Genomic DNA, 144,179 nt, shown 5'->3' with positions numbered 1-144,179 from the left:
ACGGAGTTGAATCACGTTAGGTTTCAAGTTCTAGCATCAAGTGTTCATTCAGGCTAAGAACACCACTCTTGAGCTCCTGCCATAAAAAGTGCAAATAGCATTCGCGTCTGCTCGCAGCAAGTACAGTGTATTGCACTGAAGAGAAGCTCCTATTTTACTTAGTTTACAATACTGAGTTGAACTAGATATGTCCCGTTTGTTTAGGAAGCACAGTTCTTTTGTTCTGAGCTAGCTCACTGTACTGGCCATATAGGAAACACAGTAGAGGGAAAGAATGCTGTTTCTTAAAAGCGGAGTGCTTTTCTTGCATGGTACACTAGGGTTAAATTAAAATTCCTAAACAGAGTTGAATCACGTTCAGTTTCAAGTTCTAGCAGCAAGTGTTCATTCAGGCTTAGAACAGCACTCTTGTGCTATTCTGGCCATACACAGTGCAAATAGCATTCGTCTTTGTTCCCAGCAAGTACAGTGTATTGGACTGAAGAGAAGCTCCTGTTTTACTTAGTTTCCAATACTGAGTTGGACTAGATATGCCCCGTTTGTGTAGGAAGCACAGCTCTTTTTTTCTGAGCTAGCTCACTGTACTGTCCCTATAGGAAAGACAGTAGAGTGCAAGAATGCCCATTTCTCAAAAGCAGAGTGTTTTTCTTGCATGGCACACTAGTGTTCAATTAAAATTCCCAAACGGAGTTGAATCACGTTCAGTTTCAATTTCTAGCAGCAAGTGTTCATTCAGGCTATGAACAGCACTTTTGTGCTATTCTGGCCATACACCACAGTGCAAATAGCATTCGCGTCTGTCCCAACAATTACAGTGTATTGGACTGAAGAGAAGCTCCTGTTTTACTTAGTTTCCAATACTGAGTTGAACTAGATATGCCCCGTTTGTGTAGCAAGCACAGTTCTTTTGTTCTGAGCTAGCTCAATGTACTGGCCCTATAGGAAACACAGTAGACTGTAAGAATGCCCATTTCTCAAAAGCAGAGTGTTTTTCTTGCATGGCACACTAGTGATCAATTAAACTTCCTAAACGGAGTTGAATCACGTTCAGTTTCAAGTTCTAACATCAAGAGTTCATTCAGGCTAAGAACACCACTCTTGTGCTATTCTGGCCAAACACAGTGCAAATAGCATTCGCGTCTCTTCCCAGTAAGAACAGTGTATTGGACTGAAGAGAAGCTCCTGTTTTACTTAGTTTCCAGTACTGAGTTAAACTAGATATACCCCGTTTGTGTAGGAAGCACAGTTCTTTTGTTCTGAGCTAGCTCACTGTACTGGCCCTATAGGAAACACAGTAGAGTGCAAGAATGCCCGTATCTCAAAAGCAGAGTGTTTTTCTTGCATCGCACACTAGGGTTCAATTAAACTTCCTAAACAAAGTTGAATCACGTTCAGTTTCAAGTTCTAGCAGCAGCTGTTCATTCAGGCTCAGAACAGCACTCTTGTGCTATTCTGGCCATACACAGTGCAAATAGCATTCTGGTCTGTTCCCAGCAAGTACAGTGTATTGCACTGAAGAGAAGCTCCTGTTTTATTTAGTTTCCAATACTGAGTTGAACTAGATAGGCCCCGTTTGTGTAGGAAGAACAGTTCATTTTTTCTGAGCTAGCTTACTGTACTGGCCCTATAGGAAACACAGTAGAGTGCAAGAATGCCGGTTTCTCAAAAGCAGATGGTTTTTCTTGCATGGCACTCTAGGGTTCAATTAAACTTCCTAAACGGAGTTGAATCACGTTCAGTTTCAAGTTCTAGCATCACGTGTTCATTCAGGCTAAGAACAGCACTCTTGTGCTATTCTGGCCATACACAGTACAAATAGCATTCTAATCTGTTCCCAGCAAGTACAGTGTATTGGACTGAAGAGAAGTTCCTGTTTTACTTAGTTTCCAATACTGAGTTGAACTAGATATGCCGCGTTTGTGTAGGAAGCACAGTTCTTTTCTTCTGAGCTAGATCACTGTACTGGCCCTATAGGAAACACAGCAGAGTGCAAGAATGCCCGTTTCTCAAAAGCAGAGTGTTTTTCTTGCATGCCACACTAGGGTTCAATTAAACTTCCTAAACAAAGTTGAATCACGTTCAGTTTCAAGTTCTAGCAGCAGCTGTTCATTCAGGCTCAGAACAGCACTCTTGTGCTATTCTGGCCATACACAGTGCAAATAGCATTCAGGTCTGTTCCCAGCAACTACAGTGTATTGCACTGAAGAGAAGCTCCTGTTTTACTTAGTTTCCAATACTGAGTTGAACTAGATATGCCCCGTTTGTGTAGGAAGCACAGTTCTTTTGTTCTGAGCTAGCTCACTGTACTGGCCCTATAGGAAACACAGTAAAGTGCAAGAATGCCCGTTTCTCAAAAGCCAAGTGCTTTTCTTGCATGGTACACTAGGGTTAAATTAAAATTCCTAAACAGAGATGAATCACGTTCAGTTTCAAGTTCTAGCAGCAAGTGTTCATTCAGGCTTAGAACAGCACTCTTGTGCTATTAAGGCCATACACAGTGCAAGTAGCATTTGTCTTTGTTCCCAGCAAGTACAGTGTATTGGACTGAATAGAAGCTCCTGTTTTACTTAGTTTCCAATACTGAGTTGGACTAGATATGCCCCGTTTGTGTAGGAAGCACAGCTCTTTTTTTCTGAGCTAGCTCACTGTACTGTCCCTATAGGAAAGACAGTAGAGTTCAAGAATGCCCATTTCTCAGAAGCAGAGTGTTTTTCTTGCATGGCACACTAGTGTTCAATTAAAATTCCCAAACGGAGTTGAATCACGTTCAGTTTCAATTTCTAGCAGCAAGTGTTCATTCAGGCTAAGAACAGCACTCTTGTGCTATTCTGGCCATACACCACAGTGCAAATAGCATTCGCGTCTGTCCCAACAAGTACAGTGTATTGGACTGAAGAGAAGCTCCTGTTTTACTTAGTTTCCAATACTTAGTTGAACTAGATATGCCTCGTTTGTGTAGGAAGCACACTACTTTTGTTCTGAGCTAGCTCAATGTACTGGCCCTATAGGAAACACAGTAGACTGTAAGAATGCCCTTTTCTCAAAAGCAGAGTGTTTTTCTTGCATGGCACACTAGTGATCAATTACACTTCCTAAAAGGAGTTGAATCACATTCAATTTTAAGTTCTAGCAACAAGTGTTCATTCAGGCTGAGAACACCACTCTTGTGCTATTTTGGCCATACATCAGAGTACAAATAGCATTCGCATTTGTTCCCAACAAGTACAGTGAATTGGACTGAAGAGAAGCTCCTGTTTTACTTAGAGTCCTATAATGAGTTTAACTAGGTATGCCTCGTTTGTGTAGGAAGCACAGTTCTTTTGCTCTGAGCTACTCACTATACTGGCCCTATAGGAAACACAGTCGAGTGCAAGAATGCCCGTTTATCGAGGGCAAAGTGTTTTTCTTGCATGGCACACTAGGGTTCAATTAAACTTCCTAAATGGAGTTGATTCATGTTCAGTTTCAAGTTCTAAAAGCAAGTGTTCATTCAGGTAAGAACACCACTCTTGTGCTATTCTGACCTTACACCAGAGTGCAAATAGCATTTACGTCTGTTCCCAGCAAGTACAGTGTATTGGACTGAAGAGAAGCTCCTGTTTTACGTAGTTTCCATTACTGAGTTGAACTAGATATGCCCTGTTTGTGTAGGAAACACAGTTCTTTTGTTCTGATCTTGCTCCCTGTACTGGCCCTATAGGAAACACAGTAGAGTGCAAGAATACCCGTTTCTCAAAAGCAGAGTGTTTTTCTTGCATTGCACACTAGGGTTCAATTAAAATTCCTAAACGGAGTTGAATCACTTTCAGTTTCAAGTTCTAGAACAAGTGTTCATTCAGGCTCAGGACAGTGCTCTTGTGCTATTCTGGCCATGCACAGTGCAAATAGCATTTGCCTCTGTTCTCAGCAAGTACAGTGTATTGGACTGAATAGAAGCTCCTGTTATACTTAGTTTCTAATACTGAGTTGAACAAGATATGCCGCGTTTGTGTAGGAAGCACAGTTCTTTTGTTCTGAGCCAGCTCACTCTACTGGCACTATTGGAAAGACAGTAGAGTGCAAAATGCCCGTTTCTCAAAAGCAGAATGTTTTTCTTGCATGGCACACTACGGTTCAGTTAAACTTCCTAAACGGAGTTGAATCACGTTCAGTTTCAAGTTCTAACATCAAGAGTTCATTCAGGCTAAGAACACCACTCTTGTGCTATTCTGGCCATACACAGTGCAAATAGCATTCGCGTCTCTTCCCAGTAAGAACAGTGTATTGGACTGAAGAGAAGCTCCTGTTTTACTTAGTTTCCAGTACTGAGTTGAACTAGATATACCCCGTTTGTGTAGGAAGCACAGTTCTTTTTTTCTGAGCTAGCTCACTGTACTGTCCTTATAGGAAACACAGTAGAGTGCAAGAATGCCCGTATCTCAAAAGCAGAGTGTTTTTCTTGCATCGCACACTAGAGTTCAATTAAACTTCCTAAACAAAGTTGAATCACGTTCAGTTTCAAGTTCTAGCAGCAGCTGTTCATTCAGGCTCAGAACAGCACTCTTGTGCTATTCTGGCCATACACAGTGCAAATAGCATTCTGGTCTGTTCCCAGCAAGTACAGTGTATTGCACTGAAGAGAAGCTCCTGTTTTACTTAGTTTCCAATACTGAGTTGAACTAGATATGCCCCTTTTGTGTAGGAAGCACAGTTCATTTTTTCTGAGCTAGCTTAGTGTACTGGCCCTATAGGAAACACAGTAGAGTGCAAGAATGCCGGTTTCTCAAAAGCAGATGGTTTTTCTTGCATGGCACTCTAGGGTTCAATTAAACTTCCTAAACAGAGTTGAATCACGTTCAGTTTCAAGTTCTAGTATCACGTGTTCATTCAGGCTAAGAATAGCACTCTTGTGCTATTCTGGCCATACACAGTTCAACTAGCATTCGCGTCTGTTCCCAGCAAGTACAGTGTATTGGACTGAAGAGAAGCTGCTGTTTTACTTAGTTTCCAATACTGAGTTGAACTAGATATGCCGCGTTTGGGTAGGAAGCACAGTTCTTTTCTTCTGAGCTAGATCACTGTACTGGCCCTATAGGAAACACAGTAGAGTTCAAGAATGCCCGTTTCTCAAAAGCAGAGTGTTTTTCTTGCATGCCACACTAGGGTTCAATTAAACTTCCTAAACGGAGCTGAATCACGTTCGGTTTCAAATTCTAGCAGTAAGTGTTCATTCAGGCTAAGAACAACACTCTTGTGCTATTCTGGCCATTCACCAGAGTGCAAATAGCATTCGCGTCTGTTCCCAGCAAGTACAGTGTATTGGACTGAAATGAAGCTCCTGTTTTCCTTAGTTTCCAATACTGAATTGAACTAGATATGCCCCGTTTGTGTAGGAAGCACAGTTCTTTTGTTCTGAGCTAGCTCTCTCTACTGGCCCTATAGGAAACACCGTTGAGTGCAAATATGCCCGTTTCTCAAAAGCAGAGTGCTTTTCTTGCATGGCACAGTAGGGTTCAATTAAACTTCTAAACGGAGTTGAATCACGTTCAGTTTCAAGTTCTAGCAGGAAGTGGTCTTTCAAGCTAAGAATAGCACTCTTGTGCTATTCTGGCCATACACAGTACAAATAGCATTCAGGTCTGTTCCCAGCAAGTACAGTGTATTGGACTGAAGAGAAGCTCCTGTTTTAATTAGTTTCCAATACTGAGTTGAAATAGATATGCCCCGTTTGTGTAGGAAGCACAGTTCTTTTGTTCTGAGCTAGCTCACTGTACTGGCCCTATAGGAAACAGAGTAGAGTGCAAGAATGCCGGTTTCTCAAAAGCAGATGGTTTTTCTTGCATGGCACTCTAGGGTTCAATTAAACTTCCTAAACAGAGTTGAATCACGTTCAGTTTCAAGTTCTAGTATCACGTGTTCATTCAGGCTAAGAATAGCACTCTTGTGCTATTCTGGCCATACACAGTTCAACTAGCATTCGCGTCTGTTCCCAGCAAGTACAGTGTATTGGACTGAAGAGAAGCTGCTGTTTTACTTAGTTTCCAATACTGAGTTAAACTAGATATGCCGCGTTTGGGTAGGAAGCACAGTTCTTTTCTTCTGAGCTAGATCACTGTACTGGCCCTATAGGAAACACAGTAGAGTTCAAGAATGCCCGTTTCTCAAAAGCAGAGTGTTTTTCTTGCATGCCACACTAGGGTTCAATTAAACTTCCTAAACGGAGTTGAATCACGTTCGGTTTCAAATTCTAGCAGTAAGTGTTCATTCAGGCTAAGAACAACACTCTTGTGCTATTCTGGCCATTCACCAGAGTGCAAATAGCATTCGCGTCTGTTCCCAGCAAGTACAGTGTATTGGACTGAAATGAAGCTCCTGTTTTCCTTAGTTTCCAATACTGAATTGAACTAGATATGCCCCGTTTGTGTAGGAAGCACAGTTCTTTTGTTCTGAGCTAGCTCTCTCTACTGGCCCTATAGGAAACACCGTTGAGTGCAAATATGCCCGTTTCTCAAAAGCAGAGTGCTTTTCTTGCATGGCACAGTAGGGTTCAATTAAACTTCTAAACGGAGTTGAATCACGTTCAGTTTCAAGTTCTAGCAGGAAGTGGTCTTTCAAGCTAAGAATAGCACTCTTGTGCTATTCTGGCCATACACAGTACAAATAGCATTCAGGTCTGTTCCCAGCAAGTACAGTGTATTGGACTGAAGAGAAGCTCCTGTTTTAATTAGTTTCCAATACTGAGTTGAAATAGATATGCCCCGTTTGTGTAGGAAGCACAGTTCTTTTGTTCTGAGCTAGCTCACTGTACTGGCCCTATAGGAAACAGAGTAGAGTGCAAGAATGCCCGTTTCTCCAAAGCAGAGTGTTTTTCTTGCATGGCACACTAGGGTTCAATTAAACTAACTAAACGGAGTAGAATCACGTTCAGTTTCAAGTACGAGCAGCAAGTTTTCTTTCAGGCTAAGAACACCACTCTTGTGCTATTCTGGCCATACACCAGAGTGCAAATAGCAATCGCGTCTGTTGAGAGCAAGTACAGTGTTTTTGACTGAAGAGAAGCTGCTGTTTTACTTAGTTTCCAATACTGAGTTGAACTAGATATGCCCCGTTTGTGAAGGTGCACAGTTCTTTTTTTCTGAGCTAGCTAACTGTACTGGTTCTGTAGGAAACACAGTAGTGTGCAGGAATGCCCGTCTCTCAAAAGCAGAGTGTTTTTTTAGCATGGCACACTAGGGTTCAATTAAACTTCCTAAACGGAGTTGAATCACGTTCAGTTTCAATTTCTAGCAGCCAGTGTTCATTCAGGCTAAGAACAGCACTCTTGTGCTATTCTGGCCATACACCACAGTGCAAATAGCATTCACATCTGTTCCCAGCAAGTACAATGTATTGGACTGAAGAGAAGCTCCTGTTTTACTTAGTTTCCAAGACTGAGTTTAACTATTTACGCCCCGTTTGTGTAGGAAGCACAGTTCTTTTGTTCTGAGCTAGCTCATTCTACTGGCCCATAGGAAACACAGTAGAGTGCAAGACTGCCCGTTTCTCAAAAGCAGAGTGTTATTCTTGCATGGCACACTAGGGTTCAATTAAACTTCCTAAACTGAGTTGAATCACATTCAGTTTCAAGTTCTAGCAGCAAGTGTTCAATCAGGCTAAGAACACCACTCTTGTGCTATTCATGCCATACACAGTGCAAATAGCATTTGTGTCTGTTCCCAGCACATACAGGGTTTGGACTGAAGATAAGCTCCAGTTTTACTTAGATTCCAATACTGAGTTGCACTAGATATGCCCCGTTTTTGTAGGAAGCACACTTCTTTTCTTCTGAGCTATCTCACTGTACTGGCCCTATTGGAAACATAGTTGAGTGCAAGAATGCCCGTTTCTCAAAAGCAGAGTGTTTTTCTAGCATGGCACACTAGGGTTCAATTAAACTTTCTAAACCGAGTTGAATCACGTTCAGTTTCAAGTTCTAGCAGCATGTGTTCATTCAGGCTAAGAACACCATCTTGTGTTATTCTGGCCTTTCACCAGAGAGCAAATAGCATTCGCGTCTGTTCCCAGCAAGTACAGTGTATTGGACTCAGGAGAAGTTGGTGTTTTCCTTAGTTTCAAATTCTGTGTTGAACTATTTATGCCCCGTTTGTGTAGGAAGCACAGTTCTTTTGTTCTGAGCTAGCTCACTGTACAGGCCCTATAGGAAACACAGTAGAGTACAAGAATGCCCGTTTCTCAAAAGCAGAGTGTTTTTCTTGCATGGCACACTAGGGTTCAATTAAACTTCCTAAACGGAGTTGAATCACGTTCAGTTTCAAGTTCTACCAGCAAGTGTTCATTCAGGCTAAGAACACCACTCTTGTGCTATTCTGGCCATACACAGTGCAAACAGCATTCGCGTGTGTTCCCAGCTAGTACAGTGTATTGGACTGAAGAGAAGCTCCTGTTTTACTTAGTTTCCAATACTGAGTTGAACTATTTATGCCCCGTTTGTGTAGGAAGCACAGTTCTTTTGTTCTGAGCTAGCTCACTGTACTGGCCCTATAGGAAACACAGTAGAGTGCAAGAATGCCCGTTTCTCAAAAGCAGAGTGTTATTCTTGCATGGCACACTAGGGTTCAATTAAACTTCCTAAATGGAGTTGAATCAAGTTCAGTTTCAAGTTCTATCAGCAAGTGTTCATTCAGGCTAAGAGCACCACTCTTGTGCTATTTGGGCCATTACAGTGCAAATAGCATTCGCATCTATTCCCAGCAAGTACAGTGTATTGGACTGAAGAGAAGCTCCTGTTTTACTTAGTTTCCAATACTGAGTTGAACTAGATATGCCCCGTTTGTGAAGGTGCACAGTTCTTTTTTTCTGAGCTAGCTAACTGTACTGGTTCTGTAGGAAACACAGTAGTGTGCAGGAATGCCCGTCTCTCAAAAGCAGAGTGTTTTTCTAGCATGGCACACTAGGGTTCAATTAAACTTCCTAAACGGAGTTGAATCACGTTCAGTTTCAATTTCTAGCAGCCATTGTTCATTCAGGCTAAGAACAGAACTCTTGTGCTATTCTGGCCATACACCACAGTGCAAATAGCATTCACATCTGTTCCCAGCAAGTACAATGTATTGGACTGAAGAGAAGCTCCTGTTTTACTTAGTTTCCAAGACTGAGTTTAACTATTTACGCCCCGTTTGTGTAGGAAGCACAGTTCTTTTGTTCTGATCTAGCTCACTCTACTGGCCCATAAGAAACACAGTAGAGTGCAAGAATGCCCGTTTCTCAAAAGCAGAGTGTTATTCTTGCATGGCACACTAGGGTTCAATTAAACTTCCTAAACTGAGTTGAATCACGTTCAGTTTCAAGTTCTAGCAGCAAGTGTTCAATCAGGCTAAGAACACCACTCTTGTGCTATTCTTGCCATGCACAGTGCAAATAGCATTTGTGTCTGTTCCCAGCAAATACAGGGTTTGGACTGAAGATAAGCTCCAGTTTTACTTAGATTCCAATACTGAGTTGCACTAGATATGCCCCGTTTGTGTAGGAAGCACAGTTCTTTTCTTCTGAGCTATCTCACTGTACTGGCCCTATTGGAAACATAGTTGAGTGCAAGAATGCCCGTTTCTCAAAAGCAGAGTGTTTTTCTAGCATGGCACACTAGGGTTCAATTAAACTTTCTAAACCGAGTTGAATCACGTTAAGTTTCAAGTTCTAGCAGCATGTGTTCATTCAGGCTAAGAACACCATCTTGTGCTATTCTGGCCTTTCACCAGAGTGCAAATAGCATTCACGTCTGTTCCCAGCAAGTACAGTGTATTGGACTCAGGAGAAGTTGGTGTTTTCCTTAGTTTCCAATTCTGTGTTGAACTATTTATGCCCCGTTTGTGTAGGAAGCACAGTTCTTTTGTTCTGAGCTAGCTCACTGTACAGGCCCTATAGGAAACACAGTAGAGTACAAGAATGCCCGTTTCTCAAAAGCAGAGTGTTTTTCTTGCATGGCACACTAGGGTTCAATTAAACTTCCTAAACGGAGTTGAATCACGTTCAGTTTCAAGTTCTACCAGCAAGTGTTCATTCAGGCTAAAAAGACCACTCTTGTGCTATTCTGGCCATACACAGTGCAAACAGCATTCGCGTCTGTTCCCAGCTAGTACAGTGTATTGGACTGAAGAGAAGCTCCTGTTTTACTTAGTTTCCAATACTGAGTTGAACTATTTATGCCCCGTTTGTGTAGGAAGCACAGTTCTTTTGTTCTGAGCTAGCTCACTGTACTGGCCCTATAGGAAACACAGTAGAGTGCAAGAATGCCCGTTTCTCAAAAGCAGAGTGTTATTCTTGCATGGCACACTAGGGTTCAATTAAACTTCCTAAATGGAGTTGAATCAAGTTCAGTTTCAAGTTCTATCAGCAAGTGTTCATTCAGGCTAAGAGCACCACTCTTGTGCTATTTGGGCCATTACAGTGCAAATAGCATTCGCATCTATTCCCAGCAAGTACAGTGTATTGGACTGAAGAGAAGCTCATGTATTACTTAGTTTCCAATATTGAGTTGAACTAGATATGCCCCGTTTGTGTAGGAAGCACAGTTCTTTTGTTTTGAGCTAGCTCACTGTACCGGCCCTATTGGAAACACAATAGAGTGCAAGAATGCCCGTTTCTAAAAGCCGAGTGCTTTTCTTGCATGGCACACTAGGGTTCAATTAAACTTCCTAAAAGGAGTTGAATCACGTTCAGTTTCAAGTTCTAGAAGCAAGTGTTCTTTCAGGCTAAGAACACCACCTTGTGCTATTCTGGCCATACACCAGAGTGTAAATAGCATTCGCGTCTGTTCCCAGCAAGTACAGTGTATTGGACTGAAGAAAAGCTCCTGTTTTACTTAGTTTCCAATACTGAGTTGAACTAGATATGCCTTGTTTGTGTAGGAATCACAGTTCTTTTGTACTGAGCTAGCTCACTGTACTGGCCCTATAGGAAACACAGTAGAGTGCAAGAATGCTAGTTTCTCCAAAGTAGAGTGTTTTTCTTGCATGGCACACTAGGGTTCAATTAAATTTCCTAAACGGAGTTGAATCACGTTCAGTTTCAAGTTCTAGCAGCAAGTGTTCATTCAGGCTAAGAACACCACTCTTGTGCTATTCTGGCCGTACACCACAGTGCTAATAGCACTCGTGTCTGTTCCGAGCCAGTACAGTGTATTGGACTGAAGAGAAGCTCCTGTTTTACTTAGTTTCCAATACTGAGTTGAACTACATATGCCACGTTTGTGTAGGAAGCACAGTTCTTTTGTTCTGAGCTAGCTCACTGTACTGGCCCTATAGGAAACACAGTAGAGTGCAAGAATGCCCGTTTCTTAAATGCAGAGTGCTTTTCTTGCATGGCACACTAGGGTTCAATTAAACTTCCTAAACGGAGTTGAATAACGTTCAGTTTCAAGTTCTAGCAGCAAGTGTTCATTCAGGCTAAGAACACCACATTGTGCTATTCTGGCCATTCACCAGAGTGCAAATACCATTCCCGTCTGTTCCCAGCAAGTACACTGTATTAGACTGAAGAGAAGCTCCTGTTTTACTTAGTTTCCAATACTTAGCTGAACTAGATATGCCACGTTTTTTTAGGAAGCAGAGTTCTTTTGTTCTGAGCTAGCTCACTGTACTGGCCCTATTGGAAACACAGTAGAGTGCAAGAAGGCCCGTTTCCAAAAAAGCAGAGAGTTTTTCTTGCATGGCACACTAGGGTTCAATTAAACTTAGTAAATGGAATTGAATCACGTTCAGTTTCAAGTTCTAGCAGCAAGTGTTCATTCAGGCTAAGAACAGCACTCTTGTGCTATTCTGGCCATACAACAGAGTGCAAATAGCATTCGCGTCTGTTCCCTGCCAGTACAGTGTATTGGACTGAAGAGAAGCTCCTGTTTTACTTAGTTTCCAATACTGAGTTGAACTAGATATGCCCAGTTTGTGTAGGAAGCACAATTATTTTGTTCTGAGCTAGCTCACTATACTGGCCCTATAGGAAACACAGTAGAGTGCAAGAATGCCCGTTTCTCAAATGCAGAGTGCTTTTCTTGCATGGCACTAGGGTTCAATTAAACTTCCTAAACGGAGTTGAATCACGTTTAGTTTCAAGTTCTAGCAGCAAGTGTTCTTTCAGGCTAAGAACACCACCTTGTGCTATTCTGGCCAAACTCCAGAGTGCAAATAGCATTCGTTTCTGTTCCCAGCAAGTACAGTGTATTGGACTGAAGAGAAGCTCCTGTTTTATTTAGATTCCAATACTGAGTTGAACTAGATATGCCCCGTTTGTGTAGGAAGCACAGTTCTTTTATTCTGAGCTTGCTCACTCTACTGGCCATATAGGAAACACAGTAGAGTGCAAGAATGCCCGTTTCTCAAAAGCAGAATGTTTTTCTTGCATGGCACACTAGGGTTCAATTAGACTTCCTATACGGAGTTGAATCACGTTCAGTTTCAATTCTAGCAGCAAGTATTCATTCAGGCTAAGAACAGCACTCTTGTGCTATTCTGGCCATACACAGTTCAAATAGCATTTGTGTCTGTTCCCAATCGTGCAGTGTATTTGACTGAAGATAAGCTCCTGTTTTACTTAGTTTCCAATACTGAGTTGAACTAGATATGCCATGTTTGTGTAGGAAGCACAGTTCTTTTGTTCTGAGCTAGCTCACTGTACTGGCCCTATAGGAAACCCAGTGGAGTACAAGAATGCCCGTTTCTCAAAAGCAGAGTGTTTTTCTTGCATGGCACACTAGGGTTCAATTAAACTTCCTAAACGGAGTTGAATCACGTTCAGTTTCAAGTTCTAGCAGCAAGTGTTCATTCAGGCTAAGAACACCACTCTTGTGCTATTCTGGTCATACACAGTGCAAACAGCATTCGTGTCTGTTCCCAGCAGTACAGTGTATTGGACTGAAGAGAAGCTCATGTTTTACTTAGTTTCCAATACTGAGTAGAACTAGATATGCCCCGTTTGTGTAGGAAGCACTGTTATTTGTTCTGAGGTAGCTCACTGTACTACCTCTACAGGAAACACAGTAGAGTGCAAAAATGCACGTTTCTCAAAAGAAGAGTGTTTTTCTCGCATGGCACAGTAGGGTTCAATTAAACTTCCTAATCGGAGATGAATCACATTCAGTTTCAAATTCTAGCAGCAAGTGTTCTTTCAGGCTAAGAACACCACATTGTGCTATTCTGGCCATTCACCAGAGTGCAAATACCATTCCCGTCTGTTCCCAGCAAGTACAGTGTATTGGACTGAAGAGGAGCTCCTGTTTTACTTAGTTTCCAATACTTAGCTGAACTAGATATGCCACGTTTGTTTAGGAAGCACAGTTCTTTTGTTCTGATCTAGCTCAGTGTACTGGCCTTATAGGAAACACAGTAGAGTGCAAGAAGGCCCGTTTCCAAAAAAGCAGAGAGTTTTTCTTGCATGGCACACTAGGGTTCAATTAAACTTAGTAAAAGGAATTGATTCACGTTCAGTTTCAAGTTCTAGCAGCAAGTTTTCATTCAGGCTAAAAACAGCACTCTTGTGCTATTCTGGCCATACAACAGAGTGCAAATATCATTCGCGTCTGTTCCCTGCCAGTACAGTGTATTGGACTGAAGAGAAGCTCCTGTTTTACTTAGTTTCCAATACTGAGTTGAACTAGATATGCCACGTTTGTGTAGGTAGCACAGTTCTTTTGTTCTGAGCTAGCTCACTGTACTGGCCCTATAGGAAACACAGTAGAGTACAAGAATGCCCATTTCTCAAAAGCAGAGTGTTTTTCTTGCATGGCACACTAGGGTTCAATTAAAATTCCTAAACGAAGTTGAATCACGTTCAGTTTCAAGTTCTAGCAGCAAGTGTTCATTCAGGCTAAGAACACCACTCTTGTGCTATTCTGGCCATTAAAGTGCAAATAGCATTCGCGTCTTTTCCCAGCAAGTACAGTGTATTGGACTGAAGAGAAGCTCCTGTCTTACTTATTTTCCAATACTGAGTTGAACTATTTATGCCCCGTTTGTATAGGAAGCACAGTTCTTTTGTTTTGAGCTAGCTCACTGTACTGGCCCTATAGGAAACACAGTAGAGTACAAGAATGCCCGTTTCTCAAAAGCAGAGTGTTTTTCTTGAATGGCACACTAGGGTTCAGTTAAACTTCCTAAACGGAGTTGAATCACGTTAAGTTTCAAGTTCTAGCAGCAAGTGTTCATTCAGGCTAAGACACCACTTTGTGCTATTCTGGCCATACACAGTGCAAACAGCATTCGCTCCGTTCCCAGCAAGTACAGTGTATTGGACTGAAGAGAAGCTCCTGTTTTACTTAGTTTCCAATACTGAGTTGAACTATTTATGCCCCGTTTGAGTAGAATGTGGTGATATTTTATTTGTACTGAAATGTTATTTTAATTTTATGTTAATAAATAAAGTTCCCCTGGGGTCAGAGCTATTAGAGCCATAGTAAGAGCATGGTGGTTAGAAGAGCTAGGTAGATTTCTGTGTGTTCAGGGATACAGCCAGTATTGGAGACATACGCCTTTAAGACCTGGAGGGCGGTACTTACAGGCAGTGATGAGGCAGTCATGTGGTTGGGTTTACAACCAATGAGAAGGCAGAACAGAAAGATTATTTAAACAGGGACACAGGAAGTACCTCCCTCTCTCGGGGTAGCTAGGAGCACTGCAGGAGGTAAGATTTTATCTCTGAGCTCTGACCTCTCGGCTTTCTTTTTTACATTTCTCTGTGTTTCTTATTTTAAAAAGACGATTGGTTACATCTACATCTGGCGCCCAACGTGACAAGAATCCATTAAAAACTGCTTGGGGCCGGCTCCCTAGCCGGAGCAGCCGGCTCCCTAGCCCTGGCCCAGGTCTGCTTGGGCTCAGGCTGGACTGTGAGCTGCTTGCTTAAAGCCAGTGCTACAAACAGCTCAGGCCTGCCTTGCTAAACAGGGCCCCTGCCTGTAAAGCCAAGCCTTGACTCGGCTCAAGAGGGAACAAGTGGCTGGCTTTAAGCTTTAGCATTTTGGTTCATGACTTTGTTGGCTTTAGTGTTTCCTTTGACTGATGAAACTATTTCTTCTACTGTATCTTCAATGCCAGAGATCCTCTCTTCCATCTCTTGCATTCTGTTTGTTATACTTGCATCTGAAGTTCCCGATCTTTTACTCATGTTTTCTATTTCCAGCATTCCCTCTGTTTTTGTTTTCTTTATTTTTTCATTTTCCCTTTTCAGGTCTCGGACTGTTTCCTTTGTCTGTTTCATTGCTTTTTCATGATTTTCTTTCAGTACTTTATTGTTTTCTTCCAGTACTTTATTGTTTTCTTCTAGGATTTTATTGCTTTCTTGCAGGACTTTATTGTTTTATTCTAATTTGTTTGCCCTTTCCTCTAGTTGTTTACAGCATTCTTCCAATTTTCTTGTCTTTTCCTCTACAAAAGCCTCTACCTTCTTCATGATGTTACTCATAAGGCTACTTTCTTCTGCTTCTTCCAATTTTTGATGTTCAGGTCTAGATGTTGGAGGCGGGCTAGGTTCTGGTGATGCTGTATTGCTCTTCATTTTGTTGTATGTACTTCTGCCTTGACGTCTGCCCATCTCCTTGTGGTTTCTTCTTGGTCGTATCAGTGTACTTGGTTCAGAAAGAGCTGACAGATTCAGGAAGTCTCTCTCTCTTGTCCAGATGGGAGTTCTCTTGTCCAAATGGGAACTCCGGGGCAGGATGGAAGCTCTTATCTGGACCGGAAGTCTCTGGTCCAGAAGGGAAGTTGGGAGCAGGATGGAAGCTGGGGGCCGGTCTCTAAGTCTCAGGAGGTGGCTGGGGTCTTGGGCAGATGGGCGTGGGGCCAGGACGTGGAGATTACAGGGGCTGCTGGGGGGCTTGGAGAAGGGGATCCCTCCCGGTGGGGCTAGAAGGGGACCTGCCCAGTGGCCAGAACCTGGGGCCAAGTTGGGCAGGTCTTCCCAGAGTGGCTGGTGCCCAGGGATGGGGTCCGGGTTGGGCCTGGATACTCACCTCTGGTCCAGAAGGAAGTCGGGGGCAGGATGGGAGCTGGGGGTCAGTCTCTAAGTCTCAGGAAGTGGCTGGGGTCTCGGGCAGATGGGCGTGGGGGCAGGACGTGGAGATTGCAGGGGCTGCCGGGGGGGGGGGCTTGGAAAAGGGGATCCCTCCTGGTGGGGCTAGAAGGGCACCTGCCCGGTGGCCAGAATCTGGGGCCAAGTTGGGCATGTCTTCCCGGAGTGGCTGGTGCCCAGGGATGGGGTCCGGGTTGGGCCTGGATACTCACCTCTGGTCCAGAAGGGAAGTTGGGGGCAGACATTTTCAAATCTTGAACTGTTTCCTTCACCTGTTTTTTTCTTAGCGTTCATGAAGCGGTTTATTGATTTCTTCCAACTGTTTTGTTTGTCTTTTCCCCCATTTCTTAAGGAAATTTTTCATTTCCTCTTTAAGGGCCTTTATCATCTTTATAAAGTTATTTTTTAGGTTGTTTTTTTCTGCTTCTTCTACATTGGGGTGTTCAGGTCTTGCTGTTGTAGAACCACCAGTTTCCGGTGGTGCCATATTGTTCTTTATGTTGTTGAATGTATTCTTACACTGTTGTCTACCCATCTCTTCCTCCAATTGGTGCAGGTGGGACCTGTGGCTTACATAGTTGCTCTTCTTCTGGTGCCATTGGGGCCTGTGGCTCTGATGATCTCTGATGCCTCAGGTGATGTTTGTGGGTATTTGGAGGCAGCTGCCAGGTCACTGGGGCTTTGATGTCTGAGGGTGAGGGAGAGGCAAGAGAAGTACCCCTAGGGGCTAGAGTCTAGGCAACAGGGCTATCCACCAGGGTGCCCAGACACTCACATCCTCCTCCAGGTGCAGGTGGGGCCCTAGTGGTCACTGATGAGGCTGGGATGGCTGGAGGTGGGTAGATGCCGCTGTAGTATCTCTGGGGCTTAGGTGTCAGTATATAGGGTAGAGACAGGAGATGTGCCCCTGGAGGCTAGGTCCTAGGGAGCAGGGCTATCCAGCTAATGTTATTTTTAAGATGTTATTTTTTAACAGCTGAGTAATAACCCATTATGTAAATGTAGCACATTTACTTTCTATTCTATTTCTATTCTTCTGTTGAGGGACATCTAGGTTGTTTCCAATTTCTGGCTACCATGAAGAGCAGCAATGAACATAATTGAACATGTTTCCTTGTGGTAGGATGAAGTGTCATTTGAGTTATTTGCCCAAGAGTGGTAAAGCCTTTTGTGTTTTCTCTATGGAGAATTCTGTTTAGATCTGTAACCCATTTTTAATTGGGTTGTTTGGTTAGTCTTGAGATTTTTATATAATTTGGGTATTAATCTTCTACTAGATATGGAGTTGTTATAAACTTTTCCCATTCTGTAGGCTGTCACTACTATTTGTAGGAATGATGGTGTCCTTTGTCTTACAGAAGCTTCTCAGTTTCATGAGGCCCCATTTATCAATTGTTTAATTTTATGTCCACACTAACAGTGTTCTGTTCAGAAAGTCATCTCCTGTGTCTACAAGTCAAGACTATTTCCTACTTCCTCTTCAGTAAGGTGCAGTGTATCTGGTCTTATTTTGAGGTCTTTGATCTATTGGGAGTTGTTCTGTGAAGGGTTGTAAGTATAGATCTATTTTCATTCTTCTACATGCGGTCATCCTATTTTACCAGAACCATTTGTTAAAGTTGTTCTTTTTTTCCAAAGTGTATTTCTGGCTTCTTTATAAAAATCAGGTGCCAAAAGAGTGTGGATTTATGTCTGGTTCTTCAATTCTATTCCATGCATCAACATGTCTTTGTTTTTTATGCCAATAAAAACAAATATGGTTTTTGTTAATATAACTTTGTAGTACAACTTAAAATCAGGAATAATGAGATCTCCAGCAGTTCTTTTATTGTTCAAATTGTTTTAGCTATCCTAGATTTTTGTTTTTCGATATGAAGTTGAAAATTGTCCTTTGAAGTTCTGTGAAGAACTGTGTTGGGAATTTTGATGGGCATTACACTGAATCAGTAGATTGCTTTTGGTAGGATGGCCATTTTTAGTATGTTAATCTTACTGATCCATGAGCATGGGAGATCTTTCCATCTTCTAATATTTTCTTCAGTTTCTTTTTTCAAAGACTTTAAGTTTTCATCATATAAATCTTTTACTTTCTTGAGTAGAGTTACCCCAAGATATTTTATATTATTAGTGGCTATGGGGATAGGTGTTGTTTCTCTGAGTGTTTTCTCAGTCCATTTGTCATTTGTATATGGGAGGGCTACTGAATTTTTGTGAGTTTATTTTGTATCCAATTACTTTGCTGAAAGGTTTATCAGATTTATGAGATCCCTGGTAGAATTTTTAGGTTCACTTATGTATAATATCATATCATCTGCAAATAAAGATTCATTGACTTCTCTCTTTACAGTTTGTATCCTTTTGATTTCCTTCAGTTGTCTTATTGCTGTAGTTAAGAGTTCAAGTAGTATGTTGAATAGATATGGAGAGAGTAGACAGCCATGTCTTGCTTGTGATTTTAGTGGAGTTGTCTTGAGTTTTTCTCCATTTGTTAATGTTGGCTACAGGTGTACTGTAAGCTGCCTTTATTATTTTGAGTATGTCCCCTGTATCCTTAAACTCTCCAGGATTTTAATAATGAAAAGGTGTTGGATTTTTTTCAAAGGTCTTTTCTCCATCTACTGAGATGACCATGTGTAGTTTTTTCTTTCAGTTTGTTTATATGGTAGATTTCATCTATTGATTTTCACATGTTATCCCATCTCTGCATCTCTCAGATGAAGCCTCCTTGATCATGGTGGATGATCTTTTCGATATATTCTTGGATTTTGTTTTCAAGTATTTTATTGAGTATTTTTGTACCTAAGTTCATAAGGGAAAGTGGTCTGTAATTCTCTTTCTCTGTTGGGTATTCATATGGTTTGGGTATCAGGAAAACTGTGTCCTCATAAAATTAATTGGGCTATGTTCCTTTTGTTTCTATTTTGTGGAATAATTTACAGAGTATTAGCATTAACTCTTCTTTGAATGTCTGGTGAATTCTGCACTCAAAATACCTGGCCCTAGGCTATTTTTAGTTGGGAGACTTTTAATAACTGTTTCTATTTCAGTAGGAGTTATGGGTCAGTTTAAATTGCTTGCATGATCTTAATTTAACTTTTGTAAGTGGTACCTATTCAGAAAATTATCCATTTCTTTTAGATTTTTCAATTTAGTGGAATACAAGTTTTTAAACTACACCCTCACAATTCTATGGGTTTCCTCTGTCTGTTGTTATGTCCTCCTTTTCATTTCTGATTTTGTAACTTTGGACATTCTCTTTCTGACTTTTAGTTAATTTCGATGAGGGTTTATCTATCATACTGGATTTCTCAAAGAACCAATCTTTAATTGATTCTTTGTATTGTTCTCTTTGTTTCTCTTTTAATTGATTTCAATCTTGGCTTTGATTATTCATTGCCATCTACTCCTTTGTGTGTGATTTCTTCTTTTTGTTCTAGCGTTTCAGGTGTTCTGTTATATCTTGCTATCATGAGAACTCTTCTGTGGAGTCCTGCCCCACCAGGAACCTAGGTCCCCTGAGAAGAGAGACCTGGAACTGAGGAAAGGTAAGTGCACTGCTTGCCAGCCTCCCTTTTACCCGGGATCAGACGCAGCAAGGAGCCAAGTCAGGTAGGGACTCATTTATCTAAAAACAACAAGCTCCTTTTAAAGCATAAAGAATGAGACTGGGGCAGGGGAGGGGCAAATGCCCCATTGTGCAGATCAGCTTAAAGGTTACCCAATAACACACCTGCAGAGTCTACAGAATTTACAGTGTTGTCTATGAGGGAATTATGTACTGACATCACCTTTCTTGACCTGAAGCACCAATCATATTTTTTTTTTGTAAGCAACTTGGATTCCACCCTGTACACTCTCCCTTAGGGCCAGCTTTACTGGCACCTGGCTCCATAGCCCCACCCCCCACCCCCGGGCTTCAGTTTTTTTTTTTAAATTAATTTTTTTATGTAGGTACTTGGTGCTATGTACTTGCCTCTTAAATCCTCTAGGTCTGCTCTTTTCTGAAGGGAAACAGAGGAGCAGTGGATCTAGGGGAAAGAGGAGGTGAGGGGATTATGAGGAGGGGATGGAGTGGAAGATAAAGACAGGATTATTATATGAGAGAATAACTTTCATTGTATCCCATAATTTTGGGTATGTTGTATATTTATTTTCATTTAATTCTAGAAATTCTTTGTGGTGGTTTGAATGAAAATGGCCTACGTAGGCTCGTAGTGAGTGACATTATATATTGATCTGGCCTGGTGGGAGTAGGTTTGGCTCTTTTGGAAGAAGTGTTCCAAAGAAGGCTTTGAGGTTTCAGAAGTACAAGCCAAGCCCAGTGTCTGTCTTTCTTCCTGCTGCCTGCCAAACCACATGTAGGACTCTCAGTCACCTCTCTAATACCATGTCTGCCTGTGTGCCACCATGCTTACTGCCATGATGATAATCAACTAAACCTCTGAACTGTAAACCACCCCCAATTAAATGTTTTTATTTAAAAAGAGTTGCCATGGTCATGGTGTCTCTTTACAGCAATAGAAACTCTAATGTAGTCTTTAATTTCTTTATTTCTGTCTTGACCCATTTTTCATTTGGTAGAGAGTTGTTCAGTTTCCATGAGTTTGTAAGCTTTCTGTTGATATCAACCTTTATTCTGTGGTGTCTTAATAGGATGCAGTGAGTTATTTCAATTTTCGTGTATCTGTTGAGACTTGCGTTGTGTCCAAGCATGTGGTCAGTTTTGGAGAAAGTTCAATGAGGTGCAGAGAAAGTATATTCTTTTTAGTTTGGGTGAAGTATTCTATAAACATGTTTGGTCTATTTAGTTTATAGCATTTGTTAGCTCAAATAATTCCCTGTTTTGTTTTTGTTTGAATGACCTGCATATTGGTGAGAGTGGGGTATTGAAGTTATACACTGTCACCAAATGAGGGTCAATATGTGATATAAGCTGTAGTAATGTTGCTTTTTACAAACTCTGGTGCCCTTGTGTTTGGGGCATAGTTGTTAAGAACTGAAATGTTATCTTGGTGGATTTTTCCTTTGATGAGTATGTAGTGTCCCTTCCCATCTCTTCTGATTAGTTCTGGCTTGAAGTCTGTTTTGTTAGGTAGTAAAATGGCTGCACAACCTTGCTTCTTAGGTTCATTTGCTGGGAATACCTTTTTTCAAATCTTTACTCAGAGGGAATGCCTATTCTTGGTTTTGAGGTATGTTTCTTGAATGCAACAGAAGGATAGATCCTGTTTTCATATCCATTCTATTGATGTCTATGTCTTTCTGTTGGGTAGTTGAGATCATAGCTATTGAGATATCAATGACCAATGATTGTTGATTCCTGTTGTGTTGCTGTTGTTATTGTGTTTTTGTTGTTGTTGTTGTTGTTGTTGGTGGTGGTGTGTGTGTGTGTGTGTGTGTGTTTGTGTGTGTGTTTTTTACCTTCTTTTTGTCTTGCTGGTGTGAGATTATTCCCTGTGTCTTCATGGTTGTAGCTGACCTCCTTAGGTTGCTGTTTTCCTTCTAGCACCTTCTGTAGAGCTAAATTTGTAGATAAATACTGATTAAATTTGGCTTTTGTCTTATTTAGGGTTTCTATTGCTATGAGAAGATACCATGATTCAGAAACTCTTATAAAGGAAAACATTTGAGATGACTTGCTTACATTTTCAGAGGTCTAATTCATTATCATCATGGCAGAATGCAGGCAGGCATGGTACTGGAGAAGTAGCTGAGAATTTACGTCTTGCAAGCAACAGAAAGTGATCTGAAACACTGGGGTGATATCTTGAGCATATATGAGACCTCAAACCCTGCCTCTACAGTGACATGCTTCCTCCAACATGACCACACCTACTCTACCAAGGTCACATCTCCTTATAGTGCCAATCCCTTTGGGGCCATTCTCTTTCAAACCACCACAGCTTTATCATGGAATATCTTATTTTCTCCATCTATGGTGACTGAAAGTTTTGCTGGGTATAGTAGTCTGGGCTGGCATCTGTGGTCTCTCAGAGCCTATAGAATATCTGTCCAGGCTCTTCTGGCTTTTAGAGTGTCCATGGAAAAGTCAGGTATAATTCTAATTGGTCTGCCTTTATGTTACTTCGTCTTTTTCCCTTGTAGCTTTTAATTTTTTTTTATTGTTCTATATATTTAGTATTCTATTATGTGCTGAGAGGGACTTTCTTTTCTTGGTCCCACCTATTTAGTGCTCTGTATGCTTCTTGTACCTTTTATTCACATCTCCTTTTTTAGGTTAGGAAAATTTTATTCTATGGTTTGGTTGAAAATATTTTCTGGGCATTTGAGCTAGATTTCTTCTCCTTCCTCTATTCCTATTATTCTTAGATTTAGTTTTTCATAGTGTCCCATCTTTCCTGGATATTTTGTGTCAGTGGTTTTTTAGAATTACCATTTTCTTTGACTGATGTATCAATTTCTTCTATCATACCTTCAACACCTGATATTCTCTCATCCTCTCTTGTATTCTGTCAGTGAAGCCTGCCTCTGTGGTTCCTTTTAAAATTTCTAAGTTTTTCATTTACAGAATTCCCTGTTTGGTTTGTTGTTGTTGTTGATTCTATTTTCATTTTCAGGTCTTGAATTGCCTTATTCATCTTCTTCCTCCATTTGTCTTTTCCTGTATTTAAGGAACTTATTCATTTCCTCCCACTGTTTGCTTTCCTGGACTTCTTTAAGGGATTTATTAATTTCCTCTTTAAGGACCTCTATCATCTTCATACAGACTGTTTTAAGATCTTTTTTTCTAGTGCTTTTAGCTAAACTGGAATATCCAGGGCCTGTTTTGGTATGCCATGGAATAATCTTTCTACACTGTGAATATGTATTGCTCTCACTGTAAATAAAAAGCTGTTTGATCCATAGCGAGGCAGGATTTTCAGTGCAGAGAAAAATGTTGGGAAGGAGAGCAGGGTCTGAGAGGTCTCCAGGAAATACAGAGGGAAGGAGACATACTGGAGGACAGGTAAAGCCATGAGCCATGTGGAAATACATAGATTAATAAAAATGGGTATATTAAAGTTGTAAGAATTAGTTGGTAATAAGCCTGAGCTATCAACCAAGCATGTATAATTTATATTAAGTCTTCATGTCAGGTATTTGGGAACTGGTGGACAGGAAAGAAAAGTCTACCTACAGTGGTATGGTTGCAGGGCTGTTTCCTTGGACTGTTCACCTGGTGTTTTTCAAATGAATGCCTGCTGGTGGTATTGGAGCTTGAAATAATGGGATGAGTTGGGGGAAGGAAGGTTGTAGGAAAAGATCTTTGTGGTCCACTGGGGGTGGGGTCAGAGAAGGGGAGACTGCAGCAGGTGTTCTGCAACAGAGCTGGGGGTGAGACTGGGTGGATGAATCTGGTGGAGCAGAAGTGGTGAAGATGTGCTAATTCATACTTTTCAAACCACTTGACCAATATCCTCCCATCCACAGACCTTTCAGACAATGGATTGGGGAAGAGGGATTGAGTCTGCTCCTTATCGGGCTCTGAAGATGACAAATATGTCCATGCCAAACACTCTTGGCTCTCTTCTGTGTAATCCAGATTGCTGACCTAGTAAAAAGCTTTACCTCCAAGACCACCTTCCCAGAGGTTGATGATCAGTGGCAAAGGCACCATGGTGTAGAAGATGCATGAGGAAAGTCTTACCTATGTCTCAAGTCTCTCACTTAGTGACATAGATGATGAGCTCAAAGTCATTCTGCACCTTGCCAGTCATGAGATCTATGCACAAATCATCCCAGCCTCCCTAGTGTCTGTTCATGGGCCTTTGGGCCTGCTCTCTTCTTCTGGCTCTGTGGACAAAGTACATCCTGATTTACCTTCTTACCTGAACAGGTGTGGACAATGGTGTGAACTTCCAGATCAGTCAGTATGTTGAGAGTTTTTGTGATCTCTTGGGGCCAGGCTGTAATCTTAAGTTGAGCTTCTATAAGAAAAGACTTTCGTGAAGAAGACAACTTGCCCTAGCAGCAGCATTTGACTATGCTGGAACTTGTAGTTTTCTAGGTATTATAAAACTGGGCTAAACCTCTTCCTGGGTGCATTCTGGATGTCCAAGTTCCAGGCCATGAACCTAAGCAGCCAGCTGTGTACTCAGAATCTGCTTCCTTTAGCACACTGTGTGATGATGTTTTGTGTATGCTCTAACAAAGCTTGCCTAAAGATCAGAGGGCAAAGCCAACCACTAGCTAGCCATAGAGGCCATTCAGTGGTGACATACACCTTTGAGGTCAGCTTTTGTGTTCTCACGCCTTTAATCCCAGCACTAGGGAGGTGAAGACAGGAAGTGATATGGTTGGGTGGAGAGAAGAATGTAAGGTAGGAGGAGACAGGAACCCAGTCCCCTTTCAGTCGGATGATTTTGAGGAGGTAAGAACTCTAGTGACTGGCTGCTCTGCTTCTCTTATCTTTCAGCTTTCACCCTGACATCTGACTCTGGATTATTATTATTATTATTATTATTATTATTATTAAGATCAATTAGAATTAATCTACAACACTGGGTTTCTTTGCTAATCCCTGGGCTACTTTCAGAGGCATCATACAGGTAGCCCATGTGATCTTTGGCCCTAGACATGAATTTCTCGCAGGCAACTAGATTAGCTCTCGCCACACTTGCTTTGCTCACCCAGTGAGGATGACCTCTCAGTGGGCACCCAATCCCACAGTGTCTAGGACCTGTTGAGGGTACACGGGACCCTTCAAGGAAGGGCTTTGGTCTGGTGGGCCATATTCAAAGCCTGAAGCCACCGAAGCAGGTCCCCTCAGTCATGTGGCAGGGGGAGGGCCCTTGTCACTTTTATCTAAGGACTGGAGATCTGGAGGGCACCCCAGGGAACAAGCCTAGCCTCTGAAGGAGCACCACTGAAATTTGCTATCTTAGGCTCCCCAGCTACCCAGTGAGGTTCTGAGGTGTCTCTGGAGGAACTTTGCCTATGTTGGCCTCCAGGACCCGGGTATACTACAAGGGGATGTTCAGGGATGATATACTCCTCTTGGAGACATCCACACCTCCTGTCTTAGGTGTTAGAAGTATTCTGGGGGAGTGCTTTTAAGCCCATCTGTATCTGTGGATAGATACTATCAAAATATCAAATGTGCCTTCAAGATAAGAGATCTGGGTACTAGAAAGATGGCTCAGCAGCCAAGTGTGCTTGCTACTCTTACGGAGAACTAAGTAGCTCCACAGGATGGGTTACAACTGTCTATCACAACACCCTGGAGGGGTGACTCCAGTGGGCATGCCCAGAGACATAGAAATAAAAACAAAAAACATTTATATATGATTATAGGCATTATATTTTTATTGGTAGTAGCTTTTCATCCCCCCCTCCTCCTCCTCCTCCTCTTCTTTCTCCTCCTCTGCCTCTTCCCCTGCTGCCTCCAACTCTACCACCTCCTCCTCCTCTTCTTCCTCTGCCTCCCCTGCTTCCGCCTTAGGCGCCACCTCCTCCTCTGTTTCCGCCTCCTCATCTGTTGCCGCCTCCTCCTCCGTTGTGAACTCCTCCACCGGCTCCTCCACCACCACCTCTTCCTCCTCCTCCTCCTCATTCGTATCTTTATTTGAAGATTTAGGTGGGGCTTGGTATAGTACATTTATCTCTAGGGATAGAGTAGGAATAAGTTCAAAATAGGGAAGGAGTCATGGCACAAAGTGTAGCATGAATCTTAACTGGTCTTATTAATAAAATCAAACCTGTGAGCCAGGTATTGGGGTGAAGCTGGAAGATCAGAGATACATAACAGGCCACAGCTAACCTCACCTGGCCAACTTCTCAGCTGATCTTGTTTCCTCAGACTGGAAGCCTCTGTGTCCTCATATCCCAATGACTCTCAGCTGAACTGTGCTGTTCAAAACCTAAAAGCTTAACCTGCCAAATGCTTAACCAGCCAAACACTGCTAGTTTCTGGTCCTCACGCCTTATATACCTTTCTGCTTTCTACCATCACTCCCTGGGATTAGAGGCTTGCTTTCTGGGATTAAAGGCGTGAGTCACCATGCCTGGCTGTATTCTTGAACACATGGATTTCTGCCTCTGGAATGCTAGGATTAAAGGCGTGTGCTACCACTGCCTATCCTAAGTATCTAGTGGCTTTTCTGTTCTCTGACCCCAGATAAGTTTATTAGGGTACACAATATTTTGGGGAACACAATACCCCACAACAAAGCTCTGGGACACTGCTGGGTATTTCTTGCAGGGACCAGGTTGGCCATCCTAGGTGAGTGACTGCTCCCACATGTGCCACCATCCATGCTACCAACATTGTTGGGGACAATTTTCTATTGGCTGCTGTTCTGTTGTTTGTAACTTTTGGATGTTCCCCTTGGGTCTCCTTTCACATCAGAAACAAAGCTTTGCTTGCTAACTGTGTTGTGCTTAGCATCCCTGTTCCCACTCTGTTCAGCTCCCTGCTTTCCCCAGCTAGGCAAGAACAGCACTTCACCTCTTTTCCACAAGTAATGGTGTGACCAGATGACCTGGTAAGACTCAATTGTGTCTAGCTGGGCATGTCCCTAAGCAATGTCCCATTGTATACACTTCCTATTGGGATTTTGGCTCTCCCATAAACTCTGTAAAGGACTCAGGTGAGGCCACATTTCAAGGGAAGGGGAAGACAACTGGGTACACTTATGCATAAAACAGGAATGAATCCAGGGATCCATGATGGATTAGGTTAGGTCCGATCAGGTGGGCCAGTCAACTCGGTATGCAGAATCAAGAACAAGGCAGCAGGGACACACTTTCATGGATTACTGGGCATAACGTGCAGAGCCGCCATTCCACTCAGGAAATAGGGAGGAGGGTGGAGAAGGCTCTGGGTAAGGGACAGAAGAGTGGTCAAATGATGTGACCGGTGAAGTGGGCTCCTTCATCGCTGTGGACACATTGATTAGAAAGAGGAGTCCCTGAGTTTACACAAGCAGAATCAATCCATCAGAAGTAGAAGGGTACAGGGCAGGCAGACATACTTTGCAATGAAGAAAGACCCTCACCTTACTGCAGGGGTTTCATAAAAGACCTTTGGGGAATATAATCTCCTTTGATTCATACTCTAGACCCGTGGAGACAGGTGAGAACTATACTAAGCATGAAGCCGTATCAGTTTCAGACAGCTTAGAGGACAGAACACACTGGAAGATATGGCAAGGTGATCTGATGAGATGGCAGGAAACTGAGGTTCAGACACACAGAGGATAAGACAGAGAGGACTCAAGAGATAAAATACAAGTGGTCATGCACTTTAATTCCTGGGATTTTGTACATCCATGATGAACTAGTAATATCTGGAAAGGAGGCCTTATCTGGACCACAGAGTCCCAGATCCATGCTCAAGTACTAGGTCAGAAGCTCCAAGATAGGTGTCAATGTGTCTGTCCTTTGACTCAATTGCCCTACAGGTCAGTCTAGTGTGAGGAGCACAGGCTGGAAATGAGCTCACACACAGGCTTCCTTCTGTCCCTGTCCCCACTGACACCTTGTCCACATGACAGAGTAGACCCAGAATGCAATGTTGTTACCTACCTGGAGCTACAGGACTTGACTCCTTTCCCAACTCCCTGATTTGCAGTTCAGCAGTAGCACCTGGAAGAAATCAACAGAGTGGCTCATTCTGCCTACAGAAGATACAGCCACATCAGCTCACACCAGATCAGCCTCAGCTTCCCACTGGTTCCTTGACATCTTAGGTTATGGAAGGTGCTTCAGGGAGGCCAGTCTACTCACTCTGCCACCCACCCATAAGATTGTCTTTTATATAAAGACTGAATGGGGGCTGGAGAGGTGGCTCAGAGGTTAAGAGCACTGGCTGCTCTTCTAGAGGTCCTGAGTTCAATTCCAAATAACCACATGGTGGCTCGCAATCATCTATAATGAGATCTGGTGCCCTCTTCTAGCACACAGGCATACATGCAGGTAAAACACTGTATATATAATAAACAAACAAACAAACAAACAAACAAATGAATAAATAGAAGTAGGCACTTCAAGATTTTAAGGAAAAAGAAGACTGAATGGAAACATGGAGGTACTGTTATAAGTCCTGCAGGACCAGCCAGAAGAGGATTCACTTCTGCATTATTGGGCCCACACTACAAGACCTTTGTACTAAGGTTCATGTCATTGACTACCGACAGTTGTGAGCCACTGACAGTTTCTTCTATCACAACTCACCAATCAAAAGTGAGCACCAGATATACACATATTTCCAGACTACATCAGAATACACACAATTTCCGAGGAAAGCTACTGATTACAACTGATGGCTAGGAGCGTTGTCGGGGACAGAGGCAGGAAGGATGGGTGTTCCGGTGAAGACCATACTTTTATTTTTAAGTTTGTTTCATCTGCATTGCCTGCATATGAATGCTTGTATATCACATGCATACAATGCCAGGCAAGATCAGAAGAGGGCATGAGATACCCTGGAACTGAGTTACAGATGGTTGTGAGCAGCTCTATGGGTGCTGGAGCTCAAATCTGGTCCTCTGGTAGAACAGATAATGCTCTTAATCAAAGAGCCATCTCTCCAACTCCCATTGACAGTGGGGTTTGGTATGTTTGCTTCTACCTCTCTTTACCATTATGCCTGGATGGAGTAGTATTTAAATCTCCAGGCAAATTTACATCTCACTGATACCTTTCATACTGCCTTAGCCTGCCAAGCAGAAGGTACAACCTTACTGTTTCCTGGATCCTCTCCTATCAACTCCAACAGGGCATGCTGTTACTTACTAGGAAAGCTTTCTTTACTACTGATATTCTGATGCTCTTCAACATCTGTGTCCCCCACTTGGGCTATATCTGCAAGAACATCAGGACATAGTGTACCAGGTAAAGCCACACCAGCTCACACAAAGTTGACCCAGGTTCTTCTTGGGATTTTCCACAGAGCCTCTATGGCAGAACCATTTAATCATTTAACTTTCAACTCCCCTTTCCAACAGGAATCCTGATTCAGGCTTCTTAGGAATGAAACACTAAGGTATTTCCTGAACAAGAGAGAGATTTCAGATACTTACGATTTCCAAACACAACAGATGTGATCTGCAACTATGAAAAAGAAAGCATTGTTAAGATTGGGCTATACTGTATCCTTCACAATGGTCTGGTTTTCTCTGGATGACTTAGAGACCGGTGGAAATAGAGCTCTACTCGTGCTGCATATGACACCAGTAGAGACGGAAAGAGCCTTCCTTCCTGGCACTGTACCTCCCAAGTCCACTAACACTGCAAGCAAATCCTTACTAGAACAGGGAAAGGAGTTTCTGAGGGAACTGCTTCTATGTTTCAATTTTAATGAATATGGTGATGTCAACGATACCAGAGAGCTGGAGACCCTGAACTCCACAAAGCAAACTGTCTTTCAAAAAGTAACACACATGGAACCCAAATAGAGCTGTATTTCTACAGAAGACACACAAAGGTATGCTTACCATTTGTCTGGATTCTGGTGCACTAATAGCACCAGATAAATCTAGGAGAAAACAGAGTAACTGTGAGGATGTTGGCAACTAATGATTATAAAACACTCAGGGAATATTTTCAATGTGCACACGTGTGTATGGAGATAGCTTGGGCTGCTGCTGGGCCATCCTCCAGTGTAGAAGGATGTTCCAGAAAAGAAAAAATAAAACAGATCAATATGAGACCTAGGTTCCTTGTTCCTCAATTAAAGCCACTTTAAACAATATAAAATAAATCTAGCTGGTTCACACTTTGTGGCATATACTTATTGCTTTTTTTTTTTTTTTTTTTTGGAGCTGAGGACCGAACCTGGGGCCTTGTACTTGCTAGGCAAGTGCTCTACCACTGAGCTAAATCCCCAACCCTTATAATCCCAGCATTCAGGAGGTAGTGGAAGGAGGACCAGGCCTCAGCTTCAACCATAGAGTAAGATAGAGGCAGCCTGTGATAAATGTGTCCCTGTCTCAAAATAAAAATAATACACTAAAGCTGCATAATTTCTAACTGTATTCTAAATATTTATCCTATACTTGCAGGTCAGTGTAGCTTTTACCATCCAACAGAACAATTTCTCTTTGCAACAGAATGAAATCATAACAGAAAACTACAACAAATAAAAATGCAGAGAACAGGTAACTGTGGGGGGCCTGGCCTGAATCTTCCATCTAGAACATTAGTGCTGCAACCAAAACTGTGGAGAGTGGGAGAAAAAAATCCTCTTCCCCTGGGAACAGCCCAGTTGGTTTTCCAACAACAACTGGTCAGCTCTGAAATCTCATAATACAGATAACATTGTATGGAAAGAGTGGATTATATCTATATATTTAGGAATATATCACACACACACACACACACTCACACACACTCACAAATGCACACTCTCTCTCTCTCTCTCTCTCTCTCTCTCACACACACACACACACACACATATGTAACTACAATCTACAGTTGGAGGGAAGGAGGCCAGAGGTCATAAATTTGAGGAAGAAAGGGGGTGACGCATGGGGATGGTCAGAGGGAGGAAAGAGGAAAATGATATAATTTAATTTCAAAAAACAAAAAGTTTCAAAGCACAGTATGTGTGATTGTTAACACTTGCTATGTGTCACCAACAGGTGTTTCTCAGAACTGCACAGGCTGCTCAACTGATCTGCTTTGGTTACTGACAAGCTGGGTTGGAAAATCTTATTGCTCATAGTGCTATTAGAAAGTGTACTATAATATTTCAGTTTTTTTTTTTGTGTGTGTGTGTTTGTTTTGTTTTGGGACAGCTTCTAAGACATGAGTCCAAAATCTACAGAAGTAAGTCGCCTTGTCCTACATGATTGCTTTAAACTCCAAAGGTCTGTGTGAAATGACCGGACACAGCAGGGAGTCTTTGGATTTTTCACACAAGTGACTTCAAGCATCTGTGGATGTGGTCTAGTTTAATATGCAGTTAACATGACATGGAGGCAATTTGTCATGGACAGGCAGCATCTCTGAACCACATGGTAAACCCTCAGCCCTGCTGACAATGCTCTCAAAATTTTCTTAAATGAATTTAAGGCTCAACCATGGAAGCAAGAGCAATGGATTGCCCAGATGGATTCATGTTTTAACTTTCTGCTTTTGACTTTGATCAGAGATTCTTCATTTTTGTTCTGAAGCAGGGGTTATAACAATCCCCAAGCACAAATGTCATGAAGACTAGATGAACTAATAAAGTATAAAGTTCATTTAAAGTATGAATGGGAGCATAAACTATGTCCTCCATAGACCATTACCCATGCAGGGAAACAAGACATTGAAGCACCTGAAACCCTAATATTCTTTATGCACACAGCCTCATGGAAATCTATGCAGAAACCTGGCTGTCAAGGGCATCTAGAACACCCTTAAAAAGTCGTGTTGACTGTTTTGCTCTCTCCAGAAACAGCAAGTTGGGTGGCCTTTCAAAGAGAAGACAGTAAGGGACACCCTACCTATCTTAACATTTACATTCTTCCTCACCAAGGAGTTAAACAATACTTACCACTTTGGTCTTCTTCCCAGGCTCCCTGAAATTATAGAAACAAAGACATTTTGAGGGTAACATCATGGGGCATACAGGCACATGTCTTTTTCTTTTTTTTAATTAAGATTTTTTTCATTCATTTTACACACCAATCAAAGATCCTCTTCTTCCCTCCTTCCATGCCCCCAGCCTCCCCTCCCAATCCACCCCTCACTTCCTCCCACAAGAAGGCAAGTCCTCCCATGTGGAGGCACATTCAGTAGAGGCAAGTCCAAGTCCTTCCCCCTGCCTCAAGGCTGCACGAGGTATCCCATCATAGGTAGTGGGCTCCACAAAGCCTGCTCATGCACCAGAGATGGTAACTTGTTATGTACACACTCATAAGTGGATACTAGATATAAAGCAAAGAGTAATCAGGCAACAACCCACAACCCCAGAGAAGCTAACTAACAGGGAAGACCCAAAGAGGGACACATGAACTGCCCTGGGAAGGGGAAACAAATGAGATCTCCATGAGTAATCTGGGTATGAGGAGTGGGCAATGGAGGTTAGGGGACAGGGGATGAGAACATAAGGGAATGGGATGGTTGAACTGGAACAGGGAGGGGGAAAGCAATGAAAGAGATACCATGATAGAGAGAGACATCATGGGGATAGAGAAAAACCAGGTGCTAGGGAAGTTCCCAGGCATCCCCAAGGATGACACCAGCCTGGACTACTAGCAATAGTAGAGAGGGTGCCTGAACTGAACTGGCTTGCCCCAGAGATCAGACCGGTGAATACCCTGTCATCACAGAACTTTTCTCCAACTAATGGAAGCAGATGCAGAGATCCACAGCCAATCACTAGACCGAGCTCCAGGAGTCCAGTCAAAGAGAGAGAAGAGGATTCTATGAGCAAGTGCATCAGGATCATGATGTGGAAACATGCAGGGACAACCAAACAAACAAGAGGGAATTCATGAAAGTTGGATCAATGGCTGTGGTGCCTACATGGGACTGGACTAGGTCCTCTGCATGGTGAGACAGTTGTGTAGCCTTTATTTCACTGCCAACATTAATGGCTGGCAAAACAAAGATATATCTGTGACAAACCTATGATATTTTTCAGAATGATGTATCTCTAACCCTCCTTCAGTCACCAACCACAAAATAATCTAAAGAAGAAGCATTGTTTTCCAGAGGGACAGGTGATAGCATATATTCTGTACCCTGACTGTGCCATTCACAAATGCTCTTTCTCATAAGGTGTCCATCGGCAAGGAACTGTTCTACTATTCCAGAAAACACAGCATAGTATATATACATACTGTCATATTTTAATAGGCAAACTCAAATAAAATAGGAAAGTCAGACAGCAACATTTCCATTTCAGTCATAGAAAGTCCACCTTACCTCAGTAGAATGGTCGATTTCTTCCTCTTTAGAAAATAACTGTTTAATATCAGGGGCATCTTCAGTATCTAGGAAGAGAGAGTGACTGTTCATCACTGGTGCTGTGGGCCATGGCTTCCTTAGAGAACAGTGCTTAGCTTACACAACAGGCTTATATGTATGGCTATGCTCTCGAGGCTAGACCGAGGGGCTGCTGGAGCATCCTCATTGAAAGCACTGAGTCAACGAGAAGCAGGGAAAAAATGGAAAATGGAACACTTGCAGTGTGCTGATGGGAACAGAAGACAATAAAAGTCTTCCAAGGGTACAAGCTTCCCATTACTCCTATCAATCACTTGAAGACCAGACGGATGGTCTTCTAAAACTAAGAAACAATGTGAGTTTTAATTTATGCTAAGTTGCCATCTAGTACACACTTTCCAGGGTACCAAAAGGAATATGGTTTATGGAGTGGTATTGGTGAACACGAGAAAATAAAGACCATGATAACGTGTCCCCTCTGCAGCACATCTGGGTACCTCAGAATGCTGGAAACAAAACAAGGCTCACAGCAATCCAGAAGCTAATTCAATGAACCACTGAATTAGCATTTTAGCCTCTAGTGGCACCATGCTCCACTCCCTAGTTCAGTGCATGAACCATAAAGGGGCAGTCACATCCCAGGGAAAGGAAAACCTTAAATGCTGTTGTGTTGGAGCAGCACAGCTTTTCTCTGGAATAGATACTATTTTTAGAGTAGGCTAATAGAGCAATGTAATTTTTCTCTTTGGAGTAGAAAGCACTTTCCCAAGTCATCTGCTAAAAGCATTGGCAGACCATATTTTTTCAGTGGTTTCCTGTGGTAATAGGTATATTCTGGGGCAAACATTCCATAAAATGAAATCACAATAAAACGAGTATCATGGAGATAATTTACACACTTCCTACATTCTTTTGGTTAATCTAAGATTCACACAAATGGAGGACAATGTACACACACACACACACACACACACACACACACACACGGTTCTGAACAATCAAGACATGAGGCTTTATTTCTTTTCCCATTGACACTGAAGTTCTGTTCACATAGGAAGGTTAAACTAAGAATTCTGTACCCTCCAGTGTATTGAAGCTCTCCCCCACAGACCAGTAGAATCCCATGACAAAGACAGGATACTTGCTGGTTGTATGCAGTTAAAACTCACTCCAATCACTAATTCACTATTACAGAAAACCCCCAGAAACACACGAGGAAGAGAATAATCATTGTAAACAATTCATTCACAAAGTCACTAAAGAAACTGAAGATTTAAAACACACAGGAGCAATAATCAACTTCAAGGTAGTAAAACCATTTTATAGCAATGTCTGATTAACAACAAAAACCATAAGGTATTTTTGAAAACATGAAATATGTAGAAATGTGCTACTAAAACTCAAAGTTTCTAGTTGGTAGCTTTAAAAGGACATTATCATAATATTCATCTGATTGTAGTGTGAAATTTAAGATTTAGATACTAACTTGGAGAACCTATAGAGTTCAGGAGACTAGAAAGGGAACATTAATTGGCAAGGAGGAAGGAAGATAGTAAGGGGGTCATGGGGGAGCACAGGTGACATGAAGGGAAAAGGGGGAGTAAAGGGAGGGAGGTCTGAGTGGGGAAAGGGATGGCAGAACAGAACAAAGGAGGGACAGCACGGAGGATGTTTGAAAAGGCTAAATGGAAGATCATAAGATTAAATAGACACTCAAATAGTCAAACAAAAATGTATAATTGGAATTGCTCCAAACAGGGAATTATGCCAGATGCCATGGCTTGCCATGTAAACATTTGACAGCCTGGAAAGATGGCTGAGGTAAAGGTCATCTGTCTTTTTCAGAGGACATGGTTGTGATTCTTTGATAGGTTGTATATATTTTATGGAATTATAAAATGGATCATTTGCTTCCGAAAGAGGAAAAGCACAGGAACCTCCCATTTTCCTCGTACTTACAGATCTCTTTCCTGCTCTCTTGCACTCCCAAGCACAGGGTGTGACATGGCCACTACTGGGACCCTTTCCCATTGAACCTGGCCAAGAAGGCTGTTACATATTTCAAATTTCACTTGTACTTTGGGGACTCTTCAGATCTAATCCATCTGTGTCACCCACATGTGGATTAATGTGGGGCGTTTACTCACCACCCCCACAGCTTGCTAGAGTTTTCTTGAGTGCGAGCAGCAGGACATATTAGACAGAAGGATTTATAGCGGAGAATCTTGCGGAGATAAACAGATAGAAAATAAAGGATAGCCTCGAGAGGGCCTGGAACCTATTTCAACGGGCCCCGACTGTCTCTTGCCCAGGGTTTTTATAGAGACGCCAAGGGGTGGAGCAAAAGACCTCCTCCCCCAGCACAGCCAAGTGCAGACCATCTCAGACACCTGCACTCAGGCCCGTGGTCCTGATCATCCTCTATTCGGACCTGCTGGGTAAAGCCACGAGGAACCCCAGAACGGGCTCCCACAGATTAAGTAGCAGATAGGGTTACTCACCTGTTTCTGCCCATATCAGGTGAAGCTACATCAACTTATACATGTGCCCCAGCTTTCCTCTAGTTCATAGTATTCAGCGAGAGCCAAAGTGACTTTTATTTTTATTTAATTTTTTAAATACCTCTTAAAATTCTATGGTTGTATTTCTAGGGATGAGATAGATACACTGATATATTTCAGATAGTGCAAGTTCTGGTAAATCTGTTCAGTTTTACCTATGGCACAGAGGATAACTGACTACTACATATAATGGAAGCAAAGCCTCAATATGTACAGTACCTTCCCCTTGGGTTTGTATTATTTTATCAGATGTGCTACCACTGGCTGGAACAGCAACTGGAGTAGCTGGAGGTTCCTCCATAACTTGAGGGATGATAGTTTTTTTCTTACAAAATCTTCTAAAGAATGAAGTAACTGAAAATGTAGTCACAACAGGGAGAGTTATGTTAGTTTACGGCAGAAAACCAGAAAACTAATCATGGCTGTGTGTTTGTAAATATGGTCTAATTTCCTGTTCCAGCTAGTCATCAGTGTCAAGAGTGTTGCTTGTGGAAGATCACATTTTGTGATTAAGCAGTATACAGACAATATAGGTACTGTCTGCATTTACGTGGCTGGTGCAATACAGAAGGAGCAGGACTGAATGTGTTGTATGGGTTTGGTGCCAGATGGGAGCTCTTCCTTCTGACAATCGCATGAATACACTGTTGTTCATACGATTCCTCTTTCTTCCATGCTTTTCTCCAAACACTGGAAGTTTCAGAAGGACTTCTCATGATACTTTCTAGTCTAAAAGAGAACTACAAATGGTAAATCATAAGGAAAGGCACATGTACAGCAGAAATACTCCAATGATGTTTGTTAAATATCAGAGGAATTCAGCTAGAAGCTAGTGACTGAATTTAGAGCGATCCATTGCATCCAGCATGGGAAGTGTGGCTGTTGTTGACTTTCATTCTTTATTCACCTGTGGTCCTTGTAGCTTACAGAGAACATACGGTATTAATAGCCTTACATGACTGAGAAGTAAACAACTGTGTGCACTCCCGACTTTTCACCGTTAGGACCACATTAGTTACACCCCTGTCACTGTGACCAAACCCCTGACAGGAGCAGCCTGAGAGAGAGAGATATTCTTTACCTTCCAATCCCTGACTCAAAACTGGAGTCACTGGAGGGAACTGGCTTAGTACAAATATGTGACTCTTCTCTTGCATCTTCAACCTGTCATATCCCTCCCACTGACTAATTGTGACTGCCAGGGAACCCCACTGAGAGATTATAGATTCGAGCATATTCCTTAGAAATACTCAGAGTCCAAATCATTCTACATCATGTTATTGCACGATGGTTTGACAAAAATGAAACTTCCCTTCAATTGGCCAAGCCTTCCTTGATGTCTTCAACATGACCAGGTAAGGAAAGCAGTCTGGCATTTGGGTGGTAAGTATGCACATGGCTTTCTAGATGACAAATATCCTCAGCCACTGAATGGACAACCCAGATAAATGTAGCTAGAAGGGCAGGGTCTGTATTAGCACCAAGTGTGCACCACACCTGCTCTGCTCGACTCATCAAAGTCCAGTTTCTACACACTCTTCTACCCACAGACTCTACGGGGCAATTGAGTCAAGCTCATCCCCTAACCATTATTTTAAACTTCTAGAAATACCTCTAATGCAAGATCAGGCTGAAAATCCCTATGTATAAAAGGATGAGTTTCAATTTATGGTTCTCCTCACTCTAGCTCTGAAGAATTGGGTTTACAGAAGTGTGCCACAATGGGCACATATTATACAGTCATTGGGATCAAATCCAGGGTTGTGCACATGCTAGAAGCACACTAAACCGAACTGGTCTTTACATTCCTGCCCATTGACCCTCTTTGACAAATCTGACTGTGAGGCTACTCTAACACAGCCAGCATCTTCAGAATGATGATACCCAGCCATGCTCTGCCTGTGTAACTCACTGCTGCTTATATCATTCCACTGAGTGCTCAGACACAGCAGGCAGCAGGGAGACTGACTGCCAGTGATAGAAGTAATTCTGGAACACAAACTCGAGCTCACCTTTAAAGATGTATAGATAGCCAAAAGAATGATCCAGTGCAGCTCAAGAATGAAGGGATGACTGGAGGTCTTAGTGGACATTGCCTATAAATTGTGTGGCTCTTTGGGCTCATGTTAATGTTGTCTAATCTGTTAAGCTTTTACAATAGTTCTTACTGGAATGAGCCATCTCTTCCATAAATCCAGTTATCACACACATCCGACCTATTTTTCAGTGCAGTGTCTCCTATAGTCAAATGCTCTGATCTGACCAAACATATGGACTTTCTATGGTGGTATTTTATTTGTACTGAAATGTGATTTAATTGTATGTTAATAAATAAAGTTGCCTGGGGTCTGAGCTATTAGAGCCATAAAAAGAGCGTGGCGGTGGTGGCACATGCCTTTAATCCCAGCACTTGGTAGGCAGAGCTAGGTAAGTCTCTGTATGTTCAGGGATACAGCCAGCATTGGAGACACACGCCTTTAAGACCTGGAGGGCTGTACTTACAGGCAGTGACGAGGCAGTCACGTGTTTGGGTTTACAACCAATGAGAAGGCAGAACAGAAAGACTATATCAAGACAAACACACAGGAAGTAGGTCTCTTTCAGAGAGGTAGGACCACCACAGGAGGAAGGGTAAGGTTTTAGCTCTGAGCTCTGACCTCTTGGCTTTCTCTTTTACATTGGTTCTGTGTTTCTTATTTAATAAGACGGTTGGTTACATCTACAAATTTCCATCTATCATACTTATGAGTGTCTGCAGGCAGCTAAAGAGTACTGCCTGGCTTTCTGCCCACTTGGTGCTCATCATTGTCTGCTGTTTACCTAGGGCTGGGTTATTGCAGGCAGATGCTGGGAAGATGGGCCTCTCACATAGGTATCCCTGAGCCCTTGACAAAATAAAAAGTACTTCCTGAGCTCTACCACTGGAAAGACTGATGACCTATCCATACACTTTGAGCTATCATTCTCCAGAGAAATGCACACAAAAAAAACCAAAACAAAACCAAGTCTATCACACATCTGTACGGTGAGCTTTGAACACTTTTTTTTTAAGGTAAAATGTGTATCTTGCTTTTTGAATTGACAAATTTGTCACTGGAAAGTGGACTCTGTCATAGGGATAACTGTATTGGGAAAAAAATCTATTTAGACCCTGCCTGGTACACAAAATGCCAAAATAACTAGAGGCATCAGAACTGAAAGCAGTGACTGTAGACACATTGGTAAGACTCGTTACTTAGGGCATTGCCTTTTCCCTGCTTAAATTCCCAAGTTTCACTCCCAATAGGAGTCTTATATCACATTGGTGTGCCAGAGAAAAGACAGCCAGCATTTAAACAATTCTAAAATGTGTTTGAGAGATTCCGTAATACATACAACAATTAAATTTCCTCTTCTCCACCTGTAATTGAAAGGAAAGAAAACACTTTGAGGTTCAGGTCATACAGAGTCTTTTTGCATAGCTCTTTGGTTCACCCTATGACACAGCATAGTGTAAAGCAGGATAGGAAAAAGACATTAAAAAAAAGACTGTATTCATACATTATGTGATGATGTCACAGAAAACCAGGGCTACGTACTTTGTGACAAAAACTAATACATCACACACTAATGCTGACTCAAAGTGAGAGCAGAGCACCTCTTCTGTTTGGCCTTCACTGAGGGCTCCCTAAGCTACATCCCAGCATGGCAGACCAACTTAACAACCTGCCGTGGGAGATTAATTCCTTCTAAGAGGGGGCCTCCAATTATTTGCACGAGTGCACATGTTTTAAATGTATTATACCCTAAATATTCAAATATTGGATGCATGAAGCTTCCCACCATATTGAGACTTTTGGGGAACAACACAAATTCCATCTAGATGACAGGATGGGAAAACAAATAGGAGAGGCCCCTTAAGGAAAAACACACATCTTAATAGATGATATGCCTGTTAACTTCTGAGTCAATATTACACACATTTATCTAAAGAGGAGCCTTTTTTCTCCAGAAGAAAAGCCCCCCTCATACAGACTGTGACACTTGACACGGGAAGATTTGATTCAGTCTGGACCAAGATGGTACAATTCCACTTTGTCCTCTTCCTAAATTAACTCTCTAATACCCATGATGCCCTGCTCAGTTTCATTGTTCAATGGGATATGCACTGAAACATAAGATCACTAGAATAACCTTTCTATCTTAGAGAAAAGAAAGGCCCCCTTACCTTCTCCACCTTTATTTCTGTCTCTTCAGGTAGCACTAAAGGGGACAGAAAGTGACTGTCAGCTCATGGTCTTGCTTCCTACTTATGCAGCATCCTTACTTGATGTGACTAAAAGTGCATAGACTTAGTACATGTGACTAGACCTACTGAACAGGATTGTTGGGCAGCTGCTGAACTGTCTTCCCTTGAAGGGAAATTAAAACAGAAAAAGGCCTGGAGAGATATGAGTAACAGAATTGTATTTCCAGACAGTGGGGGACCTAAAGCAACATAAAATAATCTATCAGATTGAAGATTAAATACAAATCTTCACAGGTATTCTCTTTGGAGTGACCACTGGTATGCTTCAGTTTGCATGTAGAGGTCAGAAGACAAATTGTGGGATCCCAAATTGTAGATGCATAAGATAACCCCCACACCTAAGGCTCAGGGAACATTTTGGTAGAGGATTGGAAAGACTATAAGAACCAGAGGGACAGGACATATGCTGCTAGATAGTGTCTTCTAGACATGGCAGGGATGATATAGCCCATGAAATCTCAACACAGTTCCCCAAATAGGACCTGCATCATGACAGCCCCTACTGATATGGCACCCTAGACCAGGAGCTACAGAGAGGTTGCAGAGAGATGAATTTTCTCCAGAGGTAAGTCTCCTCATAAGTTATCTAATCCTGAACTAACTGCACTAAACATACAAGAGCACACATAGGTATATATAAGAGCAACATTAAATGAACTCCTGTGTTTATGTAAGTATAGTAGTTATCAGAGAAGAACTCATATATTTGAAGGGGGGACATGGGATGAGATGGATTGAGGAGAAGGTGGGATAGAATGATGTAAACACAGTAGTCACATTAAATTCTCAAAGAATTAAAAATGTAAATTATAACAATCCTGGTCTTTCACTTTTGTCTTCCTTCCTTCAATCAAGGTTTTTCATTGAAGCTAAACTGAGACTAATAGTCATCAGGACCCAGAATCATCCTTCTCTGGCCCTGAATATGCTGGGGTTACGGGTGTGCATAGAATTGTCTGAACTTTTTTATATGTGCACTGGAGATTAAATCATGCTGAGTGAGGTAACCCAGACTCAGAAAGAAAACATGATATGTACTCACTTATAGGAGGATACTAGATGTAAAACAAAGATGACTAGACTGCTACTCACAATTCCAGGGAGGCTACCTAGAAAACAGGACCCCAAGAAAAACATAGGGATCACTCAATGACAGAGAAATGGACGAGATCTACATGAACAACCTGGACGTGAGTGGGGGTAATGAAGGGCAAGGGTGGAGGGAAAGAGAGCTTAGGGGAACAGGAGATCCCAGATAGATCAAGAACAGAGAGAGAGAACAAGGAATAAAAGACCATGATAAATGAAGACCACATGAGAATAGGAAGAAGCAAAGTGCTAGAGAGGCCCACAGAAATCCACAAAGATACCCCCACAATAGACTACTGCCAATGGTCGAGAGACAGCCAGAACTGACCTACTCTGGTGATAGAATGGCCAAACACCCTAACTATCATGCTAGAAACCTCATCCAATGACTGAGGGAACCAGATGCAGAGATCTTTGGCCAGGCCCCGGGTGGAGCTCCAGGAGTCCAATTGGCAAGAAAGAGGAGGGTTTGTATGAGCGAGAATTGTTGAGACCAAGGTTGGAAAAAGCACAGGGACAAATAGCCAAATGAAGGGAAACACAAGAACTATGAACCAATACCTGAGGAGACCCCAACTGGATCAGGCCCTCTGGATAAGTGAGACAGTTGATTAGCTTGATCTGTTTGGGAGGCATCCAGGCAGTGGGACCGGGACCTGCCCTCAGTGCATATGCTGGCAGTTTGGAACCTGGGGCTTATACAGGGACACTTGGCTCATCCTGGGAGGAGGTGACTGGACCTGCCTGGACTGAATCTACCAAGTTGAACTCAATTCTCAGGGGAGTCTTTGCCATGGAGGAGATGGGAATGGGGGGGGGCTGGGAGGAAGGCAGGGGGAGGGCAGGAGGGGGGGAGAACAAGGGAATCCATGGGTATATGTAAAATTAAATTAAATTATAAAATAAAAATTTAAAAAATTAAAAACAAAACAGGGTACCAATGTGTGCACAGTCTAATCACCTTCTGAGCATCTGTACACCATGTACTTAACTTTAAACAACTATTTAAAAGTGAATGTTCATGTCCCATTACATTATCTCTCAAAGGTAAAAATGATGCAATCTTGGTAAGTGTGAATAATGAGATAAATTGCAATAATTCATCATATGTGGTGCATATTTTATGAAAGAACAATGCACAATGGCTAATCTACATGTGTTTATGAATATGGTTTTCTGGTCTTTATAACACTTCAGCTTTGTGATATATATATGTATATATATATATATATATATAAACATATACATATATATCTGCAAGCCCTTTAAACTTACCAAAACTCCTAAATAATGATTATAAGTTGTGCATTTTTGGCAAGGTGAAGACCAAAGACATGAGACTTCTCTTAGAGAAGGCACAAAGGCTAGGCATTTCTCAGAGGTGATCCTTTCCATGCAAAATGGGGGCCTGTGAACACGAGGCTGCCATCAGTATATAGATGCAGGTAAATTCAAGACAAGGTCATTGTAGGGAGCAGATATTCTAATAATTGGAGTCACAGCTTCAGGTGTTTGGTCCAAATGACCATAACATGTCAGTGACTTTACTGTTGTCACACTTCCTAAGATTTCAGACAATGTTCTTCTGTTTGTGTTTGTTTGTTTTTTTTTTTGTGTGTGTGTGTGTGTGTGTGTGTGTGTGTGTGTGTGTGTGTCTGTGTCTGTGTCTATATCTGTCTGTGTGTATAGTGTCTGTGTGTATATGTGTGTGTGTCCCTGGGTGTGTCTTGGTGTGTCTATGTATGTGTTTTCACTTAGTTGTTTTTTTTTTTTTTTTCGAGTCAGGGTTTCTCTGGGTAGCTTTGCGCCTTTCCTGGAACTCACTCTGTAGACCAGACTGGCCTTGAACTCACAGAGATCCACCTGCCTCTGCCTCCTGAGTGCTGAGATTAAAGGCGTGTACCACCACTGCCCGGCTCATGTAGTTGCATGGATCACTTAGTTTTTTTTTCTTATTGTGCCTTGTGTCACTCTGTTTATGTGACTGCTCCAAGCTGACTCTGGTTAACTTCTCTGTCTTTACATGTTCAAGAACTTCAGTTGCACACAACCAGCCTTCTACCTATGCCCATCAGGTGAAGGGATGAGCCAGATGACCTAGTAAGATTCAAATGTCATTCTGTAAATGTAGTACACTAGAAGTTTTGGGTTCCGGACTCTTTTCTTGTGACTGATAAGTTTAGAGAAGGAGGAAGAGAAAATTATAGAATATAAAAGACACGACACATAGAGACTCATTCTGGGGACACTTCTGAGAAATGTTTTATAGTATGAAACACCATGAAAAAATTCCCGGAATAAGGGAATTGTCACACATTGATGTATTACTAGGTACAGAGTCTAGAGTCCACATGGCATTCCAGAAGTAGGAGAAAGTGGCTAGAGAAGAGAGAGATGGAGGACTATGGGGGTGGAGACTGGTCCTGGATCTCTGTGGGGCAACTTGAAATTCCCAAAAGAAAGCCACGAATACACAGAACACTAAGGACAATCACAGCCTGTGGCAAGATGTGTGTCAAGAAGGTTGCTCCCCAATTGCTCATGTCCTTCAGCCCTAGAAACATGGATATTAACTTATGGGAACTTCCTAAGACACCATATGTATCTTGGAATCAGAATCAAGAATGCATGAAAAAGAGCCAAGGCAGGGGTCAGAGATCAGATCCCTGCTCACTCATAAGGTCAGAGGCTCAAGGATGAAGGACAAGTCTCTGACCTCCTCTACACCTCAGTCATCCTGCATGGCAGTCCAGGATGAAGCGCATAGGCTGGGAATGAGCTACACATTAACACTAGACCCTTCCTTGCCAGTATATTACAGATGTGGTAGTTGTGTCAGACTAAACAGCCATTTTACCCAGCACTCTACCCTGTTGGTGCCACGTGAAGCAGGAGTTAACAGTGAACAGAGGACTATGCATGGACTGCTACAAGTCCTGAAGGAAGAAATGGAAGGGCTCTGTTCTTCCTTTATCATTGGGCTTACTCTGCTAGACTATCACCTACAGGTTCCTTAGAGTACAAAAGAGAATACTGTTCCTAACCAGTCACATTGGCTCTATCACAGATTAGTACACAAAGTGAACACAACACTTCATGGGCACTGTCATGGTGAATCTCAACAGTCAATTGGATGATACCCAGTACTGGGCAGCAAGTGTGAGATTAGAGCAGTTTAGTTTAGGTGAGGTGGAAAGACTACTGAACTCTACATGACATCATGGCTTAGGAAGGGATCAAGGATATATAAAAAGGTAAGCTGAGCATGAGCATTAAATCTTCTGGTCACTGACAGGTTATAATGGGACTCTGCCACAGACTCCTGCCTGTATATATAATTACCCCGTGTTACAGTCTATAAGCTGAGACTATATTCAAAAAAGTACCAATTACCTTTTAGGTTATCTTCACAGGAATTTTTAACAACAACTGAATAAATTATTCAGACAGGCAGAAGTAAAATGCAGAGCTAGTAACTGAATCCCAAACCCTGAAAGTTTGGTAGTATCACGGACTTAAAGAATAAATGTTCTGGGGAAATGTGTACAAAGGAGAGGAGGATATGCAAAGCACATTTAATAGCACACTCTGCTCACTTTCCATCATGTCCCTGTAATTGGAATAGAACAAGAACCTTCTATTTTCCTTGTCCTTAATGAAATCTTTACCACATTCCTAACTCAAAGACAATGCATAACATGACCACTAGTGGACCCTTGCTCATTGATTCAAACCAGGTACACTGATCCAAATTCACTGAGTTGAATTTCACCCTCAGTCATGTGACATTGGAACAATGTGCCTTGAGGAACATCAGCTCTACTCCATCTGCATTACCCACATGTGGGAGAAAGGATTAGAGGGTGGTCCACCCATTCCTGTCTACAGCAGGTGAAGCCACCCTGACTCATACTAATGAGCCTCAGTTTCCACCGGTTCATGCTATTGAATGAGAGCCGAAGGTGACATCAGATGCATTTTAAATTCTTTAGCTGTGTTTACATTGAAGACTTAGATATATTAGTATTAACCTACATAGGAAAAATTGTCTTAAACTTCTCTCTAGATTTACATATGAAAGAAAATGATTATCACCACATTACACAACTGGACAGAATTACAGAATTCACAACATGCCTTTTTTCTTATCAGTTGTTTCTATAGAATAAAATTTACAGAATTCTGGTATCATCACATCTGTATGGGGTATAGCTTGTCTCTGCTGAATTCTCTCAATAAAGGAGAAACTGGGAATGCATCGAGAATAGAGTTTCATGTCAGCCTCATGGCAGAAAAACAGAGGAAACTAACAACTGTGTGTTTGTACATTTGATCTGATTGCTTGTTTCCGGGTACAGTCATCAGAGTGAGATTGTGCTTCAGGAGGATCACTGAATAGTGTACAACCAGTTAAGCATTACATGAACATGACAAGTAAAATCTGATTTATGTGGAAATACAGAAGGAAGAGCCCCATGACTGAACACACTTTGTGAGTGTGGTGCCAGAGCAGAGTGGTATCACTCTAATCCTTCTTAGAGCCCATGACACCCTTGCAATGGCTCCATTCACCGCTGTTCACTAAGACCCTAAGAATTTCTTAAGGACTACCCACAGGACTCACTAGGCTAAAACAGATCTTTGTAATGTATACTGTAGGAAAAAGCACAGGCATTCAGAAGTGCCCTGTGATGTCTGTGAGATACCAGAAGACTTCAGCTACACAGGAGTAACTGAATTCAGACAAACTGTTTCATTTACTCTAGAACACTGGAGAACTGCTATTCTTCATTCTTTGACTACCCCTTATATAATAGTACATCTCATGGACAATGTATGGCATTGTCCATGGGAGGTAGGAAGGTAAGAAGCTTTGAAAACTTGTGACATTTCACACAATGGAGCAGTAACAGCTGCATTTGTGTGCCAGTGACGACCTCTCCTGACAGAAACAACAGACAGGAGACATGCTCTGCCAGGCAGTCCCTGACTCCAAGTGTGAGCTTCATCCGAAGTGAGCTGTCGGATTCCTGGATCAGTAAACAGCACCTCCTCTATCATCCTCAACCTGCCACTGGCCTCTCAGTGACTGAGTCTGACCCTCTTGGAAAAAAAAATTGGGAGGGTACCAATGCTTCCAGGCTCCAAGTCAATCTAAACCAAGTTTTTACGTGGAGGATGGGAGAAAAGGAAACTCTTTTAATCTCACGAAACCTGGATAAACCCTCATCAGGAAGAGGCTGGAAAAGCAGCCTGGTGCCATTGTAGGTGATAGATGTCCCCTGAAACTGTGTGGACAGTCTGAACTGAGTTCAGCTAACAGAATGGTAGTCTACACAGGCTACATGTGAGTTTGCAAGGTGCTGTTCATCCATTCTTCATGAAAGCTCTGTTTCTCCAGAATCTTCTCCCACACAGACATAGGGGCAATGGACGAAGTCCTACTCCCCTCTGTTGTTTTCTTTTCACTTTTTCAGAGAAAAGGTCTCTGGCCCACAGTGATCTCAATGCTACATTGTAGAAATGGATGACTTTGAACATAAAATTCTCCCATCGGCAACTCTGAAGGAGGTTTATAAAGCTATATAACCACAGCAGATCTTTTGCTTACTGGGATCTCAAACCCAAGGCCTTAGAAATGGTAGGTATGCAATGAACCACATTCTCTCTCAAGAACTAGCTCTTCTTTGCCAAAGGCCTTCATAGCACATGCCTGAGCAAATATACAGAAACCATTTTGCAAATAACGATGCTCTTCTCACTCCTACCTGCTGCCTGTGGTCCCCCTAGTGCTTCCACTCACAGGCAGTATGGACACTGACTACCAGTGAGCAGAAGACCCTTGGAGCCCAGAGTCTAGGTCACATTTAAAAACCTGTTGCCAGGAGCTAAGGAGACCAGAGGTTAACATCCCCTGCTGTTCCTGCAGAGGACACAGGTCTGGTTGGTTTCTATCACAGAAAAAACAGCTCAAAACAGTCTATAACTCCAGTTGCTAGAAACCATACAGCTAATTTGAGTCTGCATATGTATCATAGATACAAATGGTGCACATACATTCATACAGGTGAATACTCACATACTCAAAATAAAAATAAATATATCTTTAAAAAATGTCTTCCTATTAGGAAAATGTGTCAGCATAGATCCAGAGCCAAGTGGTAACTGGACACCTGCCCCATCTCCCCATGCAGTATCTGTTTCCCATTCTCAGAATCAGTGATCTGACTAGAAGCCTGTGAGCTTTCTAACCTTTCATTCTTCGGAATGTCTGTATGTAGATGAGAAGTAATGCCCTGGGCTCTCTGTGGTAGTCACTACAGGGTCCTGATCTCTGCAGTTTTGACCTATTGAAGGCAGATACTGGGATGTTCCAAGTTAGGGATTACCAAGTGCTGGGGCTATAGAAGGTCTCTTCATCTCCATGGACAGCCTCATCACTTATCTCTGTGCCTTGGTTTATTCTTTCACAGAGTAGCACACAAACAAATAAATGTACTGCATATGATGGGCTTTGAACATATATACTTTATATAGGTCAAGCGTGTATCCTAATATGGTAATTCAACAGCTTGTCCCTGTAGATTGGACTGAGCAATTAGGATACATATCTTGGGGAAAAACAGATTTAGATGTAGCCTGTTGTACACCATTCCAGACTAACTACAGGCATCATAGCTGAATCCAGTGCACATGGACAAATACCTCCACTATTTATTTTAACTTAGAGACCCACTTTTTAAAAAAATACGGTCCAAATGCTTCCCAATAGGTGGCATAGATCACAGTGCCTGGTTAGATATAAGGATACCAAGTATTTACACAGTTCATTCCTAAAACGTGTCTTAGGAAAAAATTCCATAATACATACCTCGTCTTTGGTTTCTGCAATGCACCTGAAATGTAAAGGAAAGAAAATAGTATGTGGCCTAGGTCATGATGATTTCTGTTTGCAAGGGTCCTTGAAATACATATCAACATGATATAATGGCAATCAAAGTGGGAAAGAGTCTTCAAATAAAAGACTCTGCTTTAGTATATCATATGATGGTGTCACAAAAGAACTGGGGTTCCTCACTTGTACCACTTCCCACTTTTGCTGGTTCACACACCAGATCAAGAGGCACTATCTGTTTGGTCTCTGCTGCGTGTTCCCTAAGCCACACTGCAACATGCTGGAGCATCTTTATGATCCTGCTATGAAATTAACCCTGCCACAGTGTAGCCTCAATTATTTACACTAATGCTCATGTGTTAAAAGGCTAACCACCTGCAACCCCACACTAGACATAGGAAGCTTGCTCCATATGACTGTTGTGGAACATACTGCATGGAAATTGAGGGGATCTGAAGTGCCTGACAACTTCTAAACCAAAACTTTAAGTTTTATCTAAAGAGAACCTTTTTTCTCCAGAAGAAAAGGCCTGCTCACAAGACTGATAATTAACACTGGATGCTTTGATGCTCTATTCAGTTTGGACCAGGCTGGTACAATTCTTCTTCTCCCCTTCCAAACTAACTCTCTAATACCCATGATGCCTGCTCAGTTTTGTTGTTCAGTGGGATATCCTCTGAAACATAAGATCACTAAAGTAACCTTTCTATTTTAGAGAGAAAAAGGCTCTCTTACCTCCGACGACTTTTCTTCTGTCTTTGTGCGGCCATCTCGTCTAAGTGTGTTTTCATCATTTTCCGGTATTACTAGGGGGACAGAAAGTCATGAGCTTGCAGACTGACAGCTCTTGGTCCTGCTTCCTACCTATGTAGCATATTTGCTTGATGTGGGTAAAAGTGCATGGACTTAGGACATGTGACTAGACCTACTGAACAGGATGGTTGGGCAGCTGCTGAACCGTCTTCCCTTGAAGGAAATTAAAGCAGAGAAAGACCAGGAGACATATGAGTAAGAGATTTGTTGCATTTCTAGACAGTGGACACCCAAAGGAACATAAAATAATCTGTCTTTGATTGTGTATTGTTAAATTAACATTTTAACATGTATTCTGTTTGGAGGGCCACTTGTGAGGTTTCATTTTGGGTGTGGAGGTCAGTGGATAGCTTGTGGGATCTGTTTCTCTCCTTTGCCATGTGTGTTCTGAGTTTCAAATGCAGGTCATTGGGCTTAGAGAAGGCATCGATATCCTTGGAAAGAAGAATTTTATCCTTCCCCATGACCAAACTTGTGTTTAAACTTTAGTGTGTGTGTTTACAATTTTTATCATTCAAATTTCAGGAAAGAGTTGACAGATGAGGACGGCAGGAATACAATCTTTTATGTAGTAATAGTCTCACATGAAACTCTCAACTTGAAAAGAAGAGAATCACTATGAAGGAAGCAGCTGTATAGGATGTCAGCATTTTACTCCAAGATCAAAAAACATAAAGAAATTTGCATGGACTAGGAAGAGAATCACAAGCTAAGAGCACTAGAACTAGAAATACAAAAGAAACTCCAGGACTTAGAAGATGTGTAACGATGGAATGTTGGCAGATAAATGCCTAGTGATATATGAGAGTGCTTTCATTAGCCACTCTCAAGAAAAAACCCCATGAACTACTAGGAGAAGCAAAGACCATTTTGAAAGATGAAATAGGCAACTTTGAATCCAGAGTGACATCCATTCAGCAGGTGTTAGCACATCTGAAATTTCAGTTGGATGCAAAATTATCCTTCAACATAACCAGTGAGGTTGATGAAAAGGAATCATATCAGCATACATTTAAAATATTTGTCTATCTTCTATGGAGCTGTGGGTTGTAGTTTGGTTAACTTTGCTTTACTTCTGGTAATGAGTGAGTAAATACAAGAGATGCTAGGTAACAAGGCGGATGCTAAAAGGGACGCGAGGAACGCCCTCAGAAGGGGAAATAGATGAGAACTCCTGAGAAACCTGGGGGTTAGGGTGGGACAATGGAAAGTAGGGATATGGGATCGGGGCATAGGGAAATGGGACAGTTGAGCAGGGGATGGGATGGGCAGCTTGGGAGAGCAATGAAAGAGATGACTTGATAGAGGAAGACATCATGGGGATAGGGAGAAACCTGGTCAGGGAAGTTCCCTGGAATCCACAGGCATGACCCAACTTAGAATACTAGCAGTGGTGGAAAGGTTCCCTGAGCTAGCCTACCCTGGTGATCAGATTGGTGACTACCCTAACTGTCATCATAGAGCCTTCATCAAGTAACTGATGGAAACAGATGCAGAGAGCCATGGCCAAGCATGTTCAGTCGAAGAGAGGGAAGAGTAATTCTATGAGCAAGGGGCATCAAGACCATGATGGGAAGACTTACAGATACAACTAAACTAAGCTGGTGGGCACTCATGAACTTTGGACCCATAGCTGTGGATCATGCATGGGAAAGGACTGGGCCTTTACTTGGGCAAGACCGTTGTGTAGCTTGGTGTGTTTCATGGCACCCTGACCGTGGGAATAGGATCTATCCCTGGAGCATGAACTGGCTTTTGGAGCCCATTGCCCATGGTAGGGACACCTTGCACAGCCTTGATGAAAGGGGAGAGGTGTAGACCTGTCCCAGCTGAATGTTCTGGGCTTGCTGACTCTCCATGGGAGGCCATACATTTTCAAAGGAGGGGATGAGGGGTAGGCTGGTGGAAAAGGCTGGAGTGGGAGCAGAGAGGGAATGAGGTACAAATCTGTGGTTGGTAAGTGAAATGAATAAATTAAAAGATTCCTAAAAAATGTTTGTCTAGCACACTCAAGCATTGTTTTAAATGATAATTTCCATTCTTCAAAGGACATGGATGGGAGTTTTAAACATTTCATTTCATTAATGGAAATCTGTGTATTTAACATATATTGCTTCTTTATTTCATATGTTGAGAAGGAGACAATATTCATGTTCCATTTATATCATAAGTATATCAATTTTAGTAGGTTCATGTGATATTCATAAAATCAGCTAAACCAACAACAACGAGAACTTTAGATTTTCTAAATATTGTGTAGGAAATTGCTGTCTTATGATTGAAATAAACACTCAAATTGAGCAAGTGAAATGTTACATAAATCAGTTCCAATGGAATAGAGCCCCAAGAAAACAATCTCTGCAATGAGCAATGACATGGAAACTCAAGCAAATCATGCAATTGATTATGTATCTCAATGGTGGCATGATATTTGCCAATAATTAAACTTTTCTACAACTTTCACCACAAATGGTTATGATTTTATTGTAATTGTGCACATGCCATTCAGATTTCTTGTTCATGGGTATGCATGAATGTGCATGTGTGAGTGTAGTTTTGATCATAGGTGTGGATTAGATGCATTTGCTTGTTGCATGTAAGTGTTCGTGTGCATGGATGTGAGAGGAGTGTGTGGACTATCCTACATTAGTCCACACACTCAGTTACCACCTGCCCTCCATTCTGATCCCCTAATGTCAGAACCCACAGTGGTGGTATTGGCAGGGATCATCTTCCATAGTCCTTCCTGCCTAGCTTTATGAAGGACCCTCAAACAAATGCCAACTCAGGGTTGGACACAGGCAAGAGCCCCATATCCAGGCTCTCTGGAGTATTCGAAACCTATTCTAAACCTGTTCTATGATAATGTGCTGCCCACCCATGAAGGCCCTCTATGCCCAGACCCAGGCAGATTTATCAACTCTCTTATGAGTCTGAATCACTTCTCTCCTTCCATTCCACCCATCAGCAGGCCCAGACCCAGAAAGGCAGCACATCTGTCAGCCCTTTTGCTGACTGTGACCCATGATACTCATTCTTCACCCTGTGTGACAATGCCACACCAAACAGATTATGGAGGCCAATACGAGGACCATCTTTTGAAAGCTCACCCAGGACCCTTAACTCATCCCACCACTTAGTCTCAGACACAAGGTAGCCAGATCCATGAATAGAAGTCATACATTTTTGGCAAGGCCTAGGTGAAGGCCATATGTGTTGTCTTCAAAAAAGCATTAACGGTAGATACTTCTCAGAGGCTTCTGCCTTTCCATGCAAAATGAGGGTGTCTGTACATGAGGCTGCCTGCAGCACAGCTACAGACGGGTATAAAGTAGAGACAGTGTCAAGGAAGTTACCAGACATTGCACTAATTGGGGTCAGAGCATTAGGTGTTCGAGAGTTCCAAATTGACCATCAAAAGTCAGTGGTTTGGCTTTGTCACTTTCCATAAATTTTGGGACAATTTCCTTCAGTTTTTTTTTTATATAATTTAGTTATTCTTTTACACTACTCTGATTAGGAGACCTTTCCTAGCTGATTTTAGACTCAACTCTTCCCTCTCTTTTCTCATATTCAAGTGCATTATGTATTCAACAGCAGGCTTTCACCTCTACCCACCAGTATCATAAGAGACTCAGATGGGCATTCTTTTGAGCAATGTTTCAATGTTCCCAGGTAGAAAGAATATCCCACACCTTGATGCAATACCAGGTACAGTGTCTAGAGGACTCAGTATCCCAGAGGTAGGTACCAGAGAAGGGAGGAAGAAGATAAAAGGGGTAGAGACTGCTCCTAGATCTAGGAGGGACACCTTGCTCAGAAGTAATAACTGTTGAGTTTAAGGAGAGGAGACACAATGTATTAAGGCTACTGAGATTGTCTATGAAAAGGAGCCAAGCCCCAAGTAGTTCAATGAGATAATGCGGAAGATCAGACAGACTTGTAAAGATCAAAGTTCTTGAACCTACCAAAGAGGGGAGAGCCTGGAGGAACCACAATCCTCAGATATGAACTCATTTCTGCCCAAAGACCACCATGTCAGATACTCGAGTACAAAGTCATAAATATACAAAACATAGAGGACAGACACAGCCTGTGGCAAGATGTGTGTCAAGAAGGTTGCTCCCCAATTGCTCATGTCCTTCAACACTTGGAACATGGGTATTAGCTTATGGGAACTTCCTAAGACACCATCTGTATCTTGGAATCAGAATCAAGAATGCATGAAAAAGAGCCAAGGCAGGGGTCAGAGATCAGATCCCTGCTCACTCATAAGGTCAGAGGCTCAAGGATGAAGAATAAGTCTCTGACCTCCTTTACACCTCAGTCATCCTGCATGGCAGTCCAGGATGAGGCACATAGGCTGGGAATGAGCTACACATTAACACTAGGCACTTCTTTGCAGTATATTGCAGATGTGGTAGTTCTGTCAGACATTTTACCAACACTGTACCCTGTTGGTGGCACATGAAGAAGGAGTTAACAGTGAACAGAGGACTATGCATGGACTGCTACAAGTCCTGAAGGAAGAAATGGAAGGGCTCTGTTCTTCCTTTATCATTGGGCTTACTCTGCAAGACTATCACCTACAAGACTATCTTGTTCCTTAGAGTAAAAGAGAGAATACTGTTCCTCACCAGCCACATTGTCTCTATCACAGGTAAGTACACAAAGTGAACACAACACTTCATGGGCACTGTCATGGTGAATCTCAACAGTCAATTGGATGATACCCAGTACTGGGCAGCAAGTGTGAGATTAGAGCAGTTTAGGTTAGGTGAGGTGGAAAGACTACTGAACTCTACATGACATCATGGCTTAGGAAGGGATCAAGGATATATAAAAAGGTAAGCTGAGCATGAGCATTAAATCTTCTGGTCACTGACAGGTTATAATGGGACTCTGCCACAGACTCCTGCCTGTATATATAATTACCCTGTGTTACAGTCTATAAGCTGAGACTATATTCAAAAAAAGTACCACTTCCCTTTTAGGTTATCTTCACAGGAATTTTTAACAACAACTGAACAAATTATTCAGACAGGCAGAAGTAAAATGCAGAGCTAGTAACTGAATCCCAAACCCTGAAAGTTTGGTAGTATCACGGACTTAAAGAATAAATGTTCTGGGGAAATGTGTACAAAGGAGAGGAGGATAAGCAAAGCACATTTAATAGCACACTCTGCTCACTTTCCATCATGTCCCTGTAATTGGAATAGAACAAGAACCTTCTATTTTCCTTGTCCTTAATGAAATCTTTACCACATTCCTAACTCAAAGACAATGCATAACATGACCACTAGTGGACCCTTGCTCATTGATTCAAACCAGGTACACTGATCCAAATTCACTGAGTTGAATTTCACCCTCAGTCATGTGACATTGGAACAATGTGCCTTGAGGAACATCAGCTCTACTCCATCTGCATTACCCACATGTGGGAGAAAGGATTAGAGGGTGGTGCACCCATTCCTGTCTACAGCAGGTGAAACCACCCTGACTCATACTAATGAGCCTCAGTTTCCACCAGTTCATGCTATTGAATGAGAGCCAAAGGTGACATCAGATGCATTTTAAAATCTGTAGTTGTGTTTACATTGAAGACTTAAATATATTGGAATTATCCTACATAGGGAAATAGTCTTAAGCTTCTCTTTAGATTTACATATAAAGAAAATGATTATCACCACATTACACAACTGGACAGAATTACAGAATTCACAACATACCTTTTTCATTAGGAATTTCTATAGAATAAAATTTACAGATTTCTGGTGTCATCACATCTGTATGCGGTATTGCTTGTCTTTGCTGAATTCTCTTCAATAAAGGAGAAACTGGGAATGCATCGAGAATAGAGTTTCATGTCAGCCTCATGGCAGAAAAACAGAGGAAACTAACAACTGTGTGTTTGTACATTTGATCTGATTGCTTGTTTCCGGGTACAGTCATCAGAGTGAGATTGTGCTTCAGGAGGATCACTGAATAGTGTACAACCAGTTAAGCATTACATGAACATGACAAGTAAAATCTAATTTATGTGGAAATACAGAAGGAAGAGCCCCATGACTGAACACACTTTGTGAGTGTGGTGCCAGAGCAGAGTGGTATCACTCTAATCCTTCTTAGAGCCCATGACACCCTTGCAATGGCTCCATTCACCGCTGTTCACTAAGACCCTAAGAATTTCTTAAGGACTACCCACAGGACTCACTAGGCTAAAACAGATCTTTGTAATGTATACTGTAGGAAAAAGCACAGGCATTCAGAAGTGCCCTGTGATGTCTGTGAGATACCAGAAGACTTCAGCTACACAGGAGTAACTGAATTCAGACAAACTGTTTCATTTACTCTAGAACACTGGAGAACTGCTATTCTTCATTCTTTGACTACCCCTTATATAATAGTACATCTCATGGACAATGTATGGCATTGTCCATGGGAGGTAGGAAGGTAAGAAGCTTTGAAAACTTGTGACATTTCACACAATGGAGCAGTAACAGCTGCATTTGTGTGCCAGTGACGACCTCTCCTGACAGAAACAACTGACAGGAGACATGCTCTGCCAGGCAGTCCCTGACTCCAAGTGTGAGCTTAGTCCCAAATGAGCTGTGGGATTCCTGGATCAGTAAACAGCACCTTCCTCTATCATCCTCAACCTGCCACTGGCCTCTCAGTGACTGAGTCTGAACCTCCGGAACAAAATTGGGAGGGTACCAATGCTTCCAGGCTCCAAGTCAATCTAGACCAAGTTGTCACGTGGAAGTTGGGAGGAAAGGAAACTCTTTTAATCACATCAAACCTGCATAAACCCTCATCAGGAAGAGGCTGGAAAAGCAGCCTGGTGCCATTGTAGGTGACAGATGTCCCCTGAAATTGTGTGGACAATCTGAACTGAGTTCAGCTAACAGAATGGTAGTCTACACAGGCTACGTGTGAGTTTGCAAGATGCTGCTCATCTATTCTTCATGAAAGTTCTGTTTCTCCAGAATCTTCTCCCACACACAGACACACGGGCAATGGAAAAAGTCCTACTCCCCTCTGTTGTTTTCTTTTCACTTTTTTTTAGAGAAACGGTCTCTGGCCGACAGTGATCTCAATGTCACTTTGTAGAAATGGATGTCTTTGAACTTAAAATTCTCCCATCAGCACCTCTGAAGGAGGTTTATAAAGCTATACAACCACAGCACATCTTTTGCATACTGGGAGCTCACACCCGAGGCCTTAGAAATGGTAGGTATGCAATGAACCACATTCTCTCTCAAGAACTAGCTCTTCTTTGCCAAAGGCCTTCATAGCACATGCCTGAGCAAATATACAGAAACCATTTTGCAAATAACGATGCTCTTGTTACTCCTACCTGCTGCCTGTGGTCCCCCTAGTGTTCCCACTCACAGGCAGTATGGACACTGACTACCAGTGAGCAGAAGTCCCCTTGGAGCCCAGAGTCTAGCTCACATTTAAAAACCTGTTGCCAGGAGCTAAGGAGACCAGAGGTTAACATCCCCTGCTGTTCCTGCAGAGGACACAGGTCTGGTTGGTTTCTAACACAGAAAAAACAGCTCAAAATAGTCTATAACTCCAGTTGCTAGAAACCATACAGCTAATTTGAGTCTGCATATGTATCATAGATACAAATGGTGCACATACATTCATACAGGTGAACACTCATATACCCAAAATAAAAATAAATATATCTTTAAAAACGTCCTCCTATTAGGAAAATGTGTCAGCTCAGATCCAGAGCCAAGAGGTAACTGGAGTTCCTAGTGGACACTGTTGTTAAGATGAGTGTCTCTTTTGTGCTCATGCTATTGGTTTTTTTTTTTGCTAAATCATTTATTTCTTTTTGATATATAGTACTTTCATTTTTTCTATTAAAATCTTGATCTTGAATTTGCATGAGAGAATTTTTAAATTTTTCATTTTTTCCCTTTTGTTGGAAATGGATTTTTTTCATACAATATTCCAAATTATAGTTTCTCCTCCCCTTGTTCCTGCCAGTTCCTCCCAATCTCCCATCTCATTTGGATCCATTCTGTCTGTCTCCCACTAGAAAAAAATTTCTGAAAGATAACAACCAAACATGACAAAAGAAATATAAGATATAGAAAAACCATCATATCAAACTATTTCTTTAAAAAATCTTTTTTTTGATATTATAATAAGGACATCATTTCCCACACCTGTTTCTCAATGAAAACCCTCCTCTAGACCCATAAACCTTTCCTTGCTCTCTTTCAAAACATGGCTCCTTTTCTCACTAACTGGAGTGTGTGTGTGTGTGTGTGTGTGTGTGTGTGTGTTCCAAATCAAATAAATAGAACCTGATCAGTATACATAATATTACTTTTATGCTTTATATGTATATGTGTTCAGGGCTGAGCATTGTATAAACAATTGTTGTGCTCTTTTTCTGAGAAGTGTTTCTTCCATTTTTCATTAGTTCTTACTGGATTAATCCATGTACTATAAAATTCTAAATGAAACACACCTGCCCCATCTCGCCATGCAGTATCTGTTTCCCATTCTCAGAATCAGTGATCTGACTAGAAGCCTGTGTGCTTTCTAACCTTTCATTCTTCGGAATGTCTGTATGTAGATGAGAAGTAATGCCCTGGGCTCTCTGTGGTAGTCACTACAGGGTCCTGATCTCTGCAGTTTTGACCTATTGAAGGCAGATACTGGGATGTTCCAAGTTAGGGATTACCAAGTGCTGGGGCTATAGAAGGTCTCTTCATCTCCATGGACAGCCTCATCACTTATCTCTGTGCCATGGTTTATTCTTTCACAGAGTAGCACACAAACAAATAAATGTACTGCATATGATGGGCTTTGAACATATATACTTTATAAAGGTCAAGTGTGTATCCTAATAGGGTAATTCAACAGCTTGTCCCTGTAGATTGGACTGAGCAATTGGGATACCTATCTTGGGAAAAAACAGATTTAGATGTGGCCTGGTGTACACCATTCCAGACTAACTACAGGCATCATAGCTGAATCCAGTGCACATGGACAAATGCCTCCACTATTTTTTTAACTTAGAGACCCACTTTTTAAAAAATACAGTCCAAATGCTTCCCAGTGTCATAGATCACAGTGGCTGGTTAGATATAAGGATACCAAGTATTTACACAGTTCATTTCTAAAACGTGTCTTAGGAAAAAGATTCCATAATACATACTTCGTCTTCGATTTCTGCAATGCACCTGAAATGTAAAGAAAAGAAAACAGTCTGTGGCCTAGGTCATGATGAGTTCTGTTTGCATGGGACATTGAAACACATATCAACATGGTATAATGCAAATCAAAGTGGGAAAGAGTCTTCAAATAAAAGACTCTGCTTTAGTATATCATATGATGGTGTCACAAAAGAACTGGGGTTCCTCACTTGTACCTCTTCCCACTTTTGCTGGTTCCCACACCAGATCAAGAGGCACTATCTGTTTGGTCTCTGCTGCATGTTCCCTAAGCCACACTGCAACATGCTGGAGCATCTTTATGATACTGCTATGAAATTAACCCTGCCACAATGTAGCCTCAAATATTTATACTAATGCTCATGTGTTAAAAGTCTAACCACCTGCAACCCCACACTAGACATAAGAAGCTTGCTCCATATGACTGTTGTGGAACATACTGCATGGAAATTGAGGGGATCTGAAGTGCCTGACAACTTCTAAACCAAAACTTTAAGTTTTATCTAAAGAGAACCTTTTTTCTCCAGAAGAAAAGGCCTGCTCACAAGACTGATAATTAACACTGGATGCTTTGATGCTCTATTCAGTTTGGACCAGGCTGGTACAATTCTTCTTCTCCCCTTCCTAAGCTAACTCTCTAATACCCATGATGCCTGCTCAGTTTTGTTGTTCAGTGGGATATCCTCTGAAACTTAAGATCACTAAAGTAACCTTTCTATTTTAGAGAGAAAAAGGCTCTCTTACCTCCGATGAATTTTCTTCTGTCATTGTGCGGCCATCTGGTCTAAGTGTGTCATCATTTTCTGGTATAACTAGGGGGAGAGAAAGTCATGAGCTTGCAGACTGTCAGCTCTTGGTCCTGCTTCCTATCTATGTAGCATCTTTGCTTGATGTGGGTAAAAGTGCATGGACTTAGGACATGTGACTAGACCTACTGAACAGGATTGTTGGGCAGCTGCTGAACCGTCTTCCCTTGAAGGAAATTAAAGCAGAGAAAGACCAGGAGAGATATGAGTAAGAGATTTGTTGCATTTCTAGACAGTGGACACCCAAAGCAACATAAAATAATCTGTCTTTGATTGTGTATTGTTAAATTAACATTTTCACATGTATTCTGTTTGGAGGGCCACTTGTGAGGTCTCATTTTGGGTGTGGAGGTCAGTGGATAGCTTGTGGGATCTGTTCCTCCCCTTTTGCCAGGTGTGTTCTGAGTTTCTAATCCAGGTCATTGGGCTTAGAGAAGGCATCGATATCCTTGGAAAGAAGAATTTTATCCTTCCCTGTGACCAAACTTGTGTTTAAACTTTAGTGTTTGTGTTTACAATTTTCATCATTCCAATTTCAGGTAAGAGTTGACAGATGAAGACGGCAGGAATACAATCTTTTATGTAGTAAAAGTCTCACATGAAACTCTCAACTTGGAAAGAAGAGAATCACTATGAAGGAAGCAGCTGTATAGGATGTCAGCATTTTACTCCAAGATCAAAAAACATAAAGAAATTTGTATGGACTAGGAAGAGAATCGCAAGCTAAGAGCAGAACTAGAAATACAAAAGAAACTCCAGGACTTAGAAGATGTGTAACGATAGAATGTTGGCAGATAAATGCCTAGTGATATATGAGAGTGCTTTCATTAGCCACTCTCAAGAAAAAAACCCATGAACTACTAGGAGAAGCAAAGACCATTTTGAAAGATGAAATAGGCAACTTTGAATCCAGAGTGACATCCATTCAGCAGGTGTTAGCACATCTGAAAGTTCAGTTGGATGCAAAATTATCCTTCAACATAACCAGTGAGGCTGATGAAAAGGAATCATATCAGCATACATTTAAAATATTTGTCTATCTTTTATGGAGCTGTGGGTTGTAGTCTGGTTAACTTTGCTTTACTTCTGGTATCTTCTAATGAGTGAGTAAATACCAGAGATGCTAGATAACAAGGAGGACCCTAAAAGGGACATGAGGAACGCCCTCAGAAGGGGAAATAGATGAGAAACCTGGGGGTTAGGGTGGGACAATGGAAAGTAGGGATATGGGATCGGGGCATGGGGAAATGGGACGGTTGAGCAGGGGATGGGATGGGTAGCATGGGAGAGCAATGAAAGAGATAACTTGATAGAGGAAGACATCATGGGGATAGGGAGAAACCTGGTCAGGGAAGTTCCCTGGAATCCACAGGCATGACCCAACTTAGATTACTAACAGTTGTGGAAAGGTTGCCTGAGCTAGCCTACCCTGGTGATCAGATTGGTGACTACCCTAACTGTCATAAAGAGCCTTCATCTAGTAACTGATGGAAACAGATGCAGAGAGCCATGGCCAAGCATGTTCAGTCGAAGAGAGGGAAGAGTAATTCTATGAGCAAGGGGCATCAAGACCATGATGGGAAGACAGATACAACTAAACTAAGCTGGTGGGCACTCATGAACTTTGGACCCACAGCTGTGGATCATGCATGGGAATGGACTGGGCCTTTGCCTGGGCAAGACCGTTGTGTAGCTTGGTGTGTTTCATGGCACCCTGACAGTGGGAATAGGATCTATCCCTGGAGCATGAACTGGCTTTTGGAGCCCATTGCCCATGGTAGGGACACCTTGCACAGCCTTGATGAAAGGGGAGAGGTGTGGTCCTGCCTCAGCTGAATGTTCTGGGCTTTGCTGACTCTCCATGGGAGGCCATACATTTTTGATGGAGGGGATGAGGGTTAGGCTGGGGGAAAAGACGGAAGAGGGAGGAATGAGGGACAAATTTGTGGTTTGTATGTGAAATGAATAAAGAGATTCCTAAAAAGATGTTTGTCTAGCACACTCAAGCATTGATTTTAATGATAATTTCCATTCTTCAAAGGACTTGGAGGGGAGTTTTAATCATTTCATTTCATTAATGGAAATCTGTGTATTTAACGTATATTGCTTCTTTTTTCATATATTCAGAGGAGACAATATTCATGTATCCATTTATATCATAAGTATATCAATTTTAGTAGGTTCATGTGATATTCATAAAATCAGCTAAACCAACAACAGCGAGAATTTTAGATTTAATAAACATTGTTTAGGTAATTGCTTTCTAATGATTGATGGTCTTATGAGTGAAGTAAACACTCGAATTGAGCAAGTGAAATGTTACATAAATCAGTTCCAATGCAATAGAGACCCAAGAAAACAATCTCTGCAATGAGCAATGACATGGAAACTCAAGCAAATCATGCAAGTGATTAAGTATCTCAATGGTGGCATGATATTTGGCAAAAATTAACTTTACTACAACTTTAACCACAAATTGTTATGATTTTATTGTAATTGTGCACATGCCATTCAGATTTCTTGTTCATGGGTATGCATGAATGTGCATGTGTGAGTGTAGTTTTGATCATAGGTGTGGATTAGATGCATTTGCTTGGTTGTAGGTAAGTGTTCGTGTGCATGGATGTGAGAGGAGTGTGTGGACTATCCTGCATTAGTCCACACACTCAGTTACCACCTGCCCTCCATTCTGATCCCCTAGTGTCAGAACCCACAGTGGTGGTATTGGCAGGGGTCATCCTCCATAGTCCTTCCTGCCTAGCTTTATGAAGGACCCTCAACCTAATGCCAAAACAGGTATGGACACAGGCAAGTGCCCCATACCCAGGCTCTCTGGAGTATTCTAAAACTATTCTAAACCTGTTCTATCATATAGTGCTACTAACCCATGAAGGCCCTCTATGCCCAGACCCAGGCAGATTTATCAACTCTCTTATGAGTCTGAATCACTTCTCTCCTTCCATTCCACCCACCAGCAGGCCCAGACCCAGAAAGGCAGCACATGTGTAAGCCCTTTTCCTAACTGTGACCCATGATACTCACTCTTCACCCTGTGTGACTATGCCACACTAAACAGATTATGGAGGCCAATACTAGGTCCATCTTTTGAAATCTCACCCAGGACCCTTAACTCATCCCACCACTTAGTCTCAGACACAAGTGGTAGCCAGATCCATGCATAGAAGTCGTACATTTTTGGCAAGGCCTAGGTGAAGGCCATATGTGTTGTCTTTAAAAAAAGCACTAAAGGTGGATACTTCTCAGAGGCGTCTGCCTTTCCATGCAAAATGAGGGTGTCTGTACATGAGGCTGCCTGCAGCACAGCTACAGACGGGTATAAAGTAGAGACAGTGTCAAGGAAGTTAGCAGACATTGCACTAATTGGTGTCAGTGCATTAGGTGTTCGAGAGTTCCAAATTGACCATCAAAAGTCAGTGGTTTGGCTTTGTCACTTTCCATAAATTTTAGAAAAATTTCCTTCAGTTTTTTTTATAATTTAGTTATTCTTTTACATTAATCTGATTAGGAAATCTTTCCTAGCTGATTTTAGACTCAACTCTTCCCTCTCTTTTCTCATATTCAAGTGCATTAGGTGTTCAACAGCAGGCTTTCACCTCTACCCACCAGTAACATAAGAGACTCAGATGGGCATTCTTTTGAGCAATGTTTCAATGTTCCCAGGTAGAAAGAATATCCCACACCTTGATGTATTACCAGATGCAGTGTCTATAACACTAAGTATCCCAGAGGTAGGTACCAGAGAAGGGAGGAGGAAGATAATGGGGGTAGAGACTGCTCCTAGATCTAGGAGGGACACCTTGTTCAGAAGCAATAGCTGCTGAGTTTAAGGAGAGGAGACACATTGTATTAAGGCTACTGAGATTGTCTATGAAAAGGAGCCAAGGCCAAAGTAGTTCAATGAGACAATGCAGAAGATCAGACAGACTTGTAAAGATCAAAGTCCATCAACCTACCAAAGACGGGAGAGCCTGGAGGAAACACACTTGTCAGATATGAACTCATTTCTGCCCAAAGACCACCATGTCAGATACTCGAGTACAAAGTCATAAATATACAAAACATAGAGGACAGACAGCCTGTGGCAAGATGTGTGTCAAGAAGGTTGCTCCCCAATTGCTCATGTCCTTCAACCCTTGGAACATGGGTATTAGCTTATGGGAACTTCCTAAGGCACCCTCTGTATCTTGGAATCAGAATCAAGAATGCATGAAAAACAGCCTAGACCGGGGTCAGAGATCAGACCTCTCCTCACTCATAAGGTCAGAGGCTCAAGAATGAAGGACAAGTCTCTGACCTCCTTTACACCTCAGTCATCCTGCATGGAGTCTAAAATGAGGCACACGGGCTGGGAATGAGCTACACATTAACACTAGGCCTTTCTTTGCCAGTATATTGCAGATGTGGTAGTTCTGTCAGACATTTTACCCAGCACTCTACACTGTTGGTGCCACATGAAGCAGGAGTTAAAAGTGAACCGAGGACTATGCATGAACTGCTACAAGTCCTGAAGGAAGAAATGGAAGGGCTCTGTTCTTCCTTTATCATTGGGCTTACTCTGCAAGACTATCACCTACAAGACTATCTTGTTCCTTAGAGTAAAAGAGAGAATACTGTTCCTCACCAGCCACATTGTCTCTATCACAGGTAAGTACACAAAGTGAACACAACACTTCATGGGCACTGTCATGGTGAATCTCAACAGTCAATTGGATGATACCCAGTACTGGGCAGCAAGTGTGAGATTAGAGCAGTTTAGGTTAGGTGAGGTGGAAAGACTACTGAACTCTGCATGACATCATGGCTTAGGAAGGGATCAAGGATATATAAAAAGGTAAGCTGAGCATGAGCATTAAATCTTCTGGTCGCTGACATGTTATAACGGGACTCTGCCACAGACTCCTGCCTGTATATATAATTACCCTGTGTTACAGCCTATAAGCTGAGACTATATTGAAAAATCTACCATTTCCCTTTTAGGTTATCTTCACTGGAATTTTTAACAACAACTGAACAAATTATTCAGACAGGCAGAAGTAAAATGCAGAGCTAGTAACTGAATCCCAAACCCTGAAAGTTTGGTAGTATCACGGAGTTAAAGAATAAATGTTCTGGGGAAATGTGTACAAAGGAGAGGAGGATAAGCAAAGCACATTTAATAGCACACTCTGCTCACTTTCCATCATGTCCCTGTAATTGGAATAGAACAAGAACCTTCTATTTTCCTTGTCCTTAATGAAATCTTTACCACATTCCTAACTCAAAGACAATGCATAACATGACCACTAGTGGACCCTTGCTCATTGATTCAAACCAGGTACACTGATCCAAATTCACTGAGTTGAATTTCACCCTCAGTCATGAGACATTGGAACAAGGTGCCTTGAGGAACATCAGCTCTACTCCATCTGCATCACCCACATGTGGGAGAAAGAATTAGAGGGTGGTGCACCCATTCCAGACTAACTACAGGCATTGTAGCTGATTCCAGGGCATATGGAAAAATGCCTCTAGAATTTTGTTTTTAACTTAGAGGCCCACTTTTTAAAATGTACAGTCCAAATGCTTCCCAATAGGTGGCATAGATCACAGTGCCTGGTTAGACATTAGGATACCCAGTATTTATACAATTCATTTCTAAAAGGTGTCTTAAGAAAGAGATTCCATAATACATACCTCGTCTTCGGTTTCTGCAATTTACCTGAAATGTAAAGAAAAGAAAACAGTCTGTGGCCTAGGTCATGATGAGTTCTGTTTACATGGGTCCTTGAAACACATATGAACATGATATAATGCCAATCAAAGTGGGAAAGAGTCTTCAAATAAAAGACTCTGCTTTAGTATATATGATGGTGTCACAAAAGAACTGGGGTTCCTCACTTGTACCTCTTCCCACTTTTGCTGGTTCCCACACCAGATCAAGAGGCACTATCTGTTTGGTCTCTGCTGCATGTTCCCTAAGCCACACTGCAACATGCTGGAGCATCTTTATGATCCTGCTATGAAATTAACCCTGCCACAATGTAGCTTCAATTATTTACACTAATGCTCATGTATTAAAAGTCTAACCACCTACAACCCCACACTAGACATAAGAAGCTTGCTCCATATGACTGTTGTGGAACATACTGCATGGAAATTGAGAGGATCTGAAGTGCCTGACAACTTCTAAACCAAAACTTTAGGTTTTATCTAAAGAGAACCTTTTTTCTCCAGAAGAAAAGGCCTGCTCACAAGACTGATAATTAACACTGGATGCTTTGATGCTCTATTCAGTTTGGACCAGGCTGGTACAATTCTTCTTCTCCCCTTCCAAACTAACTCTCTAATACCCATGATGCCTGCTCAGTTTTGTTGTTCAGTGGGATATCCTCTGAAACGTAAGATCACTAAAGTAACCTTTCTATTTTAGAGAGAAAAAGGCTCTCTTACCTCCGACGAATTTTCTTCTGTCACTGTGCGGCCATCTGGTCTAAGTGTGTCATCATTTTCCGTTAAACCTAGGGGGAGAGAAAGTCATGAGCTTGCAGACTGTCAGCTCTTGGTCCTGCTTCCTACCTATGTAGTATCCTTACTTGATGTGGGTAAAAGTGCATGGACTTAGGACATGTGACTAGACCTACTGAACAGGATTGTTGGGCAGCTGCTGAACCGTCTTCCCTTGAAGGAAATTAAAGTAGAGAAAGACCAGGAGACATATGAGTAAGAGATTTGTTGCATTTCCAGACAGTGGACACCCAAAGCAACATAAAATAATCTGTCTTTGATTGTGTATTGTTAAATTAACATTTTCACATGTATTCTGTTTGGAGGGCCACTTGTGAGGTCTCGTTTTACGTGTGGAGATCAGTGGATAGCTTGTGGAATCTGTTCCTCCCCTTTTGCCAGGTGTGTCCTGAGTTTCAAATCCAGGTCATCGGGCTTGGAGAAGGCATTGATATCCTTGGAAAGAAGAATTTTTTCCTTCCTTATGGCCAAACTTGTGTTTAATTTGTGTGTGTGTTTACAATTTTTTTTTTTTGGTTTTTCGAGACAGGGTTTCTCTGTGCAGCTTTGCGCCTTTCCTGGAGCTCACTTGGTAGCCCAGGCTGGCCTCCAACTCACAGAGATCTACCCACCTCTGCCTCCCGAGTGCTGGGATTAAAGGCGTGCACCACCACCGCCCGGCTGTGTTTACAATTTTTATCATTCCAATTTCAGGTAAGAGTTGACAGATGAGGACGGCAGGAATACAATCTTTTATGTACTAAATGTCTCACATGAAACTCTCAACTTGGAAAGAAGGGAATCACTGTGAAGGAAGCAGCTGTATAGGATGTGAGCATTTTACTCCAAGATCAAAAAACATAAAGAAATTTGCACGGACTAGGAAGAGAATCACAAGCTAAGAGCAGAACTAGAAATACAAAAGACTCCAGGACTTAGAAGATGTGTAACGATGGAATGTTGGCAGATAAATGCCTAGTGATATATGAGAGTGCTTTCATTAGCCACTCTCAAGAAAAAAACCCATGAACTACTAGGAGAAGCAAAGACCATTTTGAAAGATGAAATAGGCAACTTTGAATCCAGAGTGACATCCATTCAGCAGGTGTTAGCACATCTGAAAGTTCAGTTGGATGCAAAAATTGTCCATCAACATAACCAGTGAGGCTGGTGAAAAGGATACATATCAGCATGCATTTAAAATATTTGTCTATCTTCTATGGAGCTGTGGGTTGTAGTTTGGTTAACTTTGCTTTACTTCTGATATATACTAATGAGTGAGTAAATACCAGAGAGGCTAGATAACAAGGAGGACCCTAAAAGGGACATGAGGAACGCCCTCAGAAGGGGAAATAGATGAGAAACCTGGGGGTTAGGGTGGGACAATGGAAAGTAGGGATATGGGATCGGGGCATGGGGAAATGGGACGGTTGAGCAGGGAATGGGATGGGTAGCATGGGAGAGCAATGAAAGAGATAACTTGATAGAAGGAGACATCATGGGGATAGGGAGAAACCTGGTCAGGGATGTTCCCTGGAATCCACAGGCATGACCCAACTTAGATTACTAACAGTTGTGGAAAGGTTGCCTGAGCTAGCCTACCCTGGTGATCAGATTGGTGACTACCCTAACTGTCATAAAGAGCCTTCATCTAGTAACTGATGGAAACAGATGCAGAGAGCCATGGCCAAGCATGTTCAGTCGAAGAGAGGGAAGAGTAATTCTATGAGCAAGGGGCATCAAGACCATGATGGGAAGACTTACAGATACAACTAAACTAAGCTGGTGGGCACTCATGAACTTTGGACCCACAGCTGTGGATCATGCATGGGAATGGACTGGGCCTTTGCCTGGGCAAGACCGTTGTGTAGCTTGGTGTGTTTCATGGCACCCTGACAGTGGGAATAGGATCTATCCCTGGAGCATGAACTGGCTTTTGGAGCCCATTGCCCATGGTAGGGACACCTTGCACAGCCTTGATGAAAGGGGAGAGGTGTGGACCTGCCTCAGCTGAATGTTCTGGGCTTTGCTGACTCTCCATGGGAGGCCATACATTTTTGATGGAGGGGATGAGGGTTAGGCTGGGGGAAAAGACGGGAGAGGGAGGAATGAGGGACAAATTTGTGGTTGGTATGTGAAATGAATAAATAGTTTCCTAAAAAGATGTTTGTCTAGCACACTCAAGCATTGATTTAAATGATAATTTCCATTCTTCAAAGGACTTGGAGGGGAGTTTTAATCATTTCATTTCATTAATGGAAATCTGTGTATTTAACATATATTGCTTCTTTATTTCATATGTTGAGAAGGAGACAATATTCATGTTCCATTTATATCATAAGTATATCAATTATAGTAGGTTCATGTGATATTCATAAAATCAGCTAAACCATAACAATGAGAACTTTAGATTTACTAAACATTGTGTAGGTAATTGCTTTCTAATGATTGACGGTCTTATGAGTGAAATAAACACTCGAATTGAGCAAGTGAAATGTTACATAAATCAGTTCCAATGCAATAGAGACCCAAGAAAACAATCTCTGCAATGAGCAATGACATGGAAACTCAAGCAAATCATGCAAGTGATTAAGTATCTCAATGGTGGCATGATATTTGCCAATAATTAAACTTTACTACAACTTTAACCACAAATTGTTATGATTTTATTGTAATTGTGCCACATGCTATTCAGATTTCTTGTTCATGGGTATGCATGAATGTGCATGTGTGAGTGTAGTTTTGATCATAGGTGTGGATTAGATGCATTTGCTTGGTTGCAGGTAAGTGTTCCTGTGCATGGATGTGAGAGGAGGGTGTGGACTATCCTGCATTAGTCCACACACTCAGTTACCACCTGCCCTCCATTCTGATCCCCTAGTGTCAGAACCCTCACTGGTGGTATTGGCAGGGGTCATCCTCCATAGTCCTTCTTGCCTAGCTTTATGAAGGACCCTCAACCTAATGCCAATTCAGGTATGGACACAAGCAAGTGCCCCATACCCAGGCTCTCTGGAGTATTCGAAACCTATTCTAAACCTGTTCTATCATAATGTGCTGCCCACCCATGAAGGCCCTCTATTCCCAGACCCAGGCAGATTTATCAACTCTCTTATGAGTCTGAATCACTTCTCTCCTTCCATTCCACCCATCAGCAGGCCCAGACCCAGAAAGGCAGCACATCTGTCAGCCCTTTTGCTGACTGTGACCCATGATACTCACTCTTCACCCTGTGTGACTATGCCACACCAAACAGATTATGGAGGCCAATACTAGGACCATCTTTTGAAATCTCACCCAGGACCCTTAACTCATCCCACCACTTAGTCTCAGACATAAAGTGGTAGCCAGATCCATGAATAGAAGTCATACATTTTTGGCAAGGCCTAGGTGAAGGCCATGTGTTTTGTCTTCAAAAAAGCACTAAAGGTGGATATTTCTCAGTGGCATCTGCCTTTCCATGTAAAAAGAGGGTGTCTGTACATGAGGCTGCCTGCAGCACAGCTACAGACGGGTATAAAGTAGACACAGTGTCAAGGAAATTAGCAGACATTGCACTAATTGGGGTCAGAGCATTAGGTGTTTGAGAGTTCCAAATGGACCATCAAAAGTCAGTGGTTTGGCTTTGTCACTTTCCATAAATTTTGGGACAACTTTTTCAGGGTTTTTTTTAATTTTATTTAGTTGTTCTTTTACACTAATCTGATTAGGAGACCTTTCCTAGCTGATTTTAGACTCAACTCTTCCCTCTCTTTTTTCATATTCAAGTGTATCAGCTGTTCAACAGCAAGGTTTCTCCTCTACCCACAAGGCAAGGGCATGAGTCAGATAACCTATTAAGATTCAACCGTCTTTCTGGGCATGCAGTCTCCAGAGAAGGTTTCTGTTTTGTCTTCTTCTCTCCAAGTTGTCTTGTGACTCTGATGAGCTTAGTGAGGGAGAGAAAATTATGGAATAAAAGAGACATGGGACATAAGAGACTCAGTTGGGCATTCTTTTGAGCAATGTTTCAATGTTCCCAGGTAGAAAGGATATCACACACCTTGATGCATTACCAGGTGCAGTGTCTACAGGACCCATGATCCCAGAGGAAGGTACCAGAGAAGGGAGGAGGAAGATAATGGGGGTAGAGACTGCTCCTAGATCTAGGAGGGACACCTTGCTCAGAAGCAATAACTGTTGAGTTTAAGGAGAGGAGACACAATGTATTAAGGCTACTGAGATTGTCTGTGAGAAGGAGCCGAGCCCAGAGTTGTTCAATGAGACAATGCAGAAGATCAGATAGACTTGTAAAGATCAAAGTCCATCAACCTACCAAAGAGATGAGAGCCTGGAGGAAACACACTCCTCAGATATGAACTCATTGCCGCCCAAAGACCACCATGTCAGAAACTCCAGGAGAAATTCATAAATATACAAACATAGAGGACAGACACAGCCTGTAGCAAGATGTGTGTCAAGAAGGTGGATCCCCAATTGCTCATGTCCTTCAGCTCTTGGCACATGGATATTAGCTTATGGGAACTTCCTAAGACACCATATGTATCTTGGAATCAGAATCAAGAATGCATGAAAAAGAGCCAAGGCAGGGGTCAGAGATCAGATCCCTGCTCACTCATAAGGTCAGAGGCTCAAGGATGAAGGACAAGTCTCTGACCTCCTTTACACTTCAGTCATCCTGCATGGCAGTCCAGGATGAGGCACATAGGCTGGAAATGAGCTACACATTAACACTAGGCCCTTCCTTGCCAGTATATTGCAGATGTGGTCGTTGTGTCAGACTAAACAGCCATTTTACCCAGCAGTCTACCCTGTTGGTGCCACGTGAAGCAGGAGTTAAAAGTGAACAGAGGACTATGCATGGACTGCTACAAGTCCTGAAGGAAGAAATGGAAGGGCTCTGTTCTTCCTTTATCATTGGGCTTACTCTGCTAGACTATCACCTACAGGTTCCTTAGAGTACAAGAGAGAATACTGTTCCTCCCCAGACACAGTGGATCTATCACAGGTAAGGACACAAAGTGAACACAACACTTCATGGGCACTGTCATGGTGAATCTCAACAGTCAATTGGATGATACCCAGTACTGGGCAGCAAGTGTGAGATTAGAGCAGTTTAGGTTAGGTGAGGTGGAAAGACTACTGAACTCTGCATGACATCATGGCTTAGGAAGGGATCAAGGTTATATAAAAAGGTAAGCTGAGCATGAGCATTAAATCTTCTGGTCGCTGCCATGTTATAACGGGACTCTGCCACAGATTCCTGCCTGTATATATAATTACCCTGTGTTACAGTCTATAAGCTGAGACTATATTGAAAATGTACCATTTCCCTTTTAGGTTATCTTCACAAGATTTTGTGACAACAACTGAATAAATTATCCAGGCAGGCATAGTTACAATGCAGAGCTAGTAAGTCCATCCCAAACCGTGAATTATTGGTAGTATCACAGACTTAAAACAGTAAATGTTCTGAGGAAATGTGTACCAATGAGAGGATAAGCAAAGCACATTAAATAGCACACTCTGCTCACTTTCCATTATGTCCTTGTAACAGGAACAGAACAGATACCTCCTATTTTTGTTGTCCTTAATGAAATCTTTACCCCATTGCTAACTGAAAAAACAATGCATAACATGACCACTAGTGGACTCTTGCTCATTGGATCATACCTGGAACATTGTTATCTAAGGTGAATCTCACCCTCTGTCATGAGATGCTAGAACTTTGCCAGGTTCCTTTTAGGAACATCAGCTCTACTCCATCTGCATTACCCACATGTGGGAGAAAGGATTAAGGGTGATTCACCTATTCCTGTCTACAGCAGCTGAAGCCACCCTGACTCATACTAATGAGCCTCAGTTTCCACCAGTTCATGCTATTGAATGAGAGCCAAAGGTGACATCAGATGCATTTTAAAATCTGTAGTTGTGTTTACAATGAAGACTTAGATATATTGGAAATATCCTACATAGGGAAATAGTCTTAAGCTTCTCTTTAGATTTACATATAAAGAAAATGATTATCACCACATTACACAACTGGACAGAATTACAGAATTCACAACATACCTTTTTCATTAGGAATTTCTATAGAATAAAATTTACAGATTTCTGGTGTCATCACATCTGTATGCGGTATTGCTTGTCTTTGCTGAATTCTCTTCAATAAAGGAGAAACTGGGAATGCATCGAGAATAGAGTTTCATGTCAGCCTCATGGCAGAAAAACAGAGGAAACTAACAACTGTGTGTTTGTACATTTGATCTGATTGCTTGTTTCCGGGTACAGTCATCAGAGTGAGATTGTGCTTCAGGAGGATCACTGAATAGTGTACAACCAGTTAAGCATTACATGAACATGACAAGTAAAAGCTAATTTATGTGGAAATGCAGAAGGAAGTGCCCCATGACTGAACACACTTTGTGAGTGTGGTGTCAGAGCAGAGTGGTATCACTCTAATCCTTCTTAGAGCCCATGAAACCTTTGCAATGGCTCCATTCACCAGCTGCTCACTAAGACCCTAAGAATTTCTTAAGGACTACCCACAGGACTCACTAAGCTAATACAGATCTTTGTAATATATACTATAGGAAAAAGCACAGGCATTCAGAAGTGCCCTGTGATGTCTGTGAGATACCAGAAGACTTCAGCTACACAGGAGTAACTGAATTCAGACAAACTGTTGCATTTACTCTAGAACACTGGAGAACTGTTATTCTTCATTCTTTGACTGCCCCTTATATAGTAGTATATCTCATGGACAATGTATGGCATTGTCCATGGGAGGTAGGAAGTTAAGAAGCTTTGAAAACTTGTGACATTTCACACAATGGAGCAGTAACAGCTGCATTTGTGTGCCAGTGACGACCTCTCCTGACAGAAACAACAGACAGGAGACATGCTCTGCAGGCAGTCCCTGACTCCAAGTGTGAGCTACCTCCCAAATGAGCTGTGGGATTCCTGGATCAATAAACAGCACCTTCCTCTATCATCCTCAACCTGTCACCGGCCTCTCAGTGACTGAGTCTGAACCTCCGGAACAAAATTGGGAGGATACCAATGCTTCCAGGCTCCAAGTCAATCTAAACCAAGCTGTCACGTGGAGGATGGGAGGAAAGGAAACTCTTTTAATCTCACCAAACCTGGATAAACCCTCTACAGGAAGAGGCTGGAAAAGCAGCCTGGTGCCATTGTGGGTGACAGATGTCCCCTGAAACTGTGTGGACAGTCTGAACTGAGTTCAGCTAAAAGAATGGTAGTCTACACAGGCTACATGTGAGTTTGCAAGGTGCTGTTCATCTATTCTTCATGAAAGTTCTGTTTCTCCAGAATCTTTTCCCACACAGAAACACACCTGCAATGGACGAAGTCCTACTCCCCTCTGTTGTTTTCTTTTCACTTTTTTTTAGAGAAAAGGTCTCTGGCCCACAGTGATCTCAATGCCACTTTGTAGAAATAGATGACTTTGAACTTAAAATTCTCCCATCGGCACCTCTGAAGGAGGTTTATAAAGCTATACAACCACAGCACATCTTTTGCTTACTGGGAGCTCAAACCCAAGGCCTTAGAAATGGTAGGTATGCAATGAACCACATTCTCTCTCAAGAACTAGCTCTTCTTTGCCAAAGGCCTTCATAGCACATGCCTGAGCAAATATACAGAAACCATTTTGCAAATAACGATGCTCTTCTTACTCCTACCTGCTGCCTGTGGTCCCCCTAGTGCTCCCACTCACAGGCAATATGGACACTGACTACCAGTGAGCAGAAGTCCCCTTGGAGCCCAGAGTCTAGCTCACATTTAAAAACCTGTTGCCAGGAGCTAAGGAGACCAGAGGTTAACATCCCCTGCTGTTCCTGTAGAGGACACAGGTCTGGTTGGTTTCTATCACAGAAAAAACAGCTCAAAACAGTCTATAACTCCAGTTGCTAGAAACCATACAGCTAATTTGAGTCTGCATATGTATCATAGATACAAATGGTGCACATACATTTATGCAGGTGAACACTTGTATACCCAAAATGAAAATAAATATATCTTTAAAAAACGTCCTTCTATTAAGAAAATGCTTCAGCACAGATCCAGAGACACGTGGTAACTGGAGTTCCTAGTGGATATTATTGTTTAGATGAGTGTCTCTTTTGTGCTCATGCTAATGTTGTCTATTTACTAAATCTTGTAATTATTTTTTATATATATTACATTTATTTTTGTTCTATTAAAATCGTGATCTTAAATTTGCATGAGAGAATTTTTTAATTTTTCATTTTTTCCCTTTTGTTGGAAACAGATTTTTTCATACAATATTCCTAAATTATAGTTTCATCTCCCCCTGATCCTGCCAGTTCCTCCCAACCCCCCCCTCATCTGGATGCACTCCCTATCTGTCTCCCACTTGAAATAAAAATTTCTGAAAGAAACAACCAAACATGACAAAAGAAATATAAGAGAAAGCAAAAACAATCATATCTAACTATTTCTTTAAAATATCTTTCTTTCCTATTTGATACTATAATAAGGACATCATTTCCCACGCCTGTTTCTCAATGAAAACCCTCCTCTATAACCATAAACCTTTCCTTGCCCTCTTTCAAAGCATGGCTACTCTTCTAACTAACTGTGTGTGTGTGTGTGTGTGTGTGTGTGTGTGTGTGTGTGTGTGTGTGTGTGTGTGTTCCAAATCAGTACTGTACTGTACTGTAAAACTCTAAGGGAAAAACCTCTGCCGCATCACCCCATGCATTGTCTGTCTCCCATTCTCAGATCACTGATCTGACTAGAAGCCTGTGGGCATTCTAACCTTTCATTTTTCTGAATGTCTGTAGGTAGATGAGAAACAATACCCTGGGCATTTGCCTTCTGTGGTAGTAACTACAGGGTCCTGATCTCTGCAGTTTTGACCTATTGAAGGCAGATACTGGGATGTTGCAAGTTAGGGATTACCAAGACCTCGGGCTATAGAAGGTCTCTTGATCTGCATGGACAGCCTCATCATTTACCTCTGTGCCATGGTTTATTCTTCCATAGAGTAGCACACAAACAAATAAATGTACTACATGTGATGGGCTTTGACATATATACTTTAGGTCAAGCTTGTATCCTAATATGGTAATTCAACAGCTTGTCCCTGTAGATTGGACTGAGCAATTGGGATACCTATCTTGGGGAAAACAGATTTAGATATAGCCTGGTATACACCATTCCAGACTAACTACAGGCATCATAGCTGAATCCAGTGCATATGGACAAATGCCTCCACTATTTTTTTTTTAACTTAGGGGTCCACTTTAAAAAAAATACAGTCCAAATGCTCCCAATAGGTGGCATAAATCACAGTGGCTGCTTAGATATAAGGATACCCAGTATTTATAAAATTCATTTGTAAAGGGTGTCTTAAGGAAGAGATTCCATAATACATACTCCTTCTTTGGCTGCGGCAACGCACCTGAAACATAAAAGAAAGAAAACAGTCTGTGGCCTAGGTCATGATGAGTTCTGTTTGCATGGGTCATTGAAACACATATGAACATGATATAATGCCAATCAAAGTGGGAAAGAGTCTTCAAATAAAAGACTCTGCTTTAGTATATATGATGGTGTCACAAAAGAACTGGTGTTCCTCACTTGTACCCCTTCCCACTTTTGCTGGTTCCCACACCAGATCAAGAGGCACTATCTGTTTGGTCTCTGCTGCGTGTTCCCTAAGCCACACTGCAACATGCTGGAGCATCTTTATGATCCTGCTATGAAATTAACCCTGCCACAATGTAGCCTCAATTATTTACACTAATGCTCACGTGTTAAAAGTCTAACCTTCAGCATCCCTACACTGGACATAGGAAGATTGCTCCATATGACTGTTGTAGAACGTACTGCATGGAAATTGAGGGGATCTGAAGTGCCTGACAACTTCTAAACCAAAACTTTAAGTTTTATCTAAGAGGATCTTTTTTCTCCAGAAGAAAAAGCCTGCTCACAAGACTGATAATTAACACTGGATGCTTTGATGCTCTATTCAGTTTGGACCAGGCTGGTACAATTCTTCTTCTCCCCTTCCAAACTAACTCTCTAATACCCATGATGCCTGCTCAGTTTTGTTGTTCAGTGGGATATCCTCTGAAACATAAGATCACTAAAGTAACCTTTCTACTTTAGAGAGAAAAAGGCCCTCTTACCTCCAAGGGATTTTCTTCTGTCATTGTGCGGCCATCTGGTCTAAGTGTGTCATCATTTTCCGTTAAACCTAGGGGGAGAGAAAGTCATGAGCTTGCAGACTGTCAGCTCTTGGTCCTGCTTCCTACCTATGTAGTATCCTTACTTGATGTGGGTAAAAGTGCATGGACTTAGGACATGTGACTAGACCTACTGAACAGGATTGTTGGGCAGCTGCTGAACCGTCTTCCCTTGAAGGAAATTAAAGCAGAGAAAGACCAGGAGAGATATGAGTAAGAGATTTGTTGCATTTCCAGACAGTGGACACCCAAAGCAACATAAAATAATCTGTCTTTGATTGTGTATTGTTAAATTAACATTTTCACATGTATTCTATTTAGGGCCACTTGTGAAGTCTCATTTTGGGTGTGGAGGTCAGTGGATAGCTTGTGGGATCTGTTCCTCCCCTTTTGCCAGGTGTGTTCTGAGTTTCAAATCCAGGTCATTGGGCTTAGAGAAGGCATCGATTTCCTTGGAAAGAAGAATTTTATCCTTCCCTGTGGCCAAACTTGTGTTTAAACTTTAGTGTTTGTGTTTACAATTTTTATCATTCCAATTTCAGGTAAGAGTTGACAGATGAGGACGGCAGGAATACAATCTTTTATGTAGTAAAAGTCTCACATGAAACTCTCAACTTGGAAAGAAGAGAATCACTATGAAGGAAGCAGCTGTATAGGATGTCAGCATTTTACTCCAAGATCAAAAAACATAAAGAAATTTGCACGGACTAGGAAGAGAAACACAAGCTAAGAGCAGAACTAGAAATACAAAAGAAACTCCAGGACTTAGAAGATGTGTAACGATAGAATGTTGGCAGATAAATGCCTAGTGATATATGAGAGTGCTTTCATTAGCCACTCTCAAGAAAAAACCCCATGAACTACTAGGAGAAGCAAAGACCATTTTGAAAGATGAAATAGGCAACTTTGAATCCAGAGTGACATCCATTCAGCAGGTGTTAGCACATCTGAAAGTTCAGTTGGATGCAAAAATTGTCCATCAACATAACCAGTGAGGCTGGTGAAAAGGAATAACATCAATATGCAAATATTAAAATATTTGTATATCTTATCTGGAGCTGTGGGTTGTAGTTTGGTTACCCTTTTCTTTACTTCTGGTATCCATTTATGAGTGAGTACATACCAGAGAAGCTAGGTAACAAGGAGGACCTAAGAGGGATGCAAGGAATTCCTGGGAGAGGGAAATAGATGAGACTTCCTGAGTGAACTGGGGGTTATGGGGGACAATGGAGGGTAGTTGTATGGGATGTGAGCATAGGGGAATGGGATGGTGGAACTGGAACAGGGGCAGAGTGGGAGAGCAATGAAAGAGATATCTTGATAGAGGGAGACATTATGGTATGGATAGGGAGAAACCTGGTCAGGGAAGTTCCCAGGAATCCACAGGCATGACCCCAGCTAAGATTACTAGCAATAGTGGAAAGGGTGCCTGAGTTGTCCTACCCTGGTGATCAGATTGGTGAAAAGCCCTAACTGTCATCATAGAGCCTTCAGTGAATAACTGATAGAAACCCATGCAGAGAGCTAAGCACCAGGCTGAGTTCTAGAAGTCCAGTCGATGAGAGGGAAGATTGATTCTATGATCAAGGGGCATCAAGACCATGATGGGAAGACTTACAGAAACAACTGAACCAAGCTAGTGGGAACTCATTAACTCTGGACCCACAGCTGTGGAGCCTTACATGGGACTGTACTGGGCCCTCGGTGGGGGTGAGATATTTGTGTAGCTTGGTGTGTTTCACTGCACCCTGACTGTAGGAATAGGATCTATCCCTGGAGCATGAGCTAGCTTTTTGGAGCCCATTGCCTAATGTGGGACATCTTGCACAGCCTTGATGAAAGGGTGTGGGGCTTGGACCTTCCTCAGCTGAATGTTCTGGGTTTTGCTGACTCTCCATGGGAGGCCATACATTTTTGAAGGAGGAGATGAGTGGTAGGCTGTGGGGAAAGGCTAGAGGCAGAGCAGAAGGGATGAAGGAGGTATCTGTGGTCAATATGTGGAATGAATAAAAAATTTCTTAAAAAGATTTGTCTAGCAAACTCAAGCATTGTTGAAATGATAATTTCCATTCTTCAAAGGACATGGAGAGGAGTTTTAAACATTTCATTTCATTAATGGAAATCTATATATTTAATGTATTTTGCTTCTTTATTTCATATTTTCAGAAGGAGACAATATTTATGTATCCATTTCATATCATAAGTATATCAATTTTAGTGGGTTCATGTGATGTTCATAAAATCAGCTAAACCAACAACGAGAACTTTAGATTTTCTAAATATTGTGTAGGTAATTGCTTTCTAATGATTGACGGTCTTATGAGTGAAATAAACACTCAAATTGAGCAAGTGAAATGTTACATAAATCAGTTCCAATGCAATAGAGACCCAAGGAATCAACAGTCTCTGCAATGTGCAATGATCTGGGAATACAAGCAAATCATGCAAGTGATTAAGTTTCCCGATGGTGGCATGATATTTGGCAATAATTGACTTTACTACATCTTTAACCAGAAATGGTTATGAATTTATTGCAATTGTGCCACATGCCATTCAGATTTCTTGTTCATGGGTATGCATGAATGTGCATGTGTGAGTGTAGGTTTGATCATAGGTGTGGATTAGATTCATTTGCTTGGCTGCAGGTAAGTGTTCATGCACATGGATGCGAGAGGAGGGTATGCACTATCCTGCATTAGTCCACACACTCAGTTACCACTTGCCCTCCATTCTGATCCCCTAGTGTCAGATCCCTCAGTGGTGGTATTGGCAGGGGTCATCCTCCATTGTCCTTCCTGCCTAGCTTTATGAGGGACCCTCAACCTAATGCCAATTCAGGTATGGACACAGGTAAGTGCCCCATACCCAGCTCTCTGGAGTATTCTAAACCTATTCTAAACCTGTTCTATCATAATGTGCTGCCCACCCATGAAGCCTCTCTATGCCCAGACCCAGGCAGATTTATCAACTCTCTTATGAGTCTGAATCACTTCTCTCCTTCCATTCTACCCACCGGCAGGCCCAGACCCAGAAAGGCAGCACATCTGTCAGCCCCTTTGCTGACTGTGACCCATGATACTCACTCTTCACCCTGTGTGACTATGCCACACCAAACAGGTTATGGAGGCCAATACTAGGTCCATCTTTTGAAATCTCACCCAGGACCCTTAACTCATCCCACCACTTAGTCTCAGACATAAAGTGGTAGCCAGATCCATGCACAGAAGTCGTACATTTTTGGCAAGGCCTAGGTGAAGGCCATGTGTTTTGTCTTCAAAAAAGCACTAAAGGTGGACACTTCTCAGAGGCTTCTGCCTTTCCATGCAAAATGAGGGTGTCTGTACATGAGGCTGCCTGCAGCACAGCTACAGACGGGTATAAAGTAGACACAGTGTCAAGGAAGTTAGCAGACATTGCACTAATTGGGGTCAGAGCATTAGGTGTTCGAGAGTTCCAAATGGACCATCAAAAGTCAGTGGTTTGGCTTTGTCACTTTCCATAAATTTTGGGACAAACTTTTTCAGGTTTTTTTTAATGTAATTTAGTTGTTCTTTTACACTAATCTGATTAGGAGACCTTTCCTAGCTGATTTTAGACTCAACTCTTCCCTCTCTTTTTTCATATTCAAGTGTATCAGCTGTTCAACAGCAAGGTTTCACCTCTACCCACAAGGCAAGGGCATGAGTCAGATAACCTATTAAGATTCAACCGTCTTTCTGGGCATGCAGTCTCCAGAGAAGGTTTCTGTTTTGTCTTCTTCTCTCCAAGTTGTCTTGTGACTGTGATGAGCTTAGTGAGGGAGAGAAAATTATGGAATAAAAGAGACATGGGACATAAGAGACTCAGTTGGGCATTCTTTTGAGCAATGTTTCAATGTTCCCAGGTAGAAAGGATATCACACACCTTGATGCATTACCAGGTGCAGTGTCTACAGGACCCATGATCCCAGAGGAATGCACCAGAGAAGGGAGGAAGAAGATAATGGGGGTAGAGACTGCTCCTAGGTCTAGGAGGGACACCTTGCTCAGAAGCAATAACTGTTGAGTTTAAGGAGAGGAGACACAATGTATTAAGGCTACTGAGATTGTCTGTGAGAAGGAGCCAAGCCCAGAGTTGTTCAATGAGACAATGCAGAAGATCAGACAGACTTGTAAAGATCAAAGTCCATCAACCTACCAAAGAGATGAGAGCCTGGAGGAAACACAATCCTCAGATATGAACTCATTTCCACCCAAAGACCACCATGTCAGATACTCCAGGAGAAAGTCATAAATATACAAAACATAGAGGACAGACACAGCCTGTGGCAAGATGTGTGTCAAGAAGGTGGATCCCCAATTGCTCATGTCCTTTAGCCCTTGGAACATGGGTATTAGCTTATGGGAACTTCCTAAGGCACCATCTGTATCTTGGAATCAGAATCAAGAATGCATGAAAAAGAGCCAAGGTAGGGGTCAGAGATCAGATCCCTGCTCACTCATAAGGTCAGAGGCTCAAGGATGAAGGACACGTCTCTGACCTCCTTTACACCTCAGTCATCCTGCATGGCAGTCCAGGATGAGGCGCATAGGCTGGAAATGAGCTACCCATTAACACTAGTCCCTTCCTTGCCAGTATATAGGAGACGTGGCAGTTCTGTCAGAGTAAACATCCATTTTACCCAGCACTCTACCCTGTTGGTGCCACGTGAAGCAGGAGTTAACAGTGAACAGAGGACTATGCATGGACTGCTACAAGTCCTGAAGGAAGAAAGGGAAGGGCTCTGTTCTGCCTGCTTCATTGGACCCTAACTGCTAGACTGCTCTTGAATAATCCTTTTGTACACTGTGAATATATGTTGGTGTGATTGGTTTAATAAACAAGCTAAATGGCCAATAGCTGAACAGGTAAAAGTTAGGTGGGAAAGCCAAATTGAGAATGATGGGATATGGAAGGGTGGTGTCAGAGGAGTTGCCAGCCAGATGCAGAACGAGTCTGACATACCTAATTGGATAGACGTAAAAGCGCTAAGCCTCATGGGATAATATACATTAATAGGAATGAGTTGTAAGAGCTAGTTAGTAATAAGCCTGAGCTATTGGGTAAACATTTATAATTTATGTTAAAGCTCAATGTGGTTTTTATGAAGCTGCTGCTAGCACCCAGAGAAACTCTGCCTACAATAGACTATCATCTACAGGTTTCTGTGAGTATAAGAGAGAATGTTGTCCTTCACCAGACAGAATGGCTCTATCGTGTTAGTACACAAAGTGAACTCAATACTTCATGGGCACAATCATGGTGAATCTCAACAGTCAAACAGTCAATTGGATGATACCCAATACTGGGCATGGAAGTGTGAGATTATATCTATTAGGTTAGCTGAGGTGGGATGACTAATGAACTCTTCTTGGCATTATTGCTTAAGAAGGTGTGATGGTTATTGCTTGCCAACTTGTTTGCATCTGGAATGAACTAACCCCCCAAAATGGAGGGCATATCTGTGAGGAATTTTTTTCTTAAGTTGAAGTAGGAAGACCCACTTCTAATTTGGATCTTTGGAAGAAATAGGCTGTAATGCCAGTGAAAGAATGCACTTGTTAACAAGACCAGAACAATCAGGCAAAGAGCAAAAGCTTCCTTCTTCCATGTTCTTATATAGGCTTCCAGCAGGAGGTGTGGGCTGGATTAAAGTGTGGCTTCCTGCCTCAAGTTCTCAGTTAAAGGCATGTGTCTTCATGCCTCAATTGCTTGTCTTTTCCCAGCTCAAAAGATCTAGATTAAAGATGTGTCTTCCTACATCAAAGGGGGAAGTGAACAGGAGCTCCCATTCCTAACCAAGAAGCTATCTTCATTGGCAAACTCAAGGGAAAAATCAGTTTTCTCCAATAGAGTCTCATTAGGTATATTAACCACGCTTAAGGGTAGACCCAATGCAAGCATGCAAGCTGTAGATGGCCAACACACAACATACTTAATGGTTTTGTAGACTTTTTGGGTCTCATATTGCTTTTGGGGGAGCATTTTTAAAATCTTACTGGTCTTTTACAAGTATATTATAGTTTCTGATTTGGTGTTTTTATGTTGCTTTTTTGAGTGTGTGTGTGTGTGTGTGTGTGTGTGTGTGTGTGTGTGTGTGTGTATTTGTTGTGCTTTTACACTGATTATATATTGGTTTTCTTTTTTAATTTGCTTGTTTCTTTTCTACAGTGAGAGATAAAGATAGTGGATGGGTGGTAAGGTGGGGAGAATCTGGGAAGAGATGGAGAAGGGGAAACCAAGATCAGAATATATTGTATAAGTTTTCAAGAAAGAAAAGGAAAACATTAAATTTTAAAAAGCAACCCTTGAAAAAGGAGTAATGTCCTGGGAAATACTGTCTTCAAATGGCAAAGTACACTTTCCCCAGACTCTGCTTACCACTGTGCCATTGAAAGAGGAAAAGGACACCCCCCTCTCATTTTCCTTGTCCTTATTGATATCTTTCCCACTCCCTGATCCTCTAACACAATGTGTAACATGACCACCCCTGGATCCTTGCTCATTGGATCAAACCAGGAACACTGTTATCTAAGGTGAATTTCACCCTCAGTCATGAGACGCTGGAACTTTACCAGGTCACTTTGAGGAACATCAGACCTACTCCATCTGCATCACCCACATGTGAGAGAAAGTATGAGAGAAGGTGGTTTACCCATTCCTGTCTACACCCGGTGAAACCACCCTGATGCATACAAGATGAGCCTCAGTTTCCACCGGTTCATGCTACTGAATAAGGTGACATCAGATGCATTTTAAATTCTGTGGTTGCATATACATTGAAGACGTAGATATATTAGTATTATTCTACATAGGAAAAAGTCTTAAGCTTCTCTATAGATTTATATATGAAAGAAAATAATTTGCAACAGTATACACAATTGGACAGAATTATGGAATTCCCACAGCACCTTCCATTTTTATTGGTGTTGTTTGTGTGCTACTTCAGGAACGGGAGATCCTTCCACATCCTGAGGGGCAACAGCTTGCTCCTGACAAATTTCCCTTAAGAATTCAGGAACTGGGAATGCATTATAACAGGGAGTCATGTCAGCCTCATGACAGAAAAACAGAGGAACCTAACAACTGTGTGTTTGTCCATTTGATCTGACGGCTTGTTTCCGGGTACAGTCAACAGAGTGAGAATGGAGCTTCAGGAGGATCACTGAATCAGTTAAGCAATACATGGACTGTGTAGGTAAAGTCTAAATTCATGGCAACGTGACAATAGAGAATACTGGAAAAAGCCATGTATAGCAAAAGCCTAAGTGAAAAACCCCTGCCCCATCTCCCCATGCAGTGTCTGTCTCCCATTCTCAGAAGCGCTGATCTGACTAGAAGCTTGTGGGCTTTCTAACCTTTCATTCTTTGGAATGTCTGTATGTAGATGAGAAGTAATGCCCTGGGCATTTCCCCTCTGTGGTAGTCACTACAGGGTCCTGATCTCTGCAGTTTTGACCTATTGAAGGCAGATGCTGGGATGCTGGAAGTTAGGGATTACTAAGTGCTTGGGCTACGAAATGTTTCTTGATCAATTCTTGAACAGCCTCATCACTTACCTCTGTGCCATGGTTTATTCTTCCATAGAGTAGCACACAAACAAATAAATGTACCACATGTAATGGGCTTTGAACATATATACTGTAGGTAAAGTTTTCATCCTAATTTGTTAATTCATTAGTTTGTCACAGGAGATTTGACTGGGTAATCAGGATACCTATCTTGGGGAAAAACAGATTTAGACACAGCCTGGTACAGAACATCTCAAACAATCTAACGAGATCAGATCTGAATCCAGTGACAGTAGACAACCCCAGTTTTTTTTTTTAACTTCAGGTACTACTTTTTTTTAAAAACCAAAATCCAAGTTCTTCCCTATAGGTGGCTTAGATCACAGTGGTGCATTAGACATGAGGATACCCAGTAATTATACTTTTCTAAAATGTGTCTTAACAAGGAGATTTTATAATACATACTGGTATGTTTTCTAGACTCCACCTGAAATTTAAAGGAAAGAAAACAGTTTGAGGCACAGGTCATACTAAATTCTGTTTACATGGGTCTTTAGAACACATGTTGACATAGTATGATGCCAATCAAAATGGGCAAGAGTCCTATGTGTTAGTATATTATGTGACAATGTCCCAGAAGAACTGGGACTCTATAGTTTGTGCCATTCCCACTTTTGCTGGTTCAAAGGCCAAATTAATTTGTTTGGTCTCTGCTGAATGTTCCCTAAGCCAAGCTGCATCTTTATAACCTGACTGTGAGATAATTCCTCCTCCAGCTGGGCCTCAATTATTTACACTAATCCTCATGCAGTAGAAGTCTTACCACTCAACATCTCCATGCTGAAACCCAGAAACTTTGGAACATAAGTAGAACATAAACTGCATCAAGATTTTAGAAACCAGAAGTGGCTGTCAACTTCTGAGTGAAAATTATACACGCATCTAAAGAGGAACCCTTTTCTTCAGGAGAAACTATCCTCTCACACAAACTGTGATAAATGGCACTGCATACTTTTATGTTCAGTTCAGTCAGGAGCAGGCTGGCACAATTCCAGTTCCTTTTCTCCCTGAGCTAACCCATGATGCACCTGGCTTTTGTTAACTGAATTTCATATCCACTACAATGTAAGGGACAAAGTAACTTTTTATATTACTTTGAGAGGAAAGGCAGTCTTACCTCCACCATCATCACGGGTAGCTCTCCCTGTTTTCTAGAAGAAAATGTAGTGGAGTTTTTGTGTATCTCTAAAAAGACAGAAAGTAATTTGTCAACACATGGTATTGTTTTTAATTACTCCAGGGATGTATAGAAGTCTATGTGGCTAGCATATGTGACTTGATCTAATTGTTCCCCCCAATCCACTCCTCCTCTGCTTCTCTGTTCAGAAAGGGGTAGGCCTCCCGTGGGTGTCAACAAATCATGGCACGACAAGTTGCCATGGGACTAAGCACCCCCCTTGCAATAAGGCTGGGCAAGGCAATCCAGTATAAGGAACAGAATCTTAAGAGCCAGCCAAAGTGTTAGGAATGGTTTGCTTTCTGCTTATTCCAGAACTGTGGATTATATTACTGTCACACAAATTAAGGCAAAGAGAAGAACTGAAGAGAAATGAGGAACAGAACTTTTGGCTTCCTAGACAATGGGAATCTAAATCAATGTGGAAGAATCTTTCACTGCAGGAAAGTAAATAAGTCTTTCAAAATACACACTGCATTTATTCTGGTTGGAGGAAACCATGCATGTGTGTCTGTGTGCAGGTGGAGTTAGGAGGAGCTCTTCAGGGGTCTGGTTTTCTCCTTTCACCATGTGAGTTGTGGGATTCAACTGCAGTTAGGTCAGCAGGCTGGGCTGAAAAAGTCATTATGCACTGATCCAACCTATCTTTTCTAATAAAAGAAGCTTTATGATTAAGCAACAAAATACTGTCACTTCCTGTTTTAAAGCAGGGAACAATTGATACTTCCTGAGGCACATGTCTCAAATCTATTTCAACCTCCACCAATCCATATATGTTGACTCAGAATTTATCACTAGTTATGATCCATGCTAATGTATCCATTTTACTTGGGAAATTTTACTAGGATGAACATATCTGAAAATATTCTTGCCTATGTTGTGTGTACATTATTCCCTAAAGTATAGCATATCGTGTATTATATTTTGTTATACTGTGCTGAGTATTGTCAGTATTCTACAGGGTTCTAAGGAGCATGGAGAACATGTATGTGTTATAGCCCTATAAGACACAGTGTAATATAAGGGCTTGATTAGTTTCAGATATTGGTGCTAAGGAGTCTGGAAAAAATTCTAAGGAAATACTGAGACAACTGTACATAGTAACACAACTCTGCAAGTCATGACGAAAGAAGGAAAGGAAGCATGGAACCACCTTCCAAATTCACATTATCTAAGAATTCATCCAAAGTACAATGTGAAAGAATCAATCAAAAATTCCAGAAATTTAAGTTCAATGTTGAGTTAGTAGAGCAATTGGGAAACAGTCAATTTGGGTATAGCTGACAACAATGATATTATCAACTATCAAGTACCAACATTTATGGAATTACCACACAAAAAAGAGCAAAATTAACATATGTCTCAAATTTAAAGGTAACACTGGACAGAAGTCAGAATAAGAAATATATCCTTTTCAATTGGCACAGTATAGTCACAGTGTACCATCACATAGTGTACCACTCTCAGAAGAGCACTTGCATGTAAGACTGCACCCACACCACCGCCTTCTCCTCCCATCTCGTTAGTTCCCTTTACTTTGTTCACATCATATACACATATGTAATTTTATTTTTACATAAAAACCTAGTCCTTCAAATGAAAGAAATTACCTGGGACTTGCCTTTTTCAATGAACATAAGACATTTAACATGGCAAGTATATTCACTTACATCTATGTTCTGCAAATGACATAATCCCATGCTCCTTAATAGTTTACACAGTGTCTTACTTAGGGTTTCTATTGCTGTGACCAAACACTATGATCATAAACAACTTGTAGAGGAAAGAGTTTATTTCAGCATACAATTCTCTCTTCACACTCACTTTCTCGGGGAACTCTGGACAGGAACTGAACAGGGTAAGAACAGAGTCAGGAGAGGATGCAAAGGCCATGAAGGAGTGATGCTTACTCACCAAGGCTCGCTCAGCCTACTTTCTTACAGCACTCAGTGACACCACCATAGGGGTGGCACTGCCTACAGTGAGGTGGGCCCTCACATATCAATCATCAATGAAGAAAATGCACCACAGGCTTGCCTATGGGTGAATCTGGTGGCAGCATTTTCTGAATGGAAGTTTCCTCTTCCCAAATGACTCTGGTTTGTGACAAGTTAAAAAAACAAACAAACAAACAAAACAAAAAACAAAGACAGCACACCTGGATTTCAGGGAGAAGGGGATTCTGACCCCCGTTTTAATTTTTGAAACTATAATTCAGTTACAACATTTCTCCCTTCCCTTTTGGGGAAGGGAATTTAAATTAAGCAAAGTATAAGTAACCTGAAAATTCAAGATGCTAGGAATATGACCTTTCATGAAGTAAAAATCACATATAGACTACTCTACTTCCTAAAATCTTTTCTGTTAATATTAAGCTCCTTGTGGTCTGGCAGCTTTATTGGTGAAATTAAGGGTTAAGGCCAACAACTGAAATGCTATGTATATTAGAAGCAAGGAACTATATGAGAAAGCCACAGACGATCACAACTTTTGTGATTAGAATCTCAAGGATTTTACGATATGTTTGAAATACTTGACCTTATTGCAATAGTAATAGAAGTTGGTTATGAGACTGTTGCAGTAACGTAAAATGTATTTCAGGTAATTGTATCGTGTGTGTGTGTGTGTGTGTGTGTGTGTGTGTGTGTGTGTGTGTGTGTGTGTAAGTGCCTGACAATTAAAATATGAGAGCTAAAAGAGGGCATGGCATACCATGATGTATCACCCTTTCTCCTTTCTTTCAGACAGGGTCTCTCACAGATGCCGTAGATAGGATGACAGCTAGCAAGCACTAGAAATACTACGGTCTATTCACTCAACAGCATGGGATTACAAATATGAACAGTTCTGTCCAATTTTTTTGTATGTGTGTGAGCAGATTCAAGCTCAGATCTACTGCTTTTTCAGTAAGTATTCTTCTCATTGAGCCATTAATTACCTCAATGATAAATCTTATAAAGCTATTTGAAATGGTATGTTGATCTTGGTTGCAAATCTCTCAAACAGAACTCACCATATGGCCTGTAAGTGTGTAAATAATGATCAAATTTAAGATTTTATCATACTTCATACATATTTTGTGGAAATAAACCAAAACAGATAATGGCCTGTAAATTATGCATGTATGTTTTAATCTTAACTTCATAATATTTCTAGGCCATGTAGTATACATGTAAGCTTTGTACAGCTGGCACAAGTCTTTAAGGAAATTGCAAATACAACAAAAATAAGTAGGGACTTTTTTTCACAAGGTCAATGTCAAGGATACGCACCTTCATTTTACTTCATTTAGGGAAAGCTATAAGGAGAGAGATAACTCAGTGGGGTTTCTGTCCTCCCATGCAAAAGAGGCATTCTGTACAGGACAGGCTGCCTCCAGCCCCGTTACTAGTGGAGAGAGAGTGGAGTGTTGGGTCAAATTTCAGACAAGATACCTTCCTAATTTGTGTCATAGCACTGAGAGTTTCATGAGGGCCAATGTGATGACCACATGCCAGTCACTCCTTCACCTTCTTCCTTACAATCCCAAAGGTTTGGGACAACCTTTTCTGGGTTTATTGTTCTTCTAATATACAGTCTTGCCCTGTTTATGGGACTTCCTCTGGCTGACTGAGTCCAGCCTTTTCTTCTCTCTTCACATATCCATGCCATACAGCTAGGCATCAGGAGCCCTTTAGCTGTGCCTACCAGATCCAGGACTGAACCAGATAAACTACTAAGATTTGATATCTTTGCTCTCAATGGCCTTTCCTGTACGGTGAGTTTGGTGAGGAAGAGATAATTAGAGATAATACAAAAGGCAAAGAACTATCTGGACTGAGTATGGGAGCATGCCAGAGGGTTAGGCTATATTCTGTGGACAGTGTGTTCTACTATACAGTGTCAGGCACTAAATAATTAGTGGAAAAGAACCTCCAAGACTCTAAGGATAGCCAGGCACAGAACGCAGAATGAACATGGCACCCAGGAAATAGGGAAATTTCTGGAGAAGGATAAAGGGCAAGAAACTGTAACGAGGGATATGAAGTGTGTGCGGCTAGAGGTGGGGTCATGGGGCTCTGTAGGACATGCTACTCACAAGCAGGAGACCCAGAGTATACAGTGAGTAACACAATGCATTAATTCTACAAACACTGCCTGTTATGGTGGAGCCAAACACAGCTAAAGAATTAGAGAATGCAGGAGAAGCCAACACACTTGTGGGGATCAAGGGCCTCGAGCCTAATGAAGAGGCTCCAAGGAAGACACAGGAAACTCATTTCTGAGATTATGAACTCCTTCCCTTAAAGAAGACAAGTCAGGAAAGCCTATAACAAGTGAAAGATACAAATGGTGACAGCACAGAGGACAGACACAGCCCTGTGACCAGATAGGTGCCAAGATAGCCGATACCCAAGTGCCTATAGTCCTTTAGTCCTAGGAACTGAATGTTGAATGTTCTCAATATTGAAGGCTAAACCAAGAATTTCTGAAATGGGGCCAAGTGTGTGCTAGAGTTCAGGATCTAAGATGGATGTCAGACCTCTAATCTCCCTTGTCTCAGCCATCCTGTATGTCAGTCTGAGGTGAGGAACACTGCCTACAAAAGAGTTCAAGTCACCAGGTGGTAGGTGCACACCTATAATCCCAGCTCTCAGGAGGCAGAGGCAGGCAGATCTCCATGAATTCAAGGCCATTCTGGTCTACAAAGAAGTTCCAGGATAGTCATGGCAAATACACAGAGATCTTGAGAAACTAAAAAAAGAAAAAGAAATAAAAGAGCTAAAGTCATACACTGAGCCCTTACTCCCAGGACATTGTAGCCTTGGGGTTTTGACAGAACAAAAAGCCATTCTTGGGTCTCTTTAACCACTCCACCCTGTGGGGTCCATGAAGTGCTGCTACAAGACCTGGGAGAAAAAGAGAGAGAACCTGTTTCTCGGGCATCATTGGGATCACACTATAAGACATTTACCTATGGGTCCTGGTAAGGAGAGAAAGTTGTTCCCTATAGATAAATTGGCCCTGATACAGGTTATACTCAAAAGTGAAAAACAACACTTCATAGGCTCCATGATGCTGAAACCCAGCTGTCAAACTGATGAGGTCTGTGTCCTCTGGGCATGCCCTTGGGGTTTATCTTGATTAGATTAAGTTAGATGAGAAGAGCTGTTCCCTATGGGTACGAGCATTCCCTTCGATGGGATTCTGGGCAGTATAAAAGTAAGAAAAGTCAGGAGAGTACATTCATTCATTTTTCTTTGCTTCTGGGCTCTGGTTGCAAGGTCAGTCTCCCTCAAGTTTCTGCCTCTACTGCTTCCCAATTATGGACTCCAAACTCAAACTATATGGCAAACTAAACCTTTCTTTGCCCACTGCCTCTGGGAAAGTAATCCTAACAAAATTTCCAAGGAGAGGTATAACAACATTCCAATGCTTGTGCATTGGGAGTGGCAGAGGAAGAACAGTCTATGTGTTCTTGGAAATACAGTCTTTAAATAACAGAACCAGGAGCAAAGCACCCTTAACCCTGCCAGTGTTAACTATTATGCATTGGAAAGAGGAAAAGCACACAGGTTTCTGTGTCCTTGCTGATCTTTCCCACTCCCTTGGCCTCCCAAGTACAAAGTCTAAGATGACCATGCCTAGGGCTCTCTCCCAATGGACCTGACTAGAAATGCCTTTATCTAATTCAAATTTCATCCTCATTCTTGAGATTCTGGACATTAAACAGATCACTCTTGAGACTTTCCACATCTGCATCATCCATGTCTGGGACAAAGTGACTGAGAGGGTGGCTCAGTCATTCATGCCTACCCCAGGTGAAGCCATACTCATTCATAGGAAAGTCTCAGGTTTCCTATGGTTTACCACTACTTAATGAAAGGCAAAGGTTACCTTTAACCTTTAAACCTATTTATCCTATTTAAATTCTGTGGTTGTATTTCTACAGATAAGCTAGATAAATTAACAGTATCTACACACTAAAAACTACAGCAAAACGTCTCTATAGATTTATAAATAGTGCATAGTATAAAGGGCATCTATTATACATAACTGAACATAATTCCCTCAGTACCTTCTGTTTTAATGTATGTTTCTTTGGAGGTACCGGAGATGATTTGTGGTCCATCCGTATCAAGTGGGATCACGGTTGTTTTGATGGTCCTTTTCTTTAGTACTGCAGAAACAGGGAATGCAGTCACAACAGGGAAAGTTATGTCAGCTTCACAGCAGACAAACAGAGGAAACTTAGAATAGTTGAGTGTTTGTCACTTGATCTCTTTATTTATTTTCAGGTAAGTCACTGTAATTAGAATGGTGCTTCAGGAAGATCACTGTGTCAGTGTCCAATTAATTATGCATCACATGATGATGTAGATAAAGACTATTATGGTCACATGATGTAGGTAAAGTCTAAATTAGTACAGATGTGACAATAGAGAAGGAAGAGCAATGTGACTATGTTACGTTGGTGTGGTGACTGATACGCAGCGTTCAAATCCCAGTTAGAGCATCATGACACAGTGAAATCTATGCAATCCCGCTGTGATCACATCTTTGCACCAGTGAACTAAAAATTCATAAGGACCCCCAGGAGTCTTATCGGTGTAAAAGATATGTTAAACCCTAAGGAAAAGCACATGGATTGTACAAGTGTTCTATGATGTTTGTGAAATGTAAAAACAATTCAATTAGACAAGAATGACTGAATCCTGAGCAAGTGTTTAGTGTGCTACACAACAGTGACCAGTGGTTGTTTAATTTCATTCTTTTCTTATCCGGGATATTTCACAGCTCATGCAGGACATATGGTATCACTTTAAGTAGGTTCAGAAGGTAAGCAGCTGTGTATTCCTCTAACTTTTTAACCTTGGGTACCATGTTAGGCATATCCATGATGCTCTGATCAAAGTCCCTGCCAGATATAAGCAAAGAGATAGATGCTGTGCCTTTGATCCCTGACTCCAATTATGTATTTCTTCCAAAATAAGTTGTAGAAGGTCTCTGAATTAGTAAACACAGCCTTTCTCCAACATCTTCATCCTACCAGGTACCTCTCAGCAAGTGACTCTGATCATCAAGGACCCACACTGAGAGGTGACTTATGCTTGTGCCTTCTGTGATGACTCAGAGTCTAAGTTATTCTAAATGAAATTGTCACATGAACGTTAGACCAAAAAAAAAAAAAAACAGTTCCTTTAAATTGGCCAACCCTGTATAAACCCTCAACATGAACCGACAAGAAAAGGGGTCTAGTGCTTCATGGTGTAACTACTCTCGAGGTGCCAAGAGATAAGAGGAAGGCAGTGGCTGCACAAGGCATGGCAGTGCGTCTTATCTGCTCACTGTTCCCTCATCGTTTTTAATAAAATATGTGATTCTTTGAGAATTCCATAAAATGTATTTTGATCATATTCATCTCCACTCATCACCCTAACTCTCTTGATTCCATTCATATCTCTCCACTCCTTACCAGCTCTGTGCTCTTTTAGTCTCCCTAAGTAATTCACCAAGTTCAATTTGTGCTAATCACATACATATATATGGGCATGTGGCCAACCTCTGCAATTCAGTCAACCTGTTACTGGCAGAGTCAGCTTCTATACACTCTCCTTCCATCAACAGATCTTCTATTTCAGTTTATTATTTTTGTTTTTTCATTGATTATTTGTTATGTTTTGTTGATGAAAAAGGCCTCTAACCCAGGCTGGCCTAAAATTCACTATTTAGAAAAGGCTGGTCTTGAACTTATGACTTTCTTGAATCTACCACTCTAAATCAAAGATTACAGACTGTGTAATGCTGGGTACATTACATTGAGTACTTGGGATGAAACTCGGGTTTTTAGACACGATAGGCATGTACTAAGCCAATCACCATAAGAGCGCCACTTAACACATCAGCTCACTGGTGAGAGCCCGAGCATGTAGACACCACCAATGTGGATAGAATGATGCCCAGTGGCACTCTTCCCTGCTGCCTGTGTAAATGCACCAAGAGCAAAAATGGAATAGGCAACATGGAGTCTAACTACCCATGACAGGAAGTAGCCTTACTGCTCACTGTCCAGCTCTCCTTTACAAGTATATTGTTGGTTGCTCGCATAGGACCCATATAAGATCAAAGAGGTCAACAGTGTGGTTTGTAGGGAAGAGAGGTTCAAAAACCTTTCTCACCCCTAACTAAGAAGCTATTGGTAATTTATGGCTTCTGTGTGAGGGAGGGAGAGATTAATTAAAGGTGTTGTCCCTGTAGCATTATCCCAGGTTCAGTGGATGCCCCTACATGTTTGCATATATGTTTAACATAAAATGGACTAGCAAGTTATTTTTTAAGGATAAAATTTGGAAAAATGTAAAAAGGGAGAGGATCTATGAACAGTAAGAGTTATAAGGGATGAATAAGATGAAATACGGTGCATAAATATATCAAAATTAATAAAATTATAATAATTAAAAAAATAAAATTTAAATGAATTGCTGGATTGATGATGCAGCACAGATCATTAAATGAATGATGACTGGAAATCTTAGTGCACACTGTCCTTAAATTTTGTGGCTCTTTGTGCCCATGCCAATATTGTCTAATCTGTTAATGCTTTTCTCCAAAACTTACAGGAATACATCAGATCTAAGATAAATCGACTTTGAACTATTCATCCCACTCTCCCCTGTACTTTAATTGTGGGCTTTGTCATCTTAAAAGGAGCACTGTGCTCCTCTACCATTCAAAGCAGTGACTGTCTGCTGCATGCCGAGTGACACTTCCTAGGACTTCCAACCACCACAGCCATCACTGCAGTGTTTGGGATCCCGATCGATCTGCCTTACTGCAGGCAGATGTAAGAAGACAGAGCTCTCCACAGGAATTACTGTGCCCTTGATGAGGTAAGAAGTGGCTCTTAAGATGCACAGCTAAGGAGCCTCATCACTACCTCTTGAGTTCTAGTTAACTCATTTATGAAGGAACACAAGCATGTAACTGACCCTGCATATCTGAGATGAAGTTTGAATACATTTTTGTAGTTACCTTGTATTCTGATTTTCAATGTACACATCTGTAACTGGAAATTGGGTTGTGAAAAAGGCATCCTACTTTTGGGGGGAAAACAGATTTAAACAAGAATCGAAGTACAATACCCTCAAATAACAAAGGATTACTATTGAACACAAGAACCATAGAAATATCCATGATTACTTACTTGTTGTCGCCCTTGCCTTTAAAAGAAACTAAGAAAAAAAATTTAACACAACAATTCTCAAATCACTAATATGTTACATCACAGTGGTGTATCACACAAAATACAACCAGTGTTTTCACAATTCCTACCTCAGTTGTGTCTTAGGAAAATGATCCCACAATACATACCACATCTATGTTTTTTGGTCTTCGCCTGCAATCAATAGGAAAGAAAATATTTAATGTCATGATCATGCTGAGTAATGTCTACAAAGCTGTTTTGCCCACTAACATTGTGTGACTGAAATCAGGACATAGAAGAGTAGTAACAAAGAGACTATATTAATGGGTACATTATTCGATGATGTCACAGAGATCTGGGACTCTGTCCTTTGTGATACAAACTAGTACTGGGCATACTTTTTCTTATTCAGTGGCAGATCAGGTAAACCTATCTGGCCTATAGAGGGTTGCAAAACTTACATCACATACCATCTATAAAAACTTTTATATTACACTAAGGTATTTTTTGTTTCTAGACTATGGTTTACAAATAACTTGAGTATATGGTTGGAAGCTTAGTGTATCCAGCTTGAGGATGTTCAGAGGATCTTTCAACCATGAGGACTGGTGTAAACTAGAGGCACCCACCTTGGTGGGATCACTCATACAGCAGGACACAAAGTTGTGCCACATTGTGATGTATGCTGTCTTGATCAGGACCAAGTTGGTACAGTTCCATTCCCTCCTCTTCCTAAATAAGCTCTCTAATATCCATGATGACTCAGATCAGTTTAATGAATGAAATGTGATACCCACTGAAGCACAAGGGGACCACCGAAGTAACCTTTCTAAGTCAGAGAAAGGAAAGGCCCTCTTACCCTCACAGTCTTCACTGGTCGGTGTTGCTTGTAGCGGGGTGAGGCCGCACTGGTGGTAGGTTCAGGGGACACTAGGGGAAAGGAAGCGACTCTCAGCTCACGGGACTTAGTATTATTACAGGGCATCTTTGCTTGATGTGAGTAAAAGCAACTGGACTTGGAACATCTTATTAAACCTAATGAACAATATGGTTGGGTTGTTGCAGGACTGTCTTCCAGGAAGAGAAATAAAGGCAGAGAGTAGCTCTGGAGAGAAATGAGCAGATTTTTTTTGTTTGTAGGGAATGGTAATCTCAATCAGTGAAAAAGCATCTATTATGTGGTGTAATGATGAAATGAATCATTCAAAAATTTCTTTTTATACGTATTCTGTTTGAGAGGCTCAACAGCTGGCAGTGAATCCAGCAGAAGTGACCCTTCTGTACCTGGTTCTCTCAGTCAACCATGTAGGTTCCAGGCTCAAAGTATTGATCTCAGTCTTTACAGCAAGTGCCTTTACTGCTAAGATCTCACTGGTCCCCTATAACAAATCTTATGATAAAAACCACAGAGTACAATCAGTCCCTGAGATGACTTTCAGGGTAGGGCAATGGCTACTCTCTTCAGCTTCAGGTGAAGTTTTTACCTATGTACCTGTAGTACAGGTCTGATCCACACTTTTATTAGAGACTCAACTGCCTTTCCAGGCATGTTTTTCTGAAAAGGGTCTTTTCTGCTCTCTACCAGTGATCTTTTCAGTCTCATGAGCTTTGTGAGAAACTGACATTTAGTGATTACAGAAAGACCTAGAACACCCGGGACTGAGAATAAGGACATGTCTGGGACTTAGGACCCATTGCATGGACAATGTGTTGCAGTAGGGAGAACCCACAATAAGGTAACACAAAGAAGGAACCACATAAGCTTCTGTGGCAATTATGAAAGAGAAGTGGCTGGGGAAGGAGAGGGGCAGGAAATCATAAGAAGAGAGACAGAAAGGGAGTGACTAGAAGAGGAATCCTGTTTCTCTGTCACACACAGCTCAGAAGCAGGCACTACACACTGAATCCACAGTTATAGACTATGATAGAGAGCAAAAAAAAAAATCTGTAGAATGAGAGAATCCTAGAGGAGCAGACATAGTTCTGATTAGCCTGGGCTGTGAGTCTACTGAAGAAGTGACAGGGAAGCCACTTAGAGAAGAGAGACTCCTTAGAGCATAATCTCATGTCCCCAGGAAAGAAGAGACAGGTCAGACCATGCCAAAGTGGGAGACTCAAGTACTGACAGCGTAAGAAACAGACACACATTATGGTGCATAGAGAACTGATGCTCTCCTGTCCATACAATTTATTCTGAGAAACATTGGCAGTATTTTAGGGAAGCTCACAAACTCAGTCTCTGCATATTGGAGGCTGAGGCAAGGATGCCTCTAAGAGCACCAAAGATCATCCAGAGGGCAGATCCTTTCTCCCTATGTCATCCATTAACTTAAAGGATCAAAGAAGGATATCACCCTATAAGCCTCCTTGACTCAAATTACACAGAATGCCAGTTAAAGTTAAGGAACATAGACTGCTTAGAGCTAATGACACACATGAGGCTTCTATTTATCAGGACATCGCTAAGGTAAGAATGAGGCTAGTGTTGCTAGAGAAGCCTGCTAACTACTTAGCAGTCTGCGATGTCCTACAAGGAGGGACTAAATGGTCCACAGAGGACCTAGTAGGCACTACTACCAATGTCCCCAGGGAGCCGGGAAAAGGATCTGCTCATTCTTTACCCCCAGGACCATTTTGTAAGTACTTCATATGTATATTTGAATGCCCAGGAGTAGGTTGTCCCTCACCAGAGACTGGCTTTATCATAGATTGAAACCCCAAACTGATCACCACTGCTTATGGGCATGGTGATGGCAAATATCAGGAGTCAACTGATAGGTCAGGGCTCTGGTGATGCCTCTATGGCATTATCTTGACAAGGTTAACTGAGGTAGCAAATGGTTCAGCTGTTAGTACATTACTCCTGGACTGAGATCCATGACTGTAGAAGGAGAAGGTGAGCTGAGCATAAAGAAACACTCCTTTTCTCTATTTCTGTTGCACTGGACCTCTGCCTCAGGCTCCTGTATCTATGGTTGCTCAGCAAATATGCACACCATACTCATGGTATCATGGGAAAACAAGCACTCCTTCTTTGGCATGTTTGGGTCATAGTATTTTATCACACAAACTGGGAAAGAACCTTATGCGCAAATTCCATGGAGAGCTACTAAGTACAATGACGGGCTTGGAGCTAAGCGCTAAGTGTTGAAAGACTGCCTTCAAATGACAGAGATGAACCCAAGAATATTACCCCTGACAAGGCTACCATGATGCCTTTGAAAAGGAAGAACACAGAAACCTCCTTCCATGACCTTGCCTCTGTTCTTTCCCATAAGCATAGGGTGTGACACACTACTCCAGAGACCCACTCCCCTTTGGTCAGACTAGAAATGCTGTTATCTGTTTCAAATTTTGTGCTCACTCTTGACAATTTTGACAATGACCATGTCAATCTTGAGCTTGTTTACATTCAGTTCATCTACATCACCGGTATGTGGGAGAAAGTAACAGAGAGGTTGCCTCACCTGTTCCTGCCTACACCAGGTGAAGGGACAGTGACAGAGACAAGATTGAGTTCACCTTTCCTCTGTTTCTTGTTACTCAATGTTTGCAAAAGGTGAATTTACATTACATTCTTAAATCGTGTGGTTGAATTTCAGCTGAGGAACTAGGCAAGTCAACATTATCTACACAGGAAACTATGGTAATATCATCACCTTTCCCTCCTATCATACAATGATGATCCACAACTACCATATGTCACCCAATGAGATTAGTGCATTTCAACAGTACCTTCTCTTTCAGTAGATGGTACATGGCCAGAAGTGTCTGCCTGGACTTCCGGTACTTCAGCATCCTTGGGGGATATCTTCCCTTTCCCATAGAGTCTTCTTTTAATTCTGGAAACTGGCATGCATTAACAGTAGAGACAGTTATGTCAGTTTCATGGCAGAAAATAGAGGAAACCAGTCTGTTTTAGTACACTCCATGGCATGCCCATTCTCCAGGCACCATCATCAGAGTCACAGTGGTGTTTCAGGAGCATCACTGAGTGCACTGCACACTCCAGCATGCACCGCATTGGTGGTGTAGGCAAGTCCTAAATTCATGGCAGTGTGACAGTGTGTGTGTTTCCTTGCTGAATACATGTACCTAATGAGTGCTCACCTTCAAATCACAGGCACTGACCAACCCTGAGAGGAAAATCACATGGAGCAGAGTGTACCCAACCTTTAAAGATGTATTCCCACTGGATATGGAGTGCACTGCTTTCATAACAGTTCTCTGTAGGCAGAGGAGGTGAAGCTCTGTGATTTCTAGGCCAGTATGGTACATAAGTAGGTAGTTCCAGTATAGATAAAGACAAACTGTGAGTCCCTGAAACCCACCCCCAAAAGCAATATATTCTCAGAGAATGAGGTAGCACACATCAACCTCCAGGTGGTGACTGCAGTTCTCAGTGCACATGTCCTTAAATTGTGTTCCTCTTTGGGCCCATGCTTCTGTTGTCTACTCTGTTCATGCTATTCTCCAGATCCCAGAGAAACCCATTTTAGAAATATCCATCCTACTCCTCTGTATATTTTATTTAATTGTGAGACTCTGTCATCTTAAAAGGAGCACTGTGCTCCTCTACCATTCAAAGCAGTGACTGTCTGTTGCATGCTGAGTGACATTTCCTAGGACTTCCAACCACCACAGCCGTCACTGCAGTGTTTGGGATCCCTATCGATCTGCCTTACTGCAGACAGATGTAAGAGGACAGAGCTCTCCACGGGGATTACTGTGCCCTTGATGAGGTAAGAAGTGGCTCTTAAGATGCACAGCTAAGGAGCCTCATCACTACCTCTTGAGTTCTAGTTAACTCATTTATGAAGGAACACAAGCATGTAACTGACCCTGCATATCTGAGATGAAGTTTGAACACATTTTTGTAGTTACCTTGTATTCTGATTTTCAATGTACACATCTGTAACTGGAAATTGGGTTGTGAAAAAGGCATCCTACTTTTGGGGGGAAAACAGATTTAAACAAGAATCGAAGTACAATACCCTCAAATAACAAAGGATTACTATTGAACACAAGAACCATAGAAATATCCATGATTACTTACTTGTTGTCGCCCTTGCCTTTAAAAGAAACTAAGAAAAAAAATTTAACACAACAATTCTCATATCATTAATATGTTACATCACAGTGGTGTATCACACAAAATACAACCAGTGTTTTCACAATTCCTACCTCAGTTGTGTCTTAGGAAAATGATCCCACAATACATACCACATCTATGTTTTTTGGTCTTCGCCTGCAATCAATAGGAAAGAAAATATTTAATGTCATGATCATGCTGAGTAATGTCTACAAAGCTGTTTTGCCCACTAACATTGTGTGACTGAAATCAGGACACAGAAGAGTAGTAACAAAGAGACTATATTAATGGGTACATTATTCGATGATGTCACAGAGATCTGGGACTCTGTCCTTTGTGATACAAACTAGTACTGGGCATACTTTTTCTTATTCAATGGCAGATCAGGTAAACCTATCTGGCCTATAGAGGGTTGCAAAACTTACATCACATACCATCTATAAAAACTTTTATGTTTCACTAAGGTATTTTTTGTTTCTAGACTATGGTTTACAAATAACTTGAGTATATGGTTGGAAGCTTAGTGTGTCCAGCTTGAGGATGTTCAGAGGATCTTTCAACCATGAGGACTGGTGTAAACTAGAGGCCCCCACCTTGGTGGGATCACTCATACAGCAGGACACAAAGTTGTGCCACATTGTGATGTATGCTGTCTTGATCAGGACCAAGTTGGTACAGTTCCATTCCCTCCTCTTCCTAAATAAGCTCTCTAATATCCGTGATGACTCAGATCAGTTTAATGAATGAAATGTGATACCCACTGAAGCACAAGGGGACTACTGAGGTAACCTTTCTACCTCGGAGAAAGGAAAGGCCCTCTTACCCTCACAGTCTTCACTGGTCGGTGTTGCTTGTAGCGGGGTGAGGCCGCACTGGTGGTAGGTTCAGGGGACACTAGGGGAAAGGAAGCGACTCTCAGCTCACGGGACTTAGTATTATTACAGGGCATCTTTGCTTGATGTGAGTAAAAGCAACTGGACTTGGAACATCTTATTAAACCTAATGAACAATATGGTTGGGTTGTTGCAGGACTGTCTTCCAGGAAGAGAAATAAAGGCAGAGAGTAGCTCTGGAGAGAAATGAGGAGCAGATTTTTTTTTGTTTGTAGGAAATGGTAATCTCAAGCAGTGTAAAAGAATCCATTATGTGGTGTAATGATGAAATGAATCATTCAAAAATTTCTTTTTATACGTATTCTGTTTGAGAGGCTCAACAGCTGGCAGTGCATCCAGCAGAAGTGACCCTTCTGTACCTGGTTCTCTCAGTCAACCATGTAGGTTCCAGGCTCAAAGTATTGATCTCAGTCTTTACAGCAAGTGCCTTTACTGCTAAGATCTCACTGGTCCCCTAAAACAAATCTTATGATAAAAACCACAGAGTACAATCAGTCCCTGAGATGACTTTCAGGGTAGGGCAATGGCTACTCTCTTCAGCTTCAGGTGAAGTTTTTACCTATGTACCTGTAGTACAGGTCTGATCCACACTTTTATTAGAGACTCAACTGCCATTCCAGGCATGTTTTTCTGAAAAGGGTCTTTTCTGCTCTCTACCAGTGATCTTTTCAGTCTCATGAGCTTTGTGAGAAACTAACATTTAGTGATTACAGAAAGACCTAGAACACCCGGGACTGAGAATAAGGACATGTCTGGGACTTAGGACCCATTGCATGGACAATGTGTTGCAGTAGGGAGAACCCACAATAAGGTAACACAAAGAAGGAACCACATAAGCTTCTGAGACGATTAAAAAAGAGAAGTGGCTGGGGAAGGAGAGGGGCAGGAAATCATAAGAAGAGAGACAGAAAGGGAGTGACTAGAAGAGGAATCCTGCTTCTCTGTCACACACAGCTCAGAAGCAGGCACTACACACTGAATCCACAGTTATAGTCTATGATAGAGAGCAAAAAAAAAAAAATCTGCAGAATGAGAGAATCCTAGAGGAGCAGACATAGTTCTGATTAGCCTGGGCTGTGAGTCTACTGAAAAAGTGACAGGGAAGCCACTTAGAGAAGAGAGACTCCTTAGAGCATAATCTCATGTCCCCAGGAAAAAAGAGACAGGTCAGACCACGCCAAAGTGGGAGACTCAAGTACTGACAGCGTAAGAAACAGACACACATTATGGTGCATAGAGAACTGATCCTCTCCTGTCCATACAATTTATTCTGAGAAACATGGGCTGTATTTTAGGGAAGCTCACAAACTCAGTCTCTGCATATTGGAGGCTGAGGCAAGGATGCCTCTAAGAGCACCAAAGATCATCCAGAGGGCAGATCCTTTCTCCCTATGTCATCCATTAATTTAAAGGATCAAAGAAGGATATCACCCTATAACCCTCCTTGACTCAAATTACACAGAATGCCAGTTAAAGTTAAGGAACATAGACTGCTTAGAGCTAATGACACACATGAGGCTTCTATTTACCAGGACATCCCTAAGGTAAGAATGAGGCTAGTGTTGCTAGAGAAGCCTGCTAACTACTTAGCAGTCTGCGATGTCCTACAAGGAGGGACTAAATGGTCCACAGAGGACCTAGTAGGTACTACTACCAATGTCCCCAGGGAGCCGGGAACAGGATCTGCTCATTCTTTACCCCCAGGACCATTTTGTAAGTACTTCAAATGTATATTTGAATGCCCAGGAGTAGGTTGTCCCTCACCAGAGACTGGCTTTATCATAGATTGAAACCCCAAACTGATCACCACTGCTTATGGGCATGGTGATGGCAAATATCAGGAGTCAACTGATAGGTCAGGGCTCTGGTGATGCCTCTATGGCATTATCTTGACAAGGTTAACTGAGGTAGCAAATGGTTCAGCTGTTAGTACATTACTTCTGGACTGAGATCCATGACTGTAGAAGGAGAAGGTGAGCTGAGCATAAAGAAACACTCCTTTTCTCTATTTCTGTTGCACTGGACCTCTGCCTCAGGCTCCTGTATCTATGATTTCTCAGCAAATATGCACATCATACTCATGGTATCATGGGAAAACAAGCACTCCTTTTTTGGCATGTTTGGGTCATAGTATTTTATCACACAAACTGGGAAAGAACCTTATGCACAGATTCCATGGAGAGCTACTAAGTACAATGACGGGCTTGGACACTTGGTAGTGGTAAATGGGGATAAGCACTAAGTGTTGAAAGACTGCCTTCAAATGACAGAGATGAACCCAAGAATATTACCCCTGACAAGGCTACCATGATGCCTTTGAAAAGGAAGAACACAGAAACCTCCTTCCATGACCTTGTCTCTGTTCTTTCCCATAAGCATAGGGTGTGACACACTACTCCAGAGACCCACTCCCCTTTGGTCAGACTAGAAATGCTGTTATCTGTTTCAAATTTCGTGCTCACTCTTGACAATTTTGACAATGACCATGTCAATCTTGAGCTTGTTTACATTCAGTTCATCTACATCACCGGTATGTGGGAGAAAGTAACAGAGAGGTTGCCTTACCTGTTCCTGCCTACACCAGGTGAAGGGACAGTGACAGAGACAAGATTGAGTTCACTTTTCCTCTGTTTCTTGTTACTCAATGTTTGCAAAAGGTGAATTTACATTACATTCTTAAATCGTGTGGTTGAATTTCAGCTGAGGAACTATGCAAGTCAACATTATCTACACAGGAAACTATGGTTATATCATCCTTTCCCTCCTATCATACAATGATGATCCACAACTACCATATGTCACCCAATGAGATTAGTGCATTTCAACAGTACCTTCTCTTTCAGTAGATGGTACATGGCCAGAAGTGTCTGCCTGGACTTCCGGTACTTCAGCATCCTTGGGGGATATCTTCCCTTTCACAAAGAGTCTTCTTTTAATTCTGGAAACTAGCATGCATTAACAGTAGAGACAGTTATGTCAGTTTCATGGCAGAAAATAGAGGAAACCAGTCTGTTTTAGTACACTCCATGGCATGCCCATTCTCCAGGCACCATCATCAGAGTCACAGTGGTGTTTCAGGAGCATCACTGAGTGCACTGCACACTCCAGCATGCACCGCATTGGTGGTGTAGGCAAGTCCTAAATTCATGGCAGTGTGACAGTGTGTGTGTTTCCTTGCTGAATACATGTACCTAATGAGTGCTCACCTTCAAATCACAGGCACTGACCAACCCTGAGAGGAAAATCACATGGAGCAGAGTGTACCCAACCTTTAAAGATGTATTCCCACTGGATATGGAGTGCACTGCTTTCATAACAGTTCTCTGTAGGCAGAGGAGGTGAAGCTCTGTGATTTCTAGGCCAGTATGGTACATAAGTAGGTAGTTCCAGTATAGATAAGGACAAGCTGTGAGTCCCTGAAACCCGCCCCCAAAAGCAATATATTCTCAGAGAATGAGGTAGCACACATCAACCTCCAGGTGGTGACTGCAGTTCTCAGTGCACATGTCCTTAAATTGTGTTCCTCTTTGGGCCCATGCTTCTGTTGTCTACTCTGTTCATGCTATTCTCCAGATCCCAGAGAAACCCATTTTAGAAATATCCATCCTACTCCTCTGTATATTTTATTTAATTGTGAGACTCTGTCATCTTAAAAGGAGCACTGTGCTCCTCTACCATTCAAAGCAGTGACTGTCTGTTGCATGCTGAGTGACATTTCCTAGGACTTCCAACCACCACAGCCGTCACTGCAGTGTTTGGGATCCCTATCGATCTGCCTTACTGCAGACAGATGTAAGAGGACAGAGCTCTCCACGGGGATTACTGTGCCCTTGATGAGGTAAGAAGTGGCTCTTAAGATGCACAGCTAAGGAGCCTCATCACTACCTCTTGAGTTCTAGTTAACTCATTTATGAAGGAACACAAGCATGTAACTGACCCTGCATATCTGAGATGAGGTTTGAATACATTTTTGTAGTTACCTTGTATTCTGATTTTCAATTTACACATCAGTAACTGGAAATTAGGTTGTGAAAAAGGCATCCTACTTTTGGGGGGAAAACAGATTTAAACAAGAATTGAAGTACAATACCCTCAAATAACAAAAGATTTCTTTTGAACACAAGAACCATAGAAATATCTATGATTACTTACTTGCTGTGGCCCTTGCCTTCAAAAGAAACTAAGAGAAAAATTAACACAATAATTCTCATATCATTAATATGTTACATCACAGTGGTGTATCACACAAAATACAACCAGTGTTTTCACAATTCCTACCTCAGTTGTGTCTTAGGAAAATGATCCCACAATACATACCACATCTATGTTTTTTGGTCTTCGCCTGCAATCAATAGGAAAGAAAATATTTAATGTCATGATCATGCTGAGCAATGGCTACAAAGCTGTTTTGCCCACTAACATTGTGTGACTGAAATCAGGACACAGAAGAGTAGTAACAAAGAGACTATATTAATGGGTACATTATTCGATGATGTCACAGAGATCTGGGACTCTGTCCTTTGTGATACAAACTAGTACTGGGCATACTTTTTCTTATTCAATGGCAGATCAGGTAAACCTATCTGACCTATAGAGGGTTGCAAAACTTACATCACATACCATCTATAAAAACTTTTATGTTTCACTAAGGTATTTTTTGTTTCTACACTATGGTTTACAAATAACTTGAGTATATGGTTGGAAGCTTAGTGTGTCCAGCTTGAGGATCTTTCAACCATGAGGACTGGTGTAAACTAGAGGCCCCCACCTTGGTGGGATCACTCATACAGCAGGACACAAAGTTGTGCCACATTGTGATGTATGCTGTCTTGATCAGGACCAAGTTGGTACAATTCCATTCCCTCCTCTTCCTAAATAAGCTATCTAATATCCGTGATGACTCAGATCAGTTTAATGAATGAAATGTGATACCCACTGAAGCACAAGGGGACCACCGAGGTAACCTTTCTACCTCAGAGAAAGGAAAGGCCCTCTTACCCTCACAGTCTTCACTGGTCGATGTTTCTTGTAGCGGGGTGAGGCCGCACTGGTGGTAGGTTCAGGGGACACTAGGGGAAAGGAAGCGACTCTCAGCTCACAGGACTTAGTATTAGTACAGGGCATCTTTGCTTGATGTGGATAAAACTGCATGGATTTAGTATATGGGTCTAAATATCATCAGACTTTTCTGTCCCCTCAGCAACACCTAAACATTCAGCAGTTGTTTTTGAAATAATTGCGTCCGAGGCTTTATAGTATTTACAAATGCTTGGCCGGTAGCTTAGGCTTATTAATAATTTGATCTTTCACTTATATTAACCCATATCTTATCTATAGTTAGCCACGTGGTGTGGTACCTTTTATCCCTACAGTATTCTCATCTTGCTTCCTCTGGGTCTCGCTGGGGACTCCTGACTCTGCCCTTCCTCTTCCCTGCATTCTCAGTTTGGTCGCCCTGCCTGGCTACTGGCCAATTAGCCTTTTATTAAATCAATTCAAGTGACAAATCTTTACAGTGTACAAGAGGATTCTTCCATGGCAACTAAATCTAATGGAAAATATGGTTGGGTTGTCGCTGGACTGTCTTCCAGGAAGACAAATTAAGGCCCCGTACAGGTCTGGAGAGAAATGAGGAACAGATATATTTTCCTTTCTAGGAAATCTGAATCTTAAGCAGTGTGAAAGAATAGTTGTATCATGTAAGGATTAAATAAATCTTTCAAAAAATTTCTTTTTACATTTATTATATTTGGGATGCTCAACAGCTGGCAGTGCATCCAGCAGAAGTGACCCTTCTGCACCTGGTTCTCTCAGTCAACCATGAAGGTTCCAGGCTCAAATTATTGATCTCAGTCTTTACCACATGTGCTTTTACTGCTACACACTCAAGAACCACAGAAAAGTAACCTTATGATAAAAATCACAGAGTTCAATCAGTCTCTGAGATGATTTGAACGCAGGATAGCTGCTACTCTCATCAACCTCAGCTGGCCATCAGGAGACTTTTATCTATATACATGTAATAAAGGTCTGATCCACACCCTTTCTAGAGAGTCAACTGACTTTCCAGACATATTTTTCTGAAAAAGGTTCTTTTCTGTTCTCTCCACTGATCTTTTCAATCTCATGAGCTTTGTGAGACAATAAATGATTACAGAAAGACCTGGAACACCCAGGACAAGATGAGAACATGTGTGGGAATTAGTCCACATTGCCTGGACAACGTGTTCCAGTACACAAAATAACCAATAAAGTAACTGGAAAAATGGACCACATAGGCCTCCAAGGTTTTCCAGACCAAGAAACATGGCAATAATGAAAGGGAAGTGGCTGGAGCGAGGGAGAGGGTGGCAAGAGGTAACAAGAACGGAGATGAAAGTTGGGGGGGGGGCTAGAGGAGAATCTTGTCTCTCTGTCACACACAGGTCAGAAGAGGACAGTATGCATTGAACCTACAGATATAGTGCACAATAGGAAGTTAAAAAAAACTGCAGACTGAGAGAATCCAAGGGACGCAGACGTAGTTCTGATGGGCCTGGGCTGTGAGCCTACTGAAGTAGAAAAAGTAAAGCCACGTAGAGAAGAGAGACTCCTTAGAGCATAAACTCATGTCCCCAGGAAAGAAGAGACAGGTCAGACCATGCCAAGAGTGAGAGACTCGAGTAGTGACAGCACAGGGGACAGGCACCTCCTGCAGGTGTCTAGAGAGCTGACCCCCTCGGGTGTATAACCTGTATTATGAGGAACATGGGCAATATTTTAGGAAAACTCACAAACACAGTCTCTGCATATTGGAGGCTGAAGCAAGGATGTCTCTAAAAGCACCAAAGATCACCCAAAGGGCAGACCCTTTCTCATCCATTAAGTCAAAGGTTCCATGATAGATATCAGCCTGAAATCTCCCTTGACTGAAATCACCTAGCATGGCACTTAAAGTCAAGGAACATAGACTGGTAAAAGCTAAAGACATATATGAGGTCTTTACTTGTCAGGACATTGCCAGTGTTGCAATGAGGCCATACAACAGAAGCCTGCTAGCTATTTAGCTGTCTAATCTTTGGTTGTCCTTTGAAGATGGACTAAATGATCAACAGAAGACCAAGAAAGCACTACTACAAATGTCCCAGGGGACCCAGGGACAGGATCTGCTCATTCAGTATCACCAGGACCACTTGGTAAGAAATTTATACACACATTTGAATGCACAGGGGCAAGTTGTCTCTCACCAGAGAGACTGGCTTTATCATAGACTGGAACCCCAAACTGTTTATGGGCATGGTGATGGCAAATATCAGGAGTCAACTGATAGGTCAGGGCTCTGGTGATGCCTCTATGGCATTATCTTGACAAGGTTAACTGAGGTAGCAAATGGTTCAGCTGTTAGTACATTACTCCTGGACTGAGATCCATGACTGTAGAAGGAGAAGGTGAGCTGAGCATAAAGAAACACTCCTTTTCTCTATTTCTGTTGCACTGGACCTCTGCCTCAGGCTCCTGTATCTATGGTTGCTCAGCAAATATGCACACCATACTCATAGTATCATGGGAAAACAAGCACTCCTTCTTTGGCATGTTTGGGTCATAGTATTTTATCACACAAACTGGGAAAGAACCTTATGCACAAATTCCATGGAGAGCTACTAAGTACAATGACGGGCTTGGACACTTGGTAGTGGCAAATGGGGATAAGTGCTAAGTGTTGAAAGACTGCCTTCAAATGACAGAGATGAACCCAAGAATATTACCCCTGACAAGGCTACCATGATGCCTTTGAAAAGGAAGAACACAGAAACCTCCTTTCATGACCTTGCCTCTGTTCTTTCCCATAAGCATAGGGTGTGACACACTACTCCAGAGACCCACTCCCCTTTGGTCAGACTAGAAATGCTGTTATCTGTTTCAAATTTTGTGCTCACTCTTGACAATTTTGACAATGACCATGTCAATCTTGAGCTTGTTTACATTCAGTTCATCTACATCACCGGTATGTGGGAGAAAGTAACAGAGAGGTTGCCTCACCTGTTCCTGCCTACACCAGGTGAAGGGACAGTGACAGAGACAAGATTGAGTTCACCTTTCTTCTGTTTCTTGTTACTCAATGTTTGCAAAAGGTGAATTTACATTACATTCTTAAATCGTGTGGTTGAATTTCAGCTGAGGAACTATGCAAGTCAACATTATCTACACAGGAAACTATGGTAATATCATCACCTTTCCCTCCTATCATACAATGATGATCCACAACTACCATATGTCACCCAATGAGATTAATGCATTTCAACAGTACCTTCTCTTTCAGTAGATGGTACATGGCCAGAAGTGTCTGCCTGGACTTGCGGTATTTCAGCCTTCTCAGAAGCAACCATGTGCTGCTGTTGATGGTTCTTTTCCAATAGATTGTATTCTGGGACTGCATTAACAGTAGAGACAGTTATGTCAGTTTCATGGCAGAAAATAGAGGAAACCAGTCTGTTTTAGTACACTCCATGGCATGCCCATTCTCCAGGCACCATCATCAGCGTCACAGTGGTGTTTCAGGAGGATCAGTGAGTGCACTGCACACTCCAGCATGCACTGCATTGGTGGTGTAGGCAAGTCTAAATTCATGTCAATGTGGTGTTGTTAAAAGAAGAGCAACATGACTGTATTAAGTTTGCTTTTACCTGATAAACAGTGTCCATGTCTCTCTTGGAGTCCCATAAATATGGTAAACTTTATAAACTCCCTCCTTTCTGAGTAGTGTTTACTATACTGTGAAACTTCTCAGTGCAAAACATATGAATAAACATACATACATACATATATATATATATATATATATATATCCATCCACATACACACATATGCATGCATACATGCATGTACACACACACACACACACACACACACACACACACACACACACACACAGCTTGACCTCAAATAAATGTACATATACTACCAAATTACTCTGTGGTATTTGTTATTGTCAGAACAGTCAGCTACATTTGAGTGAATCCAGGTAGCATGAGGTTGTGTTGGTTACTCATGCAACCAACGGTAGAGAATGTATTTATTTTCACTGTTTACCTTCACTGTTTACATGAGAAACTATAGAAGGGCCCTAGCTTAGCAGAAATATATGATCTTCCTCCAATATTTTCAACCTGCCTAGTGCCTATCAGTTAGTGATTCTCTAGATAGTGGACCACATTGAGAGGTAAGCAAAGCTTCCATATTTTCTAGAGATGCTCAGATTCAAAGTCACTCAGAGCCAAGTTGTCACATGATGGTTGGGATGAGTAGGAACTTCCCTTCCACTAGCCAGGCCTGGATATGTCCTCATCACGAACTGACAAGAACAGTAGCCAGGTGCATTGGTAATATAATAAACAGTGCCTGTACACGTCATTTTCTAGGTGACATCCTCATTGACCATCTGTACAGTCTTTATTAATTCTGGCTAAGATAGGGGTAATGACTACAGGAGCATCGAGAACGCACTATACCTGTTCATGCCTTTCTCACCAAAGTCCTATCTTCTCTATATTGCCGTTTAATTTTTCCAGAACAGATCTGTGTTCTAGTCTAGCCTGAAATTTCTACAGCAAAGAATGAACTTATGTCTCTCTTTCTTCCACTTCTCAAGGACAAGGACTAATAAGATTGAGACATCCTGGGCACATTTTGAGCAGAATTAGGAGTCAAACTCTGGGTTTAATTAGCAAACTGCGCGTGGTTATGCTAATCATGCACTGAGGCAACTGGGCCAGGAGCTCCAGCCCATATTAGCATACTAGCTTTTCTTAATACAAACTACCATATAACAAAGTACTGAAAATGTAAACACACTGTGCATAAAATACTTTTGAAATGATGTTACTGAGCCATATACTCTTCATTGCTGAATATATATATATGTGTGTGTGTGTGTGTGTGTGTGTGTGTGTGTGTGTGTGTACACACATATATGAGTGGTCACACTGAAAACATGAGGACCAATCACCACTGAGAAGAAAACTCCTGGAGCATAATAGAGTGCACCCCATTTTTAAATATATAATCTCACTGAGTGTGGTAGTGAACTCCTTGTGTAACAGTTCTCTGTAGTCACAGGCAGGCAGAACTGTGTGATATCCAAGTCAGAAGGGTATATATGTAGCTAGTTCCAGGAGAGCCATGGATACATAGTGAGATCCTGTCTCAAAAACAAAACACTATGTTGTCCAAAAAGTCCGACATCACAGATCAACATCCAGGTGGAGACTAGAGTTCTTAGTGGACACCGTGCCTAAATTGTGTTGCTTTTTGTGTCCATACTAATATTGTTAAACACCTTAAAGTTTTTCAGGTTTTACTGGAAGGAGCCCACGAAGTCTAGCACACATCCATCCTATCTCAATGTAGTGGTAAGCAAAGAATCTGTGAACTACACCACAACATGGACTGTTTTCTTCCACACTTGCTAAATGTGTTCAGGCAGGGTATTAAATGCAGTCGTTGCACTGCATATGTGAAGATCCTCGTCACTTATTCTGGGCATTGGTGTATTCATCTGCTTAGGAAAACACATATCAACTCACTACATATGGCTGTGGTGAGCTTTAGACACATTGTTATAGGTAAATCATGAATACTATTTTTTTCTCAAGGAATTTACAATTTTAATATAAACCAGCTGGCTCATTTCCAGTTACATTTTTTTTAATTTTATTTTTCTTTATTAAGAAATTTTCTACTCACTCCACATGCTATCCACAGACCCCCCTCCTCCCTCCTCCCATCCCCAACCCTCTTTCCCAAGCCACCCCGCATCCCCCAAATCAAGGTCTCCCATGGGGAGTCAGCAGAGCCCAGCTCACTGAGCCTAGGCAGGTCCAAGCCCCTTCCCACTGCACCAAGGCTGTGCAAGGTGTCACACCACAGGCACCGGATTCCCAGAAGCCTGCCCATGTACCAGGGACAGATCCCGATCCCACTGCCTGGGTGCCCCCCAAACAGTTTGAGCCAAACAACTGTCTTCCATGTCCAGAGGGCCTAGTCCAGTCCCATGGGAGCTCCACAGCCACCAATCCACAGTTCATGTGTTCCCACTACTGTGGTCCATTATCTCTGCACGTCCTCTCATCATGATCACAATGTCCCTCGCCTGCAGTATCTCTCCTCTCTCTCATCAATTGGATTCCCGGAGCTCAGCCTGGTGCCTGGCCGTGGATCTCTGTATCTGCCTCCATCAGCCACTGGACAGAGGCTCTATGATGACAGCTAGGTTATTTGCTAGGCTGGTCACTAGAGTAGACCGGTCCAGGCACCCTCTGGACCACTGCCAGCAGAACAAGGTGGGGTCAACCTTGTGGACTCCTGAGAGTCTCCCCAGCACCCTGCCTCTTCCTGTTTCCATGATGTCCTCATCTATCATGGTATCTTCCTCCCTGCCCTCCCACTCTGTCCCTGTTCCAGCTTGACCCTCCCATTTCCCTATGTTCTCATCCCCCACTCCTAAAAAAATTGTATTTTGTTTACTCAATCAACATAGATGGAGTAAACAAAATACAGTTTTTTAAAAAAAGTCTCCCAGAATAAGAATGGAGCCTGTGCTAGACCCTCCACAGTTGTCTTATGGCCAGCTGGCATGGGGGCTCAGGTCCTTAATTTCTTTTTCACAACAGTTTTCCTGAAAATTGGGTTCAATGACATGGACATCTGTCTAGATAAAATAAGTTTAAACATAGCCTGGTGCACAAAATCCCAAACTAAGGAGGTCACAGCTAGACGTAGCAACTGTAGACACATGACTATGATTTCTTACTTGAGGTATCACTTTTTTTTCTAAATCAAACTCCCAACTGTCAATTGATGAATGTGTTTTGCTTACTGTGGTACACTAGACAAAAGACAACCAGTATTCATACAATTCACATCTAAAACATGTCTTCAGTGACTCTGGAATACATACCACATCTGTCTTTTCCTGGGTCCACCTGCAAAACACAGTAAAGAAAACACTTTGAGACTCAGATTATGGTGAGTTCTGTTTGTACAACACTTTGGCTCACGTGTTTGCTGGGCATTATTACACCAAGGATTGCCAAACCCTTGGGTGGAAGATTCTGGATTAGTATGTCGTATGATACTGACAGAATATCTCAGGACGTCTTCTTTGTGACAAACACTAGTCTGTTTTTCACTTTTGCTGACTAGAGGCCACATCAGGTATCCCTATGTGTTTCGCCTCCACTGATGGTCAGCTAAGGTATATCACGACATGACAGAGCAACTCTATATCTGGTTACTATGATTTGTTTGTTTGTTTGTTTGTTTGTTTGAAACAAGAATTAACCTTTATTGAGCACTTATTATGTGCCAGGACAGATTAATATCTTTTAATATTTTAAGGCAATTAAGTAAATATTGTTATTGCTACTTTATTGAGGAAGGCAATGTAGACACAGAAAGGATACGTTTGCCAAAAGTCACAGAGCCAAGAACTCCCAGTTTTTCCAGACAGGAGGCTTGAAGCTCAGAGCTCAGGTTGTCATACCACCGGCTTCCTTTGTAGAGTCCCTCTGTGGCCCATGGGTTGGAATTCCTGGTCAGTGGCCACTCCCCCCCCCTACATGACCGAGCATGTACTGCCAAAATGATTAGTCATTCCAAGGCTTTATGGCCTATGTAATCCATGCGCTGCATTAGGCAATCTATGCGCATACGTGGCATAGCTACATATGCCCTCGGGCAGGGGAATCCATAAAAAGCTAGTCACAGGGGCCGGGTGGTGGTGGTGGTGGTGGTGGTGGTGGTGGTGGTGGTGGTGCACACCTTTAATCCCAGCACTCGGGAGGCAGAGGCAGGCGGATCTCTGTGAGTTCAAGGCCAGCATGGACTACCAAGTGAGTTCCAGGAAAGGTACAAAGCTACACAGAGAAACCCTGTCTCGAAAAACCAAAAAAAAAAAAAAAAAAAAAAAAAAAAAACGAAAGCTAGTCACAGCGTCCTGTCCCCTTCTTCTCCTCCCCCCGTCCCCACAGATCTTCCATAGGTCCAAGCACATTCTCTTCTGTCCCTCCTTCCCTAATAAACTCTGAGAGTGGGTTTCGTGGTGCCTCGAACCTTTTCTCGCTCGGTAACAGTGCCGCTTAATGAATAACATCGTGCCGCCACATAAAAGCCAACACCACGTGCTCTTTTGCTCTCCCCAAAAACTGCCGCCGCCGCCGCCACCGCCGCCTGGTTCTCCCGCGCCCGCCGCCGGGGTTTGCTTTCGAGGGCGCTAGTTCAAAGGCGGCCTCAGCTTCCCACGGGTCTCCCGGAGACTGCATATTCCCTGCCTGGTCCAGGGCGTCCGATTCGCAAGGCCACGCCTTGTTCTGATGCCTCGGGAGTCCCTCTCTCTTCCGGGCCCACAGTCCAGGATGCCAGCGGCGGCATCTTAGAAAAAAGACCTTTGCGTCCAGGAACCGGGCAGGGCGTGAGGAGAGCGAGGCCGGGGTTTTCTGACACAGCAGGGGCTGACGTGGCAGGGCTGGGGTCTCCCCATCGCCACAACAGGTTTCTCTCCGCTGCCCGCGTCCGGCTGCGCGCCTCGCGAGCAAACGCCCCGGGCTCCGCCTGCCTTTGACTTTCCCGGGCAGAGACACCCCTGCGGCCCGGTGACTCTCCGGCGCCTCCCTGCACGGCCGCCCTCTGCGCTTGCGCAGACCGTATCTCGGGTGCCCCGGGAGGGCCGCGCCCGCCCGCCCGCCCGCCCGCGCCCAGGCTTCCCGCGGTTTTTCACAAGCTGGAAGCGTGGCTGGCTGCGTGGTGCCTCTCCTCTCCTGGCGGCAGCTGAGCGGGGGCGAGGTTAACTTGAGGACTCTGGTCTGCACATGGTGTTGGCAGGGGCTTCCAGAAGGGGAAATACCGTTTTGTTGACCCCAGATGGCCCCGGGGCTGGCCGGGGGCGGGGGTGTTGGAAGAGGACGTGAATTCTGACTGGAAAATGTCCCCCTCTCTTCAAGGAGGGCCCCAAACAGGCCCTGTCCGGCCTCCTCTCGAGGCCAGGATCTTAGGGAAGGGTGTGTCCATGAGTTGGGTAGGACCCCCTTACACACGCGAGCGCGCGCATACACACACACACACACACACACACACACACACACACGCACGCACGCACGCACCCCAATCGAGGCCGAGGGTTTCGTGGTCCCCGAGGATAACGTGCACGCCCATGTGTTTGAGTCAGGCATACTGGTCTACACCTGTAGCTCCCGCACTTGGGTGGTAGAAACGCAGGAGACCAGCAGTGTGAGGCAAGTCTGGGTTGTATGAGACCCAGTCCTACATGCCATAGTTTTAGGATATTTAAGGTATTCAGAATTGTAATCGCCCTTATTTAAGACCTCATAGGCTTAGGATGAGTTGGTGTTTCTGTGTTGAGAAAAAAATAGCCCCATCTCTGTTGTGATTTCTAGAGTGGTACAAAAATATCTAAGTTTCCTGTATTCTACTGATTATTATGATGACTATATTACTACTATGCCCTTTTATGAGGTACTCTAATAATGTACGTGCATCCCATGACTTAGAGTTCTGAGCAACTGGACACCCTATACTGGGGCATATGAAGCTTCCACTACATTGATCTTTGGGGAACAATCAAATTTAACCTAAACCAGAGGCTCTAGAAGTCATAAAAGCAGGGGACCCTTACGTGAACATTCAAGTCTACATGGATGATATGCCTATCAACTTCCAAGTGAAATTTATATACTTTTGTCAAAAGCGGAACACCATGCTCCCAAAGACATCCTGTCCCCTTGACTCAAAATCAATACCTGACATAAGCATGTGTGGATGTTCTATGCAATCACTAATCTGGTCTAATTCTGTTTCCCCTTCTTCCTAAATATACTATTTAACACCCATGATAACCTAACCAACTTTATTTTTCAAGTGTGAGAGCCACCAAAACCTAAGGGAAGAATCATTAAAGCAGCTTTTCACACTTTCATAAAGAAACTGTTTACCTTTGTCAAAGAATTGGGGGACTTCTGTACATCAGTTGAAGATGGTGTTGCAACTTGATGTTCAGGTGTAACTAGAGGGACAGAAAAATAACCGTCAGTTCATGGTACCATTTACCCACCCAAGCACCTTTACTTGACATGGATAAAAGTGCATGGCATCAGTACATGTGATTAGACTTAGTTAAGCGACTACTGGACTGTTTTTCCTAATGGCAAATGTAGGCAAAGATTAAAAAAATAATAATAAACAGGGTTTTTTTTTCCTGCTTTCTAGAGAATAGGAATCTAAAGCAATGTGAGAGTCTGTGTTTCAATATGTAACTACTGAATGCATGTTTTAAAAAGCTTTTATACATTTATTCAGTGTGGGAGGGAGCACATCAGAAGACAACCTTTGGTGGCCAAGTCTCTCCTTCCATTAGGTGCATTCTGGGGACAGAATCAAAACATCAGGTCTGGTGACAAGCACTGATACTTACTGAGCCATCTCACTCTCTCCATTAAAATAAATCTCACAATTAAACAACATATCACCATCAATTCCTGAGATCATTTTGAAGCCCAGAAGAACTAACAATCCCTTCAGCATATCTCACAAACATATTTCAACCTCCATCAATTGATACATTCTGATTCTGCATTCACCACAAAGAACATAGAATTTTAGCCTTGATAACATATACATTTTACTGGGGAAGTGAATTTAGTATGAGGCATATGGTGTAACTGTATTGATCCTTCATCCTTTGACATACAACAATAATTTACTGAAGAGTGGAAAGCAATAATAAGCATATTGTGTCTTGTTTCTCCTTCTAGTCTTTTCTTACTATTCTATGAACCTTTGTATTCATGTGTTTTGTGGCATCCAATTTAAAACCAGCAGTGATGGGGAAGAATGATTGTCTGGATCCTGTTGATCATTCAAGTCCTTTAACACAGTTCTACATGAGAGTTGCTTCAAGGGTGATGCATACTCTAAAAACTGGGTAGATATTCTGGGTACTTATGTGTCACTCTTTCAGGGTGTATAGCTCACAAGGTCTCTGTACTTCTAAGGGCCACATTTGTATTGCCATTAGACACCAATCAAAGATCTCCCCATTTGTAATTGTCTTTAGGCCAGGGGTGAAGGTGAGTGTCCCAACCCTAAGTATCTGTGAACTGATGAGAAGTACTGGTACTTCCTTATAATGACTAGGATGAAATGTGACACTGATGTAACAATACCTGTCCTGGGCTATGTCATAAAGTAGATAGTACCTAGGACTTCTACAGACTTGCAGATATCCTGACATGTGTTTAGAGACTCAGGATAGTGGGCAATATGTCTGGGTTCACATCTTGGCTCTTCTACTTAAGCATATTCTCTCTCTCTCTCTCCCTCCCTCTCCCTCTCCCTCTCTCTCTCTCTCTCCTCTCTCTCTCTCCCTCCCTCCCTTCCCCTCCCTCCCCTCCCCTCCCTTCCCCTCCCCTCCCCTTCTCTCTCTCTCTCTCTCTCTCTCTCTCTCTCTCTCTCTCTCTCTCTCTTTCTCTCTCTCTCTCTGTTGTGTTATTCCACCCTGGGAATTCACATAGTCAATAAAGAAGAACATGTGTCTATGCTGTTGCTGAGTCATTTAATGAATATAACCCAAGCAGTGTCAACACTTGGGAAGGTTAGATATTGTAAAATATCCTGCTATCCAAAGTCCTGAATTTTAAATTCCCAGGTCACTGTTGTTCAATGGCATATGACTGATAGTCCTAAAGACCTACATTTCAAATTTACCAATCTCTATTGAAAAGAGGTATAGATTTTTAAATGATTCCTATGTTGACCTAAGTATACAATCAATCAAATGTCCATGCCTAAAAATAGCCAGCATTGTTCTCTAGAATATTCTAGCTACTTTACCATGGTCAGTGTATACCTGTTTAATGAAATGAACCCCAGAATTCTTGATGGATTAACATTACATATTAAAATGTCTAGTATTATAAGATCATTGAAAACATACAATCTTAATTAACAGCTCTTCACAAATATGAACATCTCTATATTTAGGTTTTGAACAATTCATGAAGACAGCTATAGCTCTGAAAGAGGTCTTCTATTCACAACCCTGGAGCAGTTCTGGAGAGCTAGCCTCTTCTGGACTGTATTTCAAAGTATTTCATAGAGAATAGAATATACATAATATATAATAAAACATAATTCTAACAACACAGAAGTTATAAATATTTAAAGATATTTTGAGAAACATTAACCAGTCTAATTGAAGTATTCAATGGCTAGTAATGTCATACCTCGATAACAGCAGTTCCCCATTATACTCTAATTCCAAAACAATATCACTGTATCTATAAGCGTGTATATTGGAGGCAAGTCGCAATATATACTGGCACTCTGCACTGCGGTGCGAACATATCTAAGTACATGTCAGCAGCATGTCATAGAACGTTCATTGTGAACTCATCATACTGTGACACCCAACAGCTGCTATCTAGGCAAGTCAGCTCATATAAGTCCAAGACTACAGCCTGGGTTATTTTAAATGCCACTGTACTTTACTTCATGATGGCCAACTACAAAGTAAATGTTTTCCCTACACACACACACACACACACACACACACACACACACACACACACAAACACACACACAACTTGCCCTCAAGGAAATGGATGCACTACAGAATTTCTCTGTGGTGTCTATTAAATGGCAGAAGAGTGAGCAACATGAGTGAACTCAGGTAGCATGAGGTTTGTGTTGGTTACTCATGTAACTAACAGTAGAGAATGTATTTATTTTCACTGTTTACCTTCACTGTTTACATGAGAAACTATAGAAGGGCCCTAGCTTAGCAGAAATATATGATCTTCCTCCAATATTTTCAACTTGCCTAGTGCCTATCAGTTAGTGATTCTCTGGTTAGAGGACCACACTGAGAGGTGAACAAGGCTTCCATATTTTCTAGAGATGCTCAGATTCAAAGTCACTCAGAGCCAAGTTGTCACATGATGGTTGGGATGAGTAGGAACTTCCCTTCCACTAGCCAGGCCTGGATATGTCCTCATCACGAATTGACAAGAACAGTAGCCAGGTGCATTGGTAATATAATAAACAGTGCCTGTACACGTCATTTTCTAGGTGACATCCTCATTGACCATGTGTACAGCCTTTATTAATTCTGGCTAAGATAGGGGTAATGACTACAGGAGCTATGGTGATATTTTATTTGTACTGAAGTGTGATTTTATTTTATGTTTAAATAAAGTTGCCTGGGGGTCAGAGCTAATAGCAAGCCATAGCAGAAGCTGGGTGGTGGTGGCACACACCTTTAATCCTGATCACATGACAGGCAGATCTCTGTGTGTTCAGGAATACAAGAAGCATGGAGACACACGCCTTTAATCTCAATACCAACCATAGAGACCTAGAGGTCTGTATAGACTGGCAGTGACGAGGGGGTCATGTGGTTGGGTTTACAACCAATAAGAAGGCAGAACAGAAAGTCAATAAAAAGACAGACACACAGGAAGTAGGCCTCTTTCTGAGGGGAAGGATGGCAGCGGCAAGAAGGTTAAGAAGGTGGTTTTAAGTCTCAGCTCTTAGCTACTGCTCTGACCTCTTGGGCTTTTGACTCTGCATTTGGCTCTGTGTTTCTTATTTAATAAGACTGTTACATCTACAACAGTGCCTATACACATCGTTTTCTAGGTGGCATCCTCATTGATCATCTGTACAGCCTTTATTAACTCTGGCTAAGATAGGGGTAATGACTACAGGAGCATCGAGAACGCACTATACCTGTTCATGCCTTTCTCACCAAAGTCCTATCTTCTCTATATTGCTATGCTTTCTTTTTTATTTTTTCAGAAAAGATCTCTGTAGTTTCTTTTGTTTTTTACTCTTGCTTTTTGGGGGCCCACCATCCAGCTCCTAAATAAATCACATAGAGGCATATTCTTTCTTATGAATGCGCGGCCTTAGCTTGGCTTGTTTCTAACCAGCTTTTTTAACTTAAATTATGCCATCTACCTTTGCCACTGAGCTTTTATCTTTCTCTGTTTCTATATACCTTTCTTTACTTCTTACTCCACAGCTTACTGTGTAGCTGAGTGGCTGGCCCCTGGAGTTCTCCTCTCCTTTTCTTGCTCCTTGATTTCTTCTCAAATTCATTCTCTCTGCCTTCCAGCCCTGCCTATCCTTTCTCCTGCCTAGCTGTTGGACATTCAGCTCTTTATTATACCAATAAGGTGTTTTAGGGAGACAAAGTAACATAGCTTCACAGAGTTAAACAAATACAGCATAAAAGAATGCAACACATCTTTGCATCATTAAATAAATATTGCACAGCATAAACAAATGTAACACATCCCAAGCTAATAATCCATAACACATCAGGTCTTTGGTATTTCCTTCAGTCTGCAGAGATAGTCCTGCTGTCGAGTAACCATTCTGTACACTATGAAGATTTGTCACTGTGATTGGTTTAATAAAGAAGATGACTGGCCAATAGCTGAACAGGATAAGCTTAGGTAGGAGAGCCAAACTGAGAATGCTGGGAAGAGAAAGGGTGGAGTCAGAGGAGTTGCCAGCCCAATGCAGAGGGAGCAGGAGATGTAGGTAACATGCTAATAAAAGTACCGCCACATGCAGAGCATAATTGAGGTACATGGGTTAACTTAAAATGTAAGAGCTAGTTAGTAATAAGCCTGAGCTATTGGCTGACATTTATAAGTAATCTTAAGTCTCCATGTTGATTATCTGGGATCGGGGGTCAGGAGAGGAAAACTCTGCCTATAAATGGCACCCAACTTCCAGGGCCATGTTCCTCCACATAAAGCCTGAGCGAGCTTTAAAAAAGGTTCTAAACACACAGAAATGGAGCCAGACATGACTTCCTAGTCTTGTGTCTCTCATACCTGCTGCAGTACAGTGACAAAGCTCCTGGCAATGGCCACCACACCATGAGCTAAGCCACACGGTGGGTTCCCATCACACGGGGCACAGTAGAGAGAAGTATCTCCCAGCAGCATACTGCATGGCAGGTTTAGGGTTTTTGCAGACAGAAAAGGTTACAGATACACAGTAAAGACAGATTCAGATGAAGACTTCTAAATGGATAACAGCATGTTTTAAAATATGCATACCCTTGGGATAGAAAAGATAAAGTGTAGAGAAAGTCCTTTAAAAAGGAATAGAGTAATTTAAAAAATATAACAAGTCACATAAAGATAGGAAATATCGGGCTGGAGAGGTGGCTCAGAGGTTAAGAGCACTGCTTGCTCTTCCAAAGGTCCTGAGTTCAATTCCCAGCAACCACATGGTGGCTCACAACCATCTGTAATGAGATCTGGTGTCCTCTTTTGGTTGACTTGTGTACAATGCACAATCTATATTTATATTGATACAGATATGGATGTTACCATTAAAAGTCTATATATTTTCAGAACAAGGGGAACAGACACCAATAAAAATGGATGGACCAAGGTGATCTAGCATGCAAAACAGCTTCAAAGCTGCTGACTAAGATGATCCAGCCTCACAGACTACTCTAGCCAAGACTTAACAATTATCCTGATTTTCTCAAAGTTCCCTCAAAGATTAATAGTGCCCCAAGAAAACAGGAAGCAGTCTACAGAAAACAACATCCACATTCCCAAAATATTGGCTATGGGTGTTTGTTATAATTTTAGGGGGGTTGATTACAAGTTGTTATTGGTAATGATCAGAAAAAAAAGCTGACCAAAAGAGATTAGATTCAAGATTCCATTCTGAAAAGAAAAAGGGAGGATATAAAAATAATAGAATAAAATGATAGATTATTGAATCAATTTTTTTTTTTTTTTTTTTTTTTTTTTTTTTTTTTTTTTGGTTTTTCGAGACAGGGTTTCTCTGTGTAGCTTTGCGCCTTTCCTGGAGCTCACTTGGTAGCCCAGGCTGGCCTCGAACTCACAGAGATCCGCCTGGCTCTGCCTCCCGAGTGCTGGGATTAAAGGCGTGCGCCACCAACGCCCGGCTATTGAATCTATTTTTAAACCAAATACAACTACCAGTCTTAAATATTTTATATTGGTATGAGTGTTTATATATTGATACAAATTTGAAGTTAATTTTGTAATACTGCATGTATGTTTCTACTCTTGTTTTGGTTATTATGCTTATGCGTCTCATTTTAAAATGTAATGTATAATTAAAAATACAGATTAAGCCAGGTGATGGTGTTACACACCTTTAATCCCAGCTAGAATTACATAGTGACCCTCACACAGCAATAGTGGGTGACTTCAATACACTTTCTTCAATATACAGGTCATCTAGATAAAAACTAAACAGAGACATGCTAGTGTTAAATAATGCCATAAACCATATGTACCTAGTAGATATCTGGGAAATATTTCATCCAAACACAAAAGAATATACTTTCTTCTCAGCAGCTCATGGAACTTTCTCCAAAATTGACCATACAACTGGACATGAAGTAAGTCTCAATAGATATTAAAAAAAAAATGGAAATAACATTCTGTATCTTATCTGAACACCATGGATTAAACCTAGATATAAACAACAGCAGAAATGCCAATAAGTGAATGGAGACATGGAAACTAAATAACTAACTACTGATGAAAATTGAGTCAAAACAGAAATCAAGAAAGAAATTTTTCAAATTGAATGAAAATGAAAACACAGCATGCTCAAAGCTATGAGACACAAAGAAGGCATTCTAAGATGCAAGTGTCCACATATAAATCAAACAAACAAAAAAAACAAAGAGATCTAATGTTGGCAACTCAATAGTAAAACTGGAAGCTCTAAAAAAGAAGGAAAAAGATAATATTGTGAGATACTTGATTACACTGTATGAAAATATGTCACTGTGATTAGTTTAATAAAAAGCTAAATGGCCAATAGCTATGCAGGATTTTGGGGGCACAGAGTATGTTGGAAAGAAAGACAAAGATGCTGAGAGATGGGAATAAACAAAACATGCAGTAGGAGAAGTAACAGACATGACTCATAGCATGACATAGATTAATACAAATAGGTACATTTAAGTTATAAGAACTAGTTAGAAACAAGCCTAAGCTACAGGCCAAGCTTTAATAATTAATAAGAAATCCCTGTGTCATTATTGGGGAGCTGTTGGTCCCAACAAAAAAAATCTGTCTATAAATGGCATCTAATGTGGGGGGTATGAATACCCAAACATAGGGCCTGAGAAAACAAAAAATAAAATTATGGGCAAAGAACTAGTCCTGTAGTCTCTCCGGCAGGCTAGTTCTTGGCAGTGTACAAAGACATGGCTTCAGGCTGCTGCCTGTGGGATGGAACCAGTTGCCAGCCACTAGTACCATGTGCCAGTGCCATGGGCTAAGCTGAGCTGTATGTCATGTGATCAGAGAATGACGTGGATGCTTAGTAAAGACAGGTCCAAACACAAGCTATTTGTTATAGCCTCTAGACAGGTTACAGTGCGTTTAACAATGTGTGAAGGCTTAAGGGGGAAAAAAGGATATAGACAGTTGTAAAAAGCAATAATTTAAAAATAAAGTTGTTGCTGGAGGGCTTCTCTCCAGGTTCCCCAAGCCCGGCAGTCTCACAATCCAATTATAAAATAATCACTCAGACGCTTATATTATTTACAAACTGTATGGCCGTGGCAGGCTTCTTGTTAACTGTTCTTATATCTTAAATTAACCCATTTTTATAAATCTATACCTTGCCACGTGGCTGGTGGCTTACCGGCGTCTTCACATGCTGCTTGTCCTGGCGGTGGCTGCAGTGTCTCTCTCTTCAGCCTTCTGTTTCCCAGAATTCTCCTCTCTCCTTGTCCCACCTACTTCCTGCCTGGTCACTGGCCATCAGTGTTTTATTTATATAGAACAATATCCACAGCATAAAGTCTTTAAAGAGAGAAATAAAGTTAAAAAATAAAAAAAAAAGAATAATCCATGTAGAGATGGGAAATATACAGAAAGCCTGGATCCTGTATAGTGTTGTATTGTCTTTAAACGTTTTGATTCCTGATGAGCAAAATGTTTTGATAGCTGCTGAGAGACACTGGATTATAAAAACTACCAAATTAAACTAGTCTATATATATTTTTTTTTAATGTCTTAAATTGAATTAAAAAAATATGTTACTTTGGGGAAGAAGTTATGCTTTTGTTTCCAAAGGAAATGAAAGGCTATGGATTCATTAAAGGTAATTGGGATCATATTTGATCAGGGGAAACCCCATAAAAATCCTGGATACAGACATAAAGAAATAATCCTACAAAAACTACAAGACAAGTGATGTATATTTTACCTGCTCAATCAGAAAACTGTTGTTGGCTGTTTTTGTTCTTTTGGGGGTTCCGCTATGCAGCTCTCAAATAAATACACACAGAGGGTTAGTCTTAATTATAAATTCCTGGCCTTAGCTTGGCTTGTTTGAGTCAGCTTTCCTTAACTGAAATTATCCTGTCTACCTTTTGCCTCTGGGCTTTCACATTTCTCTTACTTTTGTATATCTTAATTTTACTCTTCCACCATGGCTGGCTGTGTGGCTGGGTGGCTGGCCCCTGAAGTCCTCTTAGCCTTCTCTGGCTCCTTCTTTCTTTTCTTCCCAGATTTATTCTTCTATTTATTCTGCCAGCCCTTTCCTTCCTTTCTCCTGGCCTGCCACTGGCCATCAGCCCTTCATCAGAATATCAAGTACTCTAGACTGGCAAAGCCTGTCTAGAGTACTTCACAAAGCCAAAAAAACACAACATAAAAGAATGCAACACATCCTTTTATCATTAAGCCAATGTTCTACAGAACAAACAAATGTAATACATCTTAAAATAATATTCTACAACATAAAACAAAAAAATCATCTTTAACTGACTTGTGCACACCACAGAGGCCATACTTGTGATAATTTAGATATGTATGTTACCTTTGAAAGTTTGTGTTTTCAGAGCAAGGGGACCAGACACCAAGGAAAACAGATGGTCCAGGTGATCCAGCCTCTCAGAATGCCCCTGTTGCAGTTTCCTCAGAATTCTGCAGTTTCCAGAACAGCTTCAAGGCTGCTGGCTGAGATGGTCTTACCTTGTAGGCTATTCTAGCCAGAACTTGACCATTATTCTAATTTTCTTAAGGTCCCCCAAAGATGTCAGTGTCCCCAGACAACAGGAAGAAGTTAAGAGAGCATAACATCCACATTCCCAAGAGGTGGAGTGAGTAGTTTATGGTAATCCAGTGGGTTATGGATGTTTGTTATAATTTAGTGGGGATATTGTAATATAGGGGGAAAAGATAACTATTAACCTCAAATATTTTACATTGGTATGGATTTTGGTATATAGATATAAATTTAAAGTTATTTTTGTTACACTGAAGGTATGTTTCTACTCTTATTTAAGATATTGTACCTATGTAGCTCATTTAAAAATGTAATGTAAAGTTCTTGTCCTTGAAAGCTATTTAGGATAATAAAGAAATACAGGGTAGTAGTTAGTCTTCTATTACAATCAAAATTACAGTCAAGTTAGGTATATTTTCAGGGTCAATCAGAGACATATCTTAAATAGATAGGATGGTCTTCCAACACTTCAGAGACCTACAGAATACAGAATTTTAATGTTTTAATAACATAGGGCTTCTCATGACAGTGAGACACGTCTGCTCCTGGCAGCACCAATTTACTTCAGAGAAGATGATGACCACTGAAGAAACTCCATATGGAGTTTGCTTTCTTTGTGCCAAAAACTGGCTATTTGGGTAAGAAACTGCCTCTGCCTCTACTGTTGTCACTACACTGCCCAAACTGGACAAGCAGGGCATACAAAAAAGCAACCAAGACAGGATAGGACAGTCCTTCAAAAATTCCTGATTCATAGAAAAGTCTGACAGATAGACTGTAGGCAGAAAATGGATGACCCAATATTGTAGAGGCATGTTGGGTGACTGTCCAGGCAGCCAGATGTCTGTTATTTCTACAGGTTTGGAAGTGGCTTATACTGCACTTCCTGTTTACTCAGGTAATATTATATCCTTCTGAGGTCTTTGATGAAGTTGAAGACTACATAGTTTTAGTTATATTTTTCCTTAGCTATGAAAGAAAATAAGTTAGGTACAAAAACTTTGGAGTCACCAAGATAGGACAAATAATGGAGTATTTTCTTTGAATCTGCCAAATACAAATGGACTGGGTATTGTAAATGTAATCCTTACTTGATAATTGTTCTTACTGTATATAGTTTTATTATGTTAGAGTTAAAAACCCTTTCTTTTTTATTTCCCAAGAAGAGGGAAATGTTGCAAGATATTTGGTTACACTGTGTGAAGATATGTCACTGTGAATGGTTTAATAATAAGCTAAAATGGCCAATAGCTAGGCAGAATTTGGGGAGCACAGAGGACAATGGGAGGAAGAGCAGAGGTGCTGAGAGACAGGAAACAAACAAGACATGCAGATGGAGAAGTAAGAGATATGAGCCACATGGCAGGATGTAGACTAATAGAAACTGGTTAATTTAAATTATAAGAACTAGTTTGAAAAAAGCCTAAGCTATAAGCTGAGATTTCATAACTAAATAAGTTTCTGTGTCATTATTGGGGAGCTAACAGTCCTGATGAAAAAGACCAACAGAAGAAGGAGAAGGACAAAGAGAAAGAGAAAGAGAAGAAGGGGGGGAGGAAGAGGAGGCGGAGGAGGAAGAGAAGATAATACCCAAAAGGAATAGACAGCAAAAAAATAGTCAACTCATGGCTGAAATGAAGAGATAGAAGCACATGCCACATGCACACGCACACATGCACGCACACACACACACACACACACCAAAAAAAAAAAATCAGTGAAATGAAGTTGTTCTTTGAGAATATAAATTAACAAACCCTTAGCAGAATGAACTAAAATATGGAGAAGGGGATCAAAATTTATAAAATTAGAGAAAAAAGGGGGAACATTACAACAGACACCAAGGAAATATAGAGAATCATAAGGACGTACTTTAAAAATTCTGTACTCTACCAAACTGGAAAACCTAAGAAACAGATGAATTTCTTGATATATATAACCTACTAAAGTAAAATCAAGATCAAATAAGCAATTTAAATAGATCTCCTAGTGAAATAACACCTAGTGAAATAAAAGCATTAAAAGTCTCCTACTCCAAAAAGAGTTTATGGACTGATGAATTTAGCACAGAATTCTATCAGGCCTTAAAGAAGAATTAACTCCATTACTCCTCAAATTATTACAAAAAATAGAAACTGAAGGAACACTGTATAATTCTTTTTATTAAGCCAATATTATCCTAAAAACTAAACCACAATAAAGGAAATTAAAGACCAGTATGCCTTATGAAGATAGCTGGAATAATTCTCAACAAATACTTAAAAAAACAAATTTAAACGCATAAAAAAGATTATCCATCATGATCAAGTTAGCGTTATTCTAGAGACATGGGGATGGTTCAACATGGGTAAATCAATCAATGTAATGAACCATATATACAAACTGAAAGACCAAAATGATATGGTCACCTCATTAGATGCAGAAAAGACCCTTTGCAAAATCCAACACTCCTTCCTGAAGAGTTGGGATACCAAGGACATACATTGACATAATAAAGGTGACTTACAGAAATCCCACAGCCAACAGCAACCTAAATGTAGAGAAACCCAAAGCATTTCCACCAAAATCAAGAACAGGACAAAAATGTCCACTCTCTCCATACCTATTCAATATACTACTTGAAGTCTTAGCAAGAACAATAAGACAACTGAAGGAGACCAAGGGGATATGAACAGGAAAGGAGTCAAAGTATCTCTACTTGCAGATGATATGATTATATACATAAATTACCCTAAAAATTCCTCCAGGAAACTTCTACAGTCGATAAACATGTTCAGAAAAGTAGCAGGATTAAAAATTAACACACAAAAAATGGTAGCCTTCCAATATACAAATCATAAACAGGCTGAGAAAGAAATCAGGAAAACAACACCTCTCAGAGACCTTGCCTTGGAGAAGGTGGGTTGGAGGAAGGCTGAGGGGCAGGAGAAGAGAAGACAGAAGAATCTGTGGTTGGTATATAAAATGAATAGAAAAATCTCTTTAATAATAATAACAACAACAATAATAATAAATGAAAAAAAACCTTGGGATAACCCTAACCAAGTGAAAGGCATATAATAAAAACATTAAGACACTGAATAGACAAATTGAAGAAGACATTGGACAATGGAAAGATCTCCCATGCTCATGGATAGGTAGGATTAATGTTGTAAAAAAAAGCCATTCTACCAAAAGCAATCTACAGATTCAGTGCAAGTCTTACAAAAATTTCAATGTGATTCTTCACAGAAATTGAAAAGATAATTTTCAGCTTCATGTGGAAACAGAGAGAGAGAAAGGGAGGGGGAGGGAGGGAGAGAGAGAGAAATCTCAGGATAGCTAACACTTTCCTGAATAATAAAAGAACTGCTGGAGATCACCATCCCCAACCTCAAATTGTACTACAGAGTATGTACAGTATTGGCATAAAAACTGACACATTGATCGATGGAATTGTATTGAAGATCCAGAAATAAGTACACATACCTATGGGCACCTGGTTTTGATTAAAAAAAAAAAGGCCAGAAATACACAATTGAAAAAAGAAAGCATCTCCAACAAATACTGCTGGTCAAACTGGATAGCTACATGTAAAAGAATTCAAAGAGGTCCATACTTATTGTAGGGAAAAGGGGCCAGCCAAAGAAACCCACCCTGGCCCTGAACCCAGACTCAGTGAAAGAAACACACCCTGAATCTGAGACCTGACACAGTGAAAGAAACACTTTATCCCTGAACCCAGAAACTAAGAAACATGCCCTGACTCTAAAACCAGTGCCAAAGAAACATACTTTGTCCCTCGAATCAGAGCCAGTGAAATAAATATGCCCTGGCCTTAGAACTAGAGCCAAAAAGCTGAAAAGGGCCAGTTAAAAGAAACAGAGTTTGACCCTGAAACCAAAGCCATCTCTGCCTCCAATCAAGGAAACCAACCAATCCCTGAGCAGGAAAACTAACCAATCTCTGAGTAGAAAATCTTCTCCATCAAGAAACTCCACCCCTAAGAAGCCCTATATAAACATCTCTGCCTGTTCAGTTGTGGACTGTTCCTTCCCACCCTGGCAGAGGCAGCCACTCTCCTGGACTCCTCCTTCCTAATAAGTCTCTTTCTTTTTTCTTCTTCTTTTTTTTAATTAACAGATTTCCTATTCATTTTACATACCAACCACAGATTCCCCTGTCCTCTCTCCTCCCAACCCCCATGCCCACCTACTCCAAGGCAAGGTCTCCCATGGGGAGTCAGCAGAGCCTGGTACATTCAGTTAAGGCAGGTCCAAGCCCCTCCTCCCTGCACCAAGGCTGCACATAGTGTCTCACCATAGGCACTAGGTTCCAAAAAGCCAGCTCATGCACTAGGGACAGGTCCCATCCCACTGCCTGGGGGCCCCCTAAACAGTTCAAGCTAAACAACTGTCTTGCTTATCCAGAGTGCCTAGTCCAGTACCATGGGGGCTCCTCGGGTATTGGTCCACAGTTCATGTGTTTCCACTAGTTTGGCTAGTTGTCTCTGTACTTTTTCCAATCATGGTCTTGATATCTCTTGCTCATAGAATCCCTCCTCTCTCTCATTGATTGGACTCCTGGAGCTCCACCTGGGACCCGGCTGTGGATCTCTGCATCTGCTTCCATCAGTCACTGCATGAAGGCTCTATGATGACAGTTAGGGTATTCAGCCATTTGATTACCAGAGTAGGTCAGCTCAGGCACCCTCTCTACCATTGCCGGTAGTCTATGGTGGAGTCATCTTTGTGGATTCCTGGGAACCTCCCTAGCACTCTGCTTCTCCCTATTCTTATAGTGCCTTCATTTATCATGGTCTCTCTTTCCTTGTTCTCCCAAGATTCAATACTCTTGTCTCTTCTAACTCCACTTCTGTCAGCTGTCCACTAGTGCAGCTGGTAGAGTTTAATACTGGACTTTAAAAGAAATAGCATTTTCTTTTTCTCAATTTGTACTTCAATAAAGGAACCAATTGCCTATCTCAAAACATTAAAAACAAAAACTTATAATTGACAAAAAAAAAATGTTAGAAACCAAACTTACCTGTGTGCCTCCGAGCAGTGGCGTTACAGAGATGAAATCAGAAAGGGCCACCGGCAGGGTTTCAGTGTGAACTTTGGTGCTGGGCTGTTTGCAACTTCCAGAGTGATAAATGTCTTTCTTAAAAGAGTATTAGGTGAAGATCTTCATTTGCAGGTGCAGAACAGAAGAACCTTGCTGAGACATCCCTTAGGGGACTGAGTAAGATGGAGCAGAAAGAGGTAACAGCTTTTCACCAGAGCCTGAAGAGATTGCTACATTTCTGCAGGGGTTTCCCATTTAGCAGAGTGGAGCTGAAGAAGCAACATCTTGGGCCAGAGAGGAGAAGAAGCAGCAGCGCTCTTCTGGGAAGTCCCCCTAAATGGGGGGCGGGGAGGGTGTAGGCAGAACAAAGCTCAGCTGTGATGGCTTTCTCCAGGAGAGGAGCAGGATTGCTATATACTGCAGGGAGACTGTCCTCCTACTGCATCCCAGCTTCAGGTATAGCCTGACTTTGCATTCAAGATACCTTTCCCTCCAGAGCTGAGCTGTCTGTCCTATTGCAGCTCCAAGTATAGCTTGACTTCCTGAACAGTCAGAATACCTTTCCCTCCAGAGCTGTAAAACAAAAAGCATCTCCAACAAATGCGGCTGGTCAAACTGGACAGCTACGTGTAGAAGAATTCAAATAGATCCATACATATGATCCTGCACAAAACTTAATTCCAAATGGACTGAAGAGCTCAACATAGGGCCAGATGCACCAAATCTGATAGACGTGAAAGTGGGGAATAGTCTTGAACTCACTGGCACATGAAAATGCTCCCTGAGCAGAACACCGGTAGCACAGGCACTAGGACCCACCATTACTAATTGGGGCCTCATGAAGTCGAAAAGCTTCTGTATGGCAAAGGATGCTATCATTCAGACAAAGTATCAGGCTATAGAATGGGAAAAGATTTTTACCAATTATGTATTGAATAGTGGCTTAGTATCTAAAATACATAAAAAACTAAAACCACTGAACATCAAGAAAATAACCCAGTTCAAAATGGAATAGAACTAAGCAGAGAATTTTCAAGAGACGAAACACAAATGGCTGAGAAGCATTTAAAGAAATCTTGATGGCTAACATCATTAGCCATCAGGGAAATGCAAATTAAAACTACTTTCATTTTATACCAGTCAACCAAAATCATCAATAAGACAAATGGCAGCTCATGCTGGCAAGGATGTTCTAGTCTAATTACACAATGGAATTTCATTCAGCTTAAAAAAACACAAAATTCCTTTGTGTAAATGTACCACATTTTCAATATCTTCTCAATCAGTCAATGGACATCTAGACTAGAACAGTAATGAATGTGGATGAAAAAGTGTCTCTGTAGGAGGAGGTAGAATCCTTTGGGTACATGCCCAAGAGTGGTATATTTAGATCTTCAGGTAGATCTATCCCCAGATTCCTGAGGAACCACCACACTGATTGCCATAGTGACCGTACAAATTTGCACTCCCACCACCAAAGAAAATGTTTTTTCCTTTCCCCACATCCTTGCCACAAAAAGACCAGTCCAAGTTTTACCCAATTTTTCTCCCCTTTTGTGTTCTAAGAGAAAAAAAATACATGAAAAACTTCACCCTGGCTCTGCCTCTTCTCCCTGGTCCTTGTTATCTCTATGGAGAGAATTCTGGTGAGACATTTTTATAGTACAGGAGGTAGACAGTCCTTACTACAGAGTAAAGTCTGGCACTCTCAACAGGGGTAAGTTAACAGTGACCAAAGATACTATTATGTCAATTTATGTTTTAAGCAAGCTTTATTCCAAAGGCCCCTGATGGGTGTTTTCCTGTGTGGGTGATTGACAAGAGTCAGATTGACTCTTATGGGGAGTGAATATGGTATCCCTTGCTCATTATCAGAGGCCTCTTGCTAGATAGTAATTTTATAAGATTTTTGTAGCAGGCTGAGTGTTCAGCCACTACAGTAGTAGGGCAGGCATGAGTGTAGAGTTAACAAATTCACTCTTTAGACCAGAACAGGAATAATAGTTTATAGAGTAGATCACAAAAGGGAGGCAGGCTGGGAAGTAACTACAGTATCCCCTAGAGCACAGGGCAGCGGGCGGGAGACAGGTGTGGGGGTGTCTCCATTTGAGCAAACTACTTTTATAGTAAGGGGGACTTTCCTTGTGTACTTTCCTGGCATGTAGTTCATCCCATGCAAAGAAATGCAGTTCAGATTACCTAGTCTGGGAGGTCAGCATAAACTGTAGTGCACACAATCCTCAATTATGCATTCCTGGGCATGTAAATAGGGCCTGTGCAAATCAGAGTCATACAAACAAGAGCAGTTCTGGTTGATTAAAGTTTGGTTCAGGTTAAAGTGTGGGTCACAGGGCAATAGGCTGCAGCTCGGTGATGCCAAGTTGCAGCAATCTGTGGCTAGCAGTTTGAGATATTAGGACCATGCTTTTGAAGATTCCCTAATGGGGATCGGATCTTTTTTTTTTTTAATTAAGGTTATTTTCTCAATAATCAGGTATTATCAGTTACCAGGTTTCTCCAGAACCAGGTTTTGACAGTTATCAATTAAAGTTTTCTTAGCAGTTCAAGATGTCATGTTCCCTTCCAGGATCAGAGATATGACTCAGGTCCCATTCTTCTTGACCATTGATTTGTTGACTGTAGTTGTAGACCTGGGTTTTAAACTATTATGATGTCCTTCAAGCCTACTAATATTGTAGTAGCTATGTAACACTTAGGCCCGAGTAACTCAGCTTTCTCTACCACTTCACAAAGGCCTTGAAAGTTAGTGTGGGGAAGGTGCCAATATACAGTGTACTCATTCATCATCATCTAATTGGAAGTTTACTTACTGCACTGCTGCTAGGTGATGGCCATGGAGCTGAGTGATACAGAAAGGCAAGTCTGTACACCAGGAGGTCACACCAGAATGAGCAACAAGCTGTGTGCAGAAGCTATTAATGCATGGAACAGTAAGCAGTGTGGTCAGTGAAGTCTATCATCAACATGAGGGCTTAGGTCAAGAACTCTGCAAATGCCATCTATATGACATTGTAGAAAACTTATTTTTCCTCTGCCCATAGGTATTGGTTGCAAATAGCTTCTTGGTTAGGAATAGGAATCCTGTCCACTTCCCTCTCTCAGAGTGGGGACCCTGTGTGGCTCACCCCTGTGAAGGTGCCACGTGCACTGCCATGGGCTCTATGAGTTCACATGTGCGTCAATCCTGTTACATCTGGAGGACAGTGTTTCCTTAGAGTGGTTTGTCACCTCTGGCTCTTGAAATCTTTCCACCTCCTCTTCTGCATAGGTCCCTGAACCATGAGGGGCAGACTTGATGAAGCATATCACTTAGGACTGAGTGTTCCAAAATTCGTCTCTCTGCACATTGTCCAGTTGTGTGTCTTTTTGTCCTCCCTGACCCCATAGGTTTGTTTGACTGCATGATGGCTTTAAGTGCAACCATTCTGGAAATAGTACAGATATTCTAAAATGTGGTCGTATGGTTACGAGGGCTATCCTCTTGATTAGATTGTCATGTGTTTATTGGAGCTCAGCCCCTCTTGTTCTTAGGAGAACAAGCCTGGTATTGCCTCAAGAGGCTTTTTATAAGCTTGGGGTGATCTTATAGCTCTTTAGAATTGCTAATCCACCCAGGTTGTAACAGAGGGGTAGAATATGTTAAAGGAAGATCTCTTTAGGCATCCTCAGCTGTACAGTTCCTATACTTGATGTGTAAGTGGTATCTATGTTAGGGTCCAAACCGTGACTCTGAATCCCACTATGGTGGTTCAAATGAAAATGGCTTCCATAGGCTCATATATTTGAACACTTGGTCTACAGTTGTTGGAACTGTTTGGGAAGGATTAAGAGGTGTGGCCTTATTGGAGGAGGTGCTGTTACTGGGAGCAAATTTTGAGGTTTCAAAAGACTTTTTGCCATTGTGTGTGTGTGTGTGTGTGTGTGTGTGTGTGTGTGTGTGTGTGTGTGTGTTTTCTTCCTACTTGTGGATCAAAATGCGAGTTCTCGGCTACTGTTCCAGTGCCATTTCTGCCTCCCAGATACCATGCTTCCTGCCATGATGGTCATGGACTCTAACCTTCTGAAACTTTAAGCCCCAAATTAAATATTTTCTTTTATAAGTTGCCTTGGCCATGATGTTTTATCGCAGAAATATAAACGTATCTAAGACACTCGCTAACCAATTAAAGACACACTGAGTAGTGGAAAGCAGAAATGAAAGACTGATAAATGAACTCTCTTCTTTGCTTCAGCCCCACCGGACCACTTTCCATGAATGCTGCCCTGACAACACAAGATGGCACCCTAAGAAGGCCTGTTGATGTTGGCTATGATAGTACATTGGGAAGAGGAACAAAGAGGTTCATTGACTCCTCCATCAAGACCATCCTCAGGATCCGATCAGAGGTTTAGTTTTGAATAAAATCAAGAGGTATCCATAGCTCAGCAGTGCTGGTCAAGCTAGTCCCTCCCTCCTGACCCCCTCTACCATTGTCTGAGCTTCAGTCTCCTGAAAAGCAATATGATACGTTTTAAGTTTCTTCTCAGAAAATAAGTCCTCCTGGCTTCCTCAAGGGTCCTGGCTTGTTCCTTCTCTCAGTATGAGATTCTTGGCATCAAGGGTATCAGTGTCCTAATACCAAAGGGAGGACCAAAAGTATATCTTTACATTATTTCATGCCTGCCAGGATGGCTATAGAAGTAGATGCTTTGTGACTTGGAATCACTGCTTTGAGCCCTTACACTCCCTTCTTCCTCTACAGTTTCCAGGTATGGCAGAGTAGAATACACAGAATGAAATGACAGAATTTACCGCTCATCATTAATTCTTCTGCATCTAAACTAAGATCTACAAGGGGGACTGAGCTCTAAGGATGGGACTTTGCCTTCAGTGGGAGGCTTGGCCAAGTGCTTTATGTCTAACCTCCCCTGCTTAAAAAATATATGAGAGCTAAAGTGGTTTGAGAAATAGGAAATGGGAAGAAAAGATTCTAGAAACACCCCCAAGACTTTCTAATGGTGGAGACATATGGCTGTTAAAGCTATCTGCAACTAGGGTTGGTGCCTGAGATGTCAAGAATAATGAAGGAAGGGGGTTTCCTATGGAGCTTACATTTCACTAGATAGATAGAAGTCCCCCCAAGTGTATTAAAAAGCAAAGGCTTTATAGGTAACCCTACTTGCAAGAGTAAAAATATTCTAAATAAAACAACTTGTTTTCTTCCCTTTGGCTATCAGACCATCCTGATGGTCCTCTATAAACTGGAATTTCCTCTGGAGTATCATGGCAGGAAGAAATGGCTGAGTCCCTCATCCCTGCGGGGAATGTTTCCCTGTGACACATACTTCTCTCACCTATTTTCCCAAGGCCAAGCTTTGGGCATGTGGTTAACAGGGAAGAAAGGCAAATGTTCTATATATCTTGGATGCAATGGAGGGTGATGCTTTTCATAAGATAAGAAACACTATGGGAACAGACAAGCGGGAAGTCAAATTTCATTCGGAGATTTTAAAGCCTGAGATGCCTGTTAGATATTTAAGTAGAAAAGTCAGGTAGTCAACTGGATATATAAGTCTAGAGTCTGTGGGAAAGAACTAATAGAGAAATGGTGAGGATAGGAAGCCCTAGAATTGAGCACATTTTGGACCAACATCACCATTCTACACCTGTTACACATGCATTGCTGGAATCCAAGAATTTCCTTTGTTGCCGCTCACTTCCCATTGGCCAGCCACACCATCCTGAGTACAGTTTTGAGGAGCAGGTGGATATAAAGTGCTTCAAAGAGTGAATTCAAAGAAGCAGTGACTGTGAGGAAATGGAGGCATATGGATTAAATGATACAGAAAATTATTGTGACAAATTTGAAAATGTAGCAAAGCTGTAGGAGGTTACAAATTAAGGAAGATTTATTTCTTTTTAACATGAGATGAACTATAAAATAATAATAACAACAGGAAATTGTGGGGTTGTTATAGCAAAGCTGGTGTTTTCAGGACAGAGGTGGCAGGAGGTTGGTGTAAATGGAGGCTTTTTTCTGTCCCACCCCATCCCATGGCTGCTTCTAAAATAATCACTCAGAGGCTTGATATTAACTACAAACTGCTTGGCTGAACAGCTCAGGCTTATTACTATCTCTTACTATTTAAATTAACCCATTTCTATTGATCTATGTATTGCCATGTGGCCATGGCATTACCAGTCTGCTGGCATCTTGCTCCTTGGGCAGCTGGCTGGTTTCTCCCAGACTCCACCCTTCTTCTCCTTTATCTCTGTTTGAATTCCCTGCCTGGCTCTATCCTGCCTTGCCATAGCTTTATTTATTAACCAATGAGAGCAACATATATTCATAGTATACAGAAAGACATCCCACATCAGATTGGCTTAGGCTAGAAACTGCATAAGGAAAGACAGACTTGCCCCTGGTGCCTAAGAACAGGCCATCATCTTCAACATCTTTAACTGAGAATTAACCTAGAGTTTAGTAGCTTTGATCCTTGGATCAGAAGGTGGATCAAGTTTTGGAGGTACTATGTGCTATTGTGGTGTAGAGCCTGAGAATCTGACGTGGCAGACGCATACCCAGTCCTCATAGCGTCAATCCCCCACTAGGTTAGTGCTCACGAGACTCTGAAAGTACAAACACCAGTTCTCTGTCTGCTGTGGTTCCTTTCCAATACACTTGAGGGACAGCTTTCAGCTCAAAGCTATCCCAGGAGGTACAATCTAGGGGGGTCTTTAAGGAGGGCGAGGGCGAGAAAATCTGTGCAGCTCATTACTGGAGTTAAGTGCTGCCTTCTGAGGCCCCCGAGATAACGAAAGGGAAAACCCCCTCTGTGAAGGCAGCTCAGGCAAACATCAGACACTTTTCCAATACAGACTCAGCAACATCAGGAAGAAAAGTGGGCGGAATACTAATCATCAACTATTAATGAAGAAAAAGAAAACAAGGGAGTATGACTGCGATGTCCAGGAGCTCTGGGCTGCAGGAAGTAGACCAAACTCTCAAATCTGTAGGATGCAAGGAGCTGAGATACACATTAGGAAGGCACAGAGAACCTATTTAAGAAAATTAGAGAAGAAAATTTCCTAAATCTTAGACAATGAAATAAATATTCAAACAAAGGGCCATTTAGAACACCAAACAGACATGACCAGAATACTTATCCACAACATAGTATTGTCAACATGTCAAAATTACAAAGTAAAAGAAGAATATTGAAAGTGGTAAGAGAAAAACACCAATTCATTTACAAAGGCAGAAACATTTAAACAATAGCAGCAACCCTCAAAGCCAGGAAATCCTAGAATGGTGCTATTTCAAGCCCTGAAAGTAAATTACTGACAATTAGGAGTTTTGCCTTACAAAGACATTTTTAAATAGACAGAAAAAAAAAAGAAAGAAAAAAATCAAGGATTCCAAAACAAGCCCACCCCGAGGCAGTGTATCACCACCAACCTCATCTGTGCAGACAGTGCTTAGAGGAACGCTACAAAAGGAAGAGAAAGGAAGACAGGCTCAAATTCAAGAGCACAGGAAACGCATGTTATGGGAGAAATGCCTAGACAAAGAAGAGCTGAGAAAGAGGTCATCATGTCCAGCACAATTAACCAGAGAACCCCTGATACAATGATTGGAGAGAAAAAAAATCAAACAATAAACAGCTAACAAAATTATTGGACTCAGTAAGTAACCTTAAATACAAGTGGATTCAATTTACCAATGAAGAGAAAAGACTGGCTGCCTGAGTTAAAAAAAAAAAAAAGAAAGAAAAAAAACAACAGATCCAACTTTCTGTTATCTCTAAGAAGCATTCCTTACTAATAAAGACAACCACAGACTAATAACCAATGATGGGAAACAGTCAAACAAATGGAAACATGTGAATCTGACATAGCTACTATTCTACCAGATGAAGTGGATTCAAATCAAGGATAGAAAGGATAAAGAAAACCACTTCATACTAAATAATGGAACAATTACTGAGAAAATATGGCAATGTAAAAATACATGCATTAAATATCGGTGTCCCCAATTTCATAAAACAAAGTCCAAGGGGCATAAAAGGTCAGGTGGATCCCGATACAATAATACTAGATAATTTCAATACTCCACTCTCATTTCAAGAGAAGTGATCCAAATTAAAAGTGAAAAGAAAAAGAGAAAAGGTAGACTATACTGTAAAGTAAATGGACTTAACAGATGTATACGGAACATTTCATCCAACAAAAACGGAATGAACACCCTTCTTAGGGGCCTACCAACCTTCTCTAATACAGACCACATTTTAGACCACAAATCCAATCCAGGCAAATATAAAATTACCAAAATATTATCTTGTATCTTACCAGACCACAGTGCAAAAAAGAAAAACCTATAATTAAGTAGCAAGGACCACACATGACACAGATACATAGAAACAGAACAGTACATTTTTGAATGACCTGCAGAGCTGTTGAAGAAATTGAAAGAACCTTAGAACCAAATGAAAATAAAAATACATTATTATGGTGATATTTTATTTGTATTCAAATGTTATTTGTATGTTAATAAATAAAGTTGCCTGGGGGTCAGAGCTATTAGCAAGCCATAGGAAAGCAGGGCAGTGGTGGCGTCTGTTTGTAATCCCAGCACTTGGTAGGTAGAGCTAGGTAAGTCTCTGTGTGTTCATGGAATAGCCAGTATTGGATACACATGCCTTTAATCTCAATAACAACCATAGAAAACCTGGAGGTCTATACAGACAGGCCATGATGAGGCGGTCATGTGGTTGGGTTTACAACCAATGAGAAGGCAGAACAGAAACACTATAAAAAGACAGACACAAAGGAAGTGGTTCTGCTTCGGAGAGGTAGGACCATCGCAGGAGGAAGGGTAAGGTTTTAGCTCCTAGCTCTGACCTCTTGACTTTCTTCTTTGCATTGGTTCTGTGTTTCTTATTTAATAAGATGGTTGGTTACATCTACACATTATATCAAAACTAAAGCAGTTTTATGAGGAGAAAAATATAGTTTTGAGTACTTTCTAAAACCAGAACAAGGGGCTGGAGAGGTGGTTCAGAGGTTAAGAGCACTGGCTGCTCCTCCAAGGGTCCTGAGTTCAATTCCCAGCCACCACATGGAGGCTCACAACCATCTATAATTTGGTCTGGTGCCCTCTTCTGGTATGTAGGCAGAACACTGTGTACATAATAAATAAATCTTTAGAAAAAAACCAGAATAATCTAGAGTAAATAACTTAAGGATGTACCTCAAGTTCCTAAAAACAAGAACAGTCTAAACTCTAAAATAGTAGATGGCAATAAATAATAAAGGCAGAAGATAAGGAAACAGAGATGAAAAGAATACTATATAGAACCAATAAAAAAAAGATTGACAAATTCCTGCCCAATTTGTCAAAAGAGAGAAAAGACCCAAACTGAAAATTTAGAGAAAAAATTATATAAAATACAAAGAGTCATTAAAGGGTACATTGACAATTTATACACTTCCCCAAACTAAGGAATATAAAAGAAACGGATAAATCTGTAGAAAAATTATCTACCAAAATACAAACAAGAAGTTATAAAGAACTTAAACAGAACCATAATAATAACTGTGGATCAATTTCTCTGATGAATATTGATCCAAGTAGTCTCAATAAAATTCCTACAAGCTGAAATAAAGAACATATTAAGAAAATCAAGTTGGTTTCACACCAGGGAGGATTAAATAAACAAGTGTAATTCAGAACATAGGTAGGCTTAGAGATAGAAACCACATAATTATATTAATCAATGAAAAAAAAAGGTCTTAGATAAAGTCCATCATCCCTTCACGATAAAAACCTCAAAGTAACTAGGAACAGAAGATAAGATAATCTCAAGATAATAAAGGCAGTATACAACAAGTATCAGTGTTATACTAATTGGGGGAAACTTGGATCATTTCCTCTGAAAGCTACAAATAAAAAAGAATGCACATACCTTCCATTGTTATAAAATACAAAGTCTTAGCTAGAGCATTAAGACAAGAAAATTAGAGAAAGAGGATACAAACAGAAAGGAGAGAAGGTGGATTACTGCTATCTGCAGACAGCACAACCTTATACTTAATAGACCCTAACAATTCACCAGCAAACTATAAGCTCTGTCAACACTTTCAGCAGAGTAGCAAGATATAAAAATTGAAACACAAAAATAGTACCCTTTGTATATATCAATAGTAAACTCACTGGGAATAAAGTTAGGGAGAAATCCCATTTGTGGTGATATTTTATTTGTACTGAAATGTGATTTTAATTTTATGTTAATAAATAAAGTTGCCCTGGGGTCAGAGCTATTAGAGCCATAGCAAGGGCATGGTGGTTAGAAGAGCTAGGTAGATTTCTGTGTGTTCAGGGATACAGCCAGTATTGGAGACATACGCCTTTAAGACCTGGAGGGCGGTACTTACAGGCAGTGATGAGGCAGTCATGTGGTTGGGTTTACAACCAATGAGAAGGCAGAACAGAAAGATTATTTAAACAGAGACACAGGAAGTACCTCCCTCTTTCGGGGAAGCTAGGAGCACTGCAGGAGGTAAGATTTTATCTCTGAGCTCTGACCTCTCGGCTTTCTCTTTTACATTGGCTCTGTGTTTCTTATTTTAAAAAGACGATTGGTTACATCTACATCTGGTGCCCAACGTGACAAGAATCCATTAAAAACTGCTTGGGGCCGGCTCCCTAGCCCCGGCCCAGGTCTGCTTGGGCTCAGGCTGGACTGTGAGCTGCTTGCTTAAAGCCAGTGCTACAAACAGCTCAGGCCTGCCCTGCTAAAGCCTGTAAAGCCAAGCCTTGACTCGGCTCAAGAGGGAACAAGTGGCTGGCTTTAAGCTTTAGCCGGCTACCCCTTCGCTTTCACTTTCGCTTTCACTTTCGCTTTTGCTTTCTCTCTTGCTTTCTCTCTGTCTCTCTGTTTCTCTCTCTCTCTCTCTCTCTCTCTCTCTCTCTCTCTCTCTCTCTCTCTCTCTCTCTCTCTCTCTGGATTCACACCTAGGACACTAGGTGGCTCTTTTGAAATTCGCTCGGATTTCTACTGTTCTACACAGATTTGGTAAGTCATAAAGGAAAAAATGGGTTTTCTGTGTACATTGGAAGAAAATTGGGTTTTTGAAATTTTAGGCAGTCTGACAATGGAACAACTATATGAAAAGATTAGTATTATGGGAATTATGCAGTTTATCACCATGCTTATTCTCATTTTAGTATTTAAAAAGATAGTCGATTTAAGTGCCAGGATAACAGCTTTAGAAAAACCTGTTAATTTTAACAGTGAAGTTGGTTCAAGTTTGGATCATAAGGTTACAGAAAGAAAGCCTGTTTTCACACAGTCATCCTTAATTTATCCTGTAACCGTACAGCAGATGCCTGATCAAATGGCTACACAAAATATCTGGGCTCCAATTGAACTGATGGATTTTAAAAGGTTTAAGGAGGCAATAGTATCTTATGGCATGCATTCCCCATATGTAAAGCAAATGTTAAACTCTTGGTCAACATATAATAGGATTATACCACAGGACTGGCGGGACCTTGCACAAGCTGTTCTGGAACCCAGCCAGAGAATTCAATTTCTAACGTGGTTTAAGGAGGAAGCTAGAAACGTAGAAACACAATGGAGGGATAAAGGAATACAAGTTTATCAGGATCAGCTTATTGGAGAAGGCCAATATGCTTCAATACAAACACAATGTTTATATGATGTTCAAACCGTAATTTTATGTCGAATGGCAGCCTTGAATGCATGGGACAGAGTTGATGAACCAGGAAAAAAACCTGAGTCATTCACAAAGGTTATGCAAGGCCCAAAAGAATCTTTCACAGATTTTTTAGAAAGACTGGCTTCAGCAGTAAACAGAATGGTCTCAGGATCAGAAGCTAGTAAGGCAATAATTGAAGCTTTGGCATTTGAGAATGCGAATGCAGCATGCAAAAGAATAATCAGGCCGTTAAGGGCAAGATATGCACCTTTGGAAGATTGGATTAGAGAAACAATTAATGTTGAGGCTGATGAGCATGATGATACGTGGGTAGGAGAAATAATTTCAAAAGGTTTGAGGAGTGTTAGATGTTTTGGGTGTGGAAAGCAAGGACATTTTAAAAAGGACTTGAGATAAACCCTGAACTTTGGCTTTATACACAGACTGGATAATAATGAAGGATATAGTTACCTTTCCTAGAATTTGACAATTAACCTAAATTTTTCTTTCAGGATAAAGATAACTTCGCCCATACCCAGCAGGAAGCAATTTTAAGAATATGACACCCACATTGCCAAAGAAGTGGTGTGGGGCGGGTGGTTTTTTGGTTCTTTTAATGGGTTTTGGGTCTGGGATAATTTTCATTATTTAGGGGGGTAGGTTACAAGTTGTCAAGGGTTAGGAAAAAGGCTAAGCAAAGGAGATTAGATTTAAGGTTCTTGTTTAAAAAAAAAGAAAGAAAGAAAAGAAAAAGACAATTACTAGTTTTAAATACTTTACATTATTACCAACTATTAGGATATAAAGAAATGAAAGTTAGTACTTAGACATTACAATAGAAATTGTAGTCATATTAGATATGTTTTAAAAATTGAGCAGATATATTTTAGACAGGTCATCTTCAAACCCTTCAGAGATCTACAGAATATGGCATTTAAAATGTTTTAATAACTTAGAAATTTTTCTTTTTTGAGACATGTCGGCTCCTGGCAGTACCAATCTACTTCAGAGAAAATATGGGCATTGAAGAAACTGCATATGGAGTTAATTTTCATTGTGGCAAAAGTTAGCCACTGGACAACAAAGTATCCTCAAATCAACAGAAAAAATGGACAGACAGAACACGAAACAAAGGACTACCAATTCCTGCCAAAACAAGTGTGGTTATGGCTTTATCAAACGGCATCTTCTGAGGCCAGGACAATATGGCACCATCCCTGAAGTGGCCTTCACAATCTGGAAAAGGTACAGTGCCCTTTTCTTTGAAGGCAGTTGAACAGGCAGTGGGCCGATGGCTTCTGTTGTGCAATGGAACAGCAACTGAAAGCTCATGCCTCTCAATAGTAGACTGGCATTTAATAGAGGGATGTGGAGAAGGGGATGCTTAGATGAAGCCATATATACACAGCCAAGAAGAATGGACAGCTGAATTCAAAAACGATCAACAATTTCCAGAATTTAAAATCCTGAATCATGACATGACACTAGTGGAATTCAGGTGTTTATGGTACATGGACTGCTCTCACCCAGTGTGAGGTTGAACTGTTGACCTTGTGTACAACCTACTTCACAAATGAGTCTGTCAGATACCATAAGCCTATAGGCTGAAGATGATGCCCCAACACTGTGGAGAAACCTCAGGTGACTGTCCAGGCAGCTGGCTGTTTCTGTCAACTCACAAAATTTTTGGAAGTTGCTTTTGTGCACTTCCTGTTTTTATTTTTGTTAGCTAATATTATTTCCTTCTTGGGTCTCTGAGGGAGTTGAAGATTAGTTAGTTATAGTTGAAGATTAATTAGGATAGAAAGTGAATTAGATACATTTTGGACTTACTAAAATAGGATAGATAAGGGAATTATTTTCTCTGATTTGTCAAATACAAATGGACTAGACATCGTTTAGGTATTTGTTAATTGTATATATTGTATATAGTTATTGTACTTTTGTATATAGTTTTTCTTTTGTTAGTTATAACCTTTTGCCTTTTTTCTTTTTATTAAAATAGAAAAGGGGAAATGTGGTGATATTTTATTTGTACTGAAATGTTATTTTAATTTTATGTTAATAAAAAAAGTTGCCCTGGGGTCAGAGCTATTAGAGCCATAGTAAGAGCATGGTGGTTAGAAGAGCTAGGTAGATTTCTGTGTGTTCAGGGATACAGCCAGTATTGGAGACATACGCCTTTAAGACCTGGAGGGCGGTACTTACAGGCAGTGATGAGGCAGTCATGTGGTTGGGTTTACAACCAATGAGAAGGCAGAACAGAAAGATTATTTAAACAGGGACACAGGAAGTACCTCCCTCTCTCGGGGAAGCTAGGAGCACTGCAGGAGGTAAGATTTTATCTCTGAGCTCTGACCTCTCGGCTTTCTTTTTTACATTGGCTCTGTGTTTCTTATTTTAAAAAGACGATTGGTTACATCTACAGTAGGAAGCACAGTTCTTTTGTTCTGAACTAGCTCACTGTACTGGCCCTAATGGAAACATAGTAGAGTGCAAGAATGCCTGTTTCTCAAAAGCAGAGTGTTATTCTTGCATGGCACACTAGGGTTCAATTAAACTTCCTAAACGGAGTTGAATCACGTTCAGTTTCAAGTTCTAGCAGCAAGTTTTCATTCAGGCTAAGAATAGCACTCTTGTGCTATTCTTGCCATACACAGTGCAAATAGCATTCGTGTCTGTTCCCAGCAAATACAGTGTATTGGACTGAAGATAAGCTCCGGTTTTACTTAGTTTCCAATCCTGAGTTGAACTAGATATGCCTCGTTTGTGTAGGAAGCACAGTTATTTTTTTCTGAGCTAGCTCACTGTACTGGCCCTATAGGAAACACAGTAGTGTGCAAGAATGCACGTTTCGCAAAAGCAGAGTGTTTTTCTTACATGGCACACTAGGGTTCAATTAAACTTCCTAAACGGAGTTGAATCACGTTTAGTTACAAGTTCTAGCAGCAAGTGTTCATTCAGGCTAACAACACCACTCTTGTGCTATTCTGGCCATACACCACAGAGCAAATAGCATTCGTGTCTGTTCCCAGCCAGTACAGTGTATTGGACTGAAGAGAAGCTCATGTTTTACTTAGTTTCCAATACTGAGTTGAACTATATATGCCCCGTTTGTGTAGGAAGCACAGTTCTTTTGTTCTGAGGTAGCTCACTATACTGGCCCTATAGGAAACACAGTAGAATGCAAGAATGCCCGTTTCTCAAAACCAGATTGTTTTTCTTGCATGGCACACTAGGGTTCAATTAAACTTCCTAAACGGAGTTGAATCACGTTTAGTTTCAAGTTCTAGCAGCAAGTGTTCATTCAGGCTAAGAACACTACTCTTGTGCTATTTTGGCCATACACAGTGCAAATAGCATTTGTGTCTGTTCCCAAAAGTACAGTGTATTTGACTGAAGAGAACCTCTGTTTTACTTAGTTTCTAATAATGAGTTTAACTAGATATGCCCCATTTGTGTAGGTAGCACAGTTCTTTTGTTCTTAGCTAGCTCACTGTACTGGCCCTATAGGAAAAACAGTAGAGTAAAAGAATGCCCGTTTCTCAAAAGCAGAGTGTTTTTCTTGCATGGCACACTAAGGGTTCAATTAAGCTTCCGAAACGGAGTTGAATCACGTTCAGTTTCAAGTTCTAGCAGCAAGTGTTCATTCAGGCTAAGAAACACCACTCTTGTGCTATTCTGGCCATTACAGTGCAAATAGCATTCGTGTCTGTTCCCAGCAAGTACAGTGTATTGGACTGAAGAGAAGCTCATGTATTACTTAGTTTCCAATACTGAGTTGAACTAGATATGCCCCGTTTGTGTAGGATTCACAGTTCTTTTGTTTTGAGCTAGCTCACTGTACTGGCCCTATAGGAAACACAGTAGTGAGCAAGAATGCCCGTTTCTCAAAAGCAGAGTGTTTTTCTTACATGGCACACTAGGGTTCAATTAAACTTCCTAAACGGAGTTGAATCACGTTTAGTTTCAAGTTCTAGCAGCAAGTGTTCATTCAGGCTAAGAACAGCACTCTTGTGCTATTCTGGCCATACACCACAGTGCAAATAGCATTCTCGTCTGTTCCCAGCCAGTACAGTGTA

At 41.5% G+C, this 144,179-nt stretch overlaps 1 protein-coding gene across 1 annotated transcript; it reads right to left on the bottom strand.

Annotated features, from left to right (window-relative positions):
- Positions 1–25,317: 25,317 nt before the first annotated feature.
- On the bottom strand, positions 25,318–116,636 carry LOC143270579 (uncharacterized). The gene is made up of 34 exons (XM_076561005.1): positions 116,516–116,636; positions 114,227–114,297; positions 111,178–111,202; positions 107,530–107,652; positions 104,241–104,311; positions 103,560–103,584; positions 102,074–102,187; positions 99,173–99,243; positions 98,481–98,505; positions 96,993–97,106; positions 94,117–94,187; positions 93,425–93,449; positions 90,132–90,233; positions 84,014–84,081; positions 83,302–83,323; positions 75,251–75,318; positions 74,496–74,520; positions 71,145–71,252; positions 65,019–65,086; positions 64,263–64,287; positions 58,507–58,574; positions 57,747–57,771; positions 54,289–54,396; positions 48,482–48,552; positions 47,723–47,747; positions 39,682–39,716; positions 38,850–38,874; positions 35,694–35,828; positions 32,893–32,960; positions 31,517–31,541; positions 29,472–29,512; positions 29,058–29,088; positions 27,562–27,621; positions 25,318–25,639 (listed from the first exon to the last, which is right to left on the bottom strand). The coding sequence occupies exons 1-34, from the start codon at positions 116,535–116,537 to the stop codon at positions 25,341–25,343; spliced, it is 2,259 nt and encodes a 752-aa protein (XP_076417120.1). The 5' UTR covers positions 116,538–116,636; the 3' UTR covers positions 25,318–25,340.
- Positions 116,637–144,179: the final 27,543 nt, after the last annotated feature.

This window comes from Peromyscus maniculatus, chromosome 23, assembly GCF_049852395.1.
Source record: "Peromyscus maniculatus bairdii isolate BWxNUB_F1_BW_parent chromosome 23, HU_Pman_BW_mat_3.1, whole genome shotgun sequence".
NCBI lineage: Eukaryota > Metazoa > Chordata > Mammalia > Rodentia > Cricetidae > Peromyscus > Peromyscus maniculatus.
This window is presented reverse-complemented; position numbering and strand designations above follow the sequence as displayed.

What these genes read in the sequence shown, in the direction of transcription:
- LOC143270579 (XM_076561005.1), bottom strand. Translation starts at nt 116,537, where the DNA reads ATGGGGAACTGCTGTTATCGAG. An exon ending in GGGGAACTGCTGTTATCGAG is followed by an intron (nt 114,298 to 116,515) that starts GTATGACATTAC and finishes CTGTCCCTCTAG; the next exon opens with TTACACCTGAACATCAAGTT. An exon ending in GACCAGTGAAGACTGTGAGG is followed by an intron (nt 98,506 to 99,172) that starts GTAAGAGGGCCT and finishes TATTGATTGCAG; the next exon opens with GCGAAGACCAAAAAACATAG.